Raw genomic sequence first — 119,765 nt, forward strand, 5'->3', positions numbered from 1 at the left:
CTCCCCCGGTTGTCCGGTTGTCTGTTTTCTGTGTCTTTTTGCTGCGTCTTGTTTCTTTGTCCGCTTCTGTTGTCATCAGCGGCATGGAACTGTGGGTGGCGCCATTCCTCGGCAGGCTGCTCCCTCCTTTGCGCTGGGCGGCTCTCCTTATGGGTGCACTCCTTGCGCGTGGGGCTCCCCTACGCGGGGGACACCCCTGTGTAGCACAGCACTCCTTGCGCGCATCAGCGCTGCGCATGGGCCAGCTCCACACGGGTCAAGGAGGCCCCGGGCTTGAACTGCGGACCTCCCATGTGGTAGACGGACGCCCTAACCACTGGGCCAAAGTCCGTTTCCCCTCTTTTTTTTTTTTTTTTTTTTCCTTCAGGAAGTACCAGAGATTGAACCTAGGACCTCATACCTGGGAAGCAGGTGCTCAACCACTGAGCTACACCTGCTCCCCTTAGCCAAGTTCAATTGGGGAAGTCATTCTGTGGGCAAGTGGGCAGTTCATCCTGCATCTCCCTGGGCAGGTGCTGCCCGGGGGACTGTCCCAGCTTTTCTTCCCTGTACTTTTTATCATCACCCTATCTTTCAAGCCATTCTTGACTCCTTTTCCTCCGTCCACCACGAAGCTCCAATTCCCCTTCTTCCGTAGCTTCCAGTCCAGGCAAATCTCTTTGTCCTCCAGAAGCTCACCTACCCAAGCCACCATTATCTTTCACCTGAACCCTTGCAAAGCCTCTTCAATGACCTCTCCTTCCCCTGTAATATATGACAATTTTATAAAGGACACAGAAACACAAAAGAAGACAGGTAGGCACCGTCAATGTCCTGGAGGAGTCTGCCCTCCAGCTGTTACTCTCCATGATATACAAACACATACACATATATTATATACACACACAGTACACTTATTATAACTGTTTCCTTCACCTTGTCCACTAGCCTGGGAGCTCCTTGAAGGATGAGCACTGAGTGTATCTCATTTATAGCTATGTCTTTAGTCCTTGGTCCAAGACTTGGCACAGGTCATATCTTAGGGATTCATGGTAAAATGCATTGAAGAAAAGAAGGAAAAACCGTCTTTGCATTAACAGAAATACGGATCAGAATGGCTCATCTTTCCATAGCATAGCCACAAAGTGGCAGAGTGGTGCGTAAAACATGGCTGGAGAATGTACAAGTATCCTCATGATGGCATCTCCATATTTTCTAGATGTAAAGTCCCTAAGCTGGACACCAGACAATCCTGTCCTCAGCTCAGAGTCCTCCCACCTATGTTCCCCAAGCACCTCCACAAAAACAAAACAGAATAAACGTCCATCTCTTCACATTAAGAAATGCTTCCTTAGTCCTAAAAGGCACATTTTTCTCACATTTTCACATTTCAGAAATTGAGTTGCATCTTACCACAGTTGCCAAGGAAAACTTGCCCCAGGAGAGGCAAGGAAAGTGATAAGGTGGTGTCCCACGCAGTGTTAAGGAGATGGTATCTTCACCTTTGTGACCTTCGTCGCCATAAAGCAGCATGCATGTTGGAATTTTAATTAAAATCTGGAAACGTATTTGTCTCTTAAAATGTCATTAGAGAGGACAACCAGCAAGATGGTGGCAGAATAAGGAACCCCTAGATTCAGCTCCTGCTCCAGGGCAGTTGATAAACACCGAGAGCTCTCTGGAGCTAGCTGAAGCATCTGTTTGGGGGCTCCAGGAGCAACGTCCTTGAAGGAGTGGAAGGAAGAGACTGCCCATCTGTGGAGAAGACTCGCAAGTAGAGGCTCCAAACTCCAGAGGCCGGTGCCCATCCTCCACTGGAGGCACAAGCCACCTCGGGAGCTGTTCCGTGGCTGGAATTGAAAGCGCCACTTCCCCAAAAAGGGGAAGGAAGAAACGGTTGGGCACTACTTCAGCTACTGAGGAGTGAATTCAGCGGGCTACAGTATAATACTAAGAATAGCTAAAGTTTGAGCCTGTCCAAGTCAGAAAGAGGCCGGGAGCTACCAACTTAACTCCATGCCTGGCACAAGGGGAAGTGGGGTGGACTGAGGATCCCAGTGCTGGTGGGGACCGGCTTCTTTCCATCCAGGTCAGATTGCAGGTCTAGTCTGGGCCCCAGTGCCACCTCCAGCAGGAAGGAAGCTGCAGGGACCTGCACCAGCCTCTCCAAGAAATTACCAGCCAAGCCACAGAGGCCAGTGATTGTCCTGCTTTGGTAGTGCAGGCCGCCCCAGGAGCTGTTCTGTAGCTGGAATTAGAAGCTCCATTTCCCGGAAAAGGTGAGGAGGAGATGGTTGGTCACTAATTTCTGCTATGGATTGGCGGATTCAGCTAACTAAGGTATAACTCTAAGAACAGCTAAGATGATGCAAAAGAAAGAGATGCAGTTTCCTAGTGCCACCTGATAATGCAAGAGGATGCAGAAGAACACACAGCGAATGGACACAGAGAGCAGACAACAGGGGGAAGGGAAGAGAAATAAATTTCTAAAATCTTAAAACAAAAAATTAAAAAAAAAAAGAACAGCTCAAGTTTGAACCTGTCCAGGTTGGAGGGAGGCCAGTGACTGCCATTTTGGCTCTGCCCCAGCATGAAAGGGGGCCGGGCTGACTGAAGATCGCAGTGACAGTGGGAACTGATTTCTTTCACCCAGATCAACCTGCAGCCCTAGCCTAGGCTTCAGCTCCACCTCTGGTAACTCCAGGTAACTGCAGGTACATTTGGCTGGCACAGACTGAAAATCGGAAGTCTACCAGGGCAACCACGTTCATCTTAGACCTGCGCTGCATAGATTGCTGCCTACACCTGCAGCTCCATCCTTGCTCCAGGCAGGGGAGAAAGGGGCATGAAGCTTCATCAGTCTCTCTGGACAACTAGAGTGTAGGTCTGCATGGCTTGGATTATCCCACACAGCTGTGACTCTGTCCCTGCCCCTGGCAAAGGAGAAAGTTAGGAGAAGCTTTATTGGTCCCTGGTGCAATGAGGGCAGCTTGAGCCTCACAGCTTATAGCACCAACTACCTCCTTGGTTCCTACTGCACAACCAGCAAGGGAGAAATGGAAGGAAGCCCTAAACTAAAGAGAAAACTGCACCCAGAATAAATACTCTAGTAAGCCAGATACCAAGACACCAACAAAAAATTACAATCTACATCAAGAAACAGGAAGATATGGCCCAGCTAAAGGAACAAGATAAGCCTACAGATGACATAAAGGAGTTGAGACAACTAATCATAGACGTTCAAACAAATCACCTTAATAAATTCCATGAGATGGCTAAAAAGATTAAGGATATTAAGAAGACATTGGATGACCACAAAAAAGAATTTGAAAGCATACATAGAAAAATAGCAGATCTTATGGGAATAAAAGGTGCAATAAATGAAATCGAAAAAACATTGGAATCATAATAGCAGATTTGAAGAGGCAGAAGAAAGTATTGGTGAGCTTGAAGAAATGACCTCTGAAAGTAAACATACAAAAGAACAGATGAAGAAAAGAATGAAAAAAATTGACAAGTTCTCAGAGAACTAAATGACAGCCAGAGATGTGCAAACATACATGGCATGGGTGGCCCAGAAGGAGAAGAAAAGGGAAAAGGGGCAGAAGGAATATTTGAAGAAATAATGGTAGAAAACTTCCCCACCCTATTTTTTTTTAATATTTTATTTATTTCTCGCACCCCACCCCACCCCACCTCACCCCACCTCACCCCACCTGTCTTTTCTCTGTGTCTATTTGCTGCATCTTGTTTCTTTGTCCGCTTCTGTTGTTGTCAGCAGCATGGGAATCTGTGTTTCTTTTTCTTGCATCATCTTGTTGTGTTAGCTCTTTGTGTGGGCAGCGCCATTCCTGGTCAGGCTGCACTTTCTTTCGTGCTGGGCAGCTCTCCTCACGGGGTGCACTCCCTGTGTGTGGGGCTCCCCTATGCGGGGGACACCCCTACGTGGCAGGGTACTCCTTGCACGCATCAGCGTTGCACATGGGCGAGCTCCACTCGGGTCAAGGAGGCCCAGGGTTTGAACCGCGGACCTCCCATGTGGTAGACGGACGCCCTAACCACTGGGCCAAGTCCGTTTCCCTTCCCCACCCTATTGAAGGACATAGATATCCTTATTCAAGAAGCACAACATACTCCCATCTGAAAAAATCTGAATACACACACAATGGAGAGCTGATGCAGCAAGATGATGCATCAAAAAAGAGACGCAGTTTCCCAGTGCTACCTGATAGTGCACGTGGAAGCAGAAGAACACACAGCTAATGGACACAGAGAGCAGTCAATGGGAGGGAGGGGTAAGGGAAGAGAAATAAATAAATAAAATAAATCTTTAAAAATAAAAAGTCCTATGTAACTGGAAGAACATTCCATACTTACAGATTGGAAGAATAATGTCATTAATAAGTCAATTATACTCGAATTGATATAAGATTCAATGCAATCCCAATAAAAAGTCCACCAGCATTTTTTTTTAGCAGAAAACATGATTATCAAATTTATTTGGAAGGGTAAGGGGTCCTGAATAGACAGAAATATCTTAAAAAGGAAAAAGCAAACTCTCCTCTCTAGACTTTAAATTATATTACCTAGCTATAGTGGTAAAAACAGCACGGTACTGGCATAAAGACAGACACATAGACTAATGGAACCAAACTGATGGTTCAGAAGCAGACCTCACATATATGGTCAAGTGATTTTTGACTAGCCTGTCAAACCCACACAGCTAGGGCAGAACAGTCCATTCAACAAACGGTGCTGAAAAAACTGGATATCCACAGCCAAAAGAAGGAAAGAGGACCCCTATCTCACACCTTGTACAAAAATTAACTCAAAATGGATCAAAAACCTGAACATGGAAGCAATAACCATAAAGCTTCTAGAAGAAATTGTAGGAAAATAGCTTCAAGCTCTGGTGGTAGGTAGTGGATTCTTAAAGGAGATAAGAGGAGAACTGAGATGGACTACTGATGTTTAATGTATGTAACAGTTTTAATTAGCTTTACTGTAAAAATGTGGAAATGTATAGAGTGGATGGTAACGAATAGTGATTACAGCTATTTTATAAATGGGGATGTGGCTGAAAATGGTAGTCTAGGTATGTAAATGCCAATAAACAGAATGCTAGAGAGTAATCTAGGAACTGAATAGCACAGTAAACCAAGAGGTGGGTAAGAATGGTAGTTGATAGTACAGATGCAAGAGTGTCCTAGAGCAAATATATACCACTATTGCAGGGTGGTGGGAATGTGGAGAAGCATGGGAAAGAAACAACTGGAGTGACATATGGGCTGTGGTTAGCAGTAATAATAAAATATTCTTGCATCTATGCCAAAGATATACTGTGCTGATAATGGGACAATATGGAAAATGTGTGCCAAGTGTACACTATGGATGTAGTAACAATCAGATGATATTATTTGTAACAAATGTTCCACCACAGTATGGTGTATTGATAGAGGGGTGTTGATTGGGAATTCTGCACATGTGCATGATTGTTTTGTAAGTTTACCACTTCTGTCATAAAAGATATATTTTAAAAATAATAATAGGGTGGGTTGGGGGAAAAATACACCAAATATAAGATAAGAACTATAATTAGTAGTAAGATTTTGACAGTATTCTTTCATAATTTGTAACAAACATCTCACAACAATGCAACATGTTGGTAGAAGTTGATGTATAGAACCCCTGTATGCTTGCTTTGTAAGTTCACAACTTTTACTATACACTTATTGCTTATGTATGTTCAGATATAAATGATATAAAGATAATAATTATAATGGGGGGTTGGGGGAAAATACTTTGGTTAGTAGTAATATTTTGACAATGCTTTTTAATCATTAGTTAAAAAGGTTGAACAACAATGCAAGGTATTGGTAGTAGGGTGAGGTACGAGAGTTCTGTATGATGTTATGTATGTTTGTTTTGTAAGTTCACAACTATTACTCTACATTTATTGTTTCTGTATGTTTATGTATGAGTGGTATACTTCAATATACAAAAAATAAATAAATAAAAATGTCACTAGAGAGTGTGAGTGCCTATATGGTGAGCAAGTGCCCATAAGCCAGTGCCCCCACAGCTAGCCAGTGCCCTTGTGGCAAGTCAAGTAACCAAGTGGCAAGCTGAGTGCCTGTGCAGCAAGCCAAATGCCCATGCAGTGAGCCAGTGCCCACACAAGTGAGTCACACAGCAAGATGATACCGCAACAAAAAAGAGATGAAGGGGAGAGTCAAAGTGAAACACGGCAGAGACCAGGAACTGGTGCAATTGATAGGGAACCTCTCTCGACATCAGAGGTCCCCAGGATCGAATCCTGGTGAATCCTTGAAGCAAAAGTGAAGAAGAGAAGACAAAAAGAGAAATAGATACAGAAGATCACACAGCGAGTGGACACAGAGAGCAAAAACAGCAGGGCAGGGCAGGGCAGGGGGAGGGGAGAAAAAAATGTCATTAGAGGCCGGGTTCCCTCATCCCCCACAGATGCCTTGAACAATCAGCAACAACTGGCAGCAACATCTTTCTCAAAGCTCTAAGAAATAATAGTTAAAGGGCTGCAGCAACACGGTGAGTGCCAAATCAAGAAAAAAGCTACTTAAAAATGGTAGGCTCATGGGGCATCCTGGCTGGCCCCTCCCCTGCTCCTCACCAGCTCAGCAGGGAGCCAGCCACATGCCCAGTGTGGGTCCCTGGCCCTGGTTCCTGAGGAGGCAGAGTAGCCCTGTGCACATACTAGGAGCATGCACATCTGGCCCAGTCTGGCTGGTGGTGGCCTGAGAGACTCGCCATCCCAGAACTGCCCTGCACGTAGAAAGCAGTTCACAGAGCTCTCCCACTGACTGCTGTGGGAGAGCAGTCAAGTGGCTGCCTGGGGCCAGGGATTGCTGGCTGTAGGATACATAGTGCAGTACCCAAATAGAAGAGGAGATATTCAGGACTGTGTAAGGGGGGTGGGAGGTGGGAAATTGTTGAAGGGTCCTAGGGCCCACTTCTCTAAACTCTGTATGGATAAACTCCGAAGAAGAGCACACACAGGTCAATCTGCAACGATGGGAAATGTGTTCTTTACTTTTATTTTATTTTCTTGTTAGCACCTGTCAATCAAAGAAAGCTCTGTCATAGCACTAGCTGGATACAAGCTTCAGGAACCAAAGCTTCAGAGTCTAAAAATCAGTGATAACACATTAAAAAATAAAAATGTCTAGGTTTCAACAAATGAATACAAACATACAAAGAAACAGGAAATGATGGTCCAGGCAAAGGAGAAGATTAAAGCATAAGAAACCATAAAACAGGGGGATCATCCCTGGGACATACCAAAGACTTAAGAAATGATTCTAAATATTGCTCAAAGAGCTAAAGGAAAGTATGGACAAAGAACTGAGGAAATCAGGAAAATGACATATGAACCAAAGAGAATATTGATAGATGGAAATTATGGAAAGGATCTAAACAGAGCTGAAGATCATAGTAACAGAAATTTAAAATTCAATAGGAGACTGGAGCTGGCAGAAGAAAGAAACAGTGAACTTGAAGATAGGACCATAGGAATCATCCAAAATGAGAAGCAGAAAGGAAAAAATGAAAAAAAAAAAAAAAAGAGAGAGAGAAAAGAGCCTGAGGAACCAGTGACACATCATCAAAAGTAACTATAGAGAAGTGGATATGGCTCAAGCAGTTGGGCTCCCACCTACCATATAGCAGGTCCAGGGTTCAATAACCAGGGCCCTAAGGGCAAGTTGGGCCATGCGGCGAGGTGGCCCACGTGGAATGCTGGCCCATGCGGAGAGCTGGTGCAGCAAGATGACACAACAAGAAGAGACACAGAGGAGAGACAATAAGAGATGCGGCAGACCAGGGAGCTGAGGTGTTGCAAGAGAATGATCACCTCTCTCCCATTCCAGAAGGACCCAGGATCAGTTCCCAGAGCCACCTGATGAGAATACAAGCAGACACAGGAGAACACACAGCGAATGGATACAGTGAGCAGACAATGGAGAGAGGGGACATAAATAAATAAATCTTAAAAAAAAAAAAGTACTTATATACAAACTGTAGGTATCCCAGAAGGGGAAGAAAGAAAATGGCAAGGAGAATATTCAAAGAAGTGATGGCTGAAAACATCCCACATGTAAGTCACCCCACCCACAGCCTGGAGCCAAGCTCAGCTAATCCTCAGGCTGAAGCAAAGCCACCACACGTGCACGGAGATGAGCCTAACCACAGATCACCTGCAGATCCATGGGCAAAACAATAAGTACATATTGTAAGCCATGGAGTTTTAGGACAGTTTGTTATGCAGCAATATCGTGGCAAGAGCTGACTCATATACACTGTTATTTGAGGCTTTCTGTCTCCAGAGGAACCAATTCTGACTAATGCAAATGACTAAATAAACTATAGTATATTTATATAAACTTAGTAAATATAAAAATATAGTTTGTTTAATTACAATCACTAGTGGAAATGAATGAATCGCAGGAACATAATTTTGAATGGTAAAAAAAAGCAAGTTACAGAAGAACCCATGTGATTCCACTTAAATGAAGTTCAAAACATGACAAACTAAATAATATTGTGATGGGGCATATACATAGAAGGTAAATCTGTAAAGAAAAGCAAGAGAAGGGTAGACACAAAATTCAGGGAATGGTGTCAGAGTGGGAATGTGATTGTCACACAAGCCATTTAAAAGGTGCTGCTCACATTCTATTTAAGTTGAGTGTGGGTACATGGGTGGAAGAGCCAACAGTAGGTCCCAGAGGGAGACCTGACTGTACAGGCTCAGTCCTCCTTCTCAGGCCTCTGGGCAAGCCAGCTAACCAAAATGAGATGCTAACAAGACATGCAGAAGTTTGCATTGACTCGGAGTATATAGAAAGGTTCTGAAAGAATTTTGACTCTTCAGTTTGTGATCAACATTTAAATATTCAAAATAATTTGGGGAAGCAGATTTGGCCCAACAGATAGGGTGTCCGCCCACCACATCGGAGGTCCAAGGTTCAAACCCCGGGCCTCCTAACTGTGTGATGAGCTGGCCCACGAGCAGTACTGATGTGCGCAGGGAGTGCCCTGCCACTCAGGGGTGTCCCCCACATAGGGGAACCCCATGTGTAAGGATTGCGCCCCATAAGGAGAGCCGCCCAGTACAAAAAAAGTGCAACCTGCCCAGGAATGACGCAGCACACACGGAGAGCTGATGCAGCAAGATGACGCAACAAAAAAGAGACACAGATTCTGGGTGCCACTGACAGGAATACAAGCAGATACAGAAGAACACACAGAAAACAGACAACTGGGTGGGGGGTGGGGTGTGGCATGGGAAAGGGGAGAGAAATAAATTTTCCAAAAAATCTAAAAAAAAATAAAATACTTTGATTTGTGAATTTTATAAGTTTTGATTGGGTGTAGCAGTTTGATATGGTTATGAATTCCAAAACCAGATGTATTGGATTATGTTTGTGATCTGGTCTGTACCTGGGCATGATCGAGTTATGATTGGGGCTTTGATTGGGCCACGTCATTAGGGCATTGAGTCCTCTCCCCTTGGTGGGTGGGGACTCACAGATAAAAGGCATGACAAAGGACCGAGTTGAAGGTTCTTAATGTTGGAGTTTGATAGTGAAGTCTTAAGCTGGCACCCCGGGAAGTAAGCACACAAAGGAAAGAGAAGCAGGCCCCAGGAAGAAAGGAACCCTGAACCCACAGAGAAGCAAGACCCTGGAAGGAGGAACCCAGGAAACCTGAACCCTCGCAGATGGCAGCAGCCATCTTGCTCTGACACGTGAAAGTAGACTTTGGTGAGGGAAGTAACTTATGCTTTTTGGCCTGGTATCTGTAAGCTCCTACCCAAATAAATACCGTTTATAAAACCCAACCAATTTCTGGTATTTTGCATCAGCACCCCTTTGGCTGACTAATACGCTGAGTATGAAATGTTTGGGAACATTATACTTTAATACATTTCCAAGTTACAGAAGGTATCTGGGACATTGAGATTCCAGAAGCATATGGAAGAATAAAGTGATAAATAATTCTGTGGGTAAATATGTGTTATCTGTTAAGAGGGGAAAAAAAGATCTACATGTAATGTAATGGTCCTTTTTCCATCTCCAAATGCTGTGCTTGAGTTGCTGGTACATTTTGTCAGCTGGACTGGAGGGCATGGGGTATTCGGAGAGAGACCTTGGCTTCTCAGTCCAAAGAATTTTCTGTGAGATCTTCCCAAAGACACTGGGTGTGGAAGGGCTTCCACATCTACAGGGCCAAGAACCCTTGCCCAAGTGATGCTTCCAGAACAAAGAAAATGTCCCACATCCCACCATCTAGAGGGCAAAATGCTTTGCCCCACTTTCAGCCAAAAAGTGTGCAGAAATCCAGAGGGCCCAGCTCACAGCAACTTGCTACATAATCAAGAGGGTTTCGTGATAAAAAGAGACTTTAAGACTTAAACCACTTGTTTCCTGTCTGTCCTATTCCATGCACTGGCCCCCAGCACTCTGGTCAAGTGCAGGGCACTGGGAGGGCACAGAGCCTGGCAGCAGGAGTGTTGATTACTGCACACTGCCCAGGCTCCACTCTGCTGGACTGCTGATTCTTGTCAGCGGCACTGGGAATCTGTGTCTCTTTTTGTTGCATCATCTTGTTGTGTCAGCTCTCAGTGTGTGTGGCACCATTCCTGGGCAGGCTGCACTTTCTTTCACACTGGGTGGCTCTCCTTACGGGGCATACTCCTTGCGCGTGGGGCTCCCCTACACAGGGGACACCCCTGCATGGCAGGGCACTCCTTACCGCATTGTGCATGGGCCAGCTCCACGCGGGTCAAGGAGGCCCAGGGTTTGAACTGCGGACCTCCCATGTGGTAGGCAGATGCTCTATCCACTGAGCCAAATCTGCTTCCCTCTGCTGGGCTGCTGAGAGGCCAGTTTCTCTTTCTGCTGAGGGTGGCCCAGCAAGAGAACCCACAGCTCACTCCGGAGGACTGGGAGGCTAGAAGTGTGGTTTCCAGAGCCCAGAGAAGAACGCAGCCAGGCATTTTCCTCTGTCCACCCAGGCCTGAGGTCACTTCTTCAGCAGCTGCCCATGGGATCCCTGCCAGGGCTAGGCTGGGCTCTGCCTTCTCATCCTTGTCATGTCAGCTCCCAAAGACATGGCTTGCATCATGGGGCAAGGGGGGTAGGCCCAAGGCCTAGCTCAGGGTCCTGGCCATGTCCACACCACGTGCGCATGTTCATATCACATGTACATGTCCACACCACGTGTGCATGTCTGTATCATGTGTGCATGTCCACACCACGTGTGCATGTTCATATCACAGGTACATGTCCGCACCATGGGTGCGTGTCCATGCCATGTGTGCATGTCCACATGTGTGCATGCTCACATCACATGTACATGCCCGCACCACATGTGCATGTCTGTATCACGTGTGCATGCCCACACCACGTGTGCATGTTCATATCACATGTACATGTCCGCACCACGTGTGCATGTCGGTATCACATGTGCATGTCCACACCACGTGTGCATGTTCATGTCACAGGTACATGTCCACACCACGGGTGCATGTCCATGCCACGTGTGCATGTTCATATCACATGTACACGTCCGCACCACATGTGCATGTCCATATCACGTGTGCATGTCTGTATCACGTGTGTATGTCTGCGCCACGTGTGCATGTCTGCAAATGACTCCCGCTTCCCATTCCGGGCATGCTCAGACTCCAAAACCAGGGCTCATGACACCAAAGATCTGCCAGAGCCCCACGGTCAGCTCCTGGGAGCTCTCGCAGGTGGGCCACAGCCTGGGGCCTAAGAGTGTGCTCGTGAGTTTAGGAGGGAGCTGTACACACGGATGTCTAAAAGGACTGACAGCTGTTCTACTTATCTATGCACATACCTGTGGCTGCAGAGAAAAATAAGAATAAAATAAGAAAAAAATAAGAATAAAATAAGGTTTGGTTTGGAAGCCTATTTGACATTATCAGTATTTAAACTGCACACTCACCCAGGACATCACAGTTACAAATTACAAGCATATCCTACAAATATATTCACACATGTACATGAAGACATTTTTTCTAAGGTCATTTATTATATACCACTGTTTACAGTAGCACAAAATGGGAAACCTGGAAGTCCATGATTAGGGAACTAGTTAAATCAATGATGGCACACTGTATTAGGGTTCTCTAGGGAAACAGTACTGACAGGAGATATGTATATTGATGTATATAGACATTATGTAAATATTATGAGATTTTTAATAAAATTGTCTCACACAACTATGGGGATGGTGGGCAAGTCCAAAGTCGGTAGGGCAGGCCACAAGCCGGGATCTCCAGTGAAGGTTTGCAGTGAATTCCGCGGGAGAAGCTGGGAGCTGAAGGGGCAATGGGAATTCTCCTGACTGCTGACTCATCACTTCTCCTTCAAAGGCCTCCAACTGCCTGGATGAAACACCTCTCACTGCTGAAGGCAATCTCCTCGGTTGATTAATCAGCCATAGCTGCAATCAACTGACCGGTGATTTCAGTGCCCGAAATATCCTCACGGCAATAATCAGGCCAGTGCATGCTTACCAAACCCTGGCCAAGCTGACACATGAACTTAACCATCACACGCATCCGCCATATGAAGAGCTTAAGGCCATTGAAAAACCTTATTTGGGGCCGTTAAAAAGATTAAGAAGGAGTTTTATGAAGTAATATAAAAATATCTCTAAGATGTATTGTTAAAAGAAAAAAGCAGGCAAATACAACGCCCCGAGGCGTGTGAAAGCGGGGGCGGGGAGTAAATGCTCGTACATGCGCAGGCTGTATCTGGGAGGGAACAAGAAACTGGTACCACTGTTGCTTCTATGAAAAGAACCTAAAGAAGACATACAGCCTGTTGTAATGTTAAAACATTTTTTAAAAGATTTATTTTATTTACTCCCCCCTCCCATTGTTTGGGCTCCCTGTCTGCTCATCATCTTTGTTTTTTTAGGAGACATCGGGAACCAAACCCAGGACCTCCCATGTGGTGGGCAGGCACCCAACTGCTTGAGCTACATCTGCTTCCCCTAGCAATGTTAAATTTTAAACTACATATAAGCATTTCCTCAATTTAACAAGTATAAACATTTTTAAAAACAGGATTTGGGATCAGCTGCAGCTAGAGCCTATGTATAGTCGACATAGTTCAAACAGAGGGTGAGAGGTCACCCTTGTCATCCCCCCGTCAGGGGTGCCAGGATTCCAGAGGCCGGTAGAAGGGTGAAGCAGGCGAGAGGCACTGACGATGCGAATGGAAATGTGGCTGTGCACAAGGAGGGCCAGGCCGGGGACTCAGCCTGTGAAAGGTAGAGGGGATTCAGAAAGTGACCTGTAAATAAACGCAGGTGCTTTTGCACCTGATCAGCGTTCCCTTGCAGGCGGTCTGCTGAGAGCCTCAATACTTATTCCTCAGCGCTGAAAAGGTGTCAGGAACTCACGTTTAGACCCTTCAGAGGGGTAACACACCCTCACTGCCCACAAATAATGGATCCGAATTTCGAAAACGGTCAATTGCCACTTGGCCACAAGTTTGGTTAAGGAAGTGAGAGATGAAGTCAGAGAATGACCTTTTTAGTAGAAAACAAGCCATCGAGTCATGAGGCTGCTGCTTTGGGCCCCGTAAAAAAAAAAAAAGGCCCTCACTACTGAGCTCTAGAAAAGATGCTGAGAAACGCGCGCGGTGGCTCAGGCGGGGTGCGGGTTCTGTGCCGCGGGCGCGGAGGCCGGGCCTGGGCGCGGGGGCGCGGCGCTCAGCTCTTCTTGCGCAGCTGGCTGTACTGCGCGCGGCCCAGGATGGGCTCCATGACGCTGGGCCGGAAGAAGCTGTCGCTGACCCTGCGCAAGGGCTTCTCGCGGGGCCCGGGGAAGCCCGGGCGCGACCCGGTGGGCGTCTCGTCCTTGTCCTCCAGGCCCGGGCACGGGGGCGCGCCGGAGCCCCGCGGGCCGCGCGGGCCGCCGCGGTGCGGCGCGGGCCTGGGCGCGGGCTCCGGGCGCGCGGGCGGCGCCGCGGACCCCCGGCGCTCGTCCTCGGCCGGCGGGTTGTCGATGTCCCGGAATTCGCTCTCGGGCTCCATCAGCGACAGCCTGGGGAGCTGGGGGACGGGGCCGCCGCGTTAGGGCCCCAGCTCGGCCCTGCGCTTCCCGCCCGCTGACTCCTCTGGGACCCTCACGTTCATTCCTCCCAGGCGCGACCCTGCAGAGGTTGGGTCGGGAGCGCCCCTGGCACGGATGGGGGGCGCAGGGGAGTCCCCTGAGATCCTTTCCACAGGTCAGACCCCTCAGGCAAGGCAAGGCCATTCGACCCCCTCCCAAAACTTTGCACCCTTTGGACCTCCCTGGGTGGGGACGCGAGCGGGAGTCAGTGGCTCTTCCTGCCCGGGCCTGTTGGGGACCCCGCCCGGGCCTGTTGGGGACCCCACCCAAGGTGACCAGGCTGGCTGCCCGAGCCCCGGGCATGCCTGTGGTGGAAACGAGTAGTCCCGGGGCCTCCCGCCCTGACCAGCCCTTCCAGAGCCTGCACAACCTGCGGGGTGCTCCGAGAAGGGGCTCAGTGGCCCACAGGGATGGCACCAGTGTCCCTTTGGGAGTTTGCCCTTGGGGATGGAGTGGGACGGAGCTGTCCCCCAGGACTCCCAACCTAGCCTCAGGGTCCCCAGGAAACCTCCCCCAGCCCTTCCCCAGGGAACAGGGTGCAAACCTGCCTGGACCTCCATTTGGGAACTGGGGACCTCCCGACTGGGGGCAGGAGACTCCTTGGCTGGCAGTTAGCAAGGGAGGCTTTGGGGGGCTGCCCCGGCCGGGGACCCTCTACTCTCACGGGGGAGGCTGCAGCCCCAGCCAGGCCCACAGATGCCAAAGTGTGTCTGGGGACACTGGGGATTGGCGAGGGTCCCCGGGGGTGGGGAGGGAGGTGGGCGGTAGCCCCTGAGTCAGGTCTACTTTACTTGTCCCCACGCAGGCGCCCGAGGGAGAGGGATAGCCCGGGACGGGACTCACCGGCACGTAGTGCACCACCGTGTCCACCACGTTGTCAGTCACGCCCTTCAGGGCGTCGGACAAGGACATGGCCCTCCTCTTGGTGGAGGCGTCGGCGCGGGCGGCGGGCGAGAGGCGCAGCAGCCTCCCCGCCGTGCCCAGCGCGGCTGCAGGGGCCCAGGTCACGGCCGAGATGGTGCTCCGGAGCGCCCCCTGCAGGCTGTGCGCCACGCTGCCCAGGAGGCCTGGCGGGCGGGGCGGGGCTGCCGCCTGGGGGCCGCGGCGGGGTCAGCACCTCCGGGAGAGAGCCCGTCCCTCCCCACCCGTCCCCAGGCTTGGAGGGGAAGGGGCAGGGACACCGAAGGGAAAAGGCTGGGTCGCTTCAGGCCCGGCTCTGCCACTGGCCGCGCGGCCTTGAACAAGTCGCTTTCCCTCTCTGAACCTCAGTTTCTTCATCTGCAAAATGGGGGCAATAATCTGTCCCCTGCCTAATTTATGGGGCTGTGGTGGGAGTAGGCCGTGAGCAGGGTGTCGGGGGGTGGAGGTGCCGTGCCTTTCACCCTGTGCCCGCTTCTCACCCCCGCTGTGGGCTCGAGGCTCGCACCCCCCACTCCGCTCCTGCCCCTCTCCCCGCGCACCTCGCTGAGCTTGTTCTCCTCGGCCTCCTCCTCCTCCTCCTCCTCCTCCTCCTCTGGCTCCTCCCCCTCCGAGGCCGGCTGGTCGTCGTGGTCCTCCTCCTGGGAGGCGCTGAGGCTGTGCAGCCAGGGCACCCGCACCTCGCTCTGCCGCCGGGCCACCACCTGGGCCAGGCTGCTCTGCGGGAGGGAGGGCGCGGGCCGCTGGCCTCACCGGGGAGCCCCGGCAGCCAGGGCCCCCGCCCCAGGGTCTGGAGGTGGGGGGTGGGCAGGGCCTGGCTCCTGCAGAGTTTCCCCCAAGCTTTTTATCATAGATGACCGACATGCACAACTTGAGGGTTCAGCTCCACACACTTCTCAGATGTGCACCTGTCTAGCCACCCCCCGGATCAACACCCCGCACCCCCCAAGGGTGGCAGCTCTGACCTCTATCACTAAAGATCAGTTTAGACCTGTTCTGAACGTCATATAAATGGAATCATACAATTCGGATTTCTTCCGTGGATATCTCCTTTGTTCAACATTTTTGTTGTGAGAGCCACCCATGTTGTTATTTATAGGAGTAGTTTCTTCTTTTTCATTTCTGTGTAATATTCCACTGTATAAATAAGCCCCTATTTATTCGCCCACTCTATGGCTGATGGCCATTTGTGATGTTGAATCTTGGCTAAGAACAAAACCAATATGAGTGTCTTCTTGTGTGTCTTTGGGGGACCTGAGAGCTCATTTCTGCTCAGAATACACCTAGGAGTGGAACTGCTGCATCGGAGGACCTACGTGTGCTTAGCTGGAAGAGATACTCCTTGTATTTCTTTAAAGAGTGAAAAAGTGAAGTGGGCCAAGGTCCCCATGGGAGAAAACTGACCTGACCCGGTAGGCTTCTGTCCCTGGAGGACACCAGGGGCTCCATGAAAACCTCTAGGGACCCTCTGTGTCATGCCACTTTGGGAACACTGTTCTATTCTGCATGGCTGATGGCGCCCGAGGTCATGCCACGCAGCGGGAGGTACCCACCGCGGGCCAGGGGCGGCAGCACGAGGGCCGATCCTGGCCCTCGTTAGTGAATGATCCCCATTAGCAAATGATCCCTTGTCACTGGCAGAAAGGAGAGGAGCAGGGAAAGAGGGGGACCAGGCCTGTTTCCCTGCTGGAGCCATGGCACCTCACGCTGTGCATGACGGAATGAGCCAGGCCCGACGATGCTTTTAAAAAATACCGCCCAGGTGAAGATGTTCGTCCACCACACCTGGGAACGGAGAGTGCCTGCAAGCAGGGGAATCCCATCCATCAGCCATGTGTGATCTAAGTCCCCTCCTGATCTGGAGGTAGAGTGGACATCACCATCCCAGGGCCCACGGGATGGAGGAATAAAATATGGGTTAGGGTGGACTTACTGGTATTCTAGTACAGACCTATTATGACTGTAATGGAAAAAACTGTATCACTGATGTGGAGACAGTGGCCATGGTAGTTGCTGAGGGCAGGGAGAGGGAAGGAGAGGCGTGATGTGGGGGCATTTTCTGCACTTGGAGTTGTCCTAAATGATATTGCACAGACAGATGCTGGACATTATATATCCTGCCATAACCCACTGAATGGACTGGGGGAGAGTGTAAATTGCAATGTAAACGATAATCCATGCTGTGCAGTATTCACCAAATGCAATGAATGTGCCACAATGATGAAAGAGGTTGTTGATGTGAGAGGAGTGGGGTGGGGTGGGTGTGGGGTATATGGGAACCTCTTATATTTTCTAATGTAACTTTTTTTTGTGATCTATGTACCTTAAAAAAAAAGACAAATATAAAATAAAATTAATTTTTAAAAAAAGTACCATCCAAACAGTGGCTGAAAAGTGGTTCTTTTGTTTGCTGACCTTTAGGCTTTTACGTTGTCTTTTCCCTTTCCTTTTTTGGGCCTTCATTCCTTACTAGGGTTTCTTATTTTAAAATCCCAGCCTGTCTCTACTAAAGCACCCAGAAAGATAGGGGTGGGGGGTGGAAAGTGAGCTCTACCTGGGCCTGTGTGATGGGCCTAGAAAGGGTACTTTCAGCTTGTGTGCAGTGGGACGGAATCTGGAATACTCCAGAGGGGAAATCGGAGACCTGGGGGCAGTGAGGGACACGGGCCCAGCTGGGGCTCTCTCCCTGACACGACAGGTTCTGTGCTCGTTGAAGTGGGCTACTCCTGTGTGCCTGGAGGGGCGGTACCAGATGGACCTCTGCTTGGGGTCCCACTTGGGACTGAAGGCTGGGGTGGGACTGGGAGAAGAAAGGGGGAGACGGAAGCAGGTGGTGGGGCAGGGCCGTCCTCACAAGCCTGGCCTGCCCTCGCTCATCTCCCAGCCCTTCTCCTCCCCTGGGACCTGGAGCACTGGCCCTACCCCTCCTTTTGTCCTTGGACCTGAAGTCCCCCACCCAGGTAGGAAGAGAGAAAGGTCCGGGGACAGAAGGGGGTGAAGGGGTGTGGGGGGGGGCCTCAGCGGCCTACGGCGCTCCCGGGCAGGTGCCGCTCAGAGCCGAGGGCGCGTACTCACCAGGGGCACCACCCCGGGGATCCACATGGCCAGAGCGTGGCCCTGTTTCAGCGCCCAGACTGTGGTCTGGATGGTGTGTTGAGAGAGGGTGCTGGCCAGAGCCCCGACCCTGCTGGCGAGGCTCCGCTTGGCCTTGGGGGGCTTCTCCTGGGCCTGCTGGTGTCCAGGAGCAGAGGCTGGGGAGGGGCGGAAGAAGGGAGAGGGGATCGAGAGGAGCTGGGAAATCAGGTTGAGTCCAGGGCTGGAAAGCTGGGTTCTAGCCCCACCCCAAGCTCGCTGGGGATTTGGGCAACTCACTTTCCCTGTGTACAGATGGGAGGCGGGGGGACAGTGTTAGATGATTACGGATCCATATGAAAAACCTGCTGGGCCTTCCCTCCGCCAGAGCAGTGGCTGGAGGAGCCCCTGCCACCTGCAGCGGATTACTGGGCCCCTGGGGAGATAGACTCGCTGACCCTGCCTCGGGGTGGGTCTCCCTGGCCCCCAGCGGCAGGTACCTGCTTCCTCCGTGGCTGGAGGGAGGAAGAACTCTACCACCTTCTCGATGCCGCCCAGGGCCAGGTCGGCCCCTCCGGAGGCCAGCCGGCCAGCGCGGGTGCTGGCAGCGAGCTCAGCGGTGTCCTTGGCCACACCCCAGGCGAGCTCGCAGCCGGCCAGGGCGGCCCCCAGGACCTTGTCCGATGTGCTGGCGATGGGCACGCTGATGCTGTTCCTGGCGCTGCGAAGGCGGGTGGAGATGGTGTCCTTCAGCTCCGAGGCGATCTGGGGGACGGGGGGGCACACGGATCTTGCAGACCCTGGAAGGGCCACCCTCTCAGAGCCCCAGGCCCCAGGCCAGGTTTCCAGGAAGGCCTCGTGCAAAGGCCCAAGGAACTGGCACCAATAGCAGGGGGCCCTGGATGAAGCTGGGCTCGAAAAGGAAAGGGCTCTAACCCTCCCTGCACCTACCACCCGGACCTCCTGGCTCTTCACAGCCGCCAGCCCCGGTGAGGTCAGCCCCCAAGGCGACTCCTCGGTGACGCCCCTGTACACACACGTGCTCCCCCAGGCTCCTTCCCTCTTTATGCCAACCACAGGCCCACCCGCATTTGCAGATGCGTTTTAGCTTCCTACAAGCTCTGCGTTAAAATCGGTTCCTTGTCTCTCTCTCCTATTAGTCTGGGAGCTCTTTTGTGACACATTTGGAAAGATGGGGAGTGACGAGCACAGGCCTCGGAGTCAGACGGACCCATCTCACGTGGCCCCCGCTTAAGGCCCCTGCCTGAGCAATGGGAATCGCCACCCCAGCTTAGCCCAGAGCGGTGGCCGACGGATTAAACGAGGCGGCTCTGTAGGGCACATGTCGCCGCACCTGGCTCAGAACGGTGTGGTCAGTGAGAGGAGGCGAGGGCCCCGGGCACCCCGCCTGGACCCTCATCCACAGCAGCTACCCAGTAATCGGCTGAAGTGACCTTGTGTCTCGTTGTCCCTAAAGGGTTGGAGCCCAAGGACATGGGCCTGCAATCCTGGGATCCCCATGGGTATGTGACCAGGGCCTTAGGGGGCTGTAGCCACCAAGCGGTCCAGCGCAGGCCCCAAGCCCCAGGGGGACCCACCCTGAGCCCTGCTTGGGTTTGGGTCTGGAGGGGGGAGGAAGAAGCCTTGGGGGCAGGTGGGCTCCTCCGGCCTTCGGGGCTATTGGACAGAGAAGCCGAGGAGGCCGGGAGCCTGCGGGAGGCGGTGACGGCAGAGAGGGGGCATGAGGGGAGGTGAGGGGCTCACCTTTTCCGGAGGGTATTGGAGAGCGGGGATCTTTTCCTCCAGGTGGTCCAGGCCTCGGCAGGCCAGCTCGTTGGCAGCTGTGACTGGAAGCGAAGGACCTTGTTGGGGTGAGCCCGGCGCCCCACCGAGAGAACCAGCAGGTGCCTCGGGGCCGAGGAGGGACCTGGGAGCCCTCCCGCCCCTCAGCCCGGCTCTCCCGCATGCATCTCGGAACCCGGGGGCCTTCGCCATCGCCATGCCCTGGGCACCGTGTCGCTGCAGCAGCACAGCGTGTGCCTTCAGGCATGGCCCCCGCGCTTGTTGGGAGGAGGAGGGGATGGCAACCGCGTGGGCCGCCAACTGCTCCTGCCTCTCCCTCGTCCCCCTGCCCGTGCTCTGGGGTCCGGGTGAGCAGCAGGGAGGCGAGCGGAGGTATAAGGGGGGCGGGGGCCGCGGCCCGGGGCTGTGGGACTAGAGGACACTAGCTGGCCCCGCCCAGACTGGCCAGACCCTCCCTTCCACCACTGGGTGTTGAGAGCCTGGGGTCTCCAGGGGGTCCCTGGGAAGAGAGGGAAGCTGCCCAGAGGGCAGGGTAAGCCCCCGAGACACACGTGCTTCCCGGGGACCCTGCACTGGGGCCACTGAGGACGACTGCTCTGCAGTCACCACGTGGAGACCACCGCTTTATAGGGCATTGATTTTTTCCATTTATTATTGCCCCAGATGTGTTACTTTTCTTCACAAGATTCTTCAGCAGCACAGAGCCCAGATGAGCTGAGCATCTTCGGATCAGGCCAAACGAGACCCAGAGAAATTACTCGAGAGGTTGGCAGGCAGGGAGGCCGGCCCAGGGCCTGGGGCTTGCGTCTGCCCTCTCCCATTTGCTGCGCAGAATCCTCAGACACCCATATTCGTCTTATTAGGAAGGTCCTAGCCTTGCTAGCTTTGCCAGAATTTCCCTTGCTCTCTAAACAGCTCCACCTTGGAGACCATATTTTCAAGCGGGGCACAACGATTTGCATGGTGTCAGGCCCTGTCCCTGAGGGCTGGGGCAGCTGCCCTCAGCCTCTGCTCTTCCTGGTAGTTCTCTGCTGCCCCCGCCTGTCGCAAACGGGTACCATCGGCTGCAGGGCGCAGAGGGCTTCTCTCTCGTCCCTCGCCCTGGCACGGCTGGCCAGCCCGGGCGCCTGCCGCCCTGCTCCGCTCCAGCTTCTGCTGGTTCCTGCTGCTTGGCGTTGCTGCTGGGTTTGCACCTAAAGTGGGTCTCTGGTCTGGCCATGGGCCCTGCCCCCACCGCTGCCCCCACATCTCTGCCCCTCCCTTCCCTCTGCCCGTCCTTGGCCCATCGCTGGCATCCTCGGAAAACGCCAGCTGGGCTAGAGAGGCCTTAGGAGGCCATGCCATGGATTGTAGGGAAGTCAGGCAGACAGACAGAGGGACACAGACCGGCAGACAGGTGGGCAGACAAGCACGGTGTCAATCAAGGACTGAAGGGCAGGCCGGGCGCTGCGGGGACTCACACTGCGTGGACAGCCGGCGGACCACGGGCTCCATGCTCCAGGCAGCCAGGCTGCTGGCGCCCTGCACGCCCTTCTCGTAGGCATTGCACACGGAGGCCACCAGGGGGTGGGCTTCCTTGGTGCTCGTGTAGGTCTTCTGGAAGCACTCGCAGGTGCCGCTCACCACCGGCAGCTGCAGGACCCGCTGCAGCACGTTCTCCTGCTCCTGGCACGGAAGGAGGGAGCGCATTCGAGTCATGCCACCTCCCTCTCCTGCCTCCCTGTGCGGCGGAGCCCAAGTCCAAGTAAGGAACCAAGACCAGAGAGGCCCCTGGGTGTCCTCCACGGCCTCCTGGTGGCCATCTGGGCTCTGCAGAGCTGCAGAGGCAATCGTGGTCCTCCAAGGGCCAAGCCGAAGCCCGCTGCACCTTCCAGCCCACCCCAAAGTCTCCAGTCCACTGCTCCCACTTAAACTTACTGGTAGAGTACAAGTGTTGGCAGCCTACCTGCCCAGAGTTTTAGTTCACCACAGACTGGTGGCTTTGTCTAAATGTTGTCCTGGCATGCCACCGCCCTGCCTGTGCATACTGGTTGCCCTGACTAGAAAGTTCACTCTCCCTCCCACGTCCCTCTCCACCTGGCAAAACACCACTCCCTCGAGGCTCAGTTTGCCCATCACATCTTCTGTGAAGCCTCCCCTTCCTTCCCTGGGCTGTTGCTACATTGGTCATCACGCCATGCTGCAATTGTGTCCTTGTGTGGCTCTTCCAGTTGACTGGTGACCTTGAGGCACACCTGTCACGACCTTTCCATCCCTGCATTCCCAGGGCCTTGTGTAAAGCCTGGCACAGTTATGCTAGTTGGCTGAAGGACTCACCTTGTGGAATCTGTTTGTTCAGATGTGCTAGGCTGCACAGGATCACAGTCTTAGGCCCCTAGGGATCTCTGCAGCCAGGATCTTTCCACAGTTTCTCTGGTAGCCCTCAATTTGAAAGCCTCCTGTGATGGGCGCTCACCCCTTCCTAAAGTGGCCTGTGCCCCTGTTGGACAGCTTGGCTGAGCTGAACTCTACCTCCACCCCATGCTCCACACCCTGCCCTCTGGAACAGCTCTGAGAAAATCTATTTCATCATTGCTGGTTAACCCTGCACATATTTGAAGGCAAATATATCTCCCTTCAGATGTCCCTTCTCCATGCTAAGTAGTGCCAGGTCCTAACTCAGTTTACACACTGCTCGCCATCCTGGTCTGCTAATCCGTCCTCTGGACATGCTAGGGTTTGGGGCTGTCTTTCTTAAAATACACTGCTCAAACCTGAAGACAGCCCTCCAGGGGTGGGCTGAGCATGTGAGGGGCAGTGGGACCATCACTTCTCATTATTGGGGTGCTATCCCCTGGTTGATGCCTTTTAACTCTGGCAGCAGTCATATCATTAAACTTTAGGTCATGTAGGAATCTTGGTACAAAAACACCGGTCTTGGAGTAAAAGACTGTGGATTCTAGTCGTGCAAAGGGACACCAGCACTAGATGCTGTCGTGCTGCAGGCTGAGATCTGGGTGCCCTGGTGACGTGACTTCATTTAATTCTGACGGCAGCCTCTGAGCTCTGCGTTTTCACCACTCTGCCAGTGAGGGTTCGGAGACTCAGAGACGTTAGGTGACTTACCCAAATCACACAGCTAGTAAGTGGCAGAGCCAGGACTTCAACTCAGGTCTGAAATGGCACAATGCCTGGGATTTCCTTCAAACTAACGCGAGGAAGAGCGTAGATGGAGGTGTGGACGAGGCAGGACTGGCCGTGGGTGAGTGCTTGTTTGAGCTCAGAAAGGCACACGGGGGTTCATGATATTCTTCTTACTCTTAGGAATGTTAAGATTTTTCCACGTAGAAAGTGAAAGGAGAAAACTTGGGTCTGGCGCGGCAGTGCGTGCGCTCTGCGTAGCTCTGACTCTGACGCTGTCGCGGGGTTCTGCTCAGGACTGCGGCCCTAACCTAGTCGGTTTTTAGGAGGCTGCGTTAGAAGACCCATCCCATACAGCCAGAGCAGGCCGTACTGTTTTAGCTTTTTATCCTGCTGCAAACTGGAAATTTGAACTAGAAAAAGACAATGCTGTATAGCAAGGAACTTTCTTTAACATCGTGAACACAACCTTCAGGAGTTTTCCAGTCCAAGCTAAAGGGGGAAAGAAGTCCTGGGGAGGGATTGGGGCCATCTGTCACGATGGCTTCACTACTCACCTGACCTTTTCATGCCTCTGTGTTCTATGATTCATCACAAAGTTTAACACCGTGATTCCTAATGAGAAGGCTAACTTCTCATTAAGGCTAACTTGGGCCAGGATGGGTAGCATATGGGTTCACAATTTTTAAGTTTCACAAACTACCTGAGCTGTGCCTGAATCGGAGAGGTCTTGCCAGGAGGCCTTAGACACACCTAGAAGTGTCAAAACCCCTCCAAGTCACAGCGAAACGCAGGTCAGAGACACCAGACTGGACACATTGACCCTCCAACCCGCTCCCACACAAAGCAGCACAGGCTGCGCATTGCGTAACTCCAAGAGTGCCATTCCAAAGGCTAAACTGTGAACAATGCCCCTGGAGTCCCGGAATGCAGTGGCTCGGTATTGAGTCACCAAGCACATGCCGCATGTGGGTGGCGGACGGAGCTTGGGCTTCCGCTCTGGTTTAGAACACAGAGTTCCCTTCTTTTCCATGCTGTCCTTTTCTTCCCAGGTGCTGATTTATAGGCATCTTTTTTGCCCCACCCCGCCCCCCACATCCTATAACAATCCCCTGCAAAAGGTGGCAAGAACAAGAAGAATTCATATATGGAGATCAGCTAACTAGGAATAGACCCTGGACACATCCCCTTGCTCTAAGCCCTGAACCCCCCTTCCCCCTCCCTCTGTGGTCCATCACCCACATCCCACAAGCCCAAGTTACTTACAGGGAGGGCTCCATCCGGCACGGCTAGGCTCTTGTTGACTGCCATCCCAGCTCTTCAGGCTGCAGAGCAGAGGGTCCCAGGTCCGTCAGGGAACCCCCAGGCCTGAGCGCCACAGGATCAGTTTCCTACCTCTCATAGCCACCAGCCGGGCCCATGCTGCCCGGGGGCTCAATCTCCCTGAACAGAAGGCACAGGTTGGCAGGTGGATGTCACAAGAGGCTACGCCCTCAAGTCCCTAGGAAGGAGGTGCTCCACAGCCCACTGCTCAAGACTGATGTTAACTGGGTTCAGGGTAAGACATGAAGGGTGAAGTCTAGGGGTTCTGAAATGAGGGGACAAAGGAGGCTAAAAGAACAAGTTTCAGGTTAGGCGGTTTATTTGATGAGAATGCTCTGGGTTAATTCCTTGATTTCCAAGCAAGCATGTCTGCCAGTCCTTTCCTCTATGCTCAACCGGGGGGAAAGTACTCACTCGCAAGACTAGCAAGTTCCGCTGAGTCCCAGAAAGGCTGTGGCCCCAGAATGTCTCGACACCCCCAGTTACTCACCTTCAATTACCTCCCCCAGGGGTTATCCTGCAGACCACCCCACCCCAATAAAACTCCCCAGGAGACCCTGGCCCTTCTCCTCTTCCCTTTACCTCAGAAGCAACCAGGTAAGGTGTTTGCCCAGAACTCCCGCAGAGGCTGCTCCCTCTCTCCCTCCGGCTGATTCGCTCCTCAGCCTGCAAGTCCCAGGCTGGTCAGTGTCGCCTCAGCAGTAACAACTGCAGTCACTCTAGGGAGCCTTGGGCAACGCTACACCACCTCCCAGCTAGAGGAGGGCAGAGAGGAAGGGAAAGCTGGGCCAGCGGTACCATGGTTATTTGACGTGGGGTCCCCAGGGCACATCCTAACTTCTTCAAGGAGATTGAGCTGATGCGAGGTGGATCTCAGAGCTGAAGGAGATCTAGGCTCAGAGGAGTTGTTATTCCAGAGCCATGAAATACCAGTTCCATAACATGTTTCTGGCCCCAAATTCTCAAAATCCCATTTTCCAGAAAAATGATGTTGGGATATCATTAAACTTACAAGTTCTGAAGTTATATATAATTTTATAGTCTTTGGCTCCTTCTCCACAGAAGGGCCTGTGGGACACTTTTCAACTCATTTCTATCGTAGCAACATTTAAATCCACCAAAGGCCAGCATTCCCCAGAATATGGTACCCTCCTAGCATGGACATAAAATTGCTCTCAGTGAAAAAGAGAACCAGAGCTGGGGGTTCAGTCCTCAGCAAGCCAGCCTCTAAGGCAGCAGTTTCAGTCTCTATAAATTCCTAGCATTCAAGAAAGTTGACTGAACTTTACTTGGCCTAAGGTGCCACCTGAATGTGCAGTGGGACAGTCAACTGGATTGTGTTCTCTTAAGTCTGAAGAAGTGTTGACCAAGATTCTGTTTTCTGATCAACAGCACCCAGAAAACCAAGCACTATCGCTGCCCATCCCTTCCTCAGTAAAGAATCAGGCAGGGGCCCAAAAATCTACTTTCTGGCTTCAGAGATAATGGGGGACTGTGGTGTAAGTCATAATTTTCAGACTAACAAGGGTCTCTCATTAATTAAAATGGAAAAGAGGAGGACAAGCCTTATTTTCCTTGTTGTTGGTAGAGCTGTATCTATTGTTGTCTGTCTGCTAAGTTGTATGCTGTGGGCAACAGGGGAAGAGGCAAGGGGTGGGGGAAACAGTGCTTTATGATACAGACTTGATTCTGTGATAGGGTAAAAGAGGGAACAGGAAGTCAGGGAAGGGAAGAGACAGCAAGCAGAGAGCCTCCAAAAGGAGGAATAAATGTGCTATACTTAGTTATCCAACTTGGGCTTGAAAAATATAAAACAGCCTGGAAAGGGAGGGAAAACACATCTAAAGAGTGGCCTCTGCCCTCAGTTCAACAATTAGAACCAGTTATCTGTGAGGCTGTGTCCAGAGATCAGCCTGGGTCAGAGGGCAGTTTTCAGCCTTTGGAGTAGTGGCTCTGGGCCAGGAGAAGAGGGCTCCGTGCCCGGAAGCCGGAGCCAGGCCAATCCTCTGGCCGCTTCAGCTGGCTGCCCAGAATGTGGGTGAGAGGTGAGAAGTGGTGAAAGGGTCTAGGGGAGTCCCAAGGGGAAAGGGAAGAGTCAGTTTTCCAGCAGCAGCTTGAGAGGTGGAGTTTTTTCCTTCCCCATCCCACCAATTTTAACATTTTGCCATATTATTCTATCTTCTGAATATTTGAGAGTAAGTTGTATACATTTACTCCTGAACAATACTTCTGTGTACATTTACTACCAAGAATATCCACTTATGTAATCACTTTAAGTGCAGTTAAGCTCAAGAAATTGAACACTGATATAAAGCTTAGTCTACATTCCAATTTTTTCATATGTCCCAATAATATTTTTTTGAGCCTTTTGTCCTCATTAGATCTTATCCAGGATCATGCATTGCATTTAACTGTCATTGTCTCTTTTATTTATTTCTTCCCCCTCGCCCCCCCCCCACTTGTCTGCTCTCTGTGTCCATTCACTGTGTGTTCCTTCTGTGACCACTTCTATCCTTATCAGCGGCCCTGAGAATCTGTGTTTCGTTTTGTTGTGTCATCTTGCTGTGTCAGCTCTCCGTGTGTGGGTGCCATTCTTGGGCAGGCTGCACTTTCTTTTGCACTGGGTGGCTCTCCTTACAGGGCACACTCCTTACATGTGGGGCTCCCCTACACAGGGGACACCCCTGCATGGCACGGCACTCCTTGTGCGCATCAGCACTGCACATGGGCCAGCTCCACACAGGTCAAGGAGGCCCGGGGTTTGAACTGCGTACCTCCCATGTGGTAGGTGGACGCCCTATCCATTGGGCCAAGTCCACTTCCCTGTCATTGTCTCTTTAGTTGCTCTTTCCCATCCCAACCACTCCCATGCATACCATTCCGTGGGATTAATCACAGCAACAAGGTTGCCCTACCCTAACTACCATCCACTACCAGAACTTTCCCATTATCCTAAACAGACTCCTACATCCATTACGGATTAATTCCCCCTGCCCCCCACCTCTGGTTACCTGTGCTCTACTTCCTGTCTTTATGAGTTTGCATATTCTAGCTATTTCATTTAATATCTGCCCATTTGTGTCTGACTTATTTCAGTCAACATGATGTCTTCAAGTTTCATCAATGTGGTGGAATGTGTAAGAATTTCATTCTTTTTTTGGTCACTTGGGTTGCTTCCACCTTTTGGCTTTTGTGAATATGAACATTGGTGTACAAATATGTTTGGGTCCCAGCTTTAATTCTTTTGGATATGTACCTAGAAGTGAGATTACCAAGTCAAATGGTATTTCTATGTTTAGCTTTTTGAGGAACTGTTTCAACAGCAGCTGCCGTTTTACATTCCCACTAACAAATATATGAAGGTTTCTGCACATCCTCACCAGCACTTACTTATTTAATAAAAGCTATTCTAGTGGGTGTGGTGTTTTAGTCTCCTTTGGCTGTTCAAGCAAATACCATGCAATAGGTCAGCTTAAATGGGAATTTATTAGACCACAGTTTTGAGGCTGGGAAAAAGTCCAAATGAAGGCATAATCAAGATGATGCTTCCTTCCTAAAGACTGGCTTTCTGAGGCTGGCTGCTGGTGAGCCTTAATCTCTTGCTCCTCTGTCACAGGGCAGTGCACATCCCTCCCTTCTCTTACAGGGTCCATTGGCCTTCAGTTTTTTGCTTCCTGTGGCTTTCTCTCTCTGTCTGAATTTCATTCCACCTATAAGGGACTCCAGTAACAGGCTTAAGACTCATTCTGATTGAGGTGGGCCACACCTTCACTGAAGCAACCTCATGAAAAGGCTCTACTTACATTGGGTTCACACTCACAGGAGTGGGTTAAGTTTAAGAACATGTTTCTCTGGGGAGCATACAGCTCTGAACCACAACAGGGGGCATCTCATTGTGGTGGGGGTTTCTCTGTTTTTTAATTTTATTGAAGTGTATCATTCATATATAAACATACACAAATGATAAGTATATAGTAAAAACTGTGAACTTACAAAACAAGCATAACCTCATACAGGGTTCCCATACATCACCCCACCACCACCTTGCATTGCTGTGAAACATTTGTTACAAATTATGAAAGAACAGTGTCAAAACATTACTTCTAACTATAGTCCATATCTTCTATTTGGTGTATTTTTCCCCCAACCCACCCTGTTACTTTTTTTAAAAATATATTTTTATTATAGAAGTTGTGAACCTAGAAAACAATCATGCACACGTGAAGAATTCCCACACAACACCCCTTCACCAACACACCATATCGTGGTGGAATATTTTTACAGATTATGAGATAATATCATCAGACTATTACCACCAACCATGGTCTATGGTGTACATTTGGCACACTCTTTCCATACCCACCCCCCATCATCAACATAGTACATCTTTTCATTGTGGTTTTGGTTTGCATTTCCCTAATGTGAATTGCTTTCTTTGAACTCTTCGGAACACATTCACAGATACATGGAATCAATTGTTTAAAAATTTATTAGACAAAATTAATCTGTATTACAGTAGAGAATCTAGACTAGGTAAAAAAATAGTTATTTTAACTTTTTATTTGCCCTGATCTAGCATCTTTCATTTCTCTTAAAATTCCCAAAATGTTCTTTCGCAAATCCCTTGTCTTGGTGGATAATTTAAAAAATAGAGAACCAAGCATCTGAGTCTAGCTTTTAAGAATCTCAATCACATTTATGGGAAATTTAATTTATTTAGTGCACATTTCTTGTCTCATTTCCATTCAGGTGAGTGAGATGGTGTCCCTGGTAGGCCTGATGTTAGCCTCCTACGTGGAGGCATCCTATTTCTCCACCCCACTTCTCTTCATGGAAAGGATCTGAAATCACAAATAAGAACCTAGCACCCAAGTCAGGAAGTAGGAACATGAGTAAATGGCATTAACTCAATATTCCATTGTCCTCTTCATGGATCCCTTACTGCTCTTTTCTACCTCTGCCAACCATCCTATAAATATGAAAGTCTTATCACAGAAAATTGTGGCTCTCCTATACTCACAGAGCATTCATGAAATTTGTGTGTGTGTGTGCACAGAGTGGAGGTTTAATGGGACGGCCACTGCGACGCCGCGGCCAAGGCGCTCATCCAGCCACCCCGGCCGCCCACCCTGCCCCTCCAGGCTCAGTGGCCTCAGCGAGCACCAGCACCTCCTCCCTGCCCAGTGCTGTGCCCTCCCCCAGGCAGCCCGGGCCAGGGACCGTGTCCCGAGGGGCTAAGGCTTTCCGAGGACCCTGAAATTTTTAACTGTGTAAATTTTGATGCAAATTAATCTAGCATTATAGAATTTTAAACAAAATAATCTAGCTAGTAAATCTATATGGCTTTAATTTTCATAGACCAGATTGCAAATTACTGACCAATGGAAGGTAAGAAGCAAAAAGCACAGGATTCTGGAGTCTTACACTTCGACTCAAACAGGAGGGCTCTGATACGTCATGGAAGGAACACTGGATTGAGAATCAGAGGAATGAGGCCCTGGTCTTGAATGTAAATCATTTCAACTTTCTCAGCCTCAGTTATCCTTTTCTTGTTAGGCCATCCACATTCTGTTTACTTCAAATCCCTTCTGTCTGCTTCTGATTTTGCCTAGTTGCTATAAAGGTCCCTCCTTACAGTCATTCTCTATAACATGATGGTGCCTGGTACTTTTCTGATTCTGCGTCTGGACAGAGCAAGGACAGGTGTGCAAGTTAAGAGGCTGCAAGCCCAGCTCTCCTCCATCCTGCCACTGACTTCTGTGCAGGAGGAGGGGAATAACTGATCAGAGAAAAAAGGGAGTCTCTAATAGATCTGAGCGTGCTGTTTTAAGCCTCTAGTTATTAGTCTGATTGGGTCTCTGTCAATTTTTATTCATTTGACAAACACTAAGCTTCTACTATATGCATAAGAGATGCTCAGTAAATATTAAAGGAAGGGAAACTATTCAGAAAGTCAGAAATTCCTCCAGTTTCCCCCCAAAATACACAGAAATCTTCACACTCTTTCTCCTCCCTTCTTGGCCCCACTTCTGCTCATGTCACATGTCATTAAATGCTCATGTGAACAAGTCCGTAAGCACAGTATGACAGGTCTGTGATTAATGCAAATGTCTATTTCACTAAGAGGTAATCTTTTAAAGCAGGTGGTAGTCCTCAGCCTAAAAGCACCTTAGCGGGTCCTGAGCTTCATCTGAGGATATGCCACAGTGATGATGCCCGCGATAGAGGACACGAGACCTCCCAGTCCGATGATGCCAGGATTGGACTTACAGATCCCCAGCTGATCCAAAGGGTTCAGGATATCACAGAGGTTCTTCACCGTGTCGAGGAGCAAGGGAGGGTGCGTCTTCAGAGATCGGAATAAGAGAAGGAGAAGGGACTGAAGCCAGTCTGTTTCTTCATCAGCCACGTTGTACCCAAAAGGATTCTGGGAGAGTGATTTCTCCCTTTTTGCCCTGTCATGTGCAACCTTTTCCATTTGCAGGGAGATTTCATACAGATCCCTGGCCAGGGTCAGCAGGAGAGAATAGTAGTAGTGGCGGGCAGCCCACATTCGCCATTTCTCTTTCCTGATGCCAGAGGAGAGCCCTACGCTCCTCACCCAGAGGACGGTGTCACAGATGAAATAAATCGCACGGTTCAGGTTGGCTAGTGTTAGGCATAAGCAGGATACTAGGTCGGTGGCCTGAAAACTATGCTGAGTCGCCTGGACAGCATGGACCACATTGCCTAGTCTGAACCCTGCAAGAAGAACCACATTGGTTAACAGTTATTTTATTAGTATGTAATGGGAAGACAGAAGAATCCCTGTATCCAGGTGAGGAGCCAGCGCTGGCTTTTTAACAACTGCCATTTGAGGCTCAGACATTGCACAGGAAGGGAGAAGAACTTAGGTTAAGGATGCCTAAAATGATCCTGGAAGGCACAAAAGACAGTGACTCTTTAAATTTCTCTTCCACTCCAGTGAATACCTTAACATTAACTCACAGCATACTCGAGGTAAAGTCAATCATATATTTGATTTGTTACATTTGAATATTACCAGCTACAGTTCTTTAGAAGGAAGGTGCTATGATAACATGAACTCCAGATGTAACATTCTTTCAGAAAGTTTTGATGCCTCATATTTTGTTTACTTTTCAGACAAAAGACTTTTTTTTAAAAAAAACACCATTTTCATTTAGCCATTTTTCTGGTTCAAACACCCTTTGGCTCCTTACCACTGAGAAGACAAGAGTAGAGATGGTAGGATTTAATGATAAGTCACTTAACAGTATTGTCCTATGCGACTAACAGTTGAATTAAATCAACCACTACAATGACATGCCCTTTTGTCAGCATGTAATTCAGTAAATCAATCAGGGATGCATCAATCAACAAATATTTATTGAGCATCTACTATGAATGAGTTATACTATACCTCAAATTATGGAGGATACACACAAAAGAAGTACTTTACATCAGACTCAGTAAGGCCTCCGAAATAGCTGCCCTCAGGACATTTATAATCTCAGAGGAATGTTTCATATTCTTTTATCAAAAATAACACAAAACAGTATATGTTATCGATAATCTTGGGTTCCAGGTCTGGCTTTTCTACTAACTGGCTGAGTGGCCCTGGATAATCCACTTCAGGTCTTCAGAGACTAGTGACCTCTAAAGGATCTTTGAGCACCAACATTCTAAAGAATCTAAAACAGAATTTCTAATCTAGGTCTTCAAAGCCATCCAGACACGCTCACTCACCTTTCCCATCCGTCTACTTGACAACTTAAATCTTCTCTGTCAAGCTAGTTTCCTTGTTGACCCTCCAACATAATGGTTTGCTCATTATACCTCTGAGCCTTTGCTAGAAGAAACCAACCTGCAAGAACTCTCTTCTTCCTTCTCTCTCTAGCCTTACCTCAAGTTCTACCTCCTCCAAAACATCTTTCTTCTCCTTTACTCCAGTCAACTAAATTTACTCCAGCCAACATGATATGGCACTAAATTTCATATCATTATTTATACCATGTCATCCTATTTCTCCCATAAAGCTCAGGACTAAACCTGTAAGTAGGTACTCGAAAATCACTGATTGAGCAATATTTGATCTGCATTCCAGCCTAATACCTCTGCTTGCCTACTGTAGCAACATCAGATTCTCACCAAACAACCAGGAGTCAGGCAAGCAACTGCTATTAAAAGTATGGGATTTCCCAGCATGATCTATCATGAAGGTGAATTAAATGAGTGCAAAATACTTTACTTTTTGTCTTTAATATGAAACCACAACACAAAGTCTAAGACAATGTACATATCCAGTTCTTCTAGTAGTTCCTCAAGAGAAGAAGGGAAAAGACAGATGGCCCAGGAAATAGCTATGCTGTTCTTCTACAGAGCACAAAGAACTCCTGGGAGCCAGATGCTCATGGCTGGGCTTGCCGAAACATTTTGTGATTGTAAGAACTAAAAGTGAACTAACGTACCGTTATGATTAAGTACCAAATGTGAACACAAAAGGGTGGCTGTGAATGGTGTGCAGCAAAACCATCAACCTCTTTTGGCCTGTTGTTCCATGAGGGCAGCTTAACCGGTTGACTTCATCAAAAAACCTGATTCACCTGAAACTGATGACCTAGAAAGTGTTTTGAGATTTACGGGGTCTGAGGCTGAAGATTCTAAACCAAGAGCCACTGTCCCTCAAGAGACAGGGTACTTACATTTACGGCCAGTGCTCACACTGGACTCCAGATTCTTGAGCTTCATTATCACCTTCTCTTTGCCAGCTTTAGGCTCTAACAAATATCTAAGCAACATGCATGTGTATTGAGTGGCTCTGTAATGGAAAAAAAACATGAGAAGAATAATTTAGAAATCAAACCAAACTTGATTCATGAGTAAGGGAAAAAGAAAAATGTCTTAGGACTGCAAAGCTTCCAAGACAGTTTCTTAGGTAGTAGCTCTTATAAGAGCCAAAGGACAGAACACATGATGGAAATGTAACACGACAGTAATGAAAGAAAACTGCAATACTGCAATGAACAGCCTTCTCTCCTTCCCCCAAAAAGGCCTTTTGCTGGCACAGAGAAATGGATGTAGTGAAATAGGAAACTACAGAAAATATTCCCTCATGTTAAGTAAGGATCCATACTCTTTAATGATTTTCAGACTTCTAAAATGAACTTTTCTATCATGCAGTTAATCTGCTACCTATGTGAGAGGACACAAACTGAAACCAGAACCAAATGAAAAGTCCACAGTTAATTTCTATAAATTAAAGAACCAAAAACATACCAGTACATAAGTACAGATATGTTCTTATAGTTGTCTTTCAAAATGAAATAGCATTTCATATAAAATACAATGTACTCCCGTTTCATAAATACTGCATATTAATAGAGTAATTATTATCATGCATACAAACCACAATTCTTTACTGGCAGAAATAAACTGGAAACTTTATATCACAGTCAAAAATCCAAATGCATTTGGAAATTCACTTAACAAAGTAAATGCCTCTTTCCTACTTTCCTGAAACTACATTTGAACTCCTTTATGCTATAAATTATTATTCTCAATAAAGAGGTGGCACATTTTCTAAAATGGTGAACTTGTTATTAGAAGAAAAAAGGGAAGACAAGGATCCTAAACAATTTCTTCTCTCTCTTTTATTTTATTTTTTAAGATTTATTTATTTAATTCCCCCCTCTTCTCTCTCTTTTAAGTGTGCTACTGGCAAGGGAACTCAATCTGGTCATGTCGCTGAATCTTCCTTTCTCAGATTTGGTCTAATAATAGCAGTGGGTCGGAAAACAAGGCTTTATTTTATGAATGCTGGTCTGTTCATTGAGACATTACGACCTCGTACATGGCAAGCTGGCGTTCAACCACTGAGCTACATCCGCTCCCTCTATAATGTATTATGTTTTACATTTCACAAAACTATTTCACAGATTCACTGTTTTTCACAGCATCTCGATGAGGGAGACAGGGCAATCGTGGAAAATAAAGAAGGTAAAATTTCCATCTCTCCACATTTCAATTTGAGGCCAAAACCAAGTGGTTTGCTTCTCTAGGCACAAATGTCAGCCGAAAGTGCTTTGGTTTTCGTTTGTTTAAGTATATCCCAGGAGAATGCTGAGCAGGAACCGTTTTCTACCCAGAAAACGGTGGGAGGGCAAGGACCGACTGACGACGGCACAGTGGGCGCCCCCGGAGGCGACAGGAGGGCCAGGCACAGGGGCTCAGCACCGGACGCGGGTGCGAACGGCCCAGCCCCGATGAATTTACGGCGAGGAAGGGCTCGCGAACCAAATTCCCTCCCTGGGAGCTGGCGGCGTCCTTTCAGCTCCGTCCACAGGCTTTTCACCTCCGTCTCGGAGCGCCTGGTTCCGGGTGGGCACGGGAAAGGGGCGGGGGCCTCTGGCACCTGACTCACCTGAAGAGTCGGTCCCGGCCCTGGGTCTGGTTGGTGAAACGCACGAAGGCATCCATGGCGCCCAGGCCACGTCCCCGCGTTGCACCGGGTTCGGTCGTGGGACCACAGCGCCGGGAAACCACCACCGTCCCCGCGGAGCGGTCGGGGCCCGCCGGGTGGGCGGGGCTGAGTCCCGCTGCCCCCGCGGGGGTGGACGCGCCTGCGGGAGAGCGATTTCGCGGGCTTCCGGTCCAGGCCGGAAGTGGCGGTTACTAGGGCGACGCCATGCCGCTGGGCCCTGTGAAACAAAATCTCAGCGGTAGTAGCTGCGTGCCACGGGGGCCGGGACTCTTCTTTTCCTCTGGGGCCGCCTACCCTTCGCGGAGGCACGTCTCGCTAACAGGCGTTTCTGGGGCGCCCCTCGCCCTCCCGCAGATTCGAGGTATCCAACAACCCCAAGTGGGATCCCGAAGCGGTCTTCCCATCCCAGGAGCTCCCTGAGCCTTTGCTTGAGGGCTGAGGGGCCTAATCATCTCCCTTCTCAAGTGACTCTGCGTTAACATCAGCTCGAAGTCTGGTGAAGACTAGATAAGCCAATTCTTGAGGTTTATCCCTATCCTTAGAGTTGGGTAAAGGGAGAGAATTTTCTGTTAGGGTTGTTGAACACTGAAAGAAATTTATTACCTGAGGAAATCGTAAAAGGTCAACATGAGCAAAGTGGGGATAAAAAATAGGTTACATTAACGCTGAATTATGTATTTGAATGTGCCTAAAAGGGGAAATTTTATATTGTATATGTTACTAGAATTAACATTTTTTAAAAATAGGACCGTACAACTCAGTGACTCCTAATATAATATATGGACTATAATAGTATAATTATATTAATATTGTTTCATCTATTGTAACAAAGGTACACTAATGCAAAGTTAATAAAAGGAAAAACTGCAGGAGACAGTATATGGGAACTCTTTATTTTCTGTTCGATTTTTCTGTAAACCTACAACTTCTCTAATAGAAAAAATAGCTTAAAATATATTGCAATGAAATTGCATATTGAACATTCGTTCTGTGGGTCTTGAAGACATGGAGTCCCACCGTTACATTATAAAATGTATCCCCTTTGACCACGAATTAAGGACACCTAGTTTTGTCATCTTTATTCCCTTTTCAGGCCTACCCCTAACGATTACAGGCTAGGGTTAGAGAACATTTGGAGACCCACATACCATATGTATAACATTTAAAAAGTTATAAATGAAGCTAAATTAAGTAAAATATGTTCTGTTCTCCTATCTTGATAAATATATCTTCCTAATGATCTAGAGGGCCAGCTTTGCTTCAGAATTCTTGGAGTCCTTGTACTGCCTCACTGGAATGTGGCATGGTGGGGAGAGCAGGCCTCCAGTTCTTTCCCACCTCCTTCTCCTCCCATTTGTGGCTCAGACCTACCCAACGACCTTGCATACAACGTGTGAATCCTCCAGACCGTCCAAGTTCTGCTTAGACCTCTGCAAACGGCCGTGCCTTGTCCACCTCTCAGGTCTAGGGCTGCTCACACTGGCAGCTGGTCCTGCCCTCAGGATAGAGCCAGGAAAAGGGTTCATGCCGGTCCTGGTGTCATTTGCGTAGGAAACTCCAGAGGTTCAGGTAACCTGAACATGGTACATATGCTACAAAGAGGAGTCAAGGTGTGGCATCCCCTTGGCCCCACAGATTACACATCCTTTGAGGAGAGAAGGGCCTGGAAGAGGACCAGCAGTACTAAGTGTGTGGCCCAGGGCAAGGCAATGAAATACTGCACTAAATAAACATCTGTTGAGTGGTCATGCACCAACCACTGTGCTGAGCCCTAGGCCGAAGGTTATAGGTTAATGAGGGAGACAGATGAATTGGTGAGTACACCACGGTGCTATGTTAGATGATTGGGATGAGCTAAAGTGCTTCTAAACTCAGATTTATGTAATTTACTTTCTGTACCTATAATTCTGCCTTTTTCAGGACATATGAATTAAATCATGCTGTATACAGCCTTTTGTATCTGATTTCTTCCACTGAGCCTAATGCATTTGAGTTTCATCCATTTTGGGCATATCTACTATTGTACTGTTCTATTGCTCAGTAGTATTCCTTTGCATAGCTGTACCATAGTTCGTTATCCATCCACTGAAATACATTTGTGTCATTTCCTGCTTAAAGCAATTAAAAATAAAGATGCTTTAACTATTCAAGTACAGATTTTCATGTGAAAACAAATTTTAATTTTCTTGGGTAAGTTATATAGGAATGGAATTGCAGAATCATATGGTAAGTATATGCTTAACTTTTTTTTATAGACTTTTATTTTTTAAGATTTATTGTATTTATTTATGTCCCTGCACCCCCTACAACTTGCTTGCTGTCTGCTGTGTCCATTCACTGCGCGTTCTTCTGTGTCTTCTTGTCTCCCTTTGTTGCGTCATCTTGCTGCACCAGCTCTCCGTGGGCATAGGCTGTCAGCAGCTCTCCGCAGGTGCGGGCTCTCAGCTCTCCGCCGGCGCAGGCTGGCTTGCCTTCACGGGGAGGTCCTGGGAGGTGAACCCAGGGCCTCCCATATGATAGACGGGAGCCCATTTGGTTGAGCCACATCTGCTTCCCTATGCTTAACTTTTTAAGAAACTCCCAAACTGTTTTCCAAACTGGTGGTTACTTTCACATCCTTAACAACACTCAGTACAGTCTATCTTTTTGAGTTTAGACCTTCTATAACGTGTCATGGTATGTCGTTGTGATTTTAATTTGTGTTTCACTATGTGATATTAAGAGCCTTTTTTTTTTAAGATTTTATGTGCGTTCTTCTGTGTCTGCTTGTCTTTTCTTTAGGCGGCCCTGGGAAAAGATCCTAAAGACTTTCCGGAGTGGGAGGTGCTCAATCTCTTGCGCCACCTCACCTCAGTGGTCTGCTGCGTCTCTTATTGTTTCTCCTCAGTGTCTCTTTTTGTTTGGTCATCTTGCTGCACCAGTTCTCTACTCAGGCCAGCTCGCCACATGGGCCAGCTTGCCTTCAGGCCCCAGAAATCGAATCCTGGACCTCTCATATGGTAGATGGGAGCCCAATCACTTGAGCCACATTGCTTCCCATTGAGCATCTTTTCATGTGCTTATTTGCCATCTGTATATCTTCTTTGAAGTGTTTATACAAATCTCTTGCCTGTTTTTTTTTGCAGGTTTTAAAATTTTGTTTGTTTTTCCTTGTTTTTTTGAGGGGGGAGGTACTGGGGATTGAACCCAGAACCTTGTACCTTCAGAGCAGGCGCTCAACCACTAAGCTATACCGGCTCCTCTTGCCGATTTTTAATTGGGTTATTTTTTTTTATTAGAGAAGTTACAGGTTTATGGAAAAGTCAGTCAGAAGGTACATATATCCCTCTTCACACCCAGATTTCCCTGTTGTTAACACTTTGCATTAGTGTAGTACTTTTGTTACAATTGGTGAAACAATATTATTATTTTTGTATATCAAATTTTACAAATTATTTTATAATTATTATAATTATACTATTAACTACCATCCACAGTTTACATTATTTCTTGTCTTATGATTACGTTTTGAGGATTTAAAAAATATTCTGGATATAAGTACTTTATGAGAGATAGGGTTTAGAAATATTTTCTCCAAGTCTGTGGACTATCACTTAATTTTCTTAGAGTGTCTTTTTTTTTTCCCCTCCCCCTGCCCTGTTGTTGTTTTGCTGTCTGTGTCCATTTGCTGTGTGATCTTCTGTGTCTCTTTCTCTTTTTGTCTTCTCGTTTTCTCCTCTAGGATTCACTGGGATTCAATCCTGGGGACCTCCAATGTGGAGAGAGGTTCCCTATCACTCGAGCCACCTCAGTTCCTGGTTTCTGTTGCATCTTGCCTTGACTCTTCCCTTCGCCTCTCTTTTGTTGTGTCATCATCTTCCTGTGTGGCTTGCCACATGAGCACACCTTTGCCAGGAGGCCCCAGGGATAGAACCTGGGTCATCCCATATGGTAGATGGAAGCCCAATCACTTGAGCCACATCTGCTTCCCTTAGAGTATCTTTTCTTTTTTTTAAAGATTTATTTATTTTCCTCCTCCCCCTCCCCCATCCTGCTGTTTTTTGCTGTCTGTGTCCATGTGCTGTGTGATCTTCTGTATCTATTTCTCTCTTTTTTTGTGTTTTCCTCGTCTTTCTCCTCTAGGATTCAGAGGGATTTGATCCTGAGAACCTCTGATGTGGAGAGAGGTCCCCTGTCAATTGCGCCACTTTAGTTCCTGGTGTCTGCTACACTTTGCTTTGACTCACCCTTCATCTCTCTCTTAACTCAGTTGCATGGGCACTGGATCACCATGCAGGCACTGGCTTACCACACAGGTGCTCACGTGGGTACTCGGCTCACCACGTGGGCGCTCAGCTCCCTGTGTGGGCACTGGCTCACTGCACAGGCATGCTTTCTCTTCTTTTTCACCAGGAGGTCCCAGGGATTGAACCTGGGTCCTCCCATATGGTAGGGGAAGGCCTTTATCACTTGAGCCACATCTACTTCCCTAGAGTGTCTTTTGAGGAACAGAAGTTTTCACTGATATATTTATCTTTTTTTTTCCAAAGACTTATTTATTTCTCTCCCCTTCCCCCCTGCCCCAGTTGTCTGTTCTCTGTGTATTCGCTGTGTGTTCCTTCTGTGACCACTTCTACCCTTATCAGCAGCATTGGGAATCTGTGTTTCTTTTTGTTGCGTCATCTTGTTGTGTCAGCTCTCCGTGTGTGCGGCGCCATTCCTGGGCAGGCTGCACTTTCTTTCGTGCTGGGCAACTCTCCTTACAGGGCGCACTCCTTGCGCGTGGAGCTCCCCTATGCGGGGGACACCCCAGCATGGCAGGGCACTCCTTGCGCGTATCGACACTGCGCATGGGTCAGCTCCACACGGGTCAAGGAGGCCTGGGGTTTGAACTGCAGACCTCCCATGTGGTAGACAGACGCCCTAACCACTGCACCAAGTCCGCTTCCCATATTTGTCTATCTTGATACCAGGATACACTGTTTTCATTACTGTGGCTTTATAATAAGTCTTGAAATCCGGCAGTATTTGTCCTCCAGTTTTGTTCTTCTCATTCTAAGTTATTTTGTCTATTCTAGGTTCTTTGCATTTCCATATGAGTTGTGAAATCAGGTTGTTAATTTCTAAAAAATAATCGCATCTGGGATTTTTATAGAGATTGTATTGAATTTAATCGATCAATTTGCAGAGAGTTTTCTTTATGATATTGAGTCTTCCAATTCATGAATAAGATATATCTCTCCATTTATTTAGTTCTTCTTTAATTTTTCTCAGTAGTTTTTAGTTTATAGGTCTTTCATATCTTTTGTCAGAATTATCCCTAAGTATTTCATATTTTTGATGCTGTTGTAAATGGTATTTTTAAAATTTTAATTGTGATCATTGTCAGTCTATAGAAATACAATACTGAATTTGTATCCCGTAACTTTGCTAACCTCATTTATTGGTTCTAGCAGATATTTTATAGATTCCATCAGATTTCCTTCACTGACAATTATGTCATCTGTGAATAAAGAGCTTTATATCTTCCTTTCCAATCTGAGTGGAACAGTTCCATCATCCCCCAAAAAACACCCCCGTGCTAGTCTTTTTAAATAACACCTTCCCCCCACCTCTAACCCTGGAAATAACTGATCTGTTCTCCATTACTATAGTTTTATATTTTAGGGAATATATGTCTGACCGTGAACCTACAGAATGCTTAAAACCAAAAAAGGAAGGAGGCCACTCCATATAGCAAAATAATTACAGTTTAGGGAACTGACCGACTGGGAAGCTGGTCCTGGGCGGCCACAGGACATTCCGAGTAGTACTCTGTGCTGCCCGGTGGTTACAGGAGGCTATATAGGACAAGAACAAGGAAGGCACAGAGCCACGTCGGGGTTCGCAAGATCGTACACATGTTCTTTTGAAGCTGCTGATATGTAGCAGGAGTGGTTACAGATAGCTAAAAATATGCACGTGTACTTTAAGATGCACCTATGGGGGTGGGTTTTGCCTTCTCTAGGAATTTATGGCTTCTCTTGTTTGTGGCCTTATAATGCTTTATAAACGGAACCCTATTGTATGTAAATTTGGAGACTGGTTTTTCTGGCGCAAACTGATACTTTACGTTCATCCATGTTGTTGTGAATTATCAATAGTTTGTTCCCTTTTATTACTGAGTAGTGTTCCATTGTATGGGTGACCACAGTTTATTACCCATTGAAGGATGTCTGGATTGTTTCCCATTTTTTGACGGTTATAAATAGTACTGCTATAAACATTTGTGTACAGACTTTTGTGTGAACTTGAGTTTTCATTTCTCCAGGGTAGATACTCAGGAATGGGATTGCTAGGTCATATGACAAATATATGTCTAACTTTATAAGAAACTGCCTAACCATTTTCCAAAGTGGTGTTATGATTTTGCATTCCTAAGGCAATATATGAGAATCCAGTTGCTGCACATCTTCACCAGTTGTTAGTATTGTCAGTATTTTTTTTTTTACTTTAGCCATGCTAATTGGTGAGTAGTAATGATCCATTGGTTATTTAGAAGCATGTTATTTAGTTTCTTAATATTTGAGGCTTTCCAAATATCTTTTTTATATTGATTTCTAAAATAATTCTGTTGTGGTCAGACACAAACATTGTTTGACTTGAATAATTTTAAATTTATTAAGACTTTTGGTTTATAGCCCAGAGTATCATCTACATTTGTTAATGTTTCATGTGCACATAAAAAGAATTTGTATTCTGCTGTTCTGGGACGAAGTGTCAATCCAGATCAAGTTAGTTGAGAGTGTTGTACAAGTTTTCTTTACCTTTACTGATTTTTTTTTTGCCTGAGAGGATGTTGAAATATCTGGCTGTAATTGTGCATTTGTCTATTTCTCCTTTCATGTCTATGAATTTTTGCTTCAATTTGTTTTATTTAGGTGGTACTGGGGATTGAACCCAGGACCTCATGCATAGGAAATAGGCATTCAACCACTAAGCTACATCCGCTCCCCTGCTTCAAGGTTTTTTTTTTAAGATTTATTTTATTTATTTATCCCCCCACCTTATTGTTTGTGCTCACTGTCTGCTCTCATGTCCGTTTGCTGTGTGCTCTTTGTGTCTGCTCATCTTCTCTTTAGGAGGCACCAGGACCTGAACCTGGGACCTCCCATGTGGAAGAGAGGTGCTCAATCATTTGAGCCACCCCAGCTCCCTGGTTTCTTGTGTCTCTCATTGTCTTTCCTCTTTGTGTCTCTTTTGTTGCGTCATCTTGTTAGGTCAGCTCACCATGCCTGCCTGCCATGCCAGCTCACCTTCCTATGTGGTAGGTGGGAAGCCCAGTCGCTTGAGCCACATCTGCTTCCCTGCTTCATGTATTTTTAAGATCTGTCATTAAGTACATAAATGTTTAGACTGTTCTGTTCTCTTGAATTGACTCCTTTATCATTTTGAAATGAACCTCTTTATCCTAGGTAATATTCATTGCTCTAAATCTACTGTCTGTTATTAAGATAGCCAGTCCGGTTTTTAAAAAATGTGTTAGCATGCAATATCTATGCTCACCCTACAAGTTTTAACCTATATGCCTCTTTATCTGCTCATTGTAATATCTGTCAATTCTGGTTGGTTTCAATTCATTAATTTTTCTCTTTATTATGGCTTGAATTTTCTTGCCTTTTTATGTGCCAAGTAATTTTTTATTGGATCTCAGACATTGTGAATTTTATCCTATTGAGTGCTGGATTTTTTGTGTTCCTATAAATCTGTTTGAGCTTTGTTCGGGGAGGCAGTTAAGTTCCTTAGAAACCATTTGATCTTCTAACTTCTAAGATTTGTTAGGCGACCCCAGAGCAATGTTTATTCTTGAGCTAATTTTTCCCACTAGTGAGGCAAGATTCTTCTGCATGCTCTACCCAGTGCCCCTGAACCATGAGGTTTTCCAGGTCGGCTGGTGGGAACAGGCGTTATTCCTGGCCCTGTGCGAGCACAGGTTACTTCAGCTAGTTCTTTCCCCACGTCAGGCGTTTCCTCCCATTCCCGCACACAGTGCTCTTCTGATGACTTGAGGGGATCCCCTGCAGATGGCCAGATCCTCTCTTTGTGTAGCACTCTTTTCTCCAGGCTTCTACACTAAAAATTCCAGCTGCCCTGGTCTCCCTGGGTTCTCAGCTCAGCCACCTCGATGCAGGGAGCTCACCAGGCTCCAGCTGGGTTCGCCCTCTCTTGCCACAGCCTGGGACTCTCTCAAGGCAACAAGCTCAGGCACCCGGAAGACTCACTTTGTCACTTCCTGTCTCTCAGGAATCACCGTCCTGGGCTACCTAGTGTCCACTGATGTGGAAAATGTTGCTTCACCTGTGGGTTTTTCTTTTTTTCACTTTTAGTTTCAGGTGGGGAGCAAAATGATTTACTTTTACTCGGAACCCTCTGGTTGTGGAATAAGAATAGACTGAAGGATGGGGTGGGGGTGGGGGGACAAGGCAGAGCAGGGAAAAACGACTGTGGTGGGGATCAGCCAGACTGGGGTGAAGGCAGACACTGCCTAAAGGGGGGCAGCAGAGGCCCAGCTGAAGACTCTAAGGCACCTGCTAGAGGGTAACATTCCAAAAAGGCGTGGCTGCAGTTTGGAGAAAGGATGGATGGGCCTGAGGCCAGCACCAGCCGCCCAGGTGGAGGCTTGGGCTGTGCTCCAGGTGAGAAAAGATGAGGCAGCAGGCCCTTTCACCCAGGTGCTCTTTCAGTGCAATATCCCACTCCACCACCTGTTAAGCGTCTTAAACGGTACTCCATGTTCCACATTAAATGCCTTTTTTTTTCCTCTGTAACTTCAAAAAAAATTTTTTTAATTAGTGAAGTTGTAGGTTTACAGAAAAATCATGCAGAAAATAGAATTCCCATGTACCCCCTGTTATTAACACCATGCAGTAGTGTGGTATATATGTTATAATTCATGAAAGAATATTGTGATCGTCCTGTTAACTATATATATAGCCCATGGTTTACTGTAACATTTTGAAAGCCTTTTTATAATTTGTACAATTATGAGTTTTCTAAAGTACAGACGATTACCTCTTCTCATTGACTTGAACTTTATACACAGAAACAGAGAGGAGCTGATGAATTGCAAATTTTTTGTAAATATTTTGATTTTGTGGTGGTGTTTTGTCTCAAACCTTTCTGCAGGCCCTTGAAAACTCTCCTAGGCCCCAGCACTGTGCCCACAGAACTCCTGGGTGGCAGCAGTGGAAATGGAGAGGAGGAAACAAATTAGACAGCAAGAATTAGAAGTGGGTGAACTGGCACCCTGTTGGGGGTGGAGGGAAAGGAAGGAGGGATAGCCGTTTGCAGAGGTGGAGAAACAAGAGGAGGCATAGGTCGTAGTTGGGACAGGAAGACAGCTACTCTCTTAACGGGCGGGTGGAGGAAGGGCACAAGGATGTCAAATCCCTCTCCTTCCACTGTAGCGCACACCATCTTGGGTTGGCAAGGAAGAGGTGAGTAATCACTCCCCGACTCTGCTGACAGCTTTACTAATATGGAGAGCATATCTTAGCAATGTGGCAACAATCCGTGATAAATAAGGAAAGTGCCAGGCTCTGGAATAAATGGTCCCTGTAGGCTGTTGTGCTGGAGAAGAGGGTGTGCTCTCTTCTCTTCTCAAAGGGTCTGTGCTTCCTAATTTCTTCAGCAGCTTTTCAGAGCCTCATCCAAGTTCCCAGGGCCACCTTCTGGGATGTCATCTCCCAAAGAAAGTCCAATCCAGAAGATGAGGCTGCCTGTTTATATACGAAAGGGCCCCCTGGAGGTGCCATCCCCATCGGAGAAGGACTGGTCTAAGGACGACGAAGAGGATTATGTTCTCAAGGATCCAGATCAGGAGCTGGATTCCCTGCCTCAGCCATACCGAATGATCAACAAGCTGGTGAACCTGCTGTTTGACCGGTCATGGGAAATTATTGAGAAGAGGGACGCCGAGAGGGAAGCCGAGCGCAGCAGGGTCCAGCCGGTCGTCTACCCTCCTCTCTTGGAAAGCAAGGTACTGAGCAGGCGGCGGAGACCAGGAGTCCCTGATTTTCCGTTGAGGGTGAATAAATGACAACGCCTAACCCAGGGAAGGAATCCCTATCAGAAACCTCCACTCAATAAGTCAGGCGCGTTTTTGAAAGATTATAGTCAGGCTAATGTTGGACTTGTACTTGCCTGGGGGTATAGGGTGCTCCGTTCAAGTGAAGAGTCGACAGAAGACTCTTTAGTCAGCTGTTACTATTGAAAAATCTTTCTGAATGGGTCAATCCAGTCTTGTTGATGCTTGAGAACCTGCCGGTGCCTCTTCCCACAGCGTTCTAGATGAATATAGGACAGGGCCTGTGGTCACACCTAGCACTGTGAATGTGCATTCATTCTCAGCTTTTATGTTTTCTCTGGCCCCTTTCCCCTAAAAGTGGGATGTTACAAATTTCTTCATGCGTGGGCCAGAGCACTGTCTTTGGGGATGGTATTATATCTGGAAGGGCCCTCATCCCTCTTTGAAAAAGTAGCTCCTGTTACTCGAAGACAGTGCCAGCTGAAAATCATTCCTTTTTACTTTGTTTTTGTCTTCCCAGCTCGACAACATACCAAAATGTATGGCTATTTCTCAAGACTATGTGTTTATTGGAGAAGCTAACGGATTTTCCATCTATAACCTGTACAATGCTAAGCGAGTAGGTGCCTGGGAGAAAGTTAAAGTTGATGTCACGTCCATCTGGGCCACAGACTTGGGGAGCGAAGTACTCATTGCTCCTGTGGATGAAACAGGTACTTGTTCTTCACTTTTTTAACCTAATTTACCTGTTATAGAGAAAAAAAGAACACTGGGACTGTAGACTTTTGTTGGGCTTAATCTCTTCTCCAGGTATGGGTGGGGTCAGGAACCGGAGAGTTCCCCCTGCCTTGTAGTAGTCATTAACTCCTCCAGAGCAAGTACAGTGAGCCAGGCATGGTTCTTAACTTAAACCCCACAGCAGCCCCACAGCAGCCCCAGGAGGGATATATTATCCCCATTTTTCAGAAGAGGCAACTGAGGCCCAGAGGTTAAATAATTTACTTGAGGGAAACGGACTTTGGCCCAGTGGTTAGGGCGTCCGTCTACCACATGGGAGGTCCCCGGTCAAGCCCCGGGCCTCCTTGACCCGTGTGGAGCTGGCCCATGCACAGTGCTGATGCGCGCAAGGAGTGCTGTGCCACACAGGGGTGTCCCCCGCGTAGGGGAGCCCCACGCGCAAGGAGTGCACCCATAAGGAGAGCCGCCCAGCGCGAAGGAGGGAGCAGCCTGCCCAGGAATGGTGCCGCCCACACTTCCCGTGCCGCTGACGACAACAGAAGCGGACAAAGAAACAAGACGCAGCAAAAAGACACAGAAAACAGACAACCGGGGGAGGGGAGGGGAATTAAATAAATAAAAATAAATCTTAAAAAAAAAAATAATAATAATTTACTTGAGATAACACGGAAAGTAAGTGGCCACAGGCTGGATTCAAACCAAGCATTGTGGCCCCAAAGTCCACCTCCTGCCAGCACTCAGCAGTCCTGCCATCCTCATAAGCCAGGCCTTGCTTTTCTCCCTCAGTGTCCGGAGGAACCAGGCCCCAAAGAACAGTAAAGAAAACCATAGACACTGTGCTGGAATGGGGAGCTGTGCCTACTGGTTGCCCTCGAATTCTAGAAAAAAGCAAAAATTCAGGCAGCAAAGTGTGGGTGCAGACTGTGGATATGCCTTCTGCTGGACCTGAATATGGCCAAGGACAGAGAGCTTCCCAAACCCTGGACAAGTCAAGCTGTCCAAAAGGAGGGACTTGAGATGGACAGCTGATTTCCTCTTCTGTCCTGGACTTCCTCTCACCTGTCTTTGTGTCTGGGTGACCAGACTGCTGTCCCTCAGCATGGGAAGCTTCCCGACCTGGTGGGGACTAGAAGGCAAGTGTCAACATTGGCCAGGAATTCAGGAGGCGACTGTGTGGTATTGAGGCAAGCAGAGCAGGACAGGCCTGCTGCCCTTGAGATCATCCATAAAAGCAGGTGTCCCCCAAACAGCAGGTTCTGTGCAGCCAGCACAGGCACGCGGAAGAACTTGGTGCAGGAGAGTAGCGTGACCAGATTGGCATTTTGGAAGGGCACACTGGCAGGAGACAGAAAAAATCAAAACAGAAGGCGGGAAGATGAGGAAGAGCTATCACATTCATCAGGAGAGAAATTACCAGGGTGCGAGCCAAGGCCCAGGCAGTTAAAAGGAAAAGGAAGATTGTACTGAGGTTATGTAAGACGTTGAAATAAGGAGACACAGGGTGAGAGCTAAAAGGGAACCCCATAGTATTTATACCTACTTTTCTATAGGCTTAAAATTAGTTCAAAATTAAAAGTTTAAATAATGGAAAGGAAAATATAACAGAAAAACCTAGTGGTTAATGGAATGGGCAGAGAGGTATGCTGGGGGGGTGGGCAGTGAAAATAAAACAAGTCCTCCTTTCTGCCTTAGATAACTGGATAGGTGATGATGCCATTGCTTGATGGCAGTCATGGGAGAATTTGGTTTCAGGGGTGTGCAAGTTGCAGAGTTCCATTTTGAACCTGCACAGATCTGAAGAGCTTGAAAGCTATCTTAGTGGAAAGATTGATACCTGAGAGGAGCTTGGGCTAAGGATAGGATCACACACATTGTTTTTACCTGGGTTCATGTCTCTGTGACCCTCAATAGAACGAACTTGAAGACAGAGACTGCCTTGATGTCCCTGGCATGTTTGTGGACATGGAGCAGCTACCCCACAAATGTTGGTTGGGTTGAGTTAGACTACCACCTTTGGGGGGCCAGATGCTGTCACATGGTCTGTGTTAGGGGTGTAGGTTATGAGTACCTAGGAGGCACCCAAAAACAGAGGTAAGAATTCATGGTGGATGATGATCATATACTGGAGCCCTTAGCTTAAATGGAAACTAAGGTGGCAGAATTGCTTACTAATTCAACAAAATTAACTGCATGAAGATTTGGTTGGGGGGATGAGAAGGCAGGTACTTAGAAGGATGAGATACGATTCTTTCCCTCAGAGAAACTGATCTCACTAGTGGAATAAAACCTACTCACAGGAAACAGTGGAGTAAAACAATAAAGGCAGGACTAGATGATGCACCAAAACAGGTGGGTAGGGATCAAGAGGCAGCCAGGTGTGGCTGGTGCTTACAAGAGGCTTCAAGGAGAGGCTGGTAGGGACAGGTAGCCAAGAGGACCCAGGAGGGAGAACAACCTGAACATTTTGGTGAATGGTGGAGGAACGCAGGGAGACCAAGCTCAGCATGGGCAGAGAAGCGCCCCGGAAGGGGTCTGAGCATGGATGAGCCTGTGGGTCAGTTCAGAGAGTCAAATATGAAAATCCAGTTCTTCTTTGGTTCTCTTGTCCACCTTACATTCTCACTTAATTTTCTGTTTCAGGTATCATTAGACTGTTTTATTATTATAAGGAAAGTCTTTTCCTAATCAAAGCCATCAATGAAGTGGTGAGTTCCTGTTCTTTTCATCTATGTCTGGGCCATAAGTTGGTATTACGTTAAGTCAACTTTTAATATGGAGGTAAAGAGAGCTATCCTAGATTAGAAAGAAATAGGGGGGAGGAGTGGGGTGAGGGGGGTGAGGGGTATATGGGGACCTCATATTTTTTAATGTAATATTAAAAAAATGAATAAAGACAAAAATAAATAAAATTAAAATGCAAAAAAAAACACCCAACAACGTAGGTCAGTGATTTGTTTGTATCAGTGATGGAGCTAGTCCAAGGCCATTGCAATGAGTGTGATGGTGATGGTGGTGGCGATGTTTGCTACAGCTTCTATCGGGTGATGGCTTCATCCACAGCTCAGTAAGTGATCCTCAGTGTAGACACTCTTAGTAAACCCAGAAAAATGAGGAAACTGGGCTTCAAGGTTAAATAACATATCTAAGTGGATACACTTGGCAAGTGGAAGAACCGGCATTCTATTCCAGGTCTTTGCAACTCCAGAGTTTGCACATGAAAATTGCCCCAGGGAACTGGTTTACTGTGCAGATTCCTACCCTCCAGATACTCTGGGATAGAACCCAGCTGAGGCTTTAACCAGTACCCAGAGGCCTCTGTTATTTTAAGCTTTTTGTCACCTGCTGCTAAATGTAATCCTTACTGGTACAGAAGGAATGTGAAACAAAATATATTTTAATTACACCCTTTAAAAAAAAAGAAAGAAAGAAATGGACAACTCCATGGTCAGAGAGCCTCCTCCTAAATATCTGATTAAAAGATCTCCCACCATCAGAGGGAGCATGCTGAATGCCATGGATATATTTACTCAAGCAGCAGCATATCTAATACCTACTTAAAAGCCTCTAAATTTTCCAGGCTATTTCACATCCTTGTTCTCTCTGCTTGGAATGCTCTCCTTCCCTCTCCACCTCCTCCATGTGTGCCTGTTAACTTTTTCCTGTCCTCCCAACACTAACTCAAACATCTCTTTCTCTGAGATGCTTTCCCTGACATCCCCAAGAGGAGTTGATTTCTCCCTCCTTTGTGCCATCACCATTTTGAACTTGATTTCCAGTACAGCATTTTCTCCACTCACACTCATTTGTTTGTGTGACTGCTTCTCTTGGACATAAGCTTCCCAGTGCCTCCTAAAAGCAAACAACAAAAAGCAAACAACAAGCAAACAAATGAAAAACCAACTCAGGGGAGCCGATATGGCTGAGAGCTGGCTTCCCATATATGAGGTCCCGGGTTAAATCCCTGGCCCCGGTACCTAAAAAACAAAAGTTAAGTGAAGAGTAAACTCAAATATTAAGGCTCTGACTTTGCCCTATACAAAGTGTGATGTGTGACAAAGTGTGAGGACTTCAGAGTGCAAAACGAAGCTTAAAACTTGTGAAAATGACTTTTAGTTTTAAAAAAAGAAAAAGTCCCATTAGCATTTGTTAGGCCATGACTTGTAATCATTTTTTACTGTATGCGTGGACTAGCTTAGAGTGAAATGCCAGCTATAGGTATGTGTATTGACTTCAGTGTATGACCCTTCATTGTTAAGCTATTAAAACTATTGAATTGCAGGGATGAATGCACAAATATGTGTTTATACCAAATACCATTGATTGTACACTTTGGATGAATTTATGCTTTATTAATATGTATCAATAGAATTGATTTGCTAAAAAAAACCCTGGATTTAACTGGCAGTCAGAAAAAAGGTTGTAGAGAAGTGTTGGTTATTTGTATTAAGTGGAATTTGTTGTGATGCTTCTGCGTTTATTCTATTGCCTCAACTGATATTTGAAGATAGCAAGATGGCACAGTTATGTAATTTAATCTTTTATCAGTAATAGAAATGATAGCTTTCTTAAGAAGGAGTTTATCATAATATGCTCCTTCTTGAGGGGCATGCACTTGTATAGTTGCATTCCTGTCTTTTCTGCCATCTTTTTTTTCCTATATACATCTGTTGCTCAGTCCTGGTTTCTTTTTTTTTTTTTACCCCTTCTCTTCGGACCATGATAAGCCCCAGAATAGTGATTGCAGAAGCTGGGTCCCTTAGAAGTTAAGATGAAGAGAGATTCCCATGGAGGAGGAGAAGTTTGCGTGTATATGATAGGGAGGTGTTCCTTAGGCTCACTTTAAACCATTTAATGTATGCGCCAAGTCACTATAATTTAATGTTGGTAGTCTAGCAAATTATAATTAACTTTAATTGTATGTTTAAAAGTCATCATATAGGGAAGGGGATGTGGCTCAAGTGATTAGGCTCCCATCTACCATATGGGAGGTCCAGGGTTCAATTCCCAGGGCCTCCTGGTGAAGGCAAGCTGGCCTGCAAAGTGAGCTGGCCCGAGCGGGAGCTGGCCCACACAGAGATGCTGATCCCACGCAAGAATGCTGGCCCATGCAGGAGTGCTATCCCATGCAGCAAGCTGCCCAAGCAGAGAGCTGGCACAGCAGGATGATGCAACAAAAAGAGACACAAAGGAGAGACAATAAGAGATGCAGCAAACCAGGGAACTGATGTGACACAAGAGTTTAAGCACTTCTCTCCCACTTTGGAAGATCCCAGGACCAGTCCCTAGTGCCACCTAAAGAGAAGACAAGCAAACACAGAAGAATGCACAGCAAATGGACACAGAGAACAGACAATGGGGTGTGTGTGTGTGTGGAATAAATAAATACATAAATCTTTTAAAAAAAACATAGAAGTCATCATATGTTTACATGCTTAAATCCATATAGCAGAATTTAAGCAATTCTTGAAATGTATGAATGTCTCCTTAGCAGACTGATTACAAAGCAAAAAATAATTAATTTGAGATAAATTCTAGACCTTAAAATAAGGACTAAAACCATTAACTTTCTTGTAAAGAACACAGGAAAATATCATTTGCACCTTTAGGACAGGCAGAGATTTCTTAAGACATGGAAAGCACTAGTCATAAAAGAAAAAATTGATATTGGCCTTCATAAGAAAAATTAGAAACTTTTTGTACCTCACACCACATACATTTTAAAAATGAGCTCAAAATAGTTCATGGACCTATATGTAAAACCTAAAACTATAAAACTTCTAGAAGAAAGCATAGGAGGAATTCTTTGTGACCTTAGGCTTAGGTAAAGATTCTTTAGCTATGACACCAAAAGCATTGTCTATCAAGGAAATAAACTGGACTTCATCAAAATTAAAAACTTTTATTCTAAAAAAGACACTTCAAAGAATAAAAAGACAAGGTATAGACCGGGAGAAAATATTTGCAAATTGTATTATCTGATAAAGGACTTATATCCAGAATATATAAAACTCAAAAATAAGAGAACAAACAATCCAATTTTTAAACTGGGTAAATAATTTTTTAAAAATATTTATTTCTTTTCCCCCTTCCCCTCCCCCTGCCCTGCTGTTTTTTGCTGTGTCCATTTGCTGTGTGATCTCCTTTATCTATTTCTCTTTTTGTCTTCTCTTCTCATTTTTTCTCCTCTGGGATTCACCAGGATTCAATCCCGGGGACCTCTGATGTGGAGAGAGGTCCTGGTTTCTGCTGCTTTTCACCTTGACTCTCCCCTTTGTCTCTCCCTTGTTGTGTCATCATCTTGCTGTGTGACTCACTTGCATGGTCACTGACTCACCACGTGATCACTCAGCTTGCCACGTGGGCCCTCAGCTCGCCATGCAGGCATGCTTTCTCTTTTTTTTTTCACCAGGAGGCCCCAGGGATCAAACCTGGGCCCTCCTGTAGGGTAGGCAGAAGCCCTATCACTTGAGCCACATCCATTTCCCAAAATGGGCAAAGAACTTGAAAAGACAATTCATGAAATAAGATACATGGGAAGCAAATAATATGCTCGACATCGTTAGTCATTAGGGAAATGCAAACTAAAACCACAATGATACAGACAAATGTGTTAGAATGCCTAAAATTAAAAAAGACCAACCAAACCAATTGTTGTGGAAGAACAACTGGAACTCTCATGTACTGCTGGTGGTAAAGGAAAACGGTTCAACCACTTCCATAGTTTCTTAAAAGGTTAAATGTGCACCTACCATGTGACCCACCCATTCCACCCCTCGGTACTTGTGCAATAAAAATTGAATGTCATTTGTATGTCCATACAAAGACTTCTACGCAACTGTTCATAGCAGCTTTATTTGTAATAACTAGAACCTGGAAACAACCCAAATGTCTGTCAGCAGGTAAATGGATGAGCAAGTTGTAGATACCCATACTGGAATACTGCTAATTAATAAAAACAAACTAATGAACTATTAATGAACACAACAGCATGGATAAATTTCAAGGTATGCTGAGGAAAAGAAGTCAGACAATGGAATGTTTGGTTCCATTTATATAAAATTCTAGAAAATGCAAACTCATCTAGTGACAGAAAACAGATGTATTGTTGCCTGAGGACAAGAGGAAGGAGAGCAGAAAGGAGGGGGAGGTTACTAAAGGGCATGAGAAAAGTTTTGGAGGTAATGAATATATTCATTGTCTTAAATGCCGTGGTGGTTTCCCCAGTGTAGACACATGTCAGGATTTCTCAGATGGTATGCTTTAAACCTGTGCAGTTTAGTACATGTTAATTTTACCTCGAGTAAAGCTGTTAAAAAATTTAAAACTTGTGCTCATCGAAAGATACTATTAAGAAAATGACAAGGTGAGCTACAGACTGGGAGAAAATATCTACAATAAATATATCTTTTGAAGTATTTTTATCCAGTAAACATGAAGAAATCCTCCAAATCAATAATAAAAAGACAAACCACCCAATAAAAAATAAGCAAGAGACAGGGACTGACATTTTAAAACAGACATGGATAGCCAAAAAAAAAAAAAAAAAAGGCCTAATATCATTAGTTAACAGAGAAATTCGAGTTAAAAATCACAATGAGATACCACTTTATGCCTATTAGAATGCTTCAAATGGAAAAGACCGTACCAAATATTGGCAAGGCCGTGCATTGCTGGAGGGAGTACAAAATGATACAACCCCTTTGGAAAACAATTTGGCAGTTTCTCATAAAGTTAAACCTATGACTTGTCAAATTCCAATCCTAGATATTTATCCAAGAGAAATGAAAACGTAAGTCCACAAAAAGATTTGTTGACGAATGTTCATGGCAGCCTTATTCATAATACTAAAAAACTGGAAACAGTTGGAGAAGAAGTAAAAATTTGTGGTATGTTAATGCAATGGAGTACTATTCAGCAATAAAACATAATAAACTACTGACAAAACAGTATGAAGGAAACTCAGAAAGCATTAGGTTGAGGAAAAGATGCTGTATTAGTCAGCCAAAGGGGTGCTGATGCAAAGTACCAGAACTCTGTTAGGTTTATAAAGGGTATTTATTTGGGGTAGAAGCTTACAGTTACGAGGCTGTTAAGCATAAGTTACTTCCCTCACCAAATTCTGTTGCCACGTGTTGATGCAAGATGGTAGGCAAGTCTGCAAGGGTTAGGCTTCTTCCTCTTTCCAAGGCTCCATGATCCCAGCTTCTTCCAATAGGCTGGGACAAGTCTCGTCTCTCTCCTGGAGCTCCTTTCTCTCCTGGCTCAGCAGCTCTGCTCTTTCCTCAAGGTCAGCTGTAAGCTGTCAGGCAAATAGCTTGTCTCTCTTCCCAGGCCTTCTGCCATTTCTAATGGAACCTTCTCTCCTTCCTCACATCTCTGCTTCTCTATGTGTTTTCTTCCCGGGGCTCCAATATCAAAACTCTTCTAACTTCTCTACCATGTCGTTTTCTCTGTGAATTACCACTCACCAAGGGGGCAGAGACTCAACATCCTACTGACATGGCCCAATCAAAGCCTTAATCATTATTTAATCAAGTAAAAGTGAAACCTCTGAATCTAATACAATCTAATAAGCAGATAAACAGACCAATTTACAAACATAATCCAGTATCTATTTTTTTTTAATCATCCCCCCAATACCTCCTAAAACAAAACAAAACAAACAAATGAAAAAAACAACTCTCATTGGGGATGTAGCTCAGTGATTGAGTGCCTGCTTCCCATGTAGGCAATCCTTGGTACCTCCTAAAATATATATATATATATATATTCCACAGGACAGATGACCTGGTTTCTTCAACACATAAGTGGCAAATGGCACAAGGAAAAAAAAAAAGTAGAGGAACTCTGATAAATTCAAAGAAACTTAAGAGGTTCATTACCTAAATACAATGCGTGGACTTCATTTGGATCCTGATTTGAACAATCCAATTATGAAACAATTGAGGAAATTTTAAAACAGATTGGGTATTAGGTGGTGTTAAGGAATTGTTATTCTTTTAGTCTCTTTTAGACTCAATTAATGAGTCTGAGAGGTGATATATTTGTCTTATGCTGGTAATTGTGAGAGTCAAGTAATAGAGACATGGGGGTTCATCTGTTTTCTCCATCTTTGTGTGTGATTGAAAATCTCCGTAACAAGAAGTTGGTACTAAAATATATAAATAAAAAAAGGTAAAAACTAGTTGTTTCCCTTAAAGGAGCTTACTAACCTACCTGGTTATTTTGCTAGTCTTAAAGCTCCATAAAGATACTGCACAACCATACATACTGAGTACACCTGGTCCAGAATTTGAGTGCTTTTCATTCTAGGGTTATATTCAGTTTCTCCTGTAGTCTGGATAGAGCCTTTTATTCAGCAACCCACCAGAGTTTTCAGTGCCAAGTAGAACGTATTTCAACTCTGTTAAATAACTGAGGACTTCATAGCTCTGTGGGGTTTGCAGAACTGACCAGGAGATCAGACTGTGTGAAATCACCACTCCCTGGGAGTATTTAGGTAACCAAGAAGTAAGTCCCAAAACCTTTAGACGGAAAAGCAAGCTCCGCTCCTGTACATTTCATCCTCTCCAATTCCAAGCTGGGAAGTGTGAGGCCATTTGAGGCATCTTTTCACGTCCTGAGCTTTGAAGGGATTTGTGTTCCCTGGTGCGAACCACAGAGAGCCTGAAGCACGTCCTCCCCGGCACGAGGCTGAGCTTACTCCAGCAGCCTCTCTCTTCTTTCCAGGAGGATGCCAGCAAGCAAACCACCTGTGTGAAGATGGCGGTCTCTCTAGGAGGGGACTTCGCAGCCTTCCTCCTACAAGGCAAGACTGACCGCAGGCTGTCGTGAGGCTTCAGATTTGCAGCCTCTTCCAGACGATTACTTATTTAAGGAAACCGGTCGCCAGGACCCCATACCGCGCGAGAGCAACCTTTCCCCATGCTGGCACGTGTTCAGTGTAGAAGCTGAGCACGTTCCCGTGCCAGGCTAGCGTCCCACAGCCATTCCGCGGATTGAAATCTCAAGCAGAGGTCAGAAGACTTCTCTTGGGGCACTTTCTCAATTCTAACTTTTCCTGAGCCACTGCCTGTCGTGGTTACTGATTCTATATACGCCCCCTTCCTCCTCAGACATGCATGACTGTCTGTCAGACATTTGGAGCAGACAGTATGGGGACCGAGCAGGGCAGGCAATTTGGTGAAAAACTGTTTTGCATCCGTTTTAGGAATGTGCAGAGCCGGTTTTCCTTGAGACGGCATGGCCTGAGTGGAGCAGCTCTGCCCCTGCCCTGCCGCTGCCCATGGGAAAGGCATTTGGCAAGTGATGACTTGCAACTTGTCAAGGTTGCTGTTCCAGGGCGCCTGGGGCAGAGGTGACTGGTTTCTGTGCCAGTGGTTCTGAGAAGACAGGCCTTTGCTCAGAGGAAACTTGTCGCCTGCTTGTAGTTACTCAATAGCTCCTTGGTTTCCCAACACAGGAGCCGGAGATGTTTGGCTGGATGTGTATAAATTGCCCAAGGACACTTGGCTCAAGGAAGTGGAGTACCCCCAACTCACTGCAAATCCCAAGAAAAAAGTCAGACAGCTGCAACTGGTAGGAAACGTCTGTTTTCACCCTATGTTTCTCCCTCCCCTTGACCACATCTAGCCTAAATTCTCAGAATTTCAAGATGACTGAGGCCTCTTAGAGGCTGTAGGAGAGAAGGAAGCAGGAACACTGGCCCCTGTCTCCCAAATTGATTTGCTTTGGTTAAAATAAGAGATGTCTTCATCAGTGGCAACCTCAGTATCTCTCTCATCTGTGAATTGCCTGTCTACTTAATCCACTCCAGGCATTTTCTGGAAGGAGGGTCTTTTGTCCTGACTCCTGCCTCTGTTGATTTTTTTCCCTCCTGGTCTGCAATAATCCTTCCACGCCTTGTATTACACTAATTTCCAAGACTATGGCAGAAAGGTAGAAAGAGGTTGTTCTCAAAACTCAAGAATATATATAATCTTTTTTTTTTAAGCTTGTTTTCCCCCTCACCCTGAGATGCCTGCCTCATCTGTTTGCTTGCTATTTGCACTCATTGTCTGTTCCTTGTCTGCTTATTGTCTGTTTGGTGTTTCTTTAGGAGGCACCAGGAATCAAACGTGGAACCTCCCATGTGGGAGACTGATGCTCAAGGCTTGATCCACACCCACTTCTGCTCATTTGTTTCTGTTCATTATCTGTTCCATGTTTACTCATTGTTTTGTTTTGTGGGGGTTTTTTGCTCATTGTTTATACTCATCTCCTCATTGTGTTTTTTGCTTGTCTGCTCTTTATTTGTTTTCTTTAGGAGGCACCAGGACCTCTCTTTTGGAAGGCAGGTGCTCAACTGCTTGAGCCACAGCCACTCCCCCATAGTCTTTTTTTTTTTTATTTTTTAATTTTATTTTTATCTTTTTTTTAAACATACATAGATCACACAAAACATATAGTCTTTATATGTGTTTTATATGTGATGCTTCGGCCTTGTATACTGTGTCTTTAACATATAGTTCCTCCATAAATATTAAGACTTAATTTGTTCATCTATTCAATGTGCTTTTATTAATTTTTCTAACTGCCAACGACTAATATGAGTTGAGAACCCCTTTAAAACACGTGGTGCCAGGAGGCAGACGTGGCTCAAGTAATTGAGTTCCTGCCTACCACGTGGGAGGTCCCAAGTTTAGATCCCAGTGCCTGCTGGAGAAGACATGCAAAACAACAAGCTGGTGCAACAGGCTGGCAAGGTGATGCAACAAGATGATGCAACAAGGAGATACAAAGAGGAAACATTATGAGAGAGACAACAAAGCAGGGAATGGAGGTGGTTCAATTGATTGAGCATCACTATCCCACATGGAAGGTCCTGGGTTCGGTTCCCAGTGCCTCCTAAAGAAAAGCCGAGCAGACACAGAGAGCAGATAGCGAGTGCAAACAATGGGGGTGGGGGATAAATAAAAAATTTTAAAAAATACATATGGTGCTAAGAAATCAGTGAAAAAAAAGAAAAAGAGAGAAATCAGTGAAATTATTAATGTTATTAACGTAAGAGACTGAGATGGAGGCTCACATTCACTGCTGTGCTCATTGAGGGGCTTCGAGTGAATCCCTTTGCTCCCCAGGAAATACCCTCCTCGTGGCGTATGGTCCTGTCTCCTTGGGATACAGTGTATTCAGTTTTCAAAATTCACTTTTCATGTTGTTTCACTTCTCCTATACTACATTGTTCGTTATCCTTTTGTGTATGAAAGTCCTTCTTTCTTAACTAGATACAGGTTTTTGGATTGTTAAAACCATGAATTCTGTTGCCTATTATCAGCCAACCCTGTAGTATCATATTCAGTATGCAAAAGATATGTATTTTTTGACAGATTGATGTATTATCCAAGCTGGAAAAACATTTTAAGATGGGGGTAACTTCTCACAACAATCCACTCAGTTTTCATACACTGAGAAATAGTCAACCAATGTTAATAACAGTGTTAGTTTTTTTGTTAATATAAATTATATTTAGAGTTATTGCAACGTCACTGATATATTTGGCCATCAGAAATATTCAATTTAACTATTTCTTGTTCTTGTTTCCCCAACCATATTTTAAGCTCCTAAAGAATAGGCGTCATGGGTTAAAATTCTGCAGGCCATTGGACCAACTAAATTTGGTCTTGACATCTAGGGGACAAATTCACTTCTCACAAGAATCGTTGGGAGAAGAGAGGAATCTCAGAAGACTAAAGGGGGAGGGAGGCACATACAGCAAACCTGTTGTGAATTAATTTCTCGATTTTTTCCTCAGAACCCGACTGATTCTGTCACTCCAGATAATTTAGAAACGGTAAGACACTTTAAAGAAAATCACCAGAGAAAGATAAATTGCATTTAGAGATTTCCATTTTGACTTAAAGTTTTCTTTAAATATCATATATACTTGTAACTCCACCAGGGCACTGTTTTCAGATTAACTGTGACTAAATCTTGTGCCTCATGTCCTCTGCTCTTGAAGATAATTGACCCAAAACATTTGTCCACAGGTAGGTTTACTTGGAGTTAAGGAGACTTAAATTTCAGGGCCTTTCATTCTGTGGGCCCCTGGGAGGGTCCTAACAATGTGCTCACAGGGTCATGTATTTTTGTAAAATTGGCAAAAGTAAGATACTTCACCCACAAGCACTTGAGATCATTGTGGGTTTGCATTCTAATTTCCCCTCTTGTGGTACTGGCGTGGCCGTGGGCATATTGGATTCATAATTTTGTGTGCTTTTTCCTAAAGTGGGCCCTCAAATTGTCTATATCTGAGGCATCATAAAACCTGGGCATACTCCTGCCAAAATAACAGCCCTCCCCCAGGGCGGGTGACGTGGGGGCACCTCCCGTAGGGACACCTCAGAGGATGGTGCTCTCTCCCGCAGGGGTGGGTCTGGAGCGCAGTGGTGAGCTTCCAAAATGGAAGTTGCTCTCAGAGCCCCTTTTCTCCTTTTTAAATCACATTTTTAAATGTTTTGAATTGTACAAGTAATATGTAAATAGATCACTGTGGGAAAATTCAGTCAATTCCATAAGACAGCCCTCTCCAGATATAATCACCATGATTAGTTTGATGTGTTTTCTAGATCTTTAGCTTATATTTATATTCTTATATTCCTTTAACTTTGAAAAATATAGTTTTGTGGGAAACTTTTTCTATGTTAAGTGGCATCATATTCCATATTTTTTTCCTGCAAACTTGCTTTTTTTTAACTCATCAATTTGTCAGCAATTTTCTATGTTGGACAGACCTACCTCATTCTTTCAACTATCTGTATTATGGATGTTTTGTAGTTTATTTAGCTATTAGTCTTTTGATGATATTGAGGTTGTTCCCAATTTGGGGCTTTTATGAGATACAATAAAAATCTTTGTATATTCTTTGTATATCTGAATATTTCTCAAGGATATAGATATTTTTTGTTTTAATATGGATACCACCAAACTGTCCCCCAGAAATGGTGTGAAAATTTACGTTTAATTAACCTATCTTCATAGCCTCACTGACCTTGATGTTATTAATTTTTTTTTTTGCAAACTGATGGGACCAAGTGACATCTCATTTTAATTTTCACCAATCTCTTCATATTTTTATTGACCAATGAAATTTTCTCTTCTGTAATTCTGTGACTTGCCCGTATGTGTATCCTTTGCCCATTAAATATTTACTTCTAATATGTTGTTTCCTTTTAGTTTATTTATGTGGGGTTTTTGTCATAAAGAACTTAAAAATTTTTATATAGTCAACAGTTCCAGCCTTTTCTTAATGGTCATTGCACTTAAGAAGGCTTTCCCAATCTCAAGGTTATAAATAAGTTATTCTCTGTTTTCTTCTAATACTTTCATAGTTTTGTTTCTGATATTTTATTCTTTATTTCATATGGGAGATTCTTTTGTGACTGGAGTGAGATAGAGATCTCTGTTTTTCACTTGAGCCACATCTGCTTCCCAAGAGATCACTGTTTTTATTTTCTTTCAAATAACCAGGTTGTCCTACAGATATTTTTGAATAATTCACCCTTTCCCAGCTGATTCGGAATGTCACCTTTATTGTTCATATATATATGTATTTATATTCTCTGTCCTGCTTTGTTAAAATACTTGTCTGTTTCTGTACCAATGCCATATGGACTTTGCAGCAAACTGCTGGGGTTCTAATCCTGTCTATGCTGCCTGCAGCTGGGTGACCTTATCTGAGGTTTTCTGGTCTGTTTTCCCTGCTTCTGTTGTTCTAGCTGTTCTTCTTTGGGGAAGATCTCATCAACTCTGCCTCCCAGCTCTTTTACTGAGGTTTTCATTTTTGCTCTCATATTTTAATTTCCAAGAGCCCTTTTTCAGTCTCTAACATTTGCCCTCCTCCCACTATTTTTTTCCTCACTATTTTCATTTCATGACTGCATTATGGTTTCTCTGAAGATATTTCTCTTAATTTGTGATATTTCTTCTCTAGGTATATTCTCCTTTTCCCCCATTTCCATTTTTCTTTTTCTGCTAATTGTTTTGGTGTCTGTCTTTCAGATGAGATGCTTTTCTCACTTGTCTGGTGATACTTGGTTTTCTACTCATATTGGAAAGTGGGGGCTGCTGAAAAGCTGACAGGAAGTTTTTTGTTGTTATTGCTTTTAAGATTTATTTTTTATTTTTTAAAATTTATTTCTCTCCCCTTCCCCCCATTCCCTCCCCACCCCCAGTTGTCTGCTCTCTGTGTCCATTCGCTGTGTGTTCTTCTGTAACCGCTTCTATCCTTATCAGGGGCACAGGAATCTGTGTTTCTTTTTGTTGCATCATCTTGTGTCAGCTCTCTGTGTGGGTGGCGCCATTCCTGGGCAGGCTGCACTTTCTTTCGCGCTGGGCGGCTCTCTTTACGGGGTGCACTCCTTGCATGTGGGGCTCCCCTATGCGCGGGACATCCCTGGGTGGCACGGCACTCCTTGAGCGCGTCAGCACTGCGCATGGGCCAGCTCCACACGGGTCAAGGAGGCCCGGGGTTTGAACCGCGAACCTCCCGTGTGGTAGGTGGATGCTCTATCCATTGGGCCAAGTCCTCTTCCCTGATTGGAAGTTTTGTGGGCATGTTTTGGATGAGAAATCTTATCTCTATTCTTCAGTAGGTATTTTTTTTTCTCTCTTTGTTTTTAAGATTTATTTATTTCTCCCCAACTCCCCTCTCATTTTTTTGCACTCACTGTCTGCTCTCTGTTTATCTTCTTTTTTAGGAGGCACCAGCAATTGAACCTGGAACCTCCCATGTGGAAGGGAGGCACCCAATCACTTGTGCCACCTCCATTCCCTGCTTGTTGTGTCTCTCATTGTGTTTCCTCTCATTGTATCTCTTCATTGCATCAGCTCGCTGGGCCAGCCTGTTGAGTTAGCTTACTGTCTTGCTTGTCTTCTTTAGGAAGCACTGGGAACCGAACCTGGTGTCTCCCATGTGGTAGGCAGGTGCCCAACTGCTTAAGCCACATCTGCTTCCTTCTGCCTCCTTTTAAGATTTTCTCTTTATCACTGCTTTTAAGTTATTTGATAAGTCCAGCTTTCTTGTGCTTGAGGTTTGTTTTGATTTTTGAATCTGTACATTTATACATTTCATCACAGTTGGAAATTTTTCAGCCATTATTTCTCCAAATGTTCTTTCTGCCTCTTCCTCTCACTCTCCTCTCCTTTGGTGACTCCAGTTATAGTCTGCCAACAACTAAATATATCATATATAAATATATAGGTATATTAGTCCACTTGAAGTTGTCCCATGGATAACTCATTCTTTGTTCTTATCTTTTTCCATCTTTTTCTGTCTCTGCTTATTTTGGATAGTTTCTATTACTATGTCTTCAAGTTTGTGAATCTTTTCTTCAGCAGTTAATCCTATTCTGTATATTTTCATCTCGGTTCTATTTGGGTCTTTTAAACAATCTTTCGTGTCTTTCATTCACATGCTAATATTGTCTTCTATCCTTTTTTTTTCCTGTGTCTTTTTGCTGCATCTTGTTTCTTTGTCCGCTTCTGTTGTCGTCAGCGGCACGGGAAGTGTGGGTGGCGCCATTCCTGGGCAGGCTGCTCCCTCCTTCGCGCTGGGCGGCTCTCCTTATGGGTGCACTCCTTGCGCGTGGGGCTCCCCTACGCGGGGGACACCCCTGCGTGGCAGGGCACTCCTTGCGCGCATCAGCACTGCGCATGGGCCAGCTCCACACGGGTCAAGGAGGCCCGGGGCTTGAACTGCGGACCTCCCATGTGGTAGACGGACGCCCTAACCACTGGGCCAAAGTCCGTTTCCCTGTCTTCTATCCTTGATCACATGGAATACAGATATAGTAACTGCTTTAGTGTCCTTGTCTACTAATTCTATCATCTCTATCAGTTCTGGGTCACCTTTTTTTTTTTTTCTATATTTTAAAAAAAGTTTTAAATGACATAAAACTTACATAGAAAATAGAGGGGAGTCCCATATACTGCACCCCGTCCCCCTCTCACATTTCCCCCATTAACAACGTCCTTCATTAGTGTGGTGCATTTGTTACAATTGATGAACAAATATTGAAGCATTGCTGCTAACCGTGGTCTGTGGTTTCCATCATGATTTACCCTTTGCATCACACAATTTTATAGGTTTCGAAAAAATGTATAATGGCCTGTATCCATCATTGCAATATTATGCAGAACAATTCCAATGCACCCCAAAATGCCCATGTCCTACCTAGTCCTTTCCCTCTCCCTCCCCTAGAACCTCTGGTGACCCCTGTCTTAATATCAGTGTTACAAGTTCTTCCATTACTAGAATAATGGTAAGTCTACTTTGTTCCATTGTTGCATTCTCCCCTTATGTTTGTTCATTCCTCAATCTTGAGGATTTGGGGATGGTGATTGAATACTTGGTCACTTTTGAGTGATTGATTTTTCTCCTGATTATATGGGTCATTGTTGTCTGCTTTTTTGCACCTGCTAATTTCTCATTGGCTGCCAGATACGGTGAATTTTACCTTGTTGAATACTGGCTATTATTGTATTTTAAAATATATATTCTTGAGCCTTGCTCTGGGATGCAATTAGTTTACTTGGAAATAGTCTGATCCTTCCAAAGCTTGCCTTTAAGCTATGTTAGGTGGGACCAAAGCAACCTGTCATCATTTGGCCTCACTACTAAGACCATGCCCTTATGGTACTCTACCCAATGCCCCAGGTATTAGGAGGTTTTTTACACTCTGGCTAGTGCAAAGAGGAACTATTCTTAGCTCTGTGATCTTTGGGGATCATCAGGTGACTCTTCCTGTGGCCTCGGATAGTTTCCACATATGCATGTGCTGATCACACCTGAAGACTAGAGGGGACCTTCCGCAGAGCTCCAGCATCTCCCCCACCCCCCACCCCGTTCATCTCTCTATAATCTGGTACTCTGCCCAGCAAACACTAGCTCCCCAAAACTCCATCTCCTCAACTCAGGGAGCCTGCTGGGCTCCACTGCAGAGCTCGCCTTGTTTCCTCTGTCTCAAGGATCACTGTCCTGCATGGCCTATTCTGGTGTCTGAAAACCATTGCTTCGGATGTTTTGTCCATTTTCTTAGTTGTTTAACAAGTAAAATTTACTGTTAAACCTAAATAAAGGTAATTGTTAAAGCACGCACAATCTGGAATTAAAATCCCAGATGAAAGCTAGGGCATGAAAGGAAGGGGAGAGAAATAAGAGTGTGAAACGATTCTCGTTTTGTTGAGGAGAACACAGATAGTAGTTAACACTAGATGATAATTGGGGGCGGGGGCTACTTAAAAACTTCTGATTCTGGCCATTTACCACCCCACCCAAGCCAGCTAAAATGAGAGTTTAATAATTCCCAGTTACTAATCATTTTACCCCATTCTAGCCTCTCTAAGTGGGGGCTGTAGCTCACAGGACAGGCCCTACATTCAGGGTCCTGAGAAACTCTGATTTACTTGCAGGATGTGTGCACTTGTTTTAAAGGAGATGTTAAGTTGAGTCTTCCAGTTTACATAATGAAGATCAAGCCACCTAAACCAGTTACAGGTCAGTATGATTCAGCTAAAGCTCTTCTTCCTTTGCACTTGTTTTTTCAGTTTTTTTCCTTCTTTACCTTCCTCCACAGTTCCCATATTTTCTTTTTCTTAGCAGCAATACCTAAATTGCAATCATGATTCAAAAGAAGTAATTTTAAAAACCTCATAAGCTCTGGGACCTACAAACAAAAAAATGTAAATGCTAGAAGGCTGCAGCTAACTAACATGATTGGAAAGTCAGGAAAGAGACCATTTTCCTGAGGGCTGCTTAGGGTTCATTTGTTCCTGCATTCAGGTGTTAAATTTATTCATCAGCATTTAATGAGTGTCAGTAATGCACCAAGCAGAAACACGAGGTAGACTTAGCTACTGCACTCTAGAAGCTGTTGGTCTAGCAAAGGAGACCAGGAGAAAATCACCTTAAAGGGCACAATAAGTGCAGCGCTGGGAACATCCAGATCATGAAAAGACAGAGAAAGGAGTGAATACTTCTGCCCAGAGAAGAGGAAAGACTTTATCAAGGTTTGAAGAATAAGTGGGAGTAGGTCAAGAGGAACAGAGGGACGTCCATTGTAGGTAGAAGACAGAGTACTCACAAACGATCCCAAAGATAAATGGACCAGGAAGTTCACTGCAGCATTGCTGATAGAGGCAGAAGATTAGTTCGAGAAAATATGGTACACTCATCGCCAGTTCACTGTTGTAAAACAGCATGGTGGTGGGACTTGCTCTACTGAGATTTATTATAAAGCTACCGTACTCAATGCAAGGTAGAAAAAGAAGTCAACAACACAGGGGAGAAGGGCCAAAAGCAGCCCTAGGCATGAGTGGACAGTTGCTACACGACAGAGGTAGCTCTGCAGAGCAGTGAAGAAAGGATGGTCCTTTCATTAAATGGTGCTGCTTGTCAATACGGGGCGGGGGAGGGGGAATGAAACTTGACCCCCACCTCACACCATACACAAAAATGAATTCTGGATGGATTGTAGAAGTAAATATGAAAGGCAAAACAATGAAACTTTCAGAAAATAATATAAGGCAGCATCTTTTGACCTCGGGGTAGGAAAAGACTTTTTAAACAAGAAAAAGTACTTACGGTAAAAGAAAATTTGGGTAAATTTGACTGCATTAAAATTAAGCCCTTCTAATCATCCTTATCTGCTCCATTCCCACTGTGCAATGGCTCATCCTTGAGGGGGAAATACGCTGTCCTCGCACGTGGGCACCTTGCTCAGTAGATCGGGATGGAGACACGGCTTTATGACCTGTAAATCCTTGCAAAACTTGTAAGGGGGAAACTCTAACAAAAATCATTAAGAGCAGGAAGGGTCAAACCAGGAATAGGAGAAGATATTTGCAGTGAAGAGGGGCTGGGGTGGTCCTCGGCTGAGTTTGTTTGCTCAGTGCAGCAGAATAAACAGACCCACCAGGCTAGGCTAGGAAGGAAAGGTGGCTTTATTTGCTGGTGGGAGACCAGAGACGTACAATCTCAAATCAGCCTCCCCAGGAGGAGTTTTTCCTCACAGCTTTTATACCGGTTGAAACAAGAAAGTTAATCATTAAGATGACATTTCCAAGAAAGGTCCAGAAAAATTACTTTTTTGCTTCATCAGTTAACCTTAAAATATGCAAGGTACCTGGGTTTGGGTAATCTTGGGGTGATGAGAATTAGAGGGGGTAGTACAGTTTCGAAGGTACAGATAATGCTGGATGTGAAGATACAGCTAACAAGTGAGGGAATGTATAGTTAAACATTTTTGGTGGAGCTAAATCTGTTAAATCTGTACCTCTGCATGCCTCTGACGTGAACAAGAGTTACACTAAATTTTTTCTAGCTTTATAAGGTATAACACAAGGCCTTAGTATTTAAACTGCACTGGGTTTTTCTAGTACTAAAGCAGAATCTGTACCATTTACTAGGCTCAATATTCAGAATATAAAGAATTCCTACAAATTATTAAGAGAAAGACAGATAATTCAGTACAAAAACAGGCAAGAGTATTGAAGAGGCCATTTACAATATAGAATATGCAAATGGCCAATAAGCATGAGTATATCATTAGTCATCTGGGAAATACAAATTCAAACCACAGCGAGGGAGCAGATGTGGGTCACACAGTTGAGTGCCTGCTTCCCACATGGGAGGTCATGGGTTTGGTTCCCAGTGCTTCCTTAAAAAAAAAAAAAAACAAGTAAAACAAACAAAAGATCCAACGAGGGGAGTTGATATGGCTCAGTGGTTGAGCACCAGCTTAAAAAAACACCCACCATTAGACAGCCCTACAAGAGCAAGTGTTGGTGAGGATGTGGAACAATTGATACAGCCACTTTGGGAAGCAGTTTGGTGTTATCTAGTAAAGTTGAAGATAGTTTATATCCTATAACCCAGCGGTTACACTCCTAGGTTGGGCTTCCAATCATTCCAATTTGCCTGGGACTGCCAGGTTTTTTCCTGGGACGTGGTACTTTCAGTGCTAAAAAAAAAGGGAAGTCCTGAGCAGAACAGGATGAGTTCATGTCCCTACTTCCAGGTATCCACCGGATAGGTTTGCAAGCACTTGTGAACCAGGAGGCACGTGTGAGAATGGAAAGAGTGCCATTTTTTTAATAACCCCAAATGATAAAACAACCTGTGTCCATCAACAGTAGAACATTAATTATAGCATACTCATTCAATGGAAGACTGTAACACAGTGAAAATAAACAGACTACAGCTATACACAACAAAATGGAGATGTCTCACAGACATAATGTCAAATAATATTATAAATTAATTCCATACAGTTCTACTAATACACCGTTCAAAATCAGGCAAAATGAAGCTATAATTGCAGATGCATATTTAGATGGTTAAAGTGTAAATGAATGCAACGAAGTGGTTACCATAAGTTAGGAGAGTGGTTACCTTTAGAGTGGAAAGAGGGGCTGGTGATTGGAAAGGGGCCTTCTGGAAGCTTCTAGGGAGCTGGCAGCGTTCTACTCCTTGACCTGAGTCGGGGATACCAGATGTTTGCTCCGTAATAGTTTACCAAGATCAACATTGTTTTGCACTTCTCTGAATGTGTGTTACATTTCACAATAAGAAAAGGGTTTAATAAATAAAAGTAAACAGTGAGGATGAGCTATAGTAACAATATGACGTGATCTCCAAGCTATTTTAAATGAAACAGGAAGCAGTATAAAGTATAACAGCAATTCCTAAGCTGCACCATAATCACTTAAAGGACTGGTTAAAACCCAGGTTGCTGGGCCCCACCCACAGGATTTCTGTTTCAGTAGGTCTGGGCTGCCTGAGAATACGCTTTTCTAGCAAGTTCCCAGATAACACCGGCACCACTGATCTGGAACCACACTGTAGGAAACTACTAGTGCTACAATTTGTTTATAAAGTATGTGATAAAGTTTGTTCTTTAAAAAGGGAGAGGGGACTCTCCCTCTAGAAAGTTTTGCACGAAACTGAGATCAGTGGTTGCCTCTGGGGAGGGGGCCTGGAGGACTGTGGAACCTCCTGGTCACCTTCCACAGAGAGCAGAGTTCTGATGCTTGGGGGATAACCCAGAAAACAAGTCACCCAGTTTTACTGTGGACTTAGGAACATGAAAGAGAAAGAAACGAAAGCTTACTGGGAACGGGCTGAGCCACGAGAACAGGGATTGGCAGAGGGATGCCAGAAGCGTAGCAGGGACTGGGGAGGCCTGGTGGCGTGGGTCTGCAGCGGTGGCTGCGTAGCAGTGGTACACGTGTGTCTTGCTTTGCTGGGGAGTCAGCGACAGTAACCTAAGGTCCCTAGGTCCCTAGGGCATCGTGAACCTTTCCTTGGCCTCCTTTGCAGAGATTCCGCAGTCAGAAGCAGAGGAAATGACTGCGGGAGGGAGACGTGGAGGTGGGAGGAGGGAGAGCAGCCCCTCTTCGCGTGGGCCGGGGGAGAGGGCAGCGTAGGGGAAAGGCAGGAGAAGACTGGGGTCTCAGACACACGCTGCGCAGGGCTGGGTTCTGCAGGAAGCTGGGAGGCCTGAAAGGAGGAGGAAACCGGGAAGGGGGGCTGCAGGGGTATGACTAATTCTGGGATATTTTCAACGCAGGCACCACCTTTAAAAGCCCCCTGGAAGTCTTCGCCAAGGTAGAGGACTGCTGTGGGCTGGGCTCCGGGCAGAACCACTTCATCAAGGACAGTCAGTGGGAGCAGCACGAGGCCATCTTCAACGCCTCCTACAAGAAGTACCTGGATGGGGAGTGGGAGGAGGAGCCGCTCAGGTGAGCGGGGCCAGGGAGGCGCAGCGAGCGCCGGGGGCCCAGAGCTGCGCCTCTCCTGGCTCCCGCGGGAATCAACCAAGGCCCTGAATTCATCCAACATCCGAAAGCGCTTTCTGCTTGGGGAATTTTTTTTCCAGGGTAGTCCAGCAAATCTTTTGAAAAATTGTATGGCAACTGTTTAAACACAGCTAAAACAAAAGCTCCCATCATGAATTTAAAAGAAGGAATCCATATCTAGAAATTAGATATAGAGGGTATTTTAGGTTTATTTATATCATCTCTTTTTTAAAAATACTTTAATTTGGAAAACACAGAAATTCCTAAGGACAGAAGTAAAACTCAGTCACCTCGTAGCACAACATTGTGACTGTAATTGACTGCCATTGAATTAGATATCTGAATGGCATTAAAGGGGGAGTTTTAGGTTCTATCTATGTTATTAAACAAACAAAACTCAGCCACCACTCTTGGCAGTTTTCTCCAAGTAATGTAAATGTGTGTGGTTCTTATTGTCTACTACTTTCTAGTCTCGCTCAGCAGGGAGGCTCATTAATCCCGGGCTATAATGACCTGAGGACCTGAGCCCAAGCCTGAGGAGTACCTCTGGTGGAGCTGGTTTTAGAACCGGCCCTTCTCACAGCTGCTCTGGGTCTCGGGAAATCTCTCGTTTTCATGTGGGCAGGGAAACCCCTCATCTTGCTGTCCACAAGCCCTCGAATTTTCCCACTTCGGGACTCAAACAGGCTGAACCCCAGCAGCCACCCCCCGTTACCTGACCTGGCGCCCTCACCAGGCTCAGGGGTGTCCCAGGGCAGCTTCCACCGGCTAGTGAGATGGGGGGATTGGGCAAGCCAGGGGTTAGACTGCAGCTAATTGTCCCTGGTGGGAGTATATCCACCGTGGAAATCTGTAAACTGTACAAATCAAGGGTAGGGTTTTGGGGTGTTTTTTGTTTTGTTTTGCTTTCCTCGAGAGCCAGTTGACCGGCGCGCCCCCTGGTTATATTGCCCCAGGATAAGAGAGTCTGGATGTACGTCCTCCACAGCTGGTCTTGAAGGGGTCTTGCCCAGGCCTCTCCAAAGGGAACCGCCTCTGCCCTGTGCCTCTCCTGGCTCGGGAGTCCACGTGGATGGTGACTCCCTCAGCTCGGCCCACCCTGCCCTCTCCTAGGTCTGAGGTCCATGGTCCACGCGGCCCACCAGGACCAGCATATAAAATGCGATTTGCCTCGCCACCCTGAGCCCATGGGAAGGGCCGTCCTGACTCTCCATGACTGCCCTCCTTGCCAGGACTCTGGCAGCTGCTCTCCTTGTCAAGCAGACCCCCACATCTCTGATCAGTGCCCCTTTCCTTCCCAGCACAGCTACGTTCCACTTCCTCCTTCCTAGCAGTGTCATTCCAATGCCAGCCGAGGCCAGGGGCCCCTCAGGTACGTGACCGTGACGCAGGAGGTTCTCCTGGGGACTTGGAAAGCCCTCAGCATGCCTTCCAGGAGAAGGTCCCATGGCACCCATGAAGCCCAGGGTTCCCTTATTTTTCTGTGTGGCCCGAGCCCTGGCTCCCTGGCACCGTCTTGAGGGAGTGGCTGCCACACAGGAGAGCAGGAGCACATGTCTCCTCAAGCTGCTGCTTCTGAAGGGAATTCTGTTTGTAGAAAGCAGAGTTTGAAACACTGACAGCCAAGTGACATGAATTACCTAGAAGATATAAAAGCACCAAGTGGCAGCGGTGACCATCCTCCTTACCCAGGAAGGCAAACGGGCGCTAGGAGGAGTCCAGCCCCTTTCCGTGGGAAGCTCAGCCTTCTGTTGGGTGGTGCCCATTAGAACAAATCATATTTTTATCTCAAACCACCTTCCTTGTTGGGCAAGCACTTTCCGTGCAAACCAACGGCCTTCCAGACTTCTTACGTGACACCCCTTCCTCTCTTCTTTTCCAGGAGTGGCCTGCGTTCTTGGCATACACTGGACCGGAAGTCATAATTTCTTCTTCTATTCCCTCCACCGAACCCTGAAGGATAAAGTCGGTAGGTAACTGCTGAGAGGGGAGTGGCCTAAGCTCAGCGCTCTCAGGACTCTTCCTCCTAGGTTAGCTGAGATCACGTGACTGGCACCTTCACACCACTGTGGGGGGCCCAGAGCTGTGCGGGCAGAAGTGGGTGACTGCAGTGGCTACGGTGTGACCCCACGGGTCTGGCCCCAACCTGTCATGTTTGTCTGTTTCTTAAAGATGGCAGGTCAAAAGGGACAAAACCCAGAATCGGCCCCCTAGGGCTGCTGAGGCAGCTAAGGTCAAACGAGGGAGGGCTAGGGGCAGAAGGCCAGCTCCAGCCCAGCCCCATGGCCTGCAGACCAGAAGCCTCGGAGCAGTCACTGCAAGCCCCACCCCCAGGCTCTCATCGGAAACCTGCAGCTGATGACACTGTCCCTATCTACTACAGGGGCTGTTGTGAATAGAAGAATCCAAAGGAGTTTCTCTATGTGAAAGCTCCTTGAAACTGAAAAGCACTAAGGAAATAGAAGGCGGTGGTGGTGATTTCTTACAAACCGTGGAGGCAGTTAGATGAGCGAGTTCACTTTGCTCTAATTCCTTAAGCTGTTCACTTACTCTAGTTCTTATACCTCAAAAGTACAGTTAAAAAGGTCACAGAAAAAAACAAATTACGGAGAAGGGATTTCTTTCCTTCCATCCCTCTCCCTAGCAGTCTGGTCTCTAATTTCACCCCTGTACTGACTGGCTGTGTGACCTCGGGCAAGTCACTTACTTCCCTGCCTCAGTCTCCTCATCCTCAAATGAGGATACCAAAAGGACCTACCTCATAGGCCCACATGAGGGTGAAAGGAAGTTATACATCGTGGTGTTAGCATCTAGTAAGTGCTCATTGAACGTTAGCTCTAGAATGACAATAGTGCGACTTCTTACTACCCTAAGGAAGGAGACTAACATTGCATGGGGAGGCGAGGGATGACGCAGGAGGAGCTGACGGGCGGACTCGGGCAGTGGGGCTGCCTGCTGAGTGGCGTCCTCCCCGCCAGACCCCGAGAGCGTGTGGCCCTGTGCTGCGCCCATTGCAGTCTCTAGCCTGAGCTGCTCGGGCTCCTACCTGGTGCTGGCCTGTGACGACGGTGTACTCACCCTGTGGGACCTGCAAAAAGGTGAGCCCCTCTGCCTCTTGGCTACATACCTGGGAGAGTCTTCAGGCGAGGAGATTCCAGGAGCTCTGGAATTCCTGCAGGCTCCGGGCCTTCTGGTACCTCTGTGCTCTTACAATCACCCAGGGAGCTGGTCGTGCTGTCCCCTCTTTCACCCCTTCAACCACCATGTATTGAAGGTCATATTCCCCGCGTATTTAGGGAGTGCTTGCACTTTGCCAGCCCCTGAATCAGGTCCTGGAAGTTTGCCCATGACCTTCACCAGTACCGTCCAGACAGAAGTGTCTCCCAGCACGGCCAGTATGCCATATCGTGGTGGCCTCAGCCCCTCTTCTCAAGACTCTCAACATAAGCATGTCTTCTTTCCTGCTGGTCCACCCAGGCGGCGGGAGCTCATTGGTATTGGAGCTGAGAGACCTATAAAGAATCAGAAGTTAAAGTGGGAGCACCTGCCTTGGTGGGGCGCCAGGGTCCTGGGTCCAGCTTTGCGGGTGCAGAAAATCAGTGGACCCTACTTGATCAGGTTAAGGATGCATCGCGCTCTAACCAAACTTTTAAAAATGCAACTGGGCCTGTGCCTCCCTTGAGAGTGGAGGTGAGCATCTGCCCTGGGCAGCCCTCCGGCAGGTGAGCTGGCGAGGAGAACCAGAGCCGGCGCCCTGCTCACTGAGGGCTCGGGATGGGAACAGGGAGCTGGCTGTGCTCAGGGAGGCTGGAGGGGTGGAGAGGCCGCCTCACTGGGGCTCTTTCCAGTGGAAGGATTCAGAGGTTACAGAGGCCTGGAGCACATTCTCCTCACAGGGTGCTAAGCCAAACATCCGTAAAGGCCCTCCTGGGTCTTATTTATTGCATCCACAGCAGTATTATAATAGCGAACGAGATTCCAAAGAAAGAAGAGTGATTGCCATTTCCCAAGCCCTTGCCCGTTAGTTTGTTTTCTTGTTGTCTGGGTACACGCCCCTTCTCTTTTCTGAAGCTGTCCTCACCCCCATGCTCCAGTCCTAGCTGGGCGGGAGCCTCCTTCCATTCTGGGGCTGACTCCACTCCCTGCCCACGCCTCTCAGGACACGGAGGGGGTTCCCACGAGGGGGCTCCTCTCTCCCAATTGGGTTTTATGAGCTTACTCGCGGAGGGTGCGCCTTGCTTGATGTTCCCCAAGTCCGTCAGGGGCTCACTGGTCACAGGCCCTGTGCCAGGGCGGCCTCCCCCCGCCATTGCTGACCTGCTGCCACCATCGCCTTCTCCAGGATTCCCGCTTGGGGTCGTCGCCCTGTCCAAGGGTTGCTTCTGCCAAAGCATTCATTTCTTGAAGTACTTCCTGGTCCACAAAGGACAGAACGTGTATCCCGAGTTTCCGATGAAGTCCAGAATGAAATGCGTGGTGCTGTGCACAGATGCTTCCCTTCACCTGGTGGAAGCCGAGGGCACCCAAGGGCCCGCCATCCACGTGCTGGCTGAGAGGTCAGTGGCTCGGGGCAGGGCGGGGGACATGGCCGCCAGGCCGATGACGCCAGGTGGTGGTCTAAAGCCGACAGCCGGGATCACCTTCCCCAGGGGCGCGGCTCCTGCTGAGCTGCTCACCATCACCAAGGTCTTTTTTTTTAACGAAATTGTGTGATACAAAATGACATCTTTCATATCCCACATGACGGTGAAGAGGTCATTTCTTCAAAAAAATACTCTAGCCTTTTATTGTTTTCACTCTCATCTTTTTTTTAAAGATTTATTTTTATTTTATTTCTCTCCCCTATTCTCCCCCCACCCCCACCCCAGTTGTCTGCTCTCTGTGTCCATTCGCTGCGTGTTCTTCTGTGTCTGCTTCTGTTCTTGTCAGCGGCACCAGGAACCTGTGTCTCTTTTCGTTGCCTCATCTTGCTGCGTCAGCTCTCCGTGTGTGTGGCGCCACTCCTGGGCAGGCTGCAGTTTTTTCATGCTGGGCGGCTCTCCTTACGGGGTGCACTCCTTGCACGTGGGGCTCCCCTACGCGGGGGACACCCCTGCGTGGCAGGGCACTCCCTGTGCACAGCAGCACCACGCGTGGGCCAGCTCCACACGGGTCAAGGAGGCCCGGGGTTTGAACCGCGGACCTCCCATGTGGTAGGTGGATGCTCTATCCATTGAACCAAATCCGCTTCCCCTCACGCTCATCTTTAAATTGTGAACTATTTTATGCAGGCAGATGAACCTCGACAATGTATGTATAAGGTATAAAGGATAATGAGCTGCACACTGCTCTACTCACCACCGAGCTTTAAGAATTAGACCCTCTCCACTTCCATTGTCTCCTGAGAGCCTTCCCCCGAGCCTTCTCTCTTCTCCCCAAAAGATACTTATTAAGTACCCATTGCCAAATAAACAAACCACCCCAACCCCCGTGGCTTAAGGCAGCCGTAACCGTTTAGCCCCTGATTCTGGAGGCAGGCACTTGGGCCGGGCTCCGGGGGCAGTCCTCTTGGGCTTGCCAGGCTCTCACCTGTGCTGCAGTATCTGGCAGCTGGGCTGGGGCAGATGGCCCAAGGTGGCCTCGCTCACAGGTCTGGCCAGCAACAGGCTGTTGTGGGGGAGCCTGGGCTCTCCTCCTGTGGCCTCTCCAGCAGGCTAGCTCAGGTTGGGTCACATAGTGTCCAAGGGGTCCCCGCAGCCAGCGAGGGCTGCCCCGGTACACAAATGCTTGGCAAGCCTCTGCTTGTGTTGCATTGGCTCATGTCCTGTTGGGTAAAGCAAGTCACACAGCCACACCACATTCAAGGAGAGGGAAGGCAGACCCACCTTTTAAGGAGCCAAACACCATGGCCAGTTTTTTCTTTTCAATCCACTACCTCATTTTCTTAAATTCATCTTCCTCTGCTTTCCCCTAAGCATTAACCACAGCATATGGCTGTAACTCCAAACAATATATTGGTTAGCTTTGCATGTTTAGGGACTTTATAAATGGAATCATTTCATGTGTTCTCCCACTTGTCTTTCACTGTTATTTATTCCGTAACTTGCTTCACAGCATTCTTCATAAGAGTCATACGTGCAGATGCATGTAGCTCGGGCTTTTTTCTTTTCACTGCTGTATTGTATTCCTCTCTATAAATGCACCACTATTATTTAAGCTTTCTCCTACCAATGGCTATTTGGATTGTTCCCAGTTTTTTGCCCTAGGAACAGTCTTCTGCACATCTCCCAGTGGTCCTGGATATATGCCTAGGAGAAAACAGGAAAACTTGGAAGTCTTCGAGTAGAATGTCTGTGTCTTCTCATTTCCTACAGGTCTGTAAAGTACCCAAATGAAACCATCTGTGCGGTGGCCCCGGTCCCAGCCTTACCTGGCATGGTAGGTTGCCAGGTTCTCTCGTTCCTCTTCAGTGAATTTGCTCATTTTTTCCCTCGGAAACTCTTTGTCGAAGGCCTACTATGTGCTAGGTGCTGGACTAGCTTTTGGGCACACAGATGTGAAGGACAATGTCGCCACCCTCGGGGAGTGCACAGTTCATGGGCTGGCACCATCAGGCCTGGGGCATGAGACGGGCCGTGGTGTGACTGCAGAGGGGGTGGGGAACAGAGAGCCTCCCCTAAGTCAGCCTGCGAGGCTGGCGCAGGGAGTGGAGTCCTGTTAAAAATCTTTTTTATTAAGTTAATATTTTAAAGCCGTGTTAGGTTTACAGAGAACTCATGCAGAAAGTACAGAGTTGTCATATACCGCTACCCCCACCAACAGTTTTCCTTATTATTAACATTTTGCATTAGGGTGGCACATTTTGTTATAATTTTTTACTCCGATATTATTATAATTACATTATTAACTATGCCCCTAGTTTACATTAGGGTTCACTCTTTGTCTTGTACACTTCTATGGTTTGTTTGCTTTTTAAAAATTTTTCTATTGTGGTAACATATAAACAGCATAACATTTTCCATTTTCCCGCTTTCAAGTCCAGTGGTGTTAACGACACTCTCAGGGTTGTGCCGCCCTCACCACCATCCACTACCAAAACGTTTCCATCCGAGGGCGTACTTTTTGGAGCTGGTGCCAACTGAGCTGAGCAGGCAGCTGAGAAGGCAGCACCGTGGGGACGATAGAACAGTGTCTGCAGGTCGAGGCGGGGGCCAGGCCAGGCCACGGAGGGGCTGCCTGCTGGCAGCGGGTGTGGCCCCAACTTGGATGGGGGGCTTGAAGCGCGGAGGGCTGGAGCAGGGGGTCGAGTGGAGGCGCTGAGCAAGACGAGCTCAGGACCTTTGAACGTGGAGAGGGAGCAAGTGTGGCGCTGCAGGGGAAGTAGGGGCAAGGGGGAGCTTTTGAAGGCTGGGTGAGTGCACAATGCTCATCTACAGGGAGGAAAGAGCCCAGGCGGCGGGGAGGCCCCATCCGGGGCCCAGTGGATTGAGCAGGGTGCAGAGGAGGGGGGGAGAACATGGGGGGCACACGCGGGGGAGCCCTGCCGCGGTGAGGACGGAAGAACTGCACAGAGGGGCGGGGCTGAAGGGGGAGGGACAGCACTGGGGGGGCCCAGCCCCCTAGTGAGGGCCTGTGGTCAAGGCACCCCCAAAAGGGCAGGTGCAGAGGCGTTTCTGCCACTCCCTCCTCAGCCCGGAGGGGCCCTGAGGCCGGTGTGCCGCAGCCCCGTCAGTTCTCTGCTTCAGGTACTTCTGTCCGGCTGCTCGTCCTGTCCATACTGGGCGACCCCTAAACTACCTGCCCGTGAGGGACGGGGTGCAGCAGCGCGTCCATTCAGGTCTCTGGGCTTCCCAGGTGCTGATCTTCTCCCAGGACGGCTCTGTGCGCCTCATGGACGTGGCCAAGCCGCAGATTGCCTGTGCCTTCGCGCCCCCCAGGGCCTACTGCCTGGCGGCCCCCTGGAATCCGGTGTTCGTTGTGTCTTCACACCATCCGTGCTTCCTGCTCCGAGGTGCAGAAGCAGCCCAGAGGGCCGCTGGCCCTTGCCCTGACTGCTTCAGTGTCCCCACAGTGAGACCCAGCCCACCCATCTCCTCCCCACCCCCAGCCCACTCCACCAGTCAAAAAAACACTGCAGGTCGGGCCTCAGGGCCTTCTGTCAAAGTGCCAGCCAGCTCGTCCTGGTCCCGTGGGCATCTCCTCACAGCCCCTCCCAGATGACCCCGCCTTCATAAAGCCAGAGTGTCATTGTCTCCCCTCTCCGCCCCCTGCCCCCCTGCCTCTGTTCCTGGTTGCCATCTGTCATCACAGAGGACGCTGTTTCTTGTTCCTTTCAGGGGACCATCCTGATGAAATGGAGCATACCGACGCTTCCAGGGACACCCGAAATTCTATTTTCTATTTTAGTTTTGAGACCTACCCACTCCTGGAAAACATCTCAAGAAATTGCACGATTTCTCAAAGTGACTTGGCGGCTAACACGGCCTTCCCCCAGACACTGCCGTTGGAGAAGAGATGCGAGCGTTTCCTCCATGAGGGGTAAAGACTCCCGTGTCTAAATCCCGTCCCTGCATCTGGGGCTGACTCTTTTTTTTTTAAAAGATTTATTTATTTATTTCTCTCCCCTTCCCCCCACCCCAAACCCCGGTTGTCTGTTCTCTGTGTCTATCTGCTGCATCTTCTTTGTCCACTTCTGTTGTTGTCAGCTGCACAGGAACCTGTGTTTTTTTCTTTTTGCTGTTTCATCCTCTTGTGTCATTTCTCCGTGTGTGTGGCACCATTCCTAGGCAGGCTGCACTTTCTTTCGCACTGGGTGGCTCTCCTTATGGGGCGCATTCCTTGCGTGTGGGGCTCCCCCATGTGGGGGACACCCCTGCGTGGCACGGCACTCCTTGCGTGTGCATGGGCCAGCTGCACATGGGTCAAGGAGGCCCGGGGTTTGAACCACGGACCTCCCATGTGGTAGACGGACGCCCTAACTTCTGGGCCAAGTCCGCTTCCCTGGGGCTGACTCTTGATTGAGGAATAGCAGAGTTTGTTTTATGGCAAGATCCTTTCAGCATTTAAATTCTACTTTAACAGCACAATCCCACCCTATCATAATCCAAGAGCCACACTCCAGCTCATGGTTGGGTTGGTAGAAAAGGCGTAATGAATTCAGGCTTCCACCTGGTGCTGTCTTTTTTCTTTTTTTAATAAAGGGTATTTATTTGGGGTAGAAGCTTACAGATACCAGGCCATAAAGCTTAAGTTACTTCCCTCACCAAAGTCTATTTGGAGCAAGATGGCTTCTCACATCTGTGAGGGTTCCGACTTCCTGGGTTCCTCCCTTCCAGGGTCTTGTTTCTCTCTTCTCTGTGTGCTTACTTCCTGGGGCTCCAGCATCAAATTCCAACATCAAAAACTCTCATCTCTGTCCTTTTCCATGCCTTTTATCTGTGAGCCCTCACCCACCAAGGGGTGGGGACTCAACACCCTAATGACGTGGCCCAATCAAAGCCCAAATCATAACTTACATCCAGGTACAGACCAGATTACAAACATAATCCAGCATCTGTTTTTGGAATTCCTAACCATATCAAACTGCTATAGTGTTGTCTTTTATTTTCACAATTGCTTTTTTTTTTAAGCATGTCTAGATCATTAGACACAGTCATCTAAGACAAGGGTTAGCAAACTATAGTCTGTGGGCCAAATGTAGCCCACTGCCTGTTTTTGTAAATAAAGTTTTATTGGGACAGCCACGTACTTTTGTTTAGGTACTGGCTGTGGCTGCTGGTGTGCTGCAGTGGAGGAGGTGAGTAGTTGCAACAGTGACCATATAACCCATAAAGCCTAAAATATTTACTCTCTGGTCCTTTGGAGGAAATGTTTGCCAACCTCTTTCCTGTTACCATCATCTAGAGAAATGGTTTGCGTATGCACTTCTCTTCTCCCTCTCCTACTCTGCCTTTCCTAATTCTGCACAGACTCTTTGCTTGCTTACTGTTCTGCTATAAAAGCATTCGGGGGAGTGGATATAGCTCGAGTGGTTGAGCGCCTGCTTCCCATGTGTGAGGTCATGGGTTCAATCCCTGGTACCTCCTTAGAAAAAAAAGAAAGAATGCAAAAGCGTTCAGAACTATACTCAGTCCATTCTGCAGGAAGGGGTAACTCTTCTAATCCATTCCACAACAGATTTTGGGAATTTTCAAATCCTTGTTGATGATTCCCCGCCATGCTCTGACAAGACATTTTAGATGGAATGGTATCACCAGTGGAGCACTGGATTCTTGTCCTAGGCCTGCCACTACAGGGCTGGGTGACTTGGGCAGGTCCCTTCCCTTCCAGGCCTCAATGGCCTTATGTAATCTCTCCAGTCTCCATAATGTCCTTTCACAATCAGAGAGGAAGTAGTGTAGACTGGTTAAGATACACAGGTTTGGAACCAAAGAGACGTGGGTGTGAATTCTAATGCTACCACTTACTGACTCTGATAACTTGTATGCGCTCCATAACTTCTCAGAGCCTCAGTTTCCTCATTCATTTATACACACACACACACACATACATAGAGACAGAGAGGAGGAGAGAGACAGAGGAGAACCTCTGACGTGCCAGGCTGGGTTCTGGACACTCCAGTGATGCCTGCCTTCAGGTCCTTGTAGGCGCCAAGTGTGGAGGTATTAGGTGAGATAATCCACGTGAGGCGCCAAGCTAGGGTGTCGGTTCAGTAAATGATGGTGGCCATCTCCCTGTAACCCCAGTTGATGCCTGGGAAAATTATAAGCACCCGCACTAGGTGGCACCTCAGCTCCTCCTTGCTCTCCCTCTCCTGCCCAGCTCTAGCTATTTCTGCCCTTCCTGTATTGTGGTCAGTTGCTTGGGTGGCATCAGCATCCCATGCAGGCAGGTGTGCCCATTCGTCAGGAGAGCACCGTGGTCTCATGGGTCTTAGGAGGAGAGAGGGACAATGAAGAAGGGAACAGTGGACATTGCCCCTGATTAAAGATTTACCAAGAATGCTCAACTCTTCCTCACGTGGTGATTTCTTATTTTGACCCTTGATGACTTGACTTGTTCTCAGGAGACGCAGCCGAAGAACTTAAGGTTGAAGTGTCATGATGTCTACAACTTATTCTCAAACGGTTCAAGGAAATACATATGAGAGAGACAGAAAGAGAGATGGAGATAAAATATTAACAACTGGTGAATCTAGGTTACAACTCTTCTATAAGTTTGAAATTTTTCAAAATGACAACGGGGGACATTCAGGTTAGGAAATATTATTTACAGCATAATTCTGGTTTTGAGAAAGAGAAGACTGTGCACCAATAGTAACGTGGTTCTATTTGGGTGATGGAATTATGCGTGATTATTTTCTTTTTATCTTCCCTATTTGCAACTTTTCTACAAAGCAGTATTCATCATTTTGGCAAGTAGATTAAAATGTTCATGAGAAGTCAGAAGCATGAGGCTGTCAAGGCTGTAACAAGGCAGCTCTCATTGGGTCACGGCATGGAGCTTTCCGGCACTATAGATGTGGTTTGGACAACTTGTTTAATGAACTGGTTTCCATTTCTATCGTTTCTTGTCTAACCGCCTCCTTTTACTAGTCAGGAAAGGGTGAGCCTTCTCAGTTTCCCCAAAGGCCACCTGGCCCTGTGGAAACGGGTCAGGGGTCAGTAGCTCCAAGCTCTTGGAGGCTCCAAGAGCTCCAATTCTTGGGGGTTACCCTTAGGGATCTGACTCGAAGGAATCTTTACTTGGACACGGTCATAGTATTTGCATCCTAGCTCTCATGGCAACTCATGTTCTGAATCAGATCCCAGAGAGCAATTGGAAAACGTTATGATTCAAAGAAATCTTTTCCTGTTCTACTTGCTCTGCAGTCTGATTTCTGGGGCTTTCCCAAGAATATCCCACCCCTGCAATATTTTATTATGAAAAATTTCAAGGGTACAGCAGCTATATGAAAATTTTTTTCAGTGAGCGCCCATATACCCACAACTTAGATCTTATTAAGATTTTGCTATGTTTGTTTTATCACTTATCTCCATCTATGTTCCAAAGTTTTTTTAAAAAGATTTATTTATTCCCTCACGCTTTGTTTTTGCGCTCACTCTCTGCTTTTCTTTGTCCATTTGCTGTGCATTCTTCTATTCTTTTGTGTCTGCTTGTCTACTCTTTCGGTAGCACTGGGAACTGATCCTAGTACCTTCTGGAGTGGGAGAGAAGTGCTCAATCTCTTGTACCACCTCAGCTCCCTGGTCTGCTGCATCTCTTATTGTCTCTCTTCTGTGTCTCTTTTTGTTGTGTCATCTTGCTGCGCCAGCTCTCCACTCAGGCCAGCACTCTTGCACGGACCAGTACTCTGTGCGGGCCAGCTCTCCGTTCAGGCCAGCTCGCTGCGCAGGTCAGCTTGCCTTCAGCAGGAGGCCACAGGAATCGAACCCTGGACCTTCCATATGGTAGATGGGAGCCCAGTTGCTTAAGCCAAATCCACTTCCCTGTCCCAAATATTTTAATCCCCATCTTTTTTATTTTTTTATTTTTACTTACTCTTTGAGTCTGAACAGTTTCCACTGGCCCTAAGATTAGGTGAAACTTTTAAGTCAGTGGGTTCATGTAGCAATAGATTTAAAGTTTCAAACTTGCATTTGTCTGTCAAAATTGTTTTCACCAAATCCTCACTGGGACTTCTGACAACAGAGTGAAATGGAGCTGCCTTTAGGGCTTTGAGAGGAGATGAGTTCCCGCCAAATCAGTCCCAGCCGGCCGCCCCCCCCCCCCCCCCCCCGCCGGGGTGCCATGTCCATCTGGCTGGACTTCCCATCTGGTTTAGTGCCTGCCAACTCTGGCTGAGTCGTACTTCTTCTGGTCACAACAAAGCAAAGATTTCAGGAACAAAGAGTCTCTCCCTTTATTCCCTGTGGAATACAAGGCCAAGCAAGATCCAGGTTCTACCCACCCACTTTTCAGAAGGTGGGCTTCTGGAATGACCCAACAGTCCCAGGCCCCAGGGATGTGGCTAGGGGTGGGCAGGCCCTGTGTGGGCGCCATGTGACCGCTTCTCAGCAAAGCTGGAGGAGGGCGAGGAGTGGTGTTCTGATCCTGTTTATTACTGTCCCTGAGGTGGACACTGGGGGCCTATGGTGTCATCACATCCTAACTTTCCTTGGCCTCTCTTGGGAAGCAACGGGATGATTCTCTCCCAAAATTATTTATAGATTCACAGATCCCCAAATAGGCCAACAGTCAGGCTGTTTGAATTCCAAGAACTGTGCAAGGGTTTTGCAGATGTTCCATCTTCCCTCCCACTTTGTGGATGGAAGCCGGTCTTCCTGGAAGGTGCATGCACTTGCCTTGTCAGTACCTGGCTTAAAAATAAACCCCAGGCATCGTTTGCCACGTCGTCACGGGCAGGAAACGCCATGGTTGGCTGCCCGGGGGGGAGGGCTTTTTCCAGGGGGTTCCTGTGAAGCCCGCCTGCCAGTCAGTGCCGGGTCTCGGCTGAACTGAGGTCTCATGCCTCTCCTCGCCCTCCTCGGCTGTGGAGCAGGAGCAAAGGGCGCACTCGGGCAGGTGCGGCACCTGCCGCGTAGGGTGCCGCCACCAAGCTCACACGGCAGCCACCCTAAACCTTCGTCACCACTCACGTCTCCCCCCACCTCTGCCCTGACCTCCTGCCCTCCAGTCCCTCGGCTGCGCGCTCACCTGGGCTGTCCCCAAGCCCCCACCCTCAGTCCACCTGCCTCCTGCCTCCTAGTCAAAGGCACCGGCTCAGACCCGAGGCTCAGACCTCCTCCTGGATTCGGGCTCCCAGGCCGGCCCCACCCCAGGGCCCCAGGACCTTGTTTCCTCAGCTTTCTTCTCTCCCGTCTGGTTGGCACCCCCTCCCTCCCACTGGCTTGTCCTAGTCATGGAATCACGTCGCCATGTTCCCATGTTAGAAAGCGAGCAAGCAAGGGCCGTCCTCTGCCCTGCCGCCTGCCTCCCGTCAGAGCTAAACTAGGGGACCGCGCGCCGCCCACTCCTCTGCCCTCTTCTCCCATTTGCTCCCCGCCCCTCTAGACCAGCTGTGGGTCCGTCTGGCCCCACGCCTCCAACTGAACAGCCTTACTTGGCTCTTTTGGTGATTTCCCCTAATGTTTCTGTGGTACCTTCTTAGAGGTGGGACTTTAGGGTCACAGCATAGGAACAATTGAGAGGGTCGTGCCCCCCGGGCCCGTGGGGATGCCGCACAGCTTTGCCCCCCACACACTCTGTATGCCGATGCCGTGGCCTCACCCCTGCCCTCGCCGGTGATGGAATGTTGGGCAAAAAATTGATAGCTCATTATTGTTTTAATTTGGAAATTAAGGAGGTGGAGCATCTTGTTGTTCTGTGCAGTGTAAGTGTCTGTCTCCTCTTCTGTGCTTTGTCCTGGTTCACTTTCCTTTTTTTAAAAAAATTAACTTTCTTTACCAACATTCCATATCCCAAACTTATACTCCCTGTTCATTTTCTTTTTTGTTTTTTTTTTGAAAGTGAGTTTCATTTATTCCATATTCCCACAAACACTTGGTTTTGAAAAACTTATAATTTACACACTTGTCAGAAGTGAGGTAATCATACTCTTTTGCATTTTTATATTACTGAAATGAAACATAAAAATAATTTCATTTGATTGTTTTTATTTTCATTTCATTTTGTACTCTTTAGTTTTGAGGATGTTAAAATGTTTATTCATATCTTTCCCCTTTTTATTCTGGATTGTTTATTTTTTCCTTAATAATTGTAATACTTCTTCATTTCCTTTTGATTTTAAGAGTTCTCTGTCGTAAATAAGTTTTCCTATCCGCCTTTGGACTGGAGTTGTTCTGACGGCGTGTGTAGCCCGGCGGCACTGTCGCCGCCTTCCTCAGGCTGCGCGGAGCGGCGGGGCTAGCCTTGGGAGCAGGGACGTGGCCCTGGGACGTGCTGGGGGCTGCCGGGAGGGGCAGAAGCTTGCCTTGGGCGCCCTCTAGCCGTGGACGGGGGCAAGGTGGCGCCTCCCACACTTGGGGGTCGCCATTTGTGAAACAGGTCTCGCAGGGCATGCTCAATAAAAGTTAGGCACTTTTCATTAGTCGAGCAATGCAGAAGCCCTCCCCCATGCCAAAATTATGTTTGAAAACTCACCCACGGTCTCTGAACATATTGATGGTTTGGTTTTTGGTCTTCCTTTTAAACTTTGTCCTAGTTCCCTGTATTCAGCTGCCAACTGGATGGCCCCTCATTGATTCCAGTTCTTTCTGACCCTTTGACCCAGCAATTTCATTTCCACTGATCCTAACATCATAAATATGGTCTGTTAACTTTTTTTAAGCACGATGCTAAGTGTTCGCATAATCTTATTTTTCTTATCCTCAACTTCATCCTCAGCGAGGAAGTTGAGGCTTACGTGTGTCAGGTCACCAACTTGTCAATGAAGGAGCTGGGTTTGAGCACAAGCAGTTTGAGCCAAAACCTGAGCTTCTAACCTTCACTCTCCCCTGCCTCTCACCCAGCCAGTCTCCCACCCACATCCCTGCTGGCAGTAGCAAAACCCTGGAAGCCCCAGGAGTCATCAGCAGGGACAGAGAACGAGGCAGATCTGCAGCTGCTGCCCAGAAGTGATTTCTAGGATATGTTTTCAGTGAAAAAAGCAAGGTGCACAACTGTTGCATGCTTCCATATACATTATTAAACAAACAACAAAAAAGACTACATACATATCTGTGTGTGTGTGTATGTGAAAAATGTTAAATGATATACCAAAAGCTGTTAATTATGGTTGCTTTTGGGAACAGAAAATAAGGCTCTGAGGTGGAAGGGAGGTTTTCTTTTAATTGCATACCCACTTGCATTATTATTATTTTGTTTTTTAGGAGTCCTGGGGCTTGAACCTGGAACCTCATACATAGGAAGCAGGTGCTCAAAACACTGAGCTACACCTGCTCCCCATTTCGTTATTTTTTAAAGCAGTGTATAAATTACATTTTCACATTAAAAATTGATTTGATGTACTGAGTGCCAGACATATTTCCACATGTATGTCCCACATAGTGAGCCTCAAAACAAATCTGAAGCGACAATCATTGTCTTTCCCCCCAGTGTTCTTCTCCCTGCTGTCTCTAAGCTTTTCCATGTCATCCCATCCACTCGGGCACCTGAGCCGAGGCCTGGGTGGCATCTGGCACTCCCTCCCCCACCACGCCCCTACCAGCTCTTAGAATATGCTGGAAGCCTCTTCCACCTGCTAACAGCAGCCATCTCTGGTTGCCAAAAAGAGAAGAATCTTGGGCTTCTCCAGTTTTTCTGCGGTGAACATGCTTTTACTCACTTGTTTTTCAATTCTTATTTTTTTAAAAGACTCAACCCAAACATCTTATCTTCTGGTGAGGCAGGGCTGACCTCTCTTTCTTTCCATGTACTTACCTCTTGGCACTTAAATGCATCCTATGGTAAGCGATGCTCTGCTCTTGTCATCCTGCTACACTGGAGAAGGGCAACTGTTTTCTTCACTTTGATCTTTCTAACACTAGTACCTGTGGCTGTCACCAGTAGATGCTCCAGAAAGGGAATTGTTGGCATTCTGATGTCCATGCCAAGGTTAAACCGGACTTGTAGTTCCTCAGTTAACTGTCCCTTCTATTAACTTGCACCTCAGGATTTGGACTGCCGGGCCTCTCATCCATTCACTAAAGTGTTGTGAGCGCTGACTCTGCCCCAGGCTGGGACCCAAGGACACAGGGATGCCACCGATGTGTTATCTTGGAGTGTCTCTTGAATTGGTACCCAGGTGTCTAGAGTCTGCCCTGGACCCCTGGGGGCCGGGGAACTGTGGCACGAAGCAGCTTCCTCTCCTCCCTGGCTTGTGTGGCCCGTAGGTTTCTGAACCTGGAGAAGAAATTGGTGAAAGAGGAGGAGCACTGGACCCGGCTCCGGAGGTACTCCTTGCTTCTCCAAAAGAGAATTTCAGTAAGTGACGCAACCTCCAGCCCAGGGCCCTCTGGGAAGGTTTCGGCCTCCAGGCAGCTGCCGCCCAGGACGCCCTGCACGGAAGGCACACTGTGAGGAGGAGCCTCTGTTCCCCAGCCCGAGGGGCCTGGACTTGCAGTTCCAGCTGGGAGAGGCGCCCTGCTGCAGGCCCTCGGCAGCGCCCTGGCGAGGGCAGCTGTCCTGCCCAAATAAACAGCATGTTGTTCCCGACGCCAGAGACCTTGTGGTTTGTGACCTAGTGTCCCCCACCTGTCCCAGACGCCAGGACCCCTCGCCTCGGGCCTGAGGAGCCCCTTGCCTCAGACGAGCAAGGGCGCCACACACCGTGGGCTGCGGCCTCCTTATCTCTCCACCCACTTCTTCCTGCCCGGCTGATTCATAATCTTTACGGAATCAGAATCGCTTCGACGATGCCGAGGCTCCGAGTGGCTGAGTGACTGCCTGAGTCCACACAGGCGTGAGGGGCAGAGCAGGGCCAGGCAGCCAGGCAGGGACCTGCGCTCCCGCCCTTGGCGGTGGGCCCGGGAACCCGAGAGGGGGCCGAGGGCAGAGGGACGGTGGGCAGCCCCTCAGGTGGTCCTCTGAGAGCTGCAGGAGGCTAACCCCGTCCCCAAGAAGGGAGACTGCGGGCGGCCTCCCCGCTCCTGGGGCAGGCACCTCCCTCATGGCGCTGGTTCTGATCAGCTGAATGCCCCCCTTGAAGGGGACCCCACCCGATACCCTCCGCCCAGCCCCCCTCCCCACCACGAGGACAGAAACACAGCAGCAGAAATCACTTTTTACAGTCATTCTTTTCCTCTGGACCAGGCTCTTCACAGTATTTGAGATGAGCGAGAAAAACCTAGAAAGGTGGCCTTGGCCTGACACACGCTGTGATAGGGAGCTAACGTTTATGGGGGTTGCTGTATCTGACACTGACGCTTTAAGTGACCTTGTGAAATGCATATGTCATTATGCCCATTCGACGGATGGGGAAATGGAGACTCAGGTTACACAGCTTGGAACAGCCGGTGCCAAGTCCTGGTGGACTTTGTCAACATCAAGTGTCAGAAACCCAACTTGGATGAACTCTAGCAAAAAAGAGGGTTCGTGGGCTGCTACAGCTCAGCTTAGTCCAGGCGTAACGCTTCTGTGTGGCTGGATGCAGAAGCTGAGGTAGCAGCGGGCTCTCTCTCCAGGTCTGGGGTCTGGCTCCCTTTTCAGGTAGGCCCTCTGCTCGGGTGACAAAATGACCACCAGCCTTCCTGAACTGTCCCTGTGATGGCAGTGCCCACCCCTGGGGGGGGACGCCCCACCCACACTAAGGCTTACCGTGAGGGAGCGCTGCCTGAGGAAAGGAGATGAGGGGGCTGGGGGGGGGAAAGGTGGGGGCTGATGCCGGCCCAGGGGAGGCTCACCCCCTCCAAAGTCCTGTGCTGCCACCGCCAGGCCACCCCCTCATTTGCTGAAGGGGGTGAGGGGATTGTGAGGGGAGGAAGAGGTGAGTTGGTGCCTTCCCAGGGAGCCTGGCATGCTGGGTCCCCAAGAGGGACTAAGGAGGAAGCGGCTGGCTGAGGCCCGCTGGGGACCCCCAGCTGGGAGGCCGGGCCACCAGGGTGCCAGCCATCCTCGGGGCCCAAAGGGGTCCTTGCTCACTGGGTGACAGAGCCCCTCAGGAACAACAGGAAGCCAGAGTCTCCTCAGGGGCGCGCTGGCAGCGCTGGGACCAGGGCGAGGCCAGCGAGGTGCTCGGCCCAAAACCCTGAGGGGGCTGGGGACAAAGCGGCCTCTGGCCTCCCCGAGACAGCCGGGGCTTTGCGCTTAGACCAGGCCAGCGCCACCCCCGCCCTGCTGCACCTGACTTCTCCAGGTGCGGGGTGCTTCAGCCTCTGGAGGCGTCCCGCTGCCCCCCACATGGCCCTGTTTACTAGCAACGCGTGGCCAGAGGGACGTGGGCCGAGCGCGGCGGGGTCGGAACTGGGGGCTCTTCCCGCCTTCCTCCTGGGCGCCGCCTACCCCAAGCCGAGCCGAGCCTCCCCCTGCGCCGGTTCTTCTGGTGACTCACGCTGGGGCAGGTTAGTACAGGGGAGCGAGGAGGAGGAGGGCCAGGCACGCCGGCAGACGGCATGGCCGGGAGACCCCCTGGAAACCACTACACCTGAAACCAAAGCCGAGGGCCCCGCCGAGACCGTGACCCCGAGGTCCCCGTTGGGACTCTTTCTGGGGCCAAGGCGAGGCCCCGGATAATTCCAAACAGGCCTCCCCATTGGGCCCAGATAACCCCAAACTACAGGCCTCACCGCGGGCCGCCACACTTGGTGGGGCAACCTGTAACGGTTGGGGCCCTTCCTCTTAGCATTAGCAAGGCGAGGAGTAATTAACAGCTTAATAAAGGCGACCGCACAAGCCAGATCGCTCTCTGCCTAGAGGAGCCCACATCAAATCTCAGTGCGTATTTCTGTCCTATTCTCCCATTTTTCAGCAAGCTCTGTCCTTTTCTCCCATCTCTCAATTCTTTTCCCTGGCCAAACTAAACTGGCAGGTGCCTAAATTCGACAGAGCCAAGAGCCTAGAGGCATCCAGCACTTCCCTGGCTTCCAAGGGATTACCATCTCCTTTCTCTGCTTCTGGGTTTGTACTGTGCCCTTGGTAAGTCCTTGAATAAACTAACCACACATGGGACAATCCGCTTAGCTGCCCCTCTTTAAACACTGGCCATCCCAGCATCGGCAGCTACACAGCCTTCTCAGTGTGGAGCCACCTGTGCCCTCAGGGGGCATTAGTTCACACGCCATGCACGCGCACACACCCGGCCTGCCAGGCCACCCCAAAGACCCCATTTGCCAACCCCCCCCACCCCCACAGACGCATACTAGCTTTGTGACAAGTTCCTGGACCTTTCCGTACCTCAGTTTCCTGCTCTGTAAAGTAGGTGTCATTTCAACAATGACTTGAAATTAGATGGTGACTCAAAAGCCCGAGGCACAGAGCCTGGCACACGGTAGCTGCTCTGGAAATGTTTGCTTTTCTTCACTTGAGTTCTGACCAGGTCAGGTTGTGAAAGCTGCTGTGGCGGAAAGGAGGGCAGTGACCGCAGGGCAGGCCGGGACCCGCGGGCTGGCCCCAGGCGGGGCTCCCCTGGGCCGGTGCCATCAATCTCACTCCCACCTCCAGGCAGGCATGGCCCCCAGGGCCTGGTGAGGTGGGGTACCGCGGGGCACCCTCTATTCTTTTTTTTTTCCCTCTCCCCTTCCTCCCGTCCCCCACCCCCACCCCCCCCGTTGTCTGTTCTCTGTGTCTATTTGCTGCATCTTCTTTGTCCGCTTCTGTTGTTGTCAGCAGCATGGGAATCTGTGTTTCTTTTTCTTGCATCATCTTGCTGTGTCAGCTCTCCGTGCGTGCAGCGCTGCTCCTGGGCAGGCTGCACTTTCGCACTGGATGGCTCTCCTTACGGGGCGCACTCCTTGCGCGTGGAGCTCCCCTATGCGGGGACACCCCTGCGTGGCAGGGCACTCCTTGCGCGCATCAGCACTGCGCATGGGCCAGCTGCACACGGGTCAAGGAGGCCCGGGGTTTGAACCGCGGACCTCCCATGTGGTAGGCGGACGCCCCAACCACTGGGCCAAGTCTGCCGCCCCACCTTCTATTCTTAAAGCAATTTTATTGTAGTAACATACAACAGAATATTGCCCATTTCCCCCCACTTTCAAGTACACATTTCAGTGGCGTAAATGACACTCACCGGGCGGTGCTACCCTCAGCTCCATCCATCACCACTGCTTTTCCATCACTCGGACCGGAACCTCTGCACCCATTAAGTGTCGACTGCCCATTCCTCAGCTCCCTCTGGAGCTGAGACTCACCGGTGCGCAGCCGGACAGAGGCCGGGTGGCCGGTGGTTGAGCACGCGGGCTCTGGAGTCACATCTGGCTTTGAGCCCCTGCGTGGTGGCTCCGCAGCTCTATGGGCACATCAGCTCACCTTGGGTACTTTCCCATCCTCAGAACGGCCCCGTTAACTATGCGTGCCTCGTGGGCCGGCTGTGAATTTAGGGCGAGCACACTTCAAAGGCCCACCTAGCCCTGGCATCTACCCCCGGGGCATGGGCACACGGGGTTTTGGAGTACAGGGTGGGACTGGCCCAGGAAGGGGCCGGGGCGAGGGGGCAGCGGGAGGCGAGTCCTTCTTATCCCCAATCCTCGGGCCCGGCTGCTGTTAACAGGGACGTGTTAATGAAAATTCACACCCGGGTGCTAATAAACGGCGGGCGGCTCCGGGCTCCGAGCCAGCAGCGGGGAGGACAGGCCCTCGGCAGGGGAGGGGGCCGGCCAATGAGCCCCACTTATCTGTGAAAAGACTTGCTAATAACTGTAATTCCCCATCCTAAAACGCAAGGCCTTTGCCATGCAAATAGATTTTCCAAGAGGGGCTGGCCTCCGGAGCAGACTTCCAGCTTGGCTCCAGTTAGGGTCCTGGGAGGGGAGAGTGGGGCGGGGCGAGGTGCGGGAAAGGAGGGAGTGATCAGAGGAGGTGTGAGCTCCTGCCCCCTGCGGGGCCTCGGCTTTTGGATCTCACTCCCGGCGGCCAAACGCTGGCCAGGCTGTGCCCGGCTCAGGCTGGACCTGCCCCCTCTCCAAATCCCTGCACCCTGCCAGCCTGGGCCAAAACACTAGAGATGGTTTCTGAGGTGGTTTAAAAACAAACCCATAGGTGGGGGGAGGTACTGGAGTTCTCTGTATGACTCTTCTATTATTTTGGCAACTGTCCTGTATATCAAAATAAAAAGTTAAAAAAAAAACCCAGCAGATGAATGGATAAACAAAATGTGGTATATCCATACAATGGAGTATTATTCGGCAATAAAAAGGAGTGAAGTTGATACATGCTATGGACTTTGAAAATATTATGTAAAGTGGAAGAAGCCAGTTACAAAAGAACAGAGGCTGTTAATCCCATTTACACATGTCCAGAATAGGCAAATTTATAGAGACTTAAAGTAGATCAGTGGCCACCTAGGACTGAAGGAGTTGACGGGAGATTGCCAATAGACAGGGATTGCTTTTTGGGGAGATGAAAATATTCTGAAGTAGACAGTGGTGATGGTTGCACAACCTTATGAATATACTAAAACTATTGCATTGTACTCTTTGAAGTTGTGAAACTTCGGGTATGTGAATTATGTCTCAATAAAGCTCTTATTAAAGATCTGTATTTCAAAGACACTTGCAGGGGCGGGGGAAGAACTGGGGGCCCATTTAGGGCCAAGAGTCCCTTGGGTAGAGGCTATCCCCCATCTCCCCAGCCCACCTCCCACCCCCAGGCTTGACTGCTCCTCACCAGGCTCTTCCTGGGCCCAGGGCCTCCTCCCCACCCCGGCCCAGGGCTTCCCTGACCTGAACCCAGCCAGTGTAGACAGCAGAGCAGCTTAGCCTGGTTCCAGGGCAGTTCTGTGGATCTGGATGCAGGTGGACCCAGGCAGGGTGACCAGGAGGAGGCCGGCTGGATGAGCCCCTCACCCACCCCAGCTCGGCCTCCAGGAGGTCAGTTCATGAACTCAGGGTGGGCCCACATGTGATTTTATGTCACAAGCCACATAGGAGGGGAACCAGAGAGACAGGAGATGGGAAAACGCCAGGGTCCAGGCCAGGATGCTCCAGCAAGGGGATTTCAGGGCTCAGGACACAGTGAAATGACTCCTTGGAGCTGGTGCCCCCTCAGGGCCCAGAATGAATGGGGCTGGAAAAATCCTACCAGGGTCAAAGCCACGACTCGGGTGTCCTATTTGGGCTTGAGCACAGATTTCTAGCTGCTGCTTCTGTAAATGGTTATTTGGGTAAAATAATGATATATATAGAGAGAATAATCAAGTACCTGATGATAACGCAATAATGAAACTGGATTTTCTATGGATATACTTGAGTTTTATCCAGCCTCCCACCAGGTCCTAAGAAATGATGCAAGGACAGATCTACTGGATTCCATTTTCTCACAGGAGGCACCCACTCCTCACCCAAGGCAGGCCCATCTAGAACAGGAGATGCTGAGCCAGACGGGGAGGAGGGGGGAAGGGGTCTGGTTGAAGGGTGAGGATTGTAAGAAACCTCCTAACTCTCTGTTCTTTGCAGAGAGGGAGGGAGGTTCCGTCCATGTGGGGGTGAAGGTCAGGGAAGAACTACTTGCCAAGTGAGGACAGTAAAACCACTTTATTCACAAATAAATAAATACACACTGGGCAGCGCCTCCTGCCTGCCTTAAGGTGTCCATCAGGCGGCAGAGGGGCTGGCAAGGGCCGTCCCGAGTGAGGCTCTAACTTCCAGGAACGCCCCTGCCATATCGCGGGTGCCAGTATCGCCCAACAGGGGCGTCTGGAGAGGGACGCTTCCAAGGTGCTGAGGCCAAAAGTCCTCGGTGCTCACAGGCAGGGTGCCAGCCGTCCGTTGTCACTTGGGCTCCTCAGGCCGGCGGCCACTCCAGGGGCCAGGTCTCTAGCAGGGCCACCACGTCGCCGGGAAAGAGCTGCAGGGAGAGGGGACAGCGTGGTTGGAGCCCGGGCCGCCGTCTGGGGGCGTCTGCGCCGGCAAGCTCTCCTCCGCGGGCCGCGGGGCCTCCGCCTGCCCTCCCCACCTGGGCGCTCTGGGCACACTATGCGGCTCGGGAGAGGGAGCATGTGAGGCCTGGCGGCCGGTGGGCGTGCGGGAGGGTGGCCGGTGCCCTCAGTGGGCGTGTGCGCGCGGGGAGCGGGCCGCCGGTGGCCCCTCGACGGCACAGGGAGGGAGCTCCGCGCGGGGAAGGAGGTACTGACCGGAGAGCAGGGGGCGGGCTCCAGGGCCTGCGCTGCGGGGCACGCCTCCTGGGCGTAGAGCAGCGGCGGGTCGCGTGGCTCGGGCGCTGCCAGGGGGCACGGGGGCGGCGACCCCCAGCCCGCAGCGGCGGTGCTGCCGGCGGGCCCCGGGCCGCGCGCCTGCGTCTGCGCCTGCGCGGGGCCGCCGCCGTCGGGGCAGAGCGGGCAGCCGGCAGGGGCGGCCGGGTCGGGGCGCCGCCGGCGCCGGCGCTGCAGGCTCTCCTCGCTGAGGCCCAGCACGGCCGACAGGTGGCCGATGTAGCGGATGGCCAGGCGCAGCGTCTCGATCTTGGTCAGGCTCTGGCCGGCGGGCGCCACGGACGGCGGCAGGAAGCGGCGCAGCTCGAGCAGCGCGCGGGCGAGCGTGCGCATGCGCAGCTTCTCGCGCTCGCTGGCGCTCTGCCGCTGCCCGCCGTCCAGGCGGCCGCCGCGGGCGCTGCGCCTCCTCGCGGCGGGGGCGCGCGGGCCCGGGCGCGCGGCGGGCGGCGCGAGGCCCGGCGGAGGGCTCCCGGCCGGGGCGCTGCCCCACGAGGCGGGGGACGAGGCGGGGGAGCGGCCGCCGTCCTGGTCGGGGGGCGGCGGCGGCGGAGCGGGCCCCCAGCCCGGGGAGAGGCTCCAGGCCCGGGAGAGCGGCGGGCACAGGGGCTGGGCCATGGCGGCGGGGGCGAGTCTGGGAGCCGGCGGCCGGCGGCCAATTTATCCCGAGCTTGAGGTGCGAAGTGGCCCCTTCCAGGCGGCATCAGCACTTCAAAGCGGGCTCGGGGCCTGGAGAGGCGGGGCCTGACCCGCGGGACCCACGGGGGCTGAAGGTGCGGGCCGGTTGCCTTGGCCAGGTTCGCCCTACCGGGGCCCTCGCTCGGGCACCCGACCCAGCTGCTCGGGCCTCCTGCCTGCGCCCAGTGGCCCGCAGTGCCTGGGGTGCTGGGCGAGCTGAGCAGCTCAAAGGAGGTGGACTTGAGGTCCAGTTCCTAGATTTGGGGCCTGCCTTCACCTGTTGGAGACATTCTATAAATCTTTAAATTTTCTTGTACCTCGGTTTCCAGTTTGTATGATGGGAATTTCTGGGTGTGCTGCAGTCTGGACTGTGCAAAAGGACTGGGGACCCGGAATGAGGGACCCTGGTTCCTGCTAGACATGGGGGAAGCAGTAATGCATTCGTGGTGTAGGTTTGGGAACGGTTCCAGGCAGGCTGGTTGGGGATGGGCCCTGCCCTGATGGTGCTGGTGGTGAGGAGGGGACACCCTGAGGAAGCGATCCCAGGCAAATCCGGCAAGCTGCCTGGAGCCGGTCAGGTTGCTGGAGCATCTGAGCAGAGGGAGAGGTGCGCCTGCTGCCCACTGCCCCAACGTCGTAGGCTCAGAACCCATCTGTTGCCACAGCTGCCACCATTGGCCTCTAGCTGGGGTTCTGCCCCTTCTTGGCAGGTATAATGGGCTTCACCAATGAAACATGAGTGGAAAAGATGCGAAACAAGCCTTTGACAAAATTCAACACCCCTTCCTGATAAAAGTTCTCAGCCAACAAGGAATAGAGGGGCATTTCCTCACCTGATGAAAGACATGGACAAAGAATCTACAGCTAACATCATACTTAATAGTGAAAGACTGAAAACTTCACTCCGAATATTGAGAACAGGGCAAGGATGTCCACTCTAAACGCAACTGTTCAACATTGTATTGGAAGTTCTAACCAGGGCAATAAGAAGAGAAAAAGAAATAGGCAAGCAGAAAAGAAACCAAACAGTCTCTACTACAGACAATGTGATTGTCGGAGTAGAAAATCTCAAGAATTCTACATCATCATCCTGGCTCCTGAGGTCTGACTTTTGCACTTGTTTTAATAACTGCTTCATGCCTGTGCTGTAGAACGAGATCATGAGGTGCTTGGTGCTGGGGTCCCATCTTTGCCTCTTTTCCTTAAGGGAGTGGTATCTGGACCTCTTCTGGTGAGGCAATGGCTAGCCTGCCTGCAGCCGTGAAGGCCAGGTGGCCCTGGCCCCTTCTTCCTGGGCATCTCTAGCCACCACCGCCCCACACTCCTCTCTTGTCTATCTGCCACTGCCCTCGGCCTGATCTAACATCTACAACCCTCCTTTGCAATCTTTCCCAGCAGCCCCAGAATGCTCATGGCCACATCCAATAGAGCAGTGCCAACCTGGGGCGGGGAGAAGTGGGTTGTCAGAGATGCTGCCCCTTCTCAAAGTGCGTGATGGGTCACTGCCTTCCTGGGACCCAGGGTTCAAGCCCAGAACCTGGCATTGGAGCCCAGGGACTGGGCCTCTTAGATCCTGCGGGCCTGAGGGAAGAAGCCACTGGAACTTGCTAGAGTGTGTTGTGTATGGAGGCAGGAAGGGGGGCACAGAGAGAAGACTGGGCAGGCAAGAGGGATGGCATCCTAGAGGGCTCTGGCCCCCTGTTGTCCAGTGACTGCCAACCCGAATGTCAGAAGAATCCCTCCACTTCCCACAGGATCGTGATGTCCACGTTGTATGTAACAATGGAGAAAAACAGCTGACCCAAAATGCCAAGGCAGCCAGGCTTTTATTCTATTGTTACTTTTTATTTATTTAAAAAGTCAACACATCCACATAGTTTTTTAAAAAGTCAAAAATTCAAAAAGTGCAGACAATGGAATATTACTCCTCCATAAAAAGGAAGTGCTAATAATGCTACAGCAGGGATGAACCTTGAAAACTGGTGGAGTGAATGAGCCTGGCACGTGGTCTGCGGGTGTTCCCTCACAACTGTAGCCTGTTCCACAGCAGGGTAAGGTGTTGGGGGGGGGGTTGTATGGGAATTCTGCACTTGATGCGGGATTGTTTTGTAAGAAAAAAGAAGGCACAGCCTCTGTATTTTACAGTTTAATTTTCCAATCTTGTCATTGGGCAGGAATTACTCCGTATCCCTCCTTGGAAAACCGTGCCCTCAGCACTTCCTGTTCCTGCCCTTTTAAATGAGCTGCGGCCCCCCCAGTAGACTTCATTGGGATTGAATTAAAAAGTCACCACAGAAAAATGCAGGTCATCCAAAAAAAAAAAAAACCCTGAAAAACCTCAAAAACAGTAGAGAATCAGGTGTGATAGATAAAGGGTGTGGGGCTTCTTTTTGGGGTGATAAGAATGCTGTCAAATTGATTGCAGTATTGCATGTGTGTGTGAATACACTAAAAACCACTGAATTGCTTTTTTTTTAATTTTATTTTTTAGGAGGTATCAGGGATTGAACCCAGGACTTTGTAATGGAAAGCAGGCACTCAGCCACGGAGCTACATCCTCTCCCCTGAATTGATTTTAAATTGGTGAATTGTGTGGTATGTGAATTATATCATAATAAAGCTGTAAATAAAAAGAAAGAAGCCAGACGCAAAAGGACAAGTGCTGTATGATGTCACTTACGTGAAATAACTAGAATCCGCAAATTCATAGAGACAGAAGATTACAGGGTGTTGGGGGTGGGGTGGGAAAGGGAGAGTTCGTGCTTATTGGGTCCACAGTTTCTGTTGGGGTTGATGAAAAAGTTTTGGTAATGGACAGCAAAGGTAGCACAACACCGCGAATGTGATTAACACCACTGAATTGTGTGCTTGAAAGCGGTTAAAATGGGAAATGTTACGTTGAGTATGCGTTACCACAGTCCTTTTTTAAAGAATAGAGGATATAACCAACCTCTTTACTATCTGGCCTCCAAGGTTTCCAATTCTCCACCCCAGAGGAAACCACCAGTACTGGTTTCTTGTCAACAATGCTTCAAAACTGATTTGCCTTTTATTAAGTATAAAATCAAATATACATATTTGGAAAACAGGCCATGTGTGTGGGAGGAGAACTGTTTGTCTTGAAAACACAGCTCTAAGCTCCTCAGGGTTCTCAAATCTGGGCCCTAACATTTAACACTGAGCGTTTACATGGATTTTCTCATTTAATCTGCATCATGACCCTTTCTCATTTAATCTGCACCATGACCCTTCCAGGGTCATAGTTGAACATATTTTGATTTTCAACATTCTACAGATCAGGAAACTGAGGCAGGGCACCAGGAAGAAACTTGCTCAAGGTCATCCAGTAGGGATAGTGTCAGGATTCGCACTTGTGCAGGGCTCCAGAGTGGTTCAGAACCTGGTCTCTAACCACCATCCACACTGGCCCTTGAGCTCAGGCTGAGCCCTGCTGCTGCTGGGGAGCTGCCGGGAGCTTTGGAGCAGGAGACAGGCATGATGGGAATATCTCTGGTGCCAGGGCCGAGGGAGGGTTGAGAGGACCCACAGGCCAGCTTGGAGGCAGAGAGCTGATGAAAAGGGCGTGAGAGAGGCCAAGCAGTGGGGAAGGAGAGGCAGGGCAGATGGGAGGGTACTGCCCCCCACCCCGTCCTGGGTACATTAGCCCTCAAGGCTGGCAAATTGTGACACAGGAGACTCCCTCCTTCTGTTGCCCTCTGGGAAACCAAGCTCAGGGGTTTGGTTTGTGTAAGGGCCTCTGTCAGCGGGGCCTGATGGAGTCAAGTGGGGGGATAGCGGGGACCCCCAACCTTGCTCCCAGCCCTGCCGCCCCCCTGGCCAGCCCCCCTTTCCCCCATGCCTGTCTTTCCTTTGATCTCCTTATCTGCAGCCTCTCTAGTGGGATCATCTGGGAGCTGCCTTGAGTTAATGAGTTCTCCTGACGGCAGGGCCTGCACGGCGCCTGCTGGGCCGAGGGCTTCACACCTCTGGGGCCCTTGTTTTGACAAGTGCCGGAGCCACTGGCTCCTGCTCCCCTGGCCCGGGCCGGCCCGCGCCTGCCAACGTGTAAGGCTGGGAAACGAGGCCCCGGGGCAGCCCCACCGGAGCAGAGGTGAGAGTCAGTGGGGGCCCGGGCAGGGCCCCTCCTGGGCCTGGGCTCAGGCCTCAGCCTTCCCTCTCGGCCCAGCCAGCTTGCCCAGGGAAGCTGGGCTCCTGGGCGCTGCCCCCTTCCTGCCTCGATGCCCTCATTTCCCCGCCAGCCCCCCTGACATAGGGGTGCTAATCGAAGGTGCTAGGTAAATACTCCTCCTGCAGGCCCTACTCCCGACCCGCTGGAGCCAGAGGCCCCAGGGGAAGGTAGCGCCTCTTCCACTGCCAGCCCACTTGGCATCAGCGGGCTCCTGATTCGGGTGTCCCCTGCAGCCAGGGCAGTTCCTGGGGCGGCTTCCACTAGCCATCTGCTCTTCCAGCCACACCTCCAAACCAGCACCCCCCTTTCAGGGGCAACGATCTCCCGGAGGAGGCCTCCACCTCCAGGCAGCCCAGCACAGCCCGCTGGCGGTTAGAATCGCTGCCTCGCCGTGTGCTTTGGGGTCACTTGGGCGTCTCACTCTGTCTCTGGGCCTCGCCTCTGCTTCTGTGCTATGGGGTCCGATCAGCGCACCAGACGCGTTTCGCGCGGTGCTCACGTTCTCGTTCGCTGGGGGCCTGCCCTGTGCTGGGGCCCAGCTGGCGGCTGCTCGCCCTCACGGCCATGCTGCCCTGTGCGGTCGCGGCCCCACTCTGTAGCCGGGGCAGTGGAGGCTCAGAGAGGTGGTCCCGTGGCCCTCAGCTAGCAGGGACAGAGCTGGGCCCCGGCTGGCCCCGTCTACGGCGGGCGTCTGTGCTCTGCCCCCGGCCCCCTGCCTCTCTTAGAGGACTTGAGCAGGTCCTTCCTTCTGGAGGCTCTCTGAGAGCGGGGGTGGGGGTGGGGGGTGGGACGGATGCCCAGGAGTCCTCAAGTCCCCATTAAATTTTGCTACCTGTCACAGGGACCTATGGAGGTGGAAAAAGAGAAAGTGTTCCAGGCCCACCCTGGACCTGATAAGCCAGAGTCCTTGAAGGATGGAGCCTGAACAACTGGGGGTGAAAAAAGAAAATACCCCCAGGATTATGAAACTCAGACGTTTTTGAGAAGCAATGTCCTATAGCAACCCCCCGCCAATCCAGACCATGGAAAAGGAGCTGGGAACTACCCAGCTTCCCTGCTCCCCCAGATCCCAAGCGCCTTCGAGTCAGGGATGCTTGAGGCGTAGAGGCTGGGCTTGGGTTGGAGAGGAGGCTGCAGTCATCCAGGGACCCAGCTTCTCCTCCGCCTGCCCCTCCCTCCCCACCAGCCCCCCCAGGTAAGGTCCCGAGACTCCAGGGGAGCCCCTTCACACTGAGATTTCCCCCCTCACACCTTTAGATCTTGGAGCCAAGCGAGCTGGTGAGCCATATGGAATAGATTATTCTGGACCCATGGTAATCTGATTATCCTGGCCGTGGGTCAGCTGGATGCACAGCCAGTGGAAGTCACAGGCGGCAGAGGGGTGACAGGAGGGAGGGGGTGGGGGAAAAGGAGAGAGATTTAGCAGATTCCAGGAAAGGCTCGAGAGGAAGTGCCAGAATCTCCGCGGCTCTGGGAGTAGAGCTGCTAATGCAGAGGGAACGGACAGCGGGGCTCTCCTTCGGGGTGTCCCATTTATGCACCATCCCTTTGTCAGGGTGCTTGGGGGAAGGTCTGAGCCTTATAGTGAAAGGTGGGGAAACTGAGGCACAAAGCGGTCAAGGAACTGCACCAGCCCAAAGCAAGCATGCAGACATGTGTGCATATAGGGGAACTCGTCACATGGTGCCTCAGTTTCTCCAACTGTTAAGTGGAGCAGAGACTTCCAGCTGTCTGCTGAGATGCCGTGGAGGACTCTGCAGGCCTCAGTAGGAAGGGCTGGCTCTCAGGTCCAGGTGACCCCTGGGTATCCAGTGCCCTCGCAGTCCCAGCTGCAGCCAGCAGAGGGTACTGCCCAGCCACCTGGGCTCTTGGAATCTGCCCAGGGCAGACCGCCAGAGTCAGAGGCCATTTTTTTGGAGTAGGGCCAGCGGGGGATAGGGAGCACTAGAAGCAATGAGAATGCTGGGGCTGGCTTAAGAAGATGGGCTCTGTGACTCCAGACAGGCCACTTGCCCCTGCGCGACCCCAGTTTGCCCACTTGTCCACTGGGAAAAACATGCATCTGCGTGCAGAGTGGGAAAGCAGGACAGGGCACAAAACAGAAGAAGGCAGGACAGGCTCAGGGGGGTAGGGGCCAAGCAGGGTTCAGGTTCCCCCACCTGCTGGGAGCAGAGCAGGTAGATAAAAGGCAGACCATAAGGTGACCGAAACTCAAGGTGGGGGACGCCCAGGGCATCTCGGTGCCAGCTCTCAGTAAAGCTTTGCAGGCCTAGCTCAGCTGCCAACTTGGGGTGTGCCTGGTCGGTACAGCTAATCCTCTTCCACCCGCACCAGTCCCTCCCGGAAAGTTCAGGACACGCTCTGTCCAGAAAGGATGCACAGGTTTCAGGCCCTTTCTCACCCCGCCCCTTCCCCTGCTGCCCTCTCACAAGAGCAGGGTGAGGTGCCAGGACAGCGACGAGGAGGAGAGGTGCAGGGCTCAGCGTCCTCTGCCCCCTGGGGAGCCTGGCATCGGAACAAGGGAGAGCAGAGTGGTCCCAAGACAGTGTCGGGACCTCTGGGGGGTAACCCGGGAGGCGACTGGAGGGCCTGGAGGGGCAGGCGGATAAGGCTTAAAAGGAAAAAACAGGAAAAGGCTCTTCTCTGGCTGGCTAGTGCTGATTATGAGCCAAAAATTGAGGGTGTGATTGACTTACCCGGATGTTCTGCCTCAAAAGAATCCAAGATCCAGCCCTTGAGCCAAGCAAGTCTTCACCCCTGGGGGTAAAGCCCTCGCCCCCGCCCCTGCCTGCCCCAGGCATGAGCTGCAGTCTCCTCATCCACCCACCTGGGGGCTCAGCGGGGCTGGCCTGGCGCTTCAAAACAGCCTCTCCAGGCCCTTTGCCCAGCAGTGCCCCAGACGGATTTATCCTAATTAGAAGAGATTAAAGGTGTAAATTAAGACATTTCACGGAGACCAGAAAAATGGCATAGATAAAAAACAAAACCACAAACCTGTAAAACAGCCCCTTTCAAGGAAAGTCATCCAGTGACTGTGCCTGCTTGCTAAGTTAAGCGCCTGGGCTAGGCCTCGGGGAACATGCCAAAGACAGAACATAACATGATACGGGAAGCAGATGTGGCTCAACTGATAGAGCGTCCCTCTACCATAAAGGAGGTCCAGGGCTCAAACCCAGGGCTCCTGGCCCATGTGGTGGGCTGGCCCAAGCACAAGGAGTGCCGTGCCACATACGGGTGTCCCCCGCGTAGGGGAGCCCCATGTGCAAGGAGTGCGCCCTGCAAGGAGAGCTGCCTCACGCAAAAAAAGTACAGCCTGCCCAAGAGCGGCGCCGCACAATGGAGAGCTGACACAACAAGATGACGCAACGAAAAGAGACACAGATTCCTGTGCCGCTGACAACAACAGAAGCAGACACAAAAGAACACACAGCGAATGGACACAGAGAGCAGACAATTGGGGGGGGGGAGGTGGAGGGGTGGTGGAAGAGAATGAAAATAAATCTTAAAAAAATATATATATATATAATCGGGGTATCAGGTGTGTCCATTTAGGGCAGGCCTGGTTCTGAAGGGTGGCCAAGGGGGCTTTCAGCTTATCTAAAATATTTACGTTTATCACATGTGCAACTTAAAAGTGGTTTTAGAATGTAGGTACTAAGGATGGACCCGTGAACGATTTCAAGGTGTCTCAATGTACACTAGAGAACTAGACATGCTAGGCATGCCTTAAAAATGCCGACCCAGAAATGCATCTACTAACAAGGACAATGTCCTTGATGCATCAATGAAAAGAGCTGGTTATGAAACGCTGTGTTCTCTTTCTCTCGGGGCCTCTGACTGGAGGTTCAGGTATTTGAAGAGGCACCTAGAAAAGGTTAGACCCCAGTGCTGTGGACCCAGGGTCAAAGTGGTTCTCAGAGTGGGCGGCCGGTGGGCACTTTAATTCCCTTGTTTGGGTTTATCTATATTTTCTCACTTTTTGTAATGAGCATGCACTGCCTTGGTAATAAAGAAAAAAGAAAGACAGGGAGGTAGAGAGAGAGAAAGGAGGAGGAGGATAAGGAGAAAGATAAATAGAAGGAGGAGAGGAAGAGAAGAGAGGGAAGGCAGGGAGGGAGGGAAAACGCTGGGTGGAAAGTTCGGCTACCCAGCCTTCCAGGCCGGCGAGGCGGGCCTTCCCTGGCAGAGCCTGCAGCCGATTAGCACAAAGCCTCCGCCGTCTAGGCCACCCCTCTGGAGGGTGGCCCCCGCGGGTGAGGACCCCTGCCTGGCCGCGCGCTCCCTGTGTCCCTGGGGCAGCTCACGCTCGTTCGTTCCCTTCCTTTGTCCTGCAGGGAGTCCGATGCCCCCTTTCTCCAGCAGGGTGGGCAGGCGGGCGACACCGCAGAGCCCCGGGTGCCTGGCACCTCATTTCCACCGAATCCTCACGGCCGTGACACCCATTTCATAGATGCGGAGGCTGAGGCTCAGAGGCCGAGCGGAGCGCAGACCCGCTGGCCCGAGGCCTGAGCTGCCTCGGCTGGGCCTCGCCGCTCCAGACCTGGGCCGGGTGTCGCCGCCGTCGCTGCCTCTCTGGCCTCGTGGTGGAGGGAGCGCAGGGCGGCCTCCTGCAGGCGCGCGGCCTCTGGGCAGCCCCTCCCACAGCCGCCAGGGGGCGCACTCTCCCACCCCGCTCCCCTCCGCAGCCGTCCCCACTCCGGAGTCTCCTGACTGGTTTCCTTCCTGCCTCCAGCTCTTCTTCTCCTTCCTCAAAATGTCCATGGCCCCTCCTGGCCTCCAGAAGATTCCAAATTCCTCCCTCGGCCTGACTCTCCAGCCCGAGCCTGCTCCCGCCCGCTCGTCCAGGCTGCGCGTTTCCCAGAATACCCCGAGCTTCCCACTTGCGGACCTGGGCTCACACGGGCGCCTCTGCCAGGAACGCCCCAGCCCTTCCCTCTTGGAGGAACCACCCCGGCTTCGGCCCTCCTGCTGGCCCCAACCAGGTGGCACCTGTCTCCCGCCCGCTCCCGCCGCACCGCGTCGCCCCTGGGGGACTTGGCAGGCTCCTCCTCCGACCCGTGAGCTGGCGGGGGCTGCCGGCTGCCCTGCCTGGAGCGTCATCGCCTGCGGACACGCGGGGGCTCGCGCCCTGGCTCCGGGGACCCTGGGCCGGTGACGGAACCGCTGTGGGCCCAGGTCCTTCCTGCGAGCCTGGCCGCAGTCGCGGGGCCTGTGCCGAGCGCCCCGACGGCGGGGGCCTGCCCGAGGCGCGGTCAGCCCTGGAGGCTGTGCCCAGGGTCCCCGCACGGGCTGGGGAGGGAGGAGGGGGCTGGAGGGCTGCTGGGGCCCTTCCACCCCCGCCCGGGCAAACGGCGCCGCTCCGGGGCCCCCGCCCCCACCCCCGCCCCCCAAGCGCTTTCTGGGGTCTCCGAGGGGGCCGGCCGCGGGGCTGTTTTGGAGGCCCCGGCACACCCTTGTTCCCAAGTCGACACCTTCGGCCCTGAGGGAGGCGGCTTCTGTGTCAACAGGCGGAGAGGAGGTGTGAAGGCGGCCACGGTGGCCAGGGGGCGCCGCGCTGGGCCCGGCCGCTCGGCTGGTAATGAGAATACCACACGGCGCCGCGCCCCCGCGCCTGCCCGCGCCCTCCCGCGTTCCCACAGCCCCGCCACCCCCGGGAGGGACCCCAGCGGAAGGCAGGGCACGGGGCTCTGTGGCCAGGCCTCAGCCCTGCTCCAGGTCCTTGATCTGCCCCCAGGGTCCCACGCTGCCTTTGCAGGTGAAGGACTCCCGGCAGGGCCGTGGCAGCCAGGTGCCTGAAGGGCGCGAAGAGGGGTGACTAAGCATGAGGCCCAGGCTAGACCTGCTGAGAACAGGCTTGACCAGAGGCTCAGGACACAGGGCGCGCAGGGCTGCCCGTCCCCTCACCCACGCTCTCCCAGCAGGACCCGAGCTGAAGGAGCGCGCGGGGCCCGGCCTGGGGGGCTGGGGCTGGTTGGTAACACGCACAGGGGCCTGGGAGTCGGTAAGGGACTGCGCCCCTGTACATAGGAACGTTGGGGGCCCACACCTGCCTCTCCATGCCAAGCTGTCCATGCCACATAGGCAAGTCCGGCCAAAGACAAGAGTGGCTTTGTGGTCCCAGTCCCGAGAGCGGCCCGGCGGAGCCGCCCCCACACCGGAGAAGGGGTGGGGGGCCGTGAGGGCTGGGAAGCCTCACTGTGCGCTCTCCCTAGGCCCCTCCCACGGGACAGGCCTCCGCTCCTGTCTCTCCTGATTCCTGGCTTCACCTCCGAAAGCGCCTCAGTGAATATCACAGCGCGTGTCTGTACTGGCAGAAGCCACGGCAGCCATCCACTCCGGCGCCTGCGTGTGCCCAGGGTGAGCCATCTGGTTTCTTGTGTTTGTTTGTTTTTTTAATTAGAAATAATTTCAGACTTATAAGAAAGTTGCAAACAGAGCAAAAATAACAGAGAACGCTGAAATACCCATGTTTTAGTTTCTCAGCTGCTAAAATAAGTGCCATACAATGACTCGCTTAAACAGGAATTCACTGGCTCATAATTTCAGAGGCTAGAAGGCTGGCGTCCTCCCCGGGCTGCACCTTCTGGCTGGCTGGCAATCTCTGGGGTTCCCTGGCTCTTCCGTCACACGGCCGCATCCTCTCCTTTCTCTTCCCGGTTCTGTTAACTTCCAGCTTCTGGCTTCCCTCTTTGCACAGTTTCCTTTGCTTGTAAGGCCTTCGGCCACACTGGATTAAGGCCCCCTCATTCAGTTTGGGCACCTTAACTAATCTCATCTTCAAGGTCCGAATACAAATGAGTTCACGCCCACAGGATCAGGGTCGGGGAGCTGAGCTAGCCTTTTGTGGAGAGCATGATTCGATCCCCAACAATCCACTACCCAGATATTCAATTTACCCACTTAGAACATTTTGCCACATTTGTTGTACCATTCTATCCATCCATCCATCCATTCATCTCTCCATTCATCCATTGTCTATTTTCTAAACATTTGAGAGTAGGTTGCATACCTTATGTTCCTTGACTTCTGAATACTTCCATGTATACTTCCTAAGAACAAGGATATTTTCTTAGGTAACCACATGAACTACAATGATTAAATTAAAGAAATTTAACACCTATATATAGCTTATGTCTATATTCTATTTTTTTTCAGTTGTCCTAATAATGTCCTTTTAGGTATTTTTTCCTCCATTATTAGATCCAGTCCAGGATCATGTATTGCATTAAATTGTCATTGTCTCTTTAGATGTTCTTTCTTTTTTAAAATTGTAGTAGCAGGGGAAGCGTACTTGGCCTAGTGGATAGGGTGTCCGCCTACCACATGGGAAGTCCACGGTTCAAACCCCGGGTCTCCTTGACCCGTGTGCAGCTGGCCCATGCACAGTGCTGATGCACGCAAGGAGTGCCCTGCCAAGCAGGGGTGCCCCCGCCCGCATAGGGGAGCCCCACGCACAAGGAGTGAGCCCTGTAAGGAGAGCCGCCCAGCGCGAAAGAAAAGTGCAGCCTGCCCAGGAATAGCACCGCACACACAGAGAGCTGACACAGCAAGATGACACAACAAAAAGAGACACAGATTCCTGTGCCACTGACAAGGATAGAAGGAGTCACAGAAAAACATGCAGCAAATGGACACAGAGGACACAGAAAGCAGACAACCGGGGGCGGGGGAGAGGGGGGAGAAAAAAAAAGCACTATGAAACTCTTAAAAAAAAATTGTAGTAGCATATACAACATAAAAATCTCCCATCTTCACCACTACCAAGCAGACAAGCTGGTGGCATTAATCACGTCCACAATATTGTGCGACATCACCGTCATCCGTTATCAAAACTTCCCACCACCTCAGATCAGAGACCCAACACCCTTCCTTCCTCCCTCCCCCTGCCCTGTAACCTGCACTCTACCTTGTCTCTGAATTTGTATGTTCTAGTCATTTCATATAAGTGGGGGTGTCATCTTGATCACCTCCAGAAACGGCACTCACTCCCTCACAAGAAGCCCTTCTGATTCGAGACAACTTCAATCTTAGAAAGTTCTTCAGATTCTCCCTGAAGTATCCGTCTGTGGGCCTCTGGCGATGACTGTCACATCCCTTAAGTTGTTTTTCTTTCTTGACTAAACACCCCCAAAGTCCTTCGCTGTTTCTCTGGTGCCCTGGCTCGGTGTGAGCCCCCTCCTCCACCCGCCTCTCCTGAGCTGGGGTTTGTTCCGTCCCTCACACACTGCGGCCCCCAGGCCTGAGCACTTACTCTGGGTACGGCCCGCCCGCGCAGGGAGCGAGGGGCCGTCAGCACCTCCTTGGCTGAGGACCCCCTGCCTCACTTGTTCTGCAGGCCTTGGACCCTTGTGCAGCCAGCGACTCCGTGCCCTTTCCCCACGTGCTTCCGGCCCGGAACTTGGCGGGAGGACATATATGGCTCTGTGGAATTCCACCATATTTGGTCTGATGGATTGTTCCAGCCTGTCAAGTTCTCTTTAAATCTTGGCCATTGCCCAATTCACTTCCTAGATTTGGGTCTTAACTCAAATTAGAGCAGTGTGTACCTTTATTCAAGATTATAATGCTTTGCGGTTCCTCAAAAAAATTGAACATAAAGTTGCCAGATGACTTGGCAATCCCATTTCTAGGTATATACCCCAAAGAAGAGAGCAGGGATTCTAACAGGTATCTGTACACTAGTGTTCACAGCAGCGTTGTTCACAATAGCCAGGGGGAAGCAACCCAAGCGTCCATCAGCAGATGGCTGGGCAAACAGAAAGTGGTATATATGCGTGATGGAATATTATCCAGCCATAAAAAGGAACAAAGCTCTGATGCCCCCAACAACATGGATTTTTTTTTATTGACTTTGTAATAATATTACATTAAAAATATATATATATGAGGTCCCATTCAACCCCACCACCCCCACCCCACCTCTCCCCGCCCAGCAACACTCATTCCCATCATCATGACACATCCATTGCATTTGGTAAGTACATCTTTGGGCACCTCTGCACCTAAAAATATGGAACGCTTCACGAATTTGCATGTCATCCTTGCGCAGGGGCCATGCTAATCTTCTCTGTATCGTTCCAATTTTAGTATATGTGCTGCTGAAGCGAGCACCAACATGGATCTTGAAGACATAATGTTGAGTGAAATAAGCCAGGCAAAAAGACAGAAATTGTAATCATCTCACTTATATGAAATCCCTAGAATAAGTGAATTCATAGAGACAGCTAGCAGTTGACAGATTCCCAAGGGCTAGGGGGTGAGTGGAAGGGGGAGTTACTGCTTAATGTTTGAGGTGATGGCAAAGTTGGGTAATGGGTGTTGGTGATGGTAGCACAATTTTGTGAATGTAATTAATGCCACTGAATTGTGCACTTGAGTGCGGTTCAAGTGGTAAATTTTATGTTCTATATATGTTACATTTATTTTTATTTTTATTTTTTATTGATTTTGTAAAAATATTACATTAAAAAAATATGAGGTCCCATTCGACCCCACCACCCCCACCGCACCCCTCCCCCCCCCAGCAACACTCACTCCCATCATCATGACACATCCATTGCATTTGGTAAGTACATCTCTATATATGTTACATTTAAAACAAAAACAAAAACAAACCCTGTAGAACTGTACAAGACAAAAAGTGAACCCTAACGTAAACTATGGACATTAGTTAATAATATAATGTTTCATCAATTGTAACAAATGTACCACATTAACGCATAATGCAAAATGTCAATAACAAGGAAAACTCTGTATTTCCAGCATGACTTTTCTGTAAACCTACAACTACACTCAAAAATAACAAAATAAAAATAATTTTTTAACAGGTTAGGGTAGGGAAGTGGCTGTGGCTCAGTCAGCTGAGCTCCGGTCTACCATATGGGAGGCCCTGGGTTCACGTCCCGGGGCCTCCTTGTGAAGGCAGGCTGGCCTGCACACCATGGAGAGGTGACGGCCCGTGCGCCGTGGAGAGGTGGCGTAGCAAGATGACGCAACAAAGGGACACAAGCAGGTACAGGAAAAAAAAAACGCACAGCAAATGGACACAGAGAAGAGACAGCAAATAAAGGAACAAGCTGCAAAGGGGAATAAATAAATCTTTAAAAAAAAAGGTTGGGGTAATGGATGTTGATCCATCAACAATATTGCAAATGCAATTAATACCACTGAATTATACACTTGAAAGTGGTTAAAACGGGAAATTTTGAGCTGTGCACATTACTAGAATGAAAACTTTACAAGTACGTTGGCATGCTGCCCACGACAAGCCTGTGGAACATCACCAGAGACCTCCCTGTGGGTGAACGTACACCCGTTCATCTGTGGGAACCCTGAATCTGTTGGGAATTCACTTATCTGAACTGTCATCCACCTCACCTGGCCCATTTGTTGATAAGGGAACTAAGAACTTCTTTATTATGTAAATAGAAATTGTGTTTGACTGAGTAGACACCTAAAATGAAAGTGGCTTAAAGAAGATAGTTCACTGTCTCTCACATTAAAGAACCTCAGAAGTGGGCAGAACAGGGCTAGGACAGCACCTCCATGTTGTCACCAGTGTCTCAAGCTACTTTCTGCTTTACCATCTTTAGTGTGTGATTTCTGTCTTGAGATTGCCTCAACATCACAAGATGATTGCGGGAAGATCCACCCAGCACATCTATTCTCCAAGTAGGAAGAAAACATAAGGGCCTAGAGCCACAGGGGTGTATCTCTCTGCCGAATCAGTCCTCTTTAAAGAGCTTTCCTAGCAACCCTACCTAATGACTGGGGGCCAGGGATTGAACCTGGGACCTTGCATGTGGGAAGCCGGCGCTCAATCACTGAGCCACACTGGCTTCCCCGAGTTGGTTTTTTCATTTGTTTTGCTTGTTGTTTTTGTTTTTCCTTTAGGAGGCACCAGAACCAAACTCAGGACCTCCCATGTGGGGGGTGGGTACTTGACCGCTTGAGCCACCTCCGCTCCCAATGACTTCTACTACCATCTCACTGGCCCGTCCATCTGAGAGAGGCTGGGAGACAGTTTCAGTTGGACAGCCTGCCACCCACAAGTCTACAAAATCCTACTATTAAAGAACACGAGAAAGCTGCAGTGGCGCTGGTGAGGGCCACACACACTCTGCTGACCACGTCTCCCCGATCTGGCCCACACATCCTCCTGTCACGGAGGAGCGGAGGAGAACCCGCTGCCTGCCACTCGCGGCTGAGGCCCGGAAGTGAGCAGCTTTCCCCCAGCACCACAGGCAGGCCAAACGAGGGGGAGAGGAGACAGCCCGCCGGGCAGCCCCTCCGGCAGGACCCTCGCTTGTGCGCGGTGGCGTGTCCCGCACTGGCGGCAGGCTCCAGGACGGGGTGCACCCCCGGCTCCATGCCCACCTGAGGCCCCAGGGCTGGAGGCAAGCTGGACGGGCACCTGGGATCAGGAGCCAAGCCTCCAGAGCTTGGAGGGGATCCTCCACCCCCAGCCTCGGCTGGGCTGGGTGCCCCCCGCTCCGGGCATCTGAGCTCTCCCACCACCTCTGCACTGCAGCCCTGGCCCCCGTGCCACAGGCAAGGGTGCTGATGGGTCATCTCCACGTGGCGTCCACAGCGCAGAAAGGCTGGAGTTGGAGGAGAGGGCATGCCCAAGGCCCAAGTGCTGGGGTGAGTCCCAGGAAAGGAAGGAGTCCCCTCCCTTCCTCCAGGGTCAAGGATATGAGCCTCCTGCCCCCGTCCAACCCATTTCATTCTGCGGTCCCTGAACTTCCTGTACGCAAAACCCAGCACAGTGACAGGTTTTATCTTACCGTGCCCCAGCAACTACCCTGGCGATCAGAATCCCCACTGAGCGGAGGAGAAAACCGAGCTGAGGTTGCGCAAGTTCTGACAGCTGGTAAAGGGTGGCGCCAGGACCCTAACCCGGGGGCCTGCTCCACAGCCTGGCGCCCTAACCTCTAAGCTGCAGCGTCTCCCCGTGCTAAGCAGAGGCCTCTGTGGGGACCTCAGAGCCTGGCGGAGTAGCCGGGAGAAGAGGCAACGCGCTCACTGCCCCAGGGGCCACAGCCAACCAGGCCCAGGGCTCCACCTTCCAGAACCTGCATCCTGACACCCCCTGCTCAGCCTAGGACCTGGGCTCTGGGCTAGCCCAAACCAGACTGGGAGACCAGGCTACCCCCGAAAAGGAAAGGGAAGTATGTACATCCCAGGGCTTGGAATGGAGGGCGGATTGTCTTTATTCAACTAATCCTTTCACAGGAAATCCCTCCACATGACTCAAGACCGGGAGGGGGTAATTTTGGATATCTGGAGCTTTCTAGGGGATGACAAGGACATGCCATTGCTCACGCACAAGGCAGTGCTATTGGCAAAAACTAAAACCAAGCTCAGGTGCATCAATAAGGGCCTGACCGTGCTATGGAATATTGCACAGCAGTTCAGAGGAGTCAGAAAGAGCCGCATAAACACTCTATTCACCTGACACTTTAGAATCCAGCTGAAGAAAAATATATGAAACCTGATGAATTCTGTTCACTGTTCAAGTACATCAAAACAAGTTCCTTGCTAGTATGTCGAGCTTTTTAGTGCTGTGCACCTGAACTAATAAATGGATAAAAAATGTTCGTACATTACACTTTCCCATTATTTCAACCTATAAATGGGAGGACTGAACGTTTTACAAGTCTCCACTGCCCCTAGGAAATAGTGACCTTATTTTTACTTTTGTTTAAACCCTTTCAAGTCATGAAATGTTGCACATATAACTGCTTCCTTCCAAAGAAAGACTTTGAAATCAAGGCCACTGTCAATTGATTCCATCTTCTTTTGATAATATGTACAAATTAAAATTTTTGCCTCTTAATTCATAACAGCCAGAATAAACTGAACAGTCACCTTGACCAACGTTATTCAAATGTCAATTATTACTTCCTCATCATGTTAGAATGGTAACATGGGCAAATTTTCTCCAGTATATTTTAAAGTAAGTTCTGAGAAGGAGAAAGTAATGTAATTTCATTATTGAAGGCTTATTTGCATCTCCTGCCATTTATCCTTTTTTCCTAGTTCTAATTATCCTCTATGATTTAAATGGATGAACTATGATGAAGGTTTTGTTTTGTATATAATCAATAGTTTAAATCTATATGCACAGACACACACACAGAAAAGTAAGTCAGCTAAAAATGTCCTGGCATGGAATACTCTAATAAATATTGTTGGAAAAAAAATCAAACACAACAACATGGATGATGCTTGAAGATATCAAGTTGGAGTGAAATAACTCAGACACAAAAGGACAAATATATGATCTCACTGATAGGACATAATTAGAATAAGCAAACTCACAGTTAGAAACTAGAAAACAGGTTACCAAGGGCTAGGCTGGGGGTAGGGAATGGGGGTGATGAGAAAGTTCTGGTAATGTATAATGGCAATGGTCACACATTATATCTGAATGCGGTTAAAAGGAAAAGTTTTAGATGTATATGTTGCTAGAATAAAAATGACAATCATAGCAACATAGGACTGTCCAACACAGAGAACCCTGGTGTAAACCACGGACTACAGCAAATAGTACAATTATAATATACCCTCACCGATTGTAGCAAAGGTACACACTACTGCAAAATGGGAACTCTCTTTTCTGCATTATCTTTCTGTAAAACTACAACTTCTCTAATTAAAAAGGAAAAATAAAAAGCAAGCTACAGGCTGGCTTCCATATGAGGTAACCCCACGAACACTAGGTGTTCTCTAAGGACGCGTCTGTTTGTGTAAATGAGGTCTGGAAGGACACAGGATAAGCCAACCACGTTACCCTTGGGGAGGGGCTCAAGGGGACGGTTAATGGGACTCCAGCTCTGTCTGTAACACTTCCGTTTCTTACAAGGAGCGTGTATTAGTTATGTAATGCGTGTACTTACAAGTTAATTTTTAAAAACCACCACAGAAAGATTACCAGGCTAGTCACCACTTCCAACTGGTAGTACTGGCTAATCTAGTCCTAAACTCCATTGCACTGTTGACTTTGTGTTAGTGATTATTGATTTTTTAAAATGTCACACATCTGCTCAAAAGCCCACACAGCTCCCCATGGCCTTGGGAATTAAATGCCAACTCGGCCTGGCCACGCACGCACCACCGTTGCCCCGTATTCCACCAGCTCCTTGGGAGGCCCCACTGCCTGGCTCCTGTTCCTGCAGGCCCCACACCCGGAAGGGCTGCCACAGGCCTCTCTGCCTGCCCGACTCCCGCTCATGGCTCAAGGCCGTGTCTTGTCCTACACGGTCCCTGGCCTCGTGTGGCGCTCAGCCTTTCCCTGGAGATCCCACAGGGCCTCGATACCGCCTTTCAACTGTGATTGTGGCTGAAGAGTAAACACTTTTACTTTATAAACGTCACGATCTCCATTATACCTCACAACTGCCCTGTGAGCAGATGCTGTAATTATCATTCCTGTTTTATAGAACAGAAGCTGGGGCTCAGGCGGATTACGGGTCCTACCCAAGAGCACCCAGCTAGTTAGCAGTGGAGCTACTAGTGACATTAATGGCCTGTCCACATGTCTCTTGCATAAGACTGAAAACCCATGAGAGCGAAGACCGTGACTAGCTCGTTGGCTCTGGTGTGCCTGACATTTAGCGGATGCTAAAGAAACAGGAATTAAATGAATGATGCCCACAAGCATCCTGAGATGTAAGGATCTTCTTTGAAAGATAACGGTCCCAAACATTCAGCTCACTTGGTGCTTTACATGGACCATTCCATTCCACTTAGCACCAGCCACCATCCGAGGCGGTAGGTATCTTATATTGTTATTGCTCTGACATTAAGAAAATCCGAGCCGCCGAGAAGGCAAATGACCTGCCCAAGGTCACGCAGACAACAATGAGGGTCTGACTCAGGCCTGCTCAACTCTTAAGACCCACGTTCCCCTATTTTACATCACCCACTGCACCCCGTTCTTCAGGGGGAGAAACTCCAACTGTGGGTAGCGAGAAGATGGCAAATCAGCGGCTGGGGGTTCTGGAACCACATAAAGGACCATCTGTACGACCCAGGCGAGGCCCCCCACCCCAAGGGCTTGTCTTGGTGCCTTACCCAGCACACTCCTGTGCACCGGGTGGAAGTTAGTGGATACAATCCCCCACTCCCACCTCCCGGGCTGGTGATGAGAGAGGCTGCCATGGCTTGCGGGGGCGGAGGGGGGGTAGTCTGAGTCACCAGAGGGCCGAGGACCAGTCTGGCTCCCCTAGCATTGCACTGTCCCCCGTTGTCCGGCTCTTGGGCACTCGCGCCCCGCGCAGTGGATGGGGCGGGGTGGTGGGAGCACGGTGAGAAGCTTAGCAGCTCCATCCAGATGCGAATTGTCCCTCCCACACTTCCCGGGCTGCAGGAGCCTCCATTAGAGCCCCGGAGGAGTCAGAATCCACACCTCCGCAAATGGGCCCGCTTTCCCAGGGCCCCCCTGCCCGGACCTTCCCTGGGCTCTGTGGGTTTTGACACCTCTCTGTAACGTGGCGGGGGGCCCCCTCGCACCTTTGGCCTGGATAAAGGTTGAGGCCCGGAGGTGGCAGGCCCAGCCTCCCCGAGCCCGCAGCCCCGGCCATGGCCCGGTCGCCTCCTCCGCAGAGCCTCCTGGGCCCCGACCGCTGGGTCTTCCTCCAGGGCTGGGGCTGGGCCGGCCACTCGGACTCCACATCCCCGGCCTCCTCGTCGGACTCGTCGGGCTCGTGCCCCTGCGACGGCGCCCGCGGGCCCTCGCAGCCCGGGCCCCCGGCCCGCAGCGCCCGCGCCGCCGAGGCCGCCTCGACGGCTTCCCGACGCGCGCGGGCCGGGCCGGCGGGCGGGCAGCGGCAGAGCGCCAGCGAGCGCGAGAAGCTGCGCATGCGCACGCTCGCCCGCGCGCTGCTCGAGCTGCGCCGCTTCCTGCCGCCGTCCGTGGCGCCCGCCGGCCAGAGCCTGACCAAGATCGAGACGCTGCGCCTGGCCATCCGCTACATCGGCCACCTGTCGGCCGTGCTGGGCCTCAGCGAGGAGAGCCTGCAGCGCCGGCGCCGGCGGCGCCCCGACCCGGCCGCCCCTGCCGGCTGCCCGCTCTGCCCCGACGGCGGCGGCCCCGCGCAGGCGCAGACGCAGGCGCGCGGCCCGGGGCCCGCCGGCAGCACCGCCGCTGCGGGCTGGGGGTCGCCGCCCCCGTGCTCCCTGGCCGCTCCCGAGAGCCTGAGGAGCCAGGTCCCCGACCCAGATCCCTGGGGGACACCCCCTTACTGCCCTGGGATGCTGTCACCCAGATATCTGTCCCGAGGGAGAGCGCCAGGCGAGGCTCTTTGGACGGCGCCTCAAGCCCTTGCCGAGACGCAGACAGCCCCGGAGCCCGGGAATCCGGCTGTGTCCTGGACGCCAGGCCCCGCGCCCTCGGAGCTGGCTGCTGTGTACCAGGTACGCGCCGACGCCTTGGGGCGGTCCCCAGGCCTCAGCTGGAAGTGGAGGGGCTGGGCGGTCCCCAGTGTGCACTCTCGTTCTTTTCTGATCTTGGGTTATCTACCCAACCTGGTTAAGAGAAGCTCCGGGACAGATGGAAGGGGCCCTAACCTTGGGGACGAGGTTGGCGCCCAGGGGAGTTAAGGCCACCCCAACCCCCTTCCCCCAACCTCAGCAGCCTTCACACCTGCGGCAACGCGTGGGGAACCTTGGGATTTGCTTGTCGGGACAGGGTGGAAGGCAGCGGGGGCGCTGTCAGGAAATGCGCCCCAAGTGCTGGCTCACTGATGAGGGTTAGGGTTGGGAGCAGAGCCAGTGGCCTTTGTGTTTCCTTCAAGCTTCAGTCACATGTGAGGGTCCATATCTCCATAAAGATCACACTCATAGCACTTACTGAATACTTACTGCGTGCCTGGCACCCCGAGAAGTAGCTACTATTACCATCCCCATTTTACAGATGAGAGCACTGAGACTCAAAGAAGCTACCTGCGTTCTAGTGGCTACTGAGCTGGGATTTGAGCCCATACTTGGAACGACTTTGCCTCACTGCATCCATGACCAGGGTGTCCAGAAGCTGCCAGCCACACCCTGGGGGACACCCCTGCTCAAGATCTCTGGGCGTCGGGCAGTGACCCACTAACCACCTGCTCTCGTCTCACTTGCAGGGTGTCTCTGTGTCTCCACAGTCCTGTCTGCCGCTGGAAACCCCTCCCCTCCTGTCCCACCCAGCCTGCCAGAGACTGCAGCCTCAGACCCAGTGGGGGTGCTGGGACCCCAGTGCAGAGGTGCTCCCCGGCTCTGAGGACCAGGGACTGGGCCCTGCTTTCCAGCTCAGCGAAGCAAGCCTTCCCCAGAGCTCAGGCCTGCGGCTCAGTGGCTGCCCTGAACTTTGGCAAGAAGATCTGGAAGGGGCCAGCCTGGGCATTTTCTACTGACAGCCTCGCCTGCCCCTTTTCTGGCAGGAGTTAGGCCTCTTGGGTGGCTGTCCTCCTCGTTTGCTACTGCCGTGGTTTTCAGACCCTCCTCTAGCCAAGGATCCCATTTTCCAAGGGATGCCTTACGTGGAAGCAGTGCGTGAAAGGGGGAGTTCACAGCCTCCCCGGCTGGCGTGGGCCCAGACAGCACCCTGCACCCCGAGGCACCCCCCCCAGAAGGCCCAGCACCCTGCAGATCGGGGCCGCTCCCCCACAGAGGAGGCCAGGCTGACTGGTGGGTGAGTGGGTGTCGGGGCAGGTCTCATGTTCTGCTTCCTGGTGACAGCTGACCAGAAGCTTCTATACTTAGATTTTTTTTTTTTTTTTTTTTTTACTTATTAAAACAAAAACAAATATTTGGTTTGCTGTTTTTCTTCTATCAGTCTGGGTTTTTATAGCCTCCGGGAAAGGAGAAATGCTCCAGTCCTGTGGGGAGCAAGTCGCTGCCGCCCTTCCCCACCCTGAGTCCAGGCCTGCCGAGGTTGACATGGGGCCGTCACGTGTCAACTTGTCAATGGTATCGTGCCTGGGCCGCTGGCCTGCTGTCACTCTCCATGCACCTCAGCCCTGTCCGGTCTTCTGGGCACATTTCTGCCAACCCATGGGGTAGTCCATGCAGCTGTGGACAGACGGGCAGACAGGGCCTCCATGTGGGAGGACCAGAGACCTGCGATTTAGCGCCCCTGCGCAGTTCCGGCAGTGGTTTTCCAAGGCCGCTTGCTTTGGCAGCCTGGCTTCTGCCCGGCATTGGGTGCTGTGAAATAAAACATTCCCCAACCAGCAGGTGCATCACAGGGAGGGACGGGCGTTCGCTCAAGGTGCACACGGCGGCCTAGGGGAGGAGGGGTTGGCGACGTGGTTCCGTTCCTGAGTTATCCTATCAGTGGGGCTGCCTTGGTTGGTTCTGTCTCGAATAAAAATAATCCTTGGGGAAAGGGTGCCTTGAGTTTGGGAACAATTGGTGGCAGGGACTTTGTGCTGTATCTGCTGACTCTGAGGTAAGGGAACATTGTAGAAGAGGTGACCTTGGAGCTGGGTGTTGACGGATGTGCAAGAGTTTGCCAAGAGGAACTGCAGAATGAGCCAAGAAAAACAAGCAGCGAGGAGCTGGAAGCCGCTAGCACCAAGGAGGTCACGGGGAAAAGAGACGAATAGAGTGGGAAAAGCTCGGAAGTGAGTTTGTAAGGAGCCCCCCCTGGTGTGACGGAACATTTGGACTCTCCTGCGTGGTGGAAAGACAGTAAAGGATTGGGAATAGGGGTGAGGTGGCCAGAGCCACTTCTTAGCCACTTCCGGCTGCTTCACAGGGAATGGAACCAGGCGGGGGGGGGGGGGGGGGGGGGGGCGCGGCGCAGAGGTGCTGTGACGGGCCAGGGTGAGAGAGGCGAGGAGGCCCGCAGGCCGAGCTGCCCGTTTCAGCGCTGGGAGCTCTCGGTGCCCGGGGCCTCCCGGGTGCTGCGTGGCAGCCTGTTGCCTGCTGATGTGCGCCACTGAGGCAGGCCAGTAGATGAGGACTCAGTAGGTGGATCTGGAACCTGCCGCGAATACCCCCCAAGGTGGGTGCGGGAAGATCCTGGCAAGAGCTCCCACTCGGAAGGAGATTTCCTCAGGAATCAGGAGAAGCCCTGGATATTCTCCAGGGGGCCTTATCATTGGGCCCTCCCCGGGGACTGAGGGGCGGGGTCATCAATCAAAACAGCGAACAGCGGGGGACTCCTCCCCTGTCGTTAGCAAAGGGCGGGGTAATGAATGCTTTAAAAGGCAAGCACCAAAGCCAAAGATCCGTTCCTGCCTTCCTGCCCCGCCCGCCTGGATCAGCGGGCAGGGAAACCTGGGTGCTTACACCCTGTAACGGGCAACTGTAGCCTGTAAATCAGCCCTCCCTATCACTTCCCAGCCCCTTCCTCTACCTGGGACCCAGAGTCTGCTATTTTCTCCCATTTCTCTTCTCTCTTAAGAAATTCCTGGTCTGACCCAACTGGCTTGCACTTAAAATTAATTTTTAGTAGCTGAGCCAAGAACCTAGAGAAAATCCGGCAATACGATGACACGGGGAAGTCAGTCCCTCTCCAGGTCTCAGTTTCCCCATCTGCTAAAGGAGGAATTGGCCTCCTTTAGTGACGTCTTCCTCCAACCTTCTAGAAGCTGTGGGTTCCGGCTCCTACCCCAGGGCCCTCTGCCCTCGGTGCTGTCAGCTGCAGCTGGAGGGATAAGGTTACGGTGGAGACACACAGCAGGGCCCCGCTGACCCGGATGCACCTTCTGCTCCCCTTTGTATCCTGTGGGCAAATGACACAAATTAGACAAGCTGTCTCTCAATAAATCCTTTTTTTCCAGGCAGTATGGGGGATTGAACCACCTGGGACCTGGTACACACAAAGCATGTGCTCAACCACTGAGCGACACCTGCTCCACATAAATGTTCCCCCCCTATCCCCCACCCCGTGGGCAAACTACAAACCTCCTTGAGCCTCAGTCTCCTCAGCTGTGAGATGGACACAGTCAGCATTCGTATGTCTGGCACATAGTAGGTCCTCAATAAATACCACCTAAGAGGGGAGCCTGTGCTATGGCTCCCAAACCTGGCTGCAGGTCGCGCCTTGCGGTTCACCTAGCGTGGGCCTCAGTGCGCAGGGTGGGGCCTGGGGTTCTGGAGCGATGGATGTCCCTTACCTCCTCCTCGTACAGCTGAGGAAACCGAGGCCTGCGTGGCTGGCCCTGCGCCCCCCAGCTAGGTGGGGAGGTCGGGCCTCCTGGCGCTCAGGCCAGGGCGCCCTCCTTGCCGACACCCTGCAGTCTCCCAAGGCGTCTACGTGGAAGGCAGAACTAACCCACCGTGTCCTTCCTTTGGGTCCCACTGATGAGAGGCAGAGGTGGGTCCTCCCCCCACCGCCGGCCACGGCCACGCTCCCAGCTCCCAGCAAGGGCGCGGCGGCCGGACGAGGCTCTCCGGAGCGTGGCAGCCCTGCTCGCCCCGCTCCCCTCGACATGTCCTCTGAGAGGTGCAAAGGCAGGGCCCCGTCACCCAGCTGGGGCTGCCTGGGCGCCAGCCTGGCTGCTGCTGGAGGCGGGGGCACAGGTGGGCTGCACCCCGGCCCCAGCTGCCCTCTTTGCCTGCATCTGGGCTCACCTGGCAAGATGCCCCGTCCTGGTCCTCGGGGAGAGGGGCTCCGCCTGTCTCAGGAGCACCGCCCCGCGCCTCCCGTCGGTGGGGCCCTCCCGGCAGGCAAGCTGCCCGTGGCTGCACCTCTCTGCCCGGTGCCTGGCACGGGAGGGGAAGGGGCTAACGGTGCGGGCGCCCCCCTGGGATGCCTGGTCCTCCCACACCTTCCCCCTGTGGGGCCCCCAGCCCCCAAACCTAAGACACCAAGCACTCACTGGGGTCCAAACCCAGGCCCTCGACGACCCTGCGACGTAGAGGACGCGCCAGGTGTACGTACGGGGCTCAGAGCGGTGACACGCCTGGCCCAGGCGCAGGCCCTGCCGAAAGCTTGGCTAGGCCGAGCCCCTGAGCCCCCAGGGTTCCGAAGGCTGGCCCCGAGGCACCTGCAGAGGACTGGGGGGCCTGGGCCAGCGGGGGAGGGCACACGGGCTGCTGCTTGCCGTCCCCCCGCAGCGCCCCGGCAGGCGGCCCTGGACGGTGTGGGCAGTCTGCCCTCTCCTCGAGCCTCTCGTGACCTCCAGGGACGTGCTGCAGGCTGGCCTCTAGCTCTGGGTGTCCTTGCTGCACCACGGCAGCCGTTCCCCTGACCGGGTGCTAGTTCTAATCCTTCACCGACCTGAGCCTCAGTTTCCTTCTCTGTAAGACTGAGATGTTCCTTATCCCGCAGGGCTACTGAGGTCTCAAGATCATGCGCATAAACTGCCTCGCACTGAGCCCGGCATCCCCCCCAGCGTCCTCCCCAGCCCGGCCCCACCAAGGACCTGGGATGACAGGGTTGACCCCCCTCCCCCTGCAGGGCCCTAGGGGACCTGCCCACCAGTCCCCAGAAGGCCAAGTGCCAGCCGCAGCCGCTGGGCTCTGGCGACAGGAAGGCCCGGCCCGGAGGGCCTGGGGCGGGGGGGGGGGGGGGGGGGGGGCCGGGGGCGCTTAACCTGGGGGGAGGAGCCCAGAGCAGCGTCCGGGTGGGGAGGGGGGAGGCGCCACCCTCCGGCGCGCTGGCCCCCCTCGGCGCCCGGGCTTTGATGTGCGGAAGGCGGTGGGGGTGGGGAGGCCCTCGCTTCCCAGGCGGGAGGGAGGGCGGTGGGGGGCGGGGGGCGGGAGGGGTCTGCAAGCAGGAGACCAGCCCTGGGGATGGCGATGACACCAGCCCGCCTCGTGGGGCAGCCGGGATCCTCCTTAACCGCCCTCGCCCACCCTGCGCACAACTCCCCATCCTCCTGTGCAGGAGGAACCCAGGCTGGAGGGCGCGCGTCACTTGTTCCGTGGCTGAGCTGGCATCTGCACTCAGGCCTGGTGTGGGTGTCACGCGGAGGTGACCCATAAGGGCCCGTGCCGCTCTCTCTTGAAAACACTCCTCACGTGTGCAGGGAGCTTTACAGTTTACAAACCAATAGCCACCTACCCCCCACACCTGGCAGGCTGCTATGCTATGCTGCCTTCACTGCACTGGCACTGTGCCCACCCACCCCCATTTCTCAGACCTGGTCCTGGGGTGCCGGCTGCAGTGCAGGAAGAGGGGCCCAGCCAGCACCCTGCTCCCCTTGTCTCCCACACGGGCGAGTGCAAAACCCAGCTTCTCTCCTGCTTTCAGGAAAAGCACACCCTCTACCAGGGCCTGCTCGGTGCCTGGCACCACGCCAGCCCACCTCTCCCCGCTGTGGTGCCCTCTCCCTCCCCTTGGCTCCCCGGCACCCCGGGTCTTGAGCCCGCAGGAGGAGTTTGGATGAGATGAGCACCACGGCAGACACAGCAGGAAGGGCCAGCAGGCCGGCACCTCTCCTCTCCTGTGTTCTCTGGGGTCCCGGGCTCCCATTGTGCTCCCCATATACGCCTGGTTCCCTCCATCCCAGTTTCCACAGCTCTTGTGCAGGCCCACTCCTGCTTTAGTTTAGAAACGAGTCAAGAAGCTCATTTAGGGAAGCGAACGTGGCTCAACTGATAGAGCGTCTGCCTACCATATGGAGGGTCCAGGGTTCG

General features: G+C 50.0%; 5 protein-coding genes, 1 long non-coding RNA gene and 1 other non-coding gene across 12 annotated transcripts; 3 read left to right on the forward strand and 4 right to left on the reverse strand.

Moving 5' to 3' along the window:
* Nucleotides 1–12,872: 12,872 nt before the first annotated feature.
* Nucleotides 12,873–25,163, reverse strand: PLIN1 (perilipin 1). The gene is made up of 9 exons (XM_058294684.2): nt 24,989–25,163; nt 24,350–24,408; nt 21,424–21,628; nt 19,925–20,007; nt 18,661–18,925; nt 18,164–18,339; nt 15,631–15,807; nt 15,014–15,262; nt 12,873–14,109 (listed from the first exon to the last, which is right to left on the reverse strand). The coding sequence occupies exons 2-9, from the start codon at nt 24,392–24,394 to the stop codon at nt 13,768–13,770; spliced, it is 1,542 nt and encodes a 513-aa protein (XP_058150667.1). The 5' UTR covers nt 24,395–24,408; nt 24,989–25,163; the 3' UTR covers nt 12,873–13,767.
* A 3,136-nt stretch (nt 25,164–28,299) lies between these two features.
* Nucleotides 28,300–35,019, reverse strand: PEX11A (peroxisomal biogenesis factor 11 alpha). Of its 2 annotated transcripts, XM_004455201.4 has the most exons (3): nt 34,827–35,019; nt 33,109–33,224; nt 28,300–31,147 (listed from the first exon to the last, which is right to left on the reverse strand). In XM_004455201.4, exons 1-3 carry the CDS (start codon nt 34,880–34,882, stop codon nt 30,576–30,578), a joined length of 744 nt encoding a protein of 247 aa, XP_004455258.1. In that variant the 5' UTR covers nt 34,883–35,019; the 3' UTR covers nt 28,300–30,575. The 2 variants fall into 2 exon arrangements, with proteins under 2 accessions (XP_004455258.1, XP_004455260.1); XM_004455203.4 differs by lacking the exon at nt 33,109–33,224 and having other exon boundaries at nt 34,827–35,018.
* Nucleotides 35,020–35,037: 18 nt separating this feature from the next.
* WDR93 (WD repeat domain 93) lies at nt 35,038–85,677 on the forward strand. Of its 5 annotated transcripts, none has more exons than XM_058294685.1 (17): nt 35,038–35,247; nt 44,536–44,883; nt 45,452–45,644; nt 48,310–48,374; nt 55,399–55,477; nt 56,132–56,247; nt 58,463–58,501; nt 64,120–64,204; nt 68,277–68,448; nt 69,807–69,877; nt 70,388–70,474; nt 71,484–71,603; nt 72,848–73,061; nt 74,859–74,922; nt 76,339–76,495; nt 76,821–77,022; nt 85,356–85,677. In XM_058294685.1, exons 2-17 carry the CDS (start codon nt 44,581–44,583, stop codon nt 85,540–85,542), a joined length of 2,154 nt encoding a protein of 717 aa, XP_058150668.1. In that variant the 5' UTR covers nt 35,038–35,247; nt 44,536–44,580; the 3' UTR covers nt 85,543–85,677. The 5 variants fall into 5 exon arrangements, with proteins under 5 accessions (XP_058150668.1, XP_058150670.1, XP_071070471.1 ...); XM_058294687.2 differs by having other exon boundaries at nt 76,891–77,022; nt 85,356–85,486; XM_071214370.1 differs by lacking the exon at nt 85,356–85,677 and adding an exon at nt 79,550–79,676 and having other exon boundaries at nt 76,891–77,022.
* A 5,953-nt stretch (nt 85,678–91,630) lies between these two features.
* Nucleotides 91,631–92,941, reverse strand: MESP1 (mesoderm posterior bHLH transcription factor 1). The gene is made up of 2 exons (XM_058294689.1): nt 92,249–92,941; nt 91,631–91,962 (listed from the first exon to the last, which is right to left on the reverse strand). The coding sequence occupies exons 1-2, from the start codon at nt 92,939–92,941 to the stop codon at nt 91,900–91,902; spliced, it is 756 nt and encodes a 251-aa protein (XP_058150672.1). The 3' UTR covers nt 91,631–91,899.
* An 8,998-nt stretch (nt 92,942–101,939) lies between these two features.
* Nucleotides 101,940–110,060, forward strand: LOC131278055 (uncharacterized). Its single transcript, XR_009185216.2, has 3 exons — nt 101,940–102,765; nt 103,403–103,547; nt 108,084–110,060. It is a non-coding gene; the product is annotated as an uncharacterized lncRNA (long non-coding RNA).
* Nucleotides 106,195–106,301, reverse strand: LOC111760414 (U6 spliceosomal RNA). The gene has a single exon (XR_002794108.2). It is a non-coding gene; the product is annotated as a U6 spliceosomal RNA (small nuclear RNA).
* Nucleotides 110,061–112,775: 2,715 nt separating the features above from the next.
* Nucleotides 112,776–114,983, forward strand: MESP2 (mesoderm posterior bHLH transcription factor 2). The gene is made up of 2 exons (XM_004468903.2): nt 112,776–113,609; nt 114,317–114,983. The coding sequence occupies exons 1-2, from the start codon at nt 112,776–112,778 to the stop codon at nt 114,584–114,586; spliced, it is 1,104 nt and encodes a 367-aa protein (XP_004468960.1). The 3' UTR covers nt 114,587–114,983.
* Nucleotides 114,984–119,765: the final 4,782 nt, after the last annotated feature.

The sequence above is a fragment of the Dasypus novemcinctus genome, chromosome 3 (genome assembly GCF_030445035.2).
Source record: "Dasypus novemcinctus isolate mDasNov1 chromosome 3, mDasNov1.1.hap2, whole genome shotgun sequence".
In the NCBI taxonomy this organism is placed as follows: domain Eukaryota; kingdom Metazoa; phylum Chordata; class Mammalia; order Cingulata; family Dasypodidae; genus Dasypus; species Dasypus novemcinctus.

Excerpts from the sequence above, each read along its gene's own strand:
- WDR93 (XM_058294685.1), top strand. The coding sequence starts at position 44,581 with ATGTCATCTCCCAAAGAAAGTCCAATCCAGAAGATGAGGCTGCCTGTT. Across the intron at positions 74,923-76,338 it reads TCCCAGCCTTACCTGGCATG|GTGCTGATCTTCTCCCAGGA; the intron begins GTAGGTTGCCAG and ends TGGGCTTCCCAG. Across the intron at positions 77,023-85,355 it reads GAGCGTTTCCTCCATGAGGG|GTTTCTGAACCTGGAGAAGA; the intron begins GTAAAGACTCCC and ends TGTGGCCCGTAG.
- MESP1 (XM_058294689.1), bottom strand. The coding sequence starts at position 92,941 with ATGGCCCAGCCCCTGTGCCCGCCGCTCTCCCGGGCCTGGAGCCTCTCC. Across the intron at positions 91,963-92,248 it reads AGCCCGCCCCCTGCTCTCCG|CTCTTTCCCGGCGACGTGGT; the intron begins GTCAGTACCTCC and ends CTCTCCCTGCAG.
- PLIN1 (XM_058294684.2), bottom strand. The coding sequence starts at position 24,394 with ATGGCAGTCAACAAGAGCCTAGCCGTGCCGGATGGAGCCCTCCCT. Across the intron at positions 18,926-19,924 it reads TCCAATACCCTCCGGAAAAG|ATCGCCTCGGAGCTGAAGGA; the intron begins GTGAGCCCCTCA and ends CCCGTCCCCCAG. Across the intron at positions 15,263-15,630 it reads AGGAGAACAAGCTCAGCGAG|GCGGCAGCCCCGCCCCGCCC; the intron begins GTGCGCGGGGAG and ends CGCGGCCCCCAG.
- MESP2 (XM_004468903.2), top strand. The coding sequence starts at position 112,776 with ATGGCCCGGTCGCCTCCTCCGCAGAGCCTCCTGGGCCCCGACCGCTGG. Across the intron at positions 113,610-114,316 it reads AGCTGGCTGCTGTGTACCAG|GGTGTCTCTGTGTCTCCACA; the intron begins GTACGCGCCGAC and ends TCTCACTTGCAG.
- PEX11A (XM_004455201.4), bottom strand. The coding sequence starts at position 34,882 with ATGGATGCCTTCGTGCGTTTCACCAACCAGACCCAGGGCCGGGACCGA. Across the intron at positions 33,225-34,826 it reads GGCCGGGACCGACTCTTCAG|AGCCACTCAATACACATGCA; the intron begins GTGAGTCAGGTG and ends TTTCCATTACAG. Across the intron at positions 31,148-33,108 it reads TGTGAGCACTGGCCGTAAAT|GGTTCAGACTAGGCAATGTG; the intron begins GTAAGTACCCTG and ends TTCTTCTTGCAG.